This window comes from Plectrocnemia conspersa, unplaced genomic scaffold, assembly GCF_051122295.1.
Source record: "Plectrocnemia conspersa isolate PC_06_02 unplaced genomic scaffold, ASM5112229v1 ptg000002l, whole genome shotgun sequence".
Taxonomy (NCBI): Eukaryota; Metazoa; Arthropoda; class Insecta; order Trichoptera; family Polycentropodidae; genus Plectrocnemia; species Plectrocnemia conspersa.
The window spans coordinates 4,472,444-4,616,622 of NW_028277166.1; the positions used below are offsets into that span (position 1 = coordinate 4,472,444).

Consider the following 144,179-nt stretch of genomic DNA (forward strand, 5'->3'; position numbering starts at 1 on the left):
TAATTGATTAATATTATATTTATTTCCGTTAAATTTTAGTTAACCAAAAACATGTTAGAAACAATGGAGATTATGTCATGTGTGCCCTTAATAAAAATATCGTTAGATATTTCTAATGAAATTTCGCCTTATCAATTCACTTTAAATGTCTCTACTTATCATTTAAGAAAAGACATATCAGAGTGAGTTATTCATATTTTTATTATTAATTATAAAATACAGTAACCTGTATTTTGCAAAAATATTTATTTATTTGTTTATCCATTTTATTTATTTATATACAATTATAAATGCCATTTTTTAAGTAGTGTTCAGTGTTTTGACCAACGCTCACTTGCTGCCGCTCGGTTGCACCTAACCTGTTTATATTTCGATCAGAACAGTGAACACGCCATAAACACAACAAAACAGGTTATTGCAGGAATTGTACGGCATCTGTTTTGGTACGAGGCAGTTCGAACACGTTAATTTTCAATGAAAATATAATCTTCTATTCTATATAAATAAAGGGCAATGTTCGTATGTGTGTACTCTATAGATTCAAAAACTACTATCATCCGGTGGTGTGCTAATATTATTAGCAGGTAATTATTACCTGTTACACCACGTTCAACACCAGCTGATGAATTGAATGCGTGTTTAAAGGCATCAAATTTGTGGAGACACTGTAATATATTTACATTGACGACAATCATTTGAGTTCAATTGCAAAACGTTTTGCTCAACAATTATTGTATATTGGAAATGGCAAATTTACGATTGATTAATTAACAGTCTGCATTAAATTACCAACTGATTTTTATAGTATCCACTCAAAAGAAGAATTGATTCAATGCGTATTTCAAAATAGCACACAAAATTACAAAAGTCATCAATGGTTAAGTGAACGTGCAATATTAGCTGCATAAAATGTGGATGTAAATATTATTAACATCATCATTTAACATGTGCTACCAGGCGAAACATATACTTAAAAATCAGTAGGTACTGTTATGAATCAAGATGAAACAGTAAATTATCCAACTGAATTCACTCGATTTAGCAGGATTACCACCACACGTCATAAATTTTAAGATCAGTGTCCCTATCATTCTTGTTAGAAACGTTGATCCACCACGTCTTTACAGATTGGCAGGTAATAACTAGGCAAAAAATGTCGTCGAAGCATAAATTTTAACTGTAAATTTGAAACGAGAAGATGTGATTCCAACAGATATGCCATTCCTATTCAAACGATTGCAATTTTCAATTAAAACCACAAGGTCAACGTATAATTGACCATGTTTTTCTCATGTTCAATTATACGTTGCATGTTCCCGTGTAGGAAAATCAATCGATTTATTTAATTCAAGTGAATAATTGAATTGTATTGTTTTAATTGATATACATGTGTATTAAAATTTAGTAACAGCGAAGATTTTTATTTAAAATTGTAAATAAAAAAAGGAGCCAGTGCGCGCCTTAGGGAAAGCAAAAGTGCTCTCGGCTCGGAGGAGAGGGGCGCGCTTCGCTCCGGGTATTTTGACGGGAAGGTCGGTCACGCGAGCCCCCGCCCCGCGCGCCGGCCAGACGCCGTCTGCGGCCCGCAGCGCCAGCACGCCCCGTCCGTCCGCGCGTTCACAGCGGTGTCGCAGGGCGTGAGTTCGATGGGCCGACGTCGCCGAGCGGCGGGGCGGTCGCGACGGCCGGCAGACGCGCTCGGATGTGAGCTCCTCGGCGGAGATGGCGGCCGCGCGGCCGGCGGGCGGCTAGCCGGCCGCGCAATTCTCGGCTAGCGGCTAGCGGCATGGCGCTGGTGCCCCCGCACCTCGAGTCGGTGCTCAAGAGCTACAGGAGGCGGGCGCCGCGCAGCCTGAGGGGCCCCCGCGCGCACCAAGAGGAGCCCCCGCGCGACGAGTCGGCCGCGGCGGCGACGACGACGCGGTCGGGGGAGAGCGCGGTCCCGTCGCCCGTGCCGGCGCTCTCGCAGCCCGACCGCGGCCGGGGAGAGCGCGGCGAGACGCTGCTCGAGGGCGAGCCCATCTCGTGCTTCGCAGTGGGCGGCGAGCGGCGCCTGTGCCTGCCTCAGATCCTCACCTCCGTGCTCACGGACTTCAGCCTGGACCAGATCAATCGCGTGTGCGACGAGCTGCAGATCTACTGCTCGCGCTGCACGCCCGAGCAGCTGCACGAGCTCAAGGCGACGGGAGTGCTGCCGAAGAGCGCGCCCTCGTGCGGCCTCATCACCAAGACGGACGCCCAGCGGCTGTGCGGTGCGCTGCTGCACCCGCCGGACCGAGGGGGCGACGGCAACGGCGACGGTGGCGGTGGCGACGCGGACACCAGACAGACGACGGGCGAGTCGTTTCGCGTCTACCACGAGTGCTTCGGCAAGTGCCGGGGCGTGTGCTCGCCGGCGCGCGGCCGGGACTGCATCGAGTGCCAGGAGTGCCTGGGGCTGTTCTCGCCGCGGCGCTTCGTGTGCCACGCGCACCGCTCCTCCGAGAACCGCACCTGCCACTGGGGCTTCGACGCCGCCAACTGGCGCGCTTACCTGCTCGTCGCCGAAGACCAGCCGGAGCGCGAGCGGCTGCAGCGGCTGCTGGACGACGTGCGGCGGCGAGAGCCTCCGCTGGAGCCTCCGCACCGCTCGCTCAGGCGGAAGGTATTTATTTTCTTCGTTCAGTTATATCGTGCAACTTCCTAAGCTTCATGCGGCACCCGTTTGTCAAGCTTTTAGAATTAACGCCTAACTTTTGTGCGATGACTAGAGTAACCATATTTACTAGACTCCCAACGAGAAAAATCCTTCCCCCAAAAGTGTGGTACGTTTTTCCAAGGAAATATATTTTTTTTCAAAAAGTTCAATTCTTGTGTACAAAGAAAAATTGATAAAAAATAAATAAGGAAAGATATATCAACACATGCGTCTGATTCGTACGTATGTATTGCAAAAAATTGTATGAGTATTTTATATTCCCCTAACTACACGCACCCAAATAGCACGTCCCCAATTTACTGAATAGTGAAATACGGGACGAATGGCAACCCTAGCGATGACTTATATCCGAAAGATCAAGGTTCAAATCAGTGACGTCCATTTCATATTCTGACCAAATTCAAGGGGGTCAAAATCGATTATCTAGCGTTCATATTAAGACTTTTACACCAATATTATAACTTACAATAAGTAAGAATTGAATAAAGAACATCTAAACCGAATTTTGATCAATATGAGAGCGCAAAAATAATTATCCCTTCTCAGAAGTCAAGAATCCACACCAAAAGCAATAAAATCATGTCGGCGCCGTCGCAGTGGGACACGATTTTATTGCTTTTGACGTGGATTTTTGACTTCTGAGAAGTGATAATTGTTTTTGCGCCCTCATATTGACCAAAATTCTGTTTAAATATAGTATTTTTTAAATATAGTGTAATATCCAAAAGCAGACAAACTATGGAGCAATATGCGAGATACGTTTGTCTACTTTTTCGGCATATTTTCCATTAAGAGATGAGTTGGCTTACTTTGTATTTTGGATTGACCTAAATATAATTAGTTTAGTAGTAATTTTCATTAGGTTAGGTTTGGGTTAGAACAGAAAATCGACGATTCGCAACTGTCAAATGAGTTTCATAAACCATCACATTTTAGACCAGCGTATAATTTTACTAGGGAACGTGTTAGTGTGCGTGCATAAGCTGCGTATGTACACGAATCCGCGTAGCTAATCGCTCGTAGCTTTGCTGCGTGCGCATTGATATATAACCATTGGTATATGTTATTTGGATTATGTATTCTCAAATTGATTTATATATAATTATAATTTCATTACTAGATATGATGATGTTAATAAATCTCTTATTTTTTACTCATTAGAAAAATTTAAATAAAATTTTTCAAGCGCGAGTAAAATAGTAACTAAAATGAAAAATTGTTCAATTAATCAGATATAGCTTACCGTTGAATAATCAATGCATAAAACAATAAAGAATTTACGAAAGCATTGTAATTCTACAAACGATTGTAAAGACTTTTGCACGTTTCGCATGAAATATTAGCTGGAATGTACATATTTTACTTTCAATAGTAAAAATATATAAAAATGATTTATGATCCCTGCCGCAACCTTATCAGTGTAGTAGTTTGGGTGGCTGGGCTTTGGAGTGGTCTCTGGTTAACGCTGGTCTATCAATTATATTTTCGCTAATATAAATGTATATAATATATACTGGTGAAAATGTATTTGGACTTCACTAGGGACATTATAACTTTACTGAAAAATACACATTCACTGTAACATATATATCGCATGTATATAAATGTATATGTATATACATATGGAAAAGTTGAAAACATATAATTTTTTAGCACCTGCCAGATAAATTATATTTTCACTGGTAATAATGTATATCTACCGATAAAAATTTCACTGCAATAACATATTTTAAAAAATATTTTTGGGATAGATTCGAGACTGTTTTTATTAGATATTCATTAAAAAACAACCTTAAATTACTGGTTTAGAATCAGGGACGTGATTTCAGCTTTTTTTAATACTTCTATTGCATTAAGATTCATAGTATTTAATTAAACGACATGCCCTTTTATGGCAAAATTCAAAAGGGGGGGGGGCTAATATTAATAACGATTTTACAGTATAACGAATTTTTTTCTTCGGTCCCGTGAGCTTCGTTATACTCAGTTCACTGTATATATTATTATAAAATAATTGTTCCATAAAAAGAATTTGTGCATTATTGTTGAGCATTGGTCAGAACACTGAACATCACATGAATGACTGCAACGAATCCTTTTCCGTAGATTTACCTTACATAAATGCACAAACAATTCGTTTTATACAAAAAAGTGTTTCTTCACCCTTGTGGTTTACATTATTATAAACTTAGAATATCACTTCCACCTAATTATTAAGTATGGTTTACATTATTATAAACTTAGAATATCACTTCTACCTAATAATCATTTGCCTGTATTTTCTGTATTCTTTTTATTTAGTGCTTAATATGTAAAATATAAATATCAGGTTATTCCCATAAGTCTCCCTTTTTTGGTGCAGGTTAACAAAAAATATTTTTAGTAACAAATTCGAAAAAATGGAAATAGAAGCAATACGTATATCAATGTCGTTATTTATATTCGGGGCAATGTCCAGAGAAAACAATATGTGAGTAAATAAAAGGAATTAAGAAAATCCATTATTTTTTCCATCGTCTTATTCAAAGCATGCGGACGAGCATTGTCTTGGTGTAAAACTACCCTTAATATATTTACAAGGGTAGGCCTTTTATGGTCAGAGCCTCTTTCAAATGCTTCAGTTCTGAGTACAATACATTTCTGTCGTAATTGTTGAGTTACTGCCTCTAACCACCCTAAACAAATACAATTCTTTGTTAATTTATCTAAAACTATTTATAAACATGATTTATAATTTGTTAATGTCCATTGTTTGATCAGCCAAGGAAATCTCAGGTGAATCCGAGGATCGACGAACCGATCTCTTGATAACCCTTATTTTATATTGCGTTTAACCCTTAGTTACTCGCACAAAGAAAATTACATAACTGCTCGCATGGGGTCACAGGTGACCCCAAATTGTAGGAATAATTTTTATTATTTATTAAATAAAACTTGTTTATTATTAAAGTGCTTTATTAATTCTATTATAATTAAAAGGACTAACATTAACTAAATATCTAATTAAACAAAAACAAGCTAAATTAAAATAATTATCAAAAATTAACAATTTATACTTATACTGAGATAAAGTTAAAATTTTAGAATATTTTTAGGAACTCTCCGAATCACTTTTATTACACTGTTGACAGTATATTTGAGAGTGATCATTGCACACAAACTTTGCGTTTAGTTTTACTAGTTTTGTTTGGCAAAAAATCCTGAGGTATATCGGGTTTGTTTTTCTTGAGTGTTCCAACTAAAGTGAACTTGTAGGGTGGATCCAATAATTAATTTGCGAGTTTCACGCTCGTATACCAATTGTCTACGGTAACATTACGGTTACTTTCTTTTATCGGCTCTACAAGACGTTTTACTATGTCATTTGGGCTGTTTGAGACTTGGTAAGGACCCGCAGGTTGTTTGCCAGAATAAACCTCAAAGGCCAGCAAATAAAATGTTTTGGAGTCTACCAATGCTTGGTTTTTTATACCGTATTTATTTGGTTTGCTTGGCATGTAAACTTTGCCTTTGAAACGGCCACGGAACCCAATCAATCTCTTTCAAAAAAGTAACTTAATTACTCGCATGGGGTCATCGCTTAAGAGCGCAGCGACACATCCTTCCACTCCCGTTCCTTGGTCGCTACAGGAATACAAACTTCGACGCGGGCTATGAAGCTAGCGGGAGCGCGGGGAATTTCGAGAAAGAGCAAATGCTTCATTTTTTAATGCGAAATTGCTTTGACCCCATGCGAGTAATTAAGGGTTAATCAGTGAATATGTAAAACGTATCGTTCGATATTTGGAGATGTCATGTTTTACATTTAAAAAAAATTAAAAACATCAAAAGTTTAGTAAACTAAATAATCAAAATATGTTTGTGGATACGACTTATGTTAGTTATTTTTCCTTAGAAGAGGATTTTTTGCAAGAAACCTTTTCAAACCTATTATTTATATTTTGAATATATTTTGTACTGAAACTTTGCTATTTTTTTGTTATATTTTTATCAAATAAATATTTTTTAAAAATAGTAACCAATATTAAAGTAGGAATCATTTTTCGAGTTAAAAATATGATGGACTACAAAGGATGAATATGCTACATTTTACCGCAAAGGGTTAATGTAACATTGTTATGGAATATGCAATGAAGAAGAATTAACGACTTTATGCATTAATGCGTTTAAGCGAATACATATGTAAAAATACGAATTTCAACTAAATGTTTCATTCAATATTTGGACGTAAGCTCTAAATAATGCGTAGAGTCGTAAATTTGTCTTTACGATAACTGCAGAAAATATTCAATTTTCGTTGCCATTCACATGTTAAGAGAACATAAAATGACAATGCAAAGGTTTATAATATTATGCACAGTAGTGTTTTTGTGAAAAACTTTTTTAAAAAAATTGGTGCCAAATTTCTCGACTAACTTATTATTTTTTAAATACTGAAGAAAAAATAGAATTCATAAATGTACCTGATATTAAAATATTATACATTTTAAGTAGCTTTATTGAATGGTTTGATTGCAAATCGTTCATAATTTCACCAAATGTTACATACTAATATATATAACCAAATGTATTCGGCTTTAGTTTTAGTTTATATTTCGACTGTTGCAGTGGCAGTTTAAATTCCTGTTCTAAATAGTAAATATTTCTTACAACAGATAAGCGCCTCAAAATGAAGATTCTCGTCTCCAACATTCAAAGTAAAATATAAATATAAATACGCTAAAAACATTTTTTCAGTCCATGTTCATATTGCAATATAATATTTCCATTTATTTATTTTGTTCCATTAATTGTCAAGTAGATAAAATCGATAAAAACAATATTAATGCTTTAGTAAATATATTTTTAATTTAAATTAAATTTATTTAAATGCCTTAATCAATGTTTATTTTTGCAGTAAATTACAAACCTTAAATGTAACAATTTTATTTGATATTTTCTTGCAAAAAAATATCCATTGTTCGTAAAATCTGACGTATACTTTCTATTACATAATTTTCCTTGTTATGATGTTATTAATTGTAATATAGAAATATAACCATGAATGAATGTTTTAATTGAAAAACCACAAATAACATTCATTCATGCCGCTACTGGTCGATTGTCTGGAAAAACATTTTTTAAAGCCCGCTGAAATACGTTTGACGGCAGTGAATTGTGTATAGCTACTCTTACAGTGCATATTTAAATATGTTTGTGAATCGCCACAACAATGCTATCAATGCTAATCGATAATTGATTTAATCCACTGAGCCGCATTATAATTATGAACGACATGTAAGGGACACGAGCGTTTTTAGTTTACAAGAAAACATGTTCAGTTCATTCAACGCCACCAAGTTAGTTGCGGTCATCTACTGTAGTTTCTCATAATACGCTTGTAGTCCTATTGTTAGTTTATATTTATTAAATACCTTCGAATTAGTAATTGTTATGAATTATTTTTTGTAAAAAAGTTGAAAGGATATAACATTAGACCCCCAATAACACGGTAAATTGGGAACGTGCTATTTGGGGGACTAGCAAATGCTCGTACAATATGTACGGACGATTCAGGCGCATGGTGAGATATCCTCCCTTTGGCACCCAATTTACCGTGCTATTGGGGGGTCTACTTTAGGTATATGTATTGCTATTTGAACGTACAGCACTATTTTACAATTAGAAAAAGTGGCCGCGCATTGAGCTAGTTTTGTATCAATGAACTATATTTTTATAACGTTTTAACGTTTCATTATTATTATCGCAAAAAAAACGTCAATGTTGCTTGATTTTAATAGTCTTTGTCAGATAGTGACTGGGGAGACAGGACCACCCATAAATTTATATTGCACACATGTGCTAATACATTTTTTTTTATTGTATTCTAAATATCTGTCAGATGGATGTGTAATATTACAATTTATATTTTTGCGTCGTTATAACGCACAAGTAACGAATCGATCGATAAGCAACCGCGCAGTATTCCATTCATAAAATTGCTCAAAATTACACCCGTCCGGCCAGCAGCGGATAATTTCAGATAAATTCCTTTATTGTGTCGCCAGCTACCGAATTTCAATAGCAAAAAATAAACAAGATTAGATAGCAGCGAGCGCTGTAATTTTTCGAATCGAAAACATATGGACGATATTATTTATGTGTACGTAAATATCGAAGCGTGTGTACACCCATGTAATGTTGTTTAACCGAAGGCGATAAAAATAAATAAACAAAACGCTATAGCTCTAGCTAATCGCGTATAGTAAGGCACTATGGAATGTTTTCAGTTTCGACGTTTGCGTGTTTCTCTCTCTCTCTCTCTTTTTCCTCTCTCTCCCACTCGTTCGGTCTGAGGTCGTCAAAAGTCGATACCAGTCGACTTGTCTCGTTCGTATGTTGTTTGCAACGTTTATTTGTTTGCTTTTTGCGGCAAGTGCACGTAAAAATATCACACAAAAAACACGTCTTATCTGTTACGCTGTTACTATATTCCATTCAACGGGACTTGGATAACTTATAGATGAATGAGATTTGTTTGAGGAAATATTCTCTATGATATGCACTATCCGTTCGCTGCGGACAAAACTACGTAAATCAACGACTTCTCCATATTACGGTCAAAAGTATCAGCGGATACACCGACGGTGTAACAATATGAGATAAAAACATACTTATGTTGTTTACAAGCCGAGTGACTCGGCCGAGTAACTAGGCATACATCTTTTGGCTATAGTATAGACGTGCCTTTAGATACTGTGTTAAAGCATAAAAAACAGCTCATTTTTATATATGTTTTTTACTAACCACTTTTGTCTTGATTATAAATGGATAATATGCAGACTAATGCTAATTGCATAATTACACTCTCACTGTCAATGTTGACGTCAACTCACCCCATGTATTAATTGTCTCGTACGCATTAAATGAAAGTCTTGAAAAGCCTACGAATCATGTTTTTATTACCTTTTTTCATATTGCGTTTTAATAAATAATTTTAGACAGTAAAACTCTGATCTTTATGTAATATTCGCAACTTACTGGCGTCGATTTTAGGAATTGTTAGGCCGCAAATTGTTTCTATGGATGTGTGTTTATATTATATATGTACAGGCGGCCCTCGACTTTCGCACATAATTGGTTCCTGAAAATGTGTGCGAATGTTAAATGTACGAAAGTCGAGGGAAGTCAAAAAATTGAAGTTGTGGGTATTTTAAAATATTTATTTATCAAGTAAATATAAGATCTTTAAGAGGCGTTTAAGAGACACGTTTAAGTGGGGTTTGCGGGTGTTTCCTTTGAAAGTTATCAAGAGTTAACTGTTTTCCACCATTATTTTTCTTTTCTTCATATAGTATTTTATAACATGCTATGTTTATATTGATCGCCCCATGCACTTGAGATATGCGTTCTCCATTGGGATCACAATCTTCCATAATATTTAAAAATTTGTCAAGGTGCGTGAAGGCTTCATTCATATTTTTCATTGTTAAAGAGTTTTCCAAAATAAACCTGTCTCATATACATTCAATATTTGACTAGAGGAATATTCTACACCTTCAATAACTTTGGATAATTAGGAAATAAATTCTTTTGCAGTATCTTTATCCGCATCAGCCGATTCTTCAGTAAATTTAATATTATGAAAAGAATACCTCATTTTAAAATTGTAAAACCAACCGTTACTTGCTTGAAAAACCGTGTTAAAATATTTTTTTAATTTATCCTTCCAATCTTTGTGCAAACTAAGAGCTTTTGCTTGAATAATTGAAATACTCGAGGGACATCTTTTTGATGTTAATCATCGATCTGCGATGACAAAGATTTTCCATTTCATCCATGTTTTTTTTTTGCTGTGTTTTTTTGGAAACATATCATTAAAGATTGTGGAAATATATCTTTATTTTCCACAATTTTGAACATATTCTTTAATTATATTTTTTTTTTGCAAAATTGAACATATTGTAGACCTGTTTGTATCATACGAACGTCCGATTGAAGCAAAAGATTCATCGCTATCAGAACGTTTTTTAAAAAAAATTGTTTTTTTTTTAAATGTGCGAATTGTGCGAAAGTCGAACGTACGCATTCACATAAAGCATGCATTAGGGCGCCATGTCGACGTCACATCTCGCGTCTCTTTCTAGCACTCACTCGTCTCTTTCTAGCATCGTCTTAGAGGCGCCTCGCTGCCGCTCGCGCCGACTATTACTATAGAACCAAACAACCTAACCTTTTTTTAATGATATTGTATTGATTTGTTCTGATTTCGGTATATCTTGTAATTGTTCAGCATCATCCAATCTATGACCAACTGATCCCGCGATCGCAGCGGCGTATGAAGCGACGCCTTTTGAGTATTTATGGAACTAATTTAGGCGCCGGCGTGAAACGTCATCGTGACGTCACTTTGGCGCCCTATCGCGTGTATATTGTGAATTCGCCATCCGTATGACTGTATTCCTCCCAACTTAAATTATTTTTTTTAGTTTCCAAATAATGTTTCCTGTGATGTACACCGAGTGTACATCCCATCTTATGTGAATATATCGATATATATGCCGAATAAAATGTTCATATTTTAGGCATTCCTCCGCGATACACTAAAATATTAAATTATAGTAATTACCGAAAGTAACAAAAACAAATATTCTTTCAGCAAAGTTCAATGCGTTTATTTGTTTCTATTATTATAGTGATTATTTCGTAATTATATTTGTGTTTTTCTGATTTTAAATCTCTAATTTTTACATGTACACTGAGTGTACACCATCGAAGCGGGCGGTCTTTTTATAGTCGTTATGTTTAATGAAGCATGGTCTAGTATTGAGTTTCTTTGCAATTATCGATTAATAACCAATCAGTAATTGCATTAGGTAAACACGTGGAATGCTGAACTTAAATTTATCGAATGCTATTGGCAAATGTTAGCAATGCCATTAATAGTATCTGAACAAATATGAACACAGTTATGTGACCAGAATACTATTTTTACATTTATTTTCCTTCCACTATTTTTTAATCTAAAAGTTGGATCTACATTTCCTTTTCACGAAAACATCGAACGACAACGAGTGACTCACCAGGTCGACATCAAACGTCCCAAAAGTCGAATTTAGATTGGAAAAAATATGAAAAATGGCCCGCTTTACAATTTGTGCCGATTTTCCTAAGCCGAGAGTTCGTTTTTTTTCTTCTTATTTACCTCTCGACACTGACAAAGTGCCAGTTTCTTCGCGTCGTAGAATTCCTTCTCAGAATTTCGTCATCATATTTATGAAATTCGTAAAATAAAAATAATCGCTTCGATTTTAGGTGCCTCTATGGGGAATGCAAATGATACTATCGCCACGTTTCCGGGACAATTTTTTTTTAATAAAAAAGAAGGAATTTGGACGCTGAAGGTCTTTTTTTTTCAGCGTTCGCTATCCATCTGTTACCGATGCTTCATTATGAATCATATACATAATATATCCACGTGCTCTTTGGCAGCGGTCGCGGTGATATAATAGGAAAACCTAGGCGATGTTACGGCGTTGATTAATGCGAAAGAAAATATGAGGAAATTTATGAAGACTTTGCATGCCTGTTTCCATTTATTTGTGTATAAGCGAGAAGCAGAAGTTTGTCGGTTATAGCGACTGAAAATCTAAGCTGGAATAAAAACTTGTAATCTTCGAACTAATAATGATAATGATATGTACTAAAAAATCATGAATATGATTTTTACATTTGATGCAGCGACTGACAAAAGTGTGTGCGTTCTTTGTACTACATTGAAACCAGTTTGTTAAGTTACTTTAGCCAGGATGTACGCCCTCTTCCTGCATTCCGTTTACGTCGAACTTTCCGTGCAGAATTTCATTTTTGTTGTTCCTTATCTAAATGGGTCAGATATTCTCGAATTTCTTCTTCTCGATATAATCATTTTTTGCGGTTGTTTATCTTAACAAATTCAATGTCTTATCGCTATTAGTCACATTCATATTTGGTGACAGTATCAGTTGATTTTTAAACAAATCATTTTATTAATTATACCATTGGTTAGAATTCAGTGTTATGACATGTATTTTGTCGTTTCTACATATATACAATTTTTGAGAAACGTTTTCTGCAACGATTCGTCAATATTCTCGCACTGTAATCGAGTTTCTTTCCCCAAAAGAGAGATTGCCCCAAATCTTGGCAATACAGACCGTAAATAGAAATTCGATTTGATATCCGCTTATTTTTTAACGTTAAAACGGAAAATAAATGTTTTTTTTAAACACAATTTAGAGGATAAAATATGTATTCCACACACTTCATTGTACAGTATTATCGATTTGATTTATATCATTAGTATTTGTATTGTATTTTTTATACATGACAAATGTGCGACATACAAACATAAATAAATCATCGTGAAAGACTTGAAATAAATGGTACTTGACAGGGTTTCAGTTTAATTTGATTGTGTCACTATTTTGACATTCAACGTATACTAAACGTAAAGCGAACAAATCGCAACTAATGTAATATACATAGATAAATGTACAACGCACGAAGTAAAAAATTCGTTTTATATATTTTCTTAGCTTGTTTTCAGATATTTTCGACATATGTTGAAACGTTAAATACATTTAAAATTATTTCTGGCTATAGCTAATGTATGTCGCATTTCTATTTGATTGAATATTTTGTGGTGTTTTTCGGCTTTATAGTCTTATACGAGTTATATTGATTTACCTGTAACAGAGACAGTTAATTTTTTTATTGTTTTATTAAATCTTCCGTTGGCGTAAGCCCAATGCGATACAACGGACAAATCTGTACCAACTGAGTAAGTAAATCAGACATAATGAATACATACAAGGAAGTATTTTAACCATCAGACTGAAAGTCTGGAAATCGGTGACATCTTTATTATTAATTAGTAATCATGATGTGCTATATAATTTATAATCAGTGGATGCCACTGCAGCTAAGGCCGTTTTTTTTTAATAATAGCGCATTTTTATAAATAAAAATTCAAATCCGCTGCCGGGGCTCGAACCCGCAACCTTAGAGTTAGTAGTCTGAGACGTTACGGACTACGCTATTCCGTCCTTAAATAAGAGCGACATGTCAAAAGTTGCTCATTACACGATTATAAGTGGCATGTTCGTTTCTATGCCGTATGAAATGTAAACTTTGCTTACCTTTTGCATAGTCTCTTCGCGTGCTATCGATGGTGAACATTAGCAGTTATATTATTATATTTTCCAGATCTCTTGTCCGGTGGAATACGTATTTAGATAGAGGTGGAGATTTTGTTTTTGTTGAGAATTGAAATAAATATTCTTCGTGTTTATTTCCTAGTGCATTTTTGCTAGGGGCGTTAGGGTACAATTCATTGCATTCTCGACGTAAACGTAACTCAATAAAGCAGTTTTTGAAATTGCAATCCGTCGATGCCCAGCGGTTTATAGCTGCGGCGAGTCGCGATTGCGTCCCTTGTGCGTTTTGGCCAAAATGTCAGCACTCAAATTATTCAATTTATCAACGAGCTTGCCAGACAACGATGTTTTCGGCGATAAATACGAGGAGCTGGGCCAATTTATGTGGATGGTATATACCTATTTTAGAATATCTTGTAACTGGTTCCCGATGAAAATGTATGTAAAGGATTTGACTGATCCACTACTTTGCACAAATCACCCTTTTGTCGATTTGTTAATTTATTCTACTGATAGAATTTCTTCTCTTAGTACAGTAGGTTCTCGAGTTACGCGGTTTCTACTTACGCGGATTCGTAGTTACGCGGTTAAAAATTTCGAAAATTTAAAATTTGTTATAATATCCTGGTTCCTGGTTGATAATGCACCGTGTGATCACGAACATATCAAAATAGCATTTTTGCCCCCAAATACGACCTCTATAATATTATACAACCTATGGATCAAGGTATAATACAAAGCTTTAAAAAATATTACTTAAGGACAATTTTTAGAAATGCCATAAAGGTAACTGAAGGGCAAACAGTATATCACTGACACAGTTTTTGAAAGAACACAATATTTATGAAGCTGTTAAAAATATTGGTGTTGCCTGGAATGAAATTGTAAAGTCTACCATGAAAAACGTTTGGAAGAAGCTTACTCCTCAATTTTTTGAAGTTGTTGAAGACCCCATGCAGGAAGATAACATAATTAATGATCTTGTTGAAATGACAAACCAATTAAATTTAAATCTAAATGAAAATGATTTGATTGAATTGTTAGAAAATCATAGAGTGGAATTAAACAATGAAGATTTAATAGAACTTGAAGAATATAGAAACAACGGCGGTGATTCGGAGGAGGAGGTCAAAGAAACAAAAGAATTTGAGTACAAAAAATGAAAGAATGCCTCAATTTGATAGACCAAGGAATGGCTGGATTAAAAGCACAAGATCCCGACATTGATCGGTTTGAGAAAGCCAATAAAGCAGTTCAGGACGCTATTTCCTGTTATAAAAATATCTATTATGAGAAAAAAAGATCTAGTGTACAATCTTCACTGGATAAGTACGATTTCTTATTAGATAAAAGAAATCCAACACCTAAAGATATTGAAATGGAATAGTATAGACATTATGACATGATATTTTAATGAATATGTATGTATAAATATTATTTTTATGTTTCTCATTTTATTTTGTAAAAAAAGTTAAGATTATAATGTATGTAGACATTTTACACATAGAATAAATTTTTATATTGCTTTTATTTTCATTTTAACCTAATGTATACATACAAGAAGACGGCATTTAGTTTTTTTAAGTATCGTTCGAATGATTGGGGGAATGTATTAATATTTAATACATATCGGATGAGTATTCCTCTACTTACGCGATTTTCGACTTACGCGATTTTCGACTTACGCGAATTTTTCTGGAACGAATTAACCGCGTAAGTCGAGAACTTACTGTACTGAAAAATACGAGTTTTGATTCATTCGACAAAAAATGATTGCTAAACTTCCAATCCCCAAACTTTTTGCATACAACTTTCCCTTTGTATGGTTTTTAATTCTCAAAAAGAAAGAGAGACCAAACTTCAGATATTCAATCAAAAATAAAATAAGGTCTAATTATTTTAATTTAATTTATTGCCAATCTTGGTATTATCAATTTTTTTCCATTTTTTAACCGCGGTAATAATAATTTGTTGTCTTACAAATTTTCAGTTATTTTAACCATTGATATGTACTTTTCATTTTGCAAATGACACGGAATTTTTTTTGAAAATGTTGGTGACTGATATATGCAGAATTAAATTATCTGCTAAGTAGGCGTGTTCTTGTCACTATGTGTACACATTGTCCGGTTTGTATGTAAAGGATCATGCAGTAGGACTCCTCTCGGTTTACAACTCGACAGTAGTAGCAGAGTAACGTAACGAAAAGAAAAACGCACGCGTTGCACAACGGCGTACGTGCGTCGCGGAAAGTGGCGGTCGACGTTCGCTATAGTGCGAATCGATCGACATTCGGAAAAAAGAGAAGAGAAGAGAAAAAGCGCGGCCAGGGCCGGTGCATGCATGTGTGTGCGCTTCCCTCCTCCTCCTCCCCCTCAGTGTCTCGACACGCGCGCGTGTTTGCCTCGGCGACGAGACAAAGGCGCGGGCGAGACGAGGACTAGAGGGGCGAGGCGGAGAGAGGGGGGATGGTAGTGGCGGTCGGGCGCCAAAGTCGGGCATTAAAAAGAAAATTCTTTGCCAGCCAGAAAGGGGGGCACGGAGGATAGGATGGGGCAACAGAGTACGTACTAGTCGCTGCTGCACACTCTACGTTCACGTTTTCTGCGTTGAGGGGCGATGTCTAGTGCGATTGAACGCGTGTGCGGAAAAGTTGCGTTAATGATTTTTGGATAGAAATATACCGCAGGTTCATTTTTGGATTTATGTGATAATTTTACGGTATGTGTGTGTTGGAGATGTGATACAACAAAACATTATTTTATTTGTGTTGGTTATTAGATAAAAATGCTACACATTCCATAAAACAGCAGTTCCAATTTTTAGTTTCCCCGAGTCAAATCACGCACCGGACTCATTGTGGTCAGGTACGAAAACTTTTTTAAATTTAAATCTCAAAACATATAGCATTTATATCAGAGATGCATAGACTTAAAGCCAAGAGCAGCATTGATGTATTATACTTTACGTTATATTGTGGGGATCTTATTCTTGAAACTCGCGTTAATGAATGTGACCAAAAATTATCATTCTTCAATAAGGATTAACTAGACAATAGTGTAAAGGATAGGACCACACAAAAGCCCTCGTTACGACTAGAAAAAATGGTTTCACATAAATCACGCAGGTGTTCTCCTGTGCATTTTCAAAATATTTCTTTGTTGCGAAACGGTCACGGGAAACAAGATATCACCGTAAGATTATAATATTCTCGTTACACAATTCGATCTCGGAGATGTCCATCAAGCAAATGTCGCTTTCTAAAGGCGTATACATATTGTGGACGATTGGCTAGATGGACGCTGCATGATGTGATTCGTCAGCAAGCTTTGTAGCCCTAAATACTTAAGGACTTAAGGCTGGTCTCAAATTAGGAGACGGGAGACACTGGCAGACGCGGCCCCTTCGCCAAATTCGTAGAAACTGTCCGCTCGTGAACAACATACGGTCATGGACGCTCACGGTCGGAATCAACCTCCGCCATACAGTCGCTGCCACATCAATCAGAACTGACATCATCCCTCCGTCAGCTTCTCCACCACCGCTCGGTGAATAACGATCTCGCCCATCATAGTTTGTCGCAATATGAAATATAAACTAAAGTTTCCAACGGCATTTTTCTGACTGCGAAGTCACACCCCTTTAGGGTTACTAAACCTTTAAATATAATATATATAACAAAAAAAAGGACGAACATTTATTTAAAAAAAAAACATTGTCATTCCATTGACTTGACAAATTTTTTAATATTTGGTTCAATTTTTGTAGTAGCTAAACATAAAATGAATTCTAAATTTTGTTCATAATTGAAAAAGTTTGTTCACAAATACATATATGTTGAACTAAGAAGCTTGCGCATCTTAATGCATTATCAACTAAAAATGTATAATTATTTTTATCGACGCAGCAATAGAAATTTAACAAATCGCATTCCTTAAATTTATGAAGAAGATTTCTTCATTTTGCATATCGATTAGCTCAAGTTCAATTAACTGGTGCATTTTCGGGTAAAACGATTGCTAAATAAATCGAGCAACTGTTTTATTTTATGAAAATCAGAAAAGCGATCTCTGAAGGCTGTTATTAAGTTGTCAATTGCTTCAACATATACAGCCTTGACCATAATAATGGAACACCCCATTAAATGTATACTTTTAAATAAATGTAATAACAAAGTTTTTGGGAAAAAAATAAAACTAAGAAAGCGTGCAAATTTTTAGATATTAATTGGGTTTTAAATATATTTAACTTATATTGAAAAGAAACAATATAAATTTGATTAATTGATTGATCTTTACCCTGAAGTCGCGTATTTGATAATCGTAAAGATTTAAATTTCGTCGATTAGAAATATTTCTCCACGACTCAATCACCTCACTTCTGTATAAAAAATTAAGTCACTATATTTACTTTCAATTAATTCGAGAAATTGTTTAAAATTGTTTGCTTAAGCGCACGCGATTTTATAAAATTAATTGTTAAAATCAAAACTTTCATAACATGTTCAAACTCTAATTTCTTAAGGCACAAGCTCTCCTGATGAATTATGCAATGATTGTATTAATTCCTCCTCGCGGCTTCCCAAATATTATTTGAATAAAGTCACCAATCCAGAATTGGTTCCTATCATGGAATGATACTCCATCAGTCGTAATAACAAATATTTTCTCAGTCAATTTTGGAACACTTCTAAAAGCCCAATTAACATATCACCGCCTTCCGTTTGATCTGTTAATGAACTCATTCCGATCAACTCTTCACACACTTCAAACTCATATGTATTCCACGTGCAAATATTAATAACCGGACCGTGGAAGTGACATCAGTTGATTCATTAATAGCCAAGGAAAAATAAGCAAATTTCATTGTATTCATTGTTAATTGATTCTTTATATCTGCTGACATTGATGTGATTCTCCTTTGTACATTCATCCAGTTTAACTGGATATTTTCAAAATATTTGGCAGATTCCGTGCAATTTTTTTTACATCTATCATAAAACAATCTTTAATAAAATCTCTGTTTGTAAATGATCAACACATTTTTGCTATGAGATGAGATATTTCAAAACTTATTTCCGTTGCAATTTTTTAATCTTAAACAATTTTTTTAACATCGTTTATTGGCCTGTCAATTTTCGTTTCAAGGATACAATTTTTTGTTGACGGATTTCCTTAGATATATTTTTATAGTAGAAATTTACTATAAAAAAATCGCAACATAGAAACAAATTGGTATATACAGTAGACTCCCCCTCCTCCAATAAACGTTAAACTAGGGAATTTACCGTGTTATTGGGGGTCTACTGTACTATATATATATATTATACATTTTTTTTATATAAATTTTGTTTCTGCTTGCGTCGTATAACTTGGTTTTCCCTGAGTATATTATACTTTTAATGTAAATAAAATGTCAGCATCACCAAATATGCTAAGAAAAATAAATCTGTACGTTATATATATATAATTTAGTATTCTTTAATAATATTGATGACCACCAATGAGGCTTAAGTGCAGCTCTGAACTACATCTGTCTTTCTGGGTTGGTCGGCAATAAATTAATCACTCGCTGAACGACCAGTTGTAAAGGTTTACAGTTTGTGAACCTATACGGGGTTGTCTCAGGGATCAAGAATGAACGATCAAATATGTTCGGATTGTTTTCGATGCAAGATATTCTTTGTTCTTCGAATTACCGATGATGAAAGATTTTGTATCCCGAATTTTTATTTGCTTATATTGTTCATTCGTTTACGATGTGGTGCACAATTGAATAAATTCCTTGTTTCGGAAGCACATTTTATGATTCGTCACCAATGAATAGATTTAAATTAGTACATTAATTGTATTTACGATCGTAAGATGTATGGAATTTTTCCCCTGATGGTTATCTTGTTTACGCGTTGCTGGTTTTGCACTAAACTCGAATTTATATGAAGATGTGATTGTTGAGATTTAGACTCGAAATATCACCACACAATACTTCCAGAGTAAACAATTTTTAACGACCTTCAGGTTCTTCGTTTTCAATGGATGTTCCAACTATTCATTACATTCTTTGACGTCTGGATAAGTATAAAATAAGAGTTGTCATAAACAACGTTAGATTTTGGTTATTTCAAGAGAAATAATACTCGATAGTTGTGTGCGTGTGAATTTGAACAAAAAGAACGTGATTTATTTGATTTGTGATTGTGTTTGTTTGATTGATGGTGTTATTTGTTTTGATTTTAATTTTAATTAGGAGTTGATAGATAAGGTTTGTTTTGAATTGTGCGCACGTGCAGTGGTCGTCGACCTTTTTTATAAATCTTAAAATGGCAACTCACAGTTGCCATCAAATCTTAAATCTGCACATATTTTTTTGTATTTTATATAGTATGCATATATTCACACTGCGCAGTTTAATCTGTGTCATTTGTATTTATAAGAAAAGCAAATGGACCCGTCTTCTCCCAAATGAAATATTTTAGACAGCGCATGTAATTCCATTTGCTGTTACTACTGGAAACATTTTTGAATGAATCATACGTTGATGTCTTATCGTTGAACTTATTCGAGTTTATTTTGACTTTTTAGAATGCGATTGATCGTTCATAGTGGTATAATAAAAATCAGAATTGCAAGCATCTGAATAATCTTAAATGCTTGCCAAAAATTCGAAATTTTATTACGATTCTTAGGAAAATATTTGACTTGGCTAAGGATAATGAAAATTCCTACTATATGCTTATGAACCCTCATAATCTCACGTTTTGCGCTCATAATTTTGCGCATCAATGCCGTGGCATGGTCCATCATTTACATAACTATGGTTGTGGTTAAGTGTATATTATATACGATTTATATAATTGTACTGTACAACATAAATTTTGCCACAAATATAATATGTCTCGAAGTAAATGCATTATTTTGTTAGGATTAAACTCAATTAAAATTGTTACCAAAATTATTCTAATATACTAATTTTTATGTTAAATTATATACTGATTTTTATGAATTATTATTTGAAAATAATGCATAAATAGCTGTGGCCAATTGAAAATTGACATGGCGGTTCTTATTTTATCAACTTTGATACATTTTTTACACGTTTTTGAATTTATAATAGATAATTACAATTGTTAACTTTCGTTTTCCGTTAATACTGTTTAAAAAATACAGGTATTGTAAAATTAGGAATGTGTAATTGCGTCTATTCTGGGAAAGGTGTAATTTTTTCGTCGTCCTAGCAAGCGCATAATGGCGAGCCTCCAACTCAACACGTGCGCGCCACCTTTTTTTTTGTTCTTTTCATAGAAAGCATTATCGAGGACATTTAAAAATTAGAAGCTTGTAAATAAAACACTTTTATAACATCTTAACAAAATTTATTTGACGTAATTAATCTATATTTTTAATAAATTCTTGTTTTCAATTATTTTATTGCCTATAAATTTTCAATTGTGTTCTGACCATGTTAATGATTGTGTAATCTATAGATAGAGGATTAAAATATTGAAGGTTTGAATTTAAAAACTATAATTGGACTCCCAGAACAAGCTCGATGGCATGGCGCAGAATCGTCTTGCAAAATGAGTTCAGCAATATGTTAGGAGAGTTCTTCAAAGGTTGGAATAAAGTCGTTTTATACAACCAATTTATATGTTTTTGCATTCATGGTGCCCTGGACGATATTTACAGAGCCGTGCTTGATGAATCGATTAATGCATAAGGGATAAAATCTTTCGCTTTTTCTACGGCGTACAGTCGTTTACCACCTGCTCCAAACAGATTAAATTTGGTTTCGCCGGAGAAAGCCACTCTTCTCTAATCTTGGACGGTCCAATGGCGATGAGCTTTTACCCATTCAAGGCGATTTTTTTTTAATTTTCGTCTCGAAATATATATATACATATGTTTAATACTAGATATAGAGACAATTTAAGGGGAGTTAAGTATAAGAAAATGAGTACAGGCAAGGGAATAATTTACGGATGTATAATAAATTTCCTAGGACAATCCGCAAAAATAAAAATAGGATAAAGAAACACATTCGTGTATTATGTACATAAATTACAATATTAGTCTTTTTTATATTATGTTTTGATTAAATTTGTTTAGTGTACATAAATAATAATTATTTTAAGGTTGCAATTTACATTCGTCATAACAAATTTATTAATATTTAGTACAGGTTTTCAAAATAGCGTATCAATAAGTTAAATAATAACTAATAAAATATATATCGTATTCAATGTTTATTACATACTAATATTTACCTCATTAAATCGACGCATTGGACTCGTCTAAATACAAATAATCGCCTGAATGCGTCAATATTATTTTTGTCCTTGGGTATGTATCATATATAAAGTTGGAATGGTAGCGTCCTTTGCTGCTATTTCGATTTAAAAGAATTTTCCGGTCAATAAGTGCGGACAGTTTTTGAAAAGCACGTGTCCTCATTTTTCTTTTAAAAGTAGGGCACACGTTTGTATCCTAGCTACTGCATCTGGATGGTTTTATATTTCGGTATAGATACGCTTTTCAATTTCATATCTGTGCTTCATAAACCGACGTTGATGAAATATGGGACTCGAATTCAAACTATCGATCCACTCCTTTATATCTGCTACCAGACCGGGTGAAACATAACGGGTTGGTTACCTTTATAGCGACGTGGTTTTAATTTAAGCACGCCTGCTTGTGCACAAGTGTGCATGTATTAAAAATAAGTACATAAAGCGAGGTGCAAGTTGTTGAATGCATAATGATATAGTTGAACTTCGCAAGAGAGTTTGCTTTAGGTATGTCGACATAGTTTTATATAGTGTGTAATGGCCGGTCACCAATATCGATTCTGAAAATACTGAATGGAATTTGGCGTGGTTTGCTCTGAGCTGCTACAGAGTGATGGAATAATTCGCTTCGCGGAATTTATCACATTTGTTCTCGGATGCAACTTCGTTGTGGTCTTGTAATTATTCCAGATTATCCATCGCTTAATTATTGGGGAATGTCGTTCATGATTAGAATTCGTAGATGACATTTAGCATACCTGTGTTCGACCTACGTTTGAATGACACGAGCAGGAATCGTTCGGAATGTCATCAGACTCGTGTCATCAGTAAGATCGACTACAAAAGTAACAATGAATTGTTCGATGAAGACTTCTGTATCGCACATATTCATGCATAATAAGTTGTTTGTTATGGTTTTGCGATTGTTGTTCGGTTCTGCGGCGCAAGCTTTGATGAAAGATACACTTATTTATGCATTCGTCTTCGCCTGATTCAGCCCAAACTGACTAATCTTTCTTGGCCTTAGCGATTTTCGCTGCCATATCACACAGGACGATGACTTGTTTTGGTATATTCCTTTTGTAAAGCGGCTTTCAGCGTCATTCGTATGACTTTTGGCAGTGCACGACGTGCACAGTCATGTTTTGTATAGTTAACTGAAGACTAATACCAGTGTTTATAAAATATAAGGGCCTGAGTGACGTAATTTATAAGGTATTGGACCGATAATCCAATCAAATTTGTATGTATAATAATAATATACGCTAGCAAAACAAACACGGAAGACACACAGTTAATAACACGTTTGTTTATTTTTGGTATTGTTATGAATCCTATTTTGGTTGTTCGTGTTGTTGATAACACTATATATATAAAATAGCCCAGAAAACGGGGTGCGAACCTCTACATTTAAAAGAGCATAAGTTTGGCCAGACACAACTAAAATGTAGTGTAATATATGAATACTTGTCAAAAATTATTTAAATTATTCTTATATATTGATTTTTGTATCATGTCTACTATCGGTAAATTAAAACTGTTTCAACTATAAATTATTTTTAGATTTTTTAAAAATTTAGAATTTCTTGACGCGAAGTAGATTTTCTTGGTCTTTTACTGGTCGCCTCGGTCGATACAGGATGTAACTCACTTTAGTTCCAAGTCGAAAGCGACGTGGTAGAAATCTCAAGTTCTGACTAAGAGTTCCTAATGAGCTTAGTAGTCATTGTTCGTGCTTACATACTCTCCTTGGCCTTTCTTATATTCGACTGTGTGACCAATGCGATGATTCGGGGCGGAAACAGACTTATTTGTTATTGTCTACTAAATATCTAGTTTTAGTTTAGTCCTTTGTGTAACGGCGATAATTTTTTTCTTATTGAATCCACTGTAGTCCAATTTATTTAATCACAAAAATTAAGCTTGACACCTATTATTTATATATAATTTATTTAGAGCAGACGTGTCAAACTCGATCACTGGTATGGTCCAAAAATATAAGATTTAATTTTATATGGGCCGCAAAAAATAAATAAAAAAAAGTTGTCTCAAAAATTTTTGTTCGTAAAATGTCTGAAGTGTGATATTTTTAGCTCTCATCAACATCCGTAAACGAAAATGTTTAGACCTCAAAATTTTACTAGGTATATCCAAATGTTGGGACCACTATCTGAAAAAACCCTAAGAATGTTATGACAAAAGAAAGAATGTTTCGCTCTATCCTTTTCAGTAGCACAGTAGACCCCCAATAAAAACGTGCTATTTGGGACTAGAAAATACTCGTACAATTTTTTGCAATAAGTATGTACGAATCAGGCGCGTGTGGTGAGATATACTCCCTTTGACTCGCTCACACATTAAGTAACAGGCACCTAAACAGAACGTCCCCAATTTACCGTGTTATTGGGGGGTCTACTGTATTTAGTTAATTGTTCACTGCTGTAATTCACATAACGATAGTTCTCAACATATTTTTTTTATATACGTATTATGTATGTACATTACAATATTTGATATTTGGTTATGTTTAACTATCGTATGATATTTTTCGAAGCAATCTTCCATTTTGGATTACGTTTTTAATAATCTCTTTGTTTGTCTTTCACCAGTTTTTTATACATACATACTATGGGAATATACTTATTTGATAAGCCACGCCTAGTGTTAATTTTTTTATCCTTCTGTTCGATTATAGGTTAGAACTTCTCCCCTGCGTATTTTTTTAATACTTCTGTTAGACGTAATGGTACTAGTTAAATATCATTTTTGGAATAGTAAATAAAGTATAAGCACAAATTGGCCATTATATGTATATCGATGGCTTAAAGTGTAAATTTGCTAACTCCACTTTTGGGTGAAAATGACTTAACAATATCCTTTTGTACTTTTAATCGAAATACACATGCTCAAAAATTGCTATCTACAGAATCTCCAATTAAACTACAAATTTGAGATATGGGTTTATTTCTCTATTTTCTAGTTGTCTATTTAGTTTTTAGTTTCTCCTGTAAAGTTGTCAAATATGGAGTTAGCAAATTTACACTTTAAGCCATTGATATGATATCCTTCATCATGAACTACTCTCGATTAAAGTAAAACATTTAGCCTAATTAATCCTCACAACTTTATAGAACAGTTATAGGGCACAAAATAATAAATATATGACAAATTGATTTGTCAACAACTTCACGAATCGGAATTTAATGCTCTCGAAATATGTTGAATTAAAAACAGTAATTTAATTAATTCAAAAAAATATGAACGTAAATGTAAAAACAAAACTTTTTAGATTGAGAAACACGGCTAACAATTCACGTCTAGGTTTTGACAATAGCCGGGTATTCGACAAGCGGCTGGCACAGACTTGTCAAAAAATTATTTCCAAAATCCATCAATGGATTAACAGTTGCAGGTAAAATGGTTAAAAATTACCAAATCATTTTATCGTAATATGTTGATAAAAGTATCCCTGAGTAACTAATGAAATAAAATACTGAAAATTGAATCATTAAGTCATTTAAAAATTCTTCAGAAAATAAAAAAATATATTGGGCATGACATAGTTGCCTTTGGACTTGTAAAGTTTAAAATCGTTAGATTTGGCAATGATATAATAATGCGGATCTGAAAGTCCAGATATTTGTAGGCGTATTTCATCAATCCTTCGATTCTGTATTGACACCGACTGTATTCTTTGTACAAATATGCAATGATTAAAAAACTACCGTTTAATTATGATATAAAATTGGTTATTGAAGATACATAAAACATTTTAATCATCATACCCAAAATTCATTTTTTAATTGACCACTCATTAGTCACGAGACGTTATATAAATTTGTCGAAATCGGCATGAAAATTTTAAGTAAAGATATTTTTTATTTATTATGGTGGCAATTATCTAAAATTGACTTGTATAAATATGTTTCGTTTAAGAATCAAGTCATATAAGATTTTAACAATTTTAATATATTTTAATGTTTTCGTGAATTACATTTTGTTACTTTCTTTACATAATTTATGAGTTGTGCGAAATTACTCTGGGGGCGACTTGTATTACCGCTTCAAAGAGAGTTAAAAACGACCCAAATAAAAGAATAGCAAAAATCACGAGGCACATTGTTTGCTTACCGTTGAATTTGCGAATATGAAAATTTGTATCAGAAGTCGACCTTGAAAAGTTAATTTTTGTTGTGACGCAAATTAAGGGCGCACGTGTAATCAATTGGCCGGATGGCGTAATATATAAAACAGGAATTTCAGTGCTAATGTATTTTGTGCATCTAATATAAAAACCTGTATTTCGCTTCTTGTGTCTTGGAAATACACATCCGCATTACGAGTAAAATAATTTTATAGCAATTTTATATTGAAATTAATATCGTTAAAATATTATGTTGATGATTTTATTCAATCCAGATACTCTTCTCTCTCGTTTCCTACACAAACATGTACACCAGGCGTGTCAAACTCGTTTTGCACTACGAGCCTCATAAGCTTTTAGGCAAAATTACATGATTACAATATTTAAAAAAATAAAATACGATTTAAGTAGTTGCCGTGCAGCGAGAATTTTTTATAAACTACTATTTAATTAATTTAATGAATTGATATTAAAAACAAAATATGATATATCCAGGTTATTTGGCCGCGCAGTGATTTTAAAATAATATTTTAATTATTATTTCTATTCTTAACCTTTCAAACGCCGTATATTTTTATGTAGGTATGTGCCCCACGCCGTAGATTTTAAATGTGCTTAGACAAAAAAAATCTGTTAGCTAGTTTGTGAGCTGTGCACAGAACCACTCGAAGGAATTCGTTAAAAATATTTATTTAGTGTTTAACGATCAGATTATATTAGAAGGTTATAAATGATTGTGATAAGATTAGATTGTAAAATTTTGGAAAAACCTGATTTTATAAATATATCTAAATATGTATAACATATGCAATAAGTCTGTATAAATTTATTCTGATTCCAGATAATAATTTTCATATAAAATCCTGTCGATACTAAGTTGATATTGAAAATAGTGTCATAAATCAAAAACACCTGCAGGTGTTAAATGTAGTTTTCATTGTCTTTCAATGTCACGATGGCCTTGAAATCAACTTAAATTATTTTTAAAATTTCGTCGCAGATTACACACAGTCATCCATTTATCGAAATTGAACTTTAGATTAAAAAATCGTGCTACGTTGTTATTTGAAAGACACTATTTGTATCAAATTTTGTATCTATAAAATAATATGACTCGACTACTTTGTAACCTTTTTTTATAACCGATCGTTAAAAAAACACATTAATTATTTATTATTTTAACAAACGTGAGGTTTTTATCGGTTGAATTTTAATTATCGTAAAGTTAAAATAATCGGTTACTATCGAAGATCATAGAATAGATATGAGCTATTGTTGCGATTTTCTTTGTGTTGTACCGAGTTACTGAGACGAGACGATCCAAGCAATAAACGTGTTTATTTGTCTTGATAAGATAAGCATTGTTTTTAACTTTCGTCTATTTCAGGGGTCATTATATAAATATTTACTATAGTTCTACATGGAAAACTTTATAATTATTTAGTTTCTGGTAATTAATGAAAACATATTGCTGAAAGATATTTTTAAGGAATTTCTCTGCTGCGCAGCCAAATATGTTTGTATTAAAAATATATATTATTTTAATACATAAATTCAGCGCTGGGCGTCCAAATACACCTCATCCAAAAAATAAGCGCGTATACAATAATTGGTTGCGGCAGACAGCGAGTCGCCGGCAAGTACGAAAACGCAGCGCAGGTTGTGAATACGTTTGTTACCTCAGCCAACCTAAACACGTCATTCTCCTTTTCGGCTACCGAGTAATTTACCCGTTCCTCACCCTCACAACAACTATTTCAATGAAATTTGAGACATTGGCATTTCTATAGATTCTTTATTATGTGGTTTTCGACATACAACATTGATCGACGGCGGTCCTTGTGATACCGACAACTTTTAAGTCTTCTACTTTAGTCTCGTTCACAAAAAAGTTGACGACTCATGTCATAAACAAGAACGGAAAATTTTAACTCAACATCAATGTTGCCATTAACCTTTGAGGGTATAATGTCACGACTTTTCTTTCTTATCTTTGGGGTCTGTCTTTATGGGCGGTCTGACTTATTTTTGTCGTGAAATATCGCACATTTTATGTGCTATTTTATTATTGTTATTATTTAACGTTCGGCACAATAAATCGAGAATGATCGACTATTTTTTATGACTATTGAAGACTATTTATATTTTTTTTAGATATTTATTTTATTAAAATCGAATATCTAGGATAAATACAAAGTTTTTGAATAAATTATGCTTAAACCACAACAACTTTATTCAGTATGATAATATTCTGGCTTAAACAATAAATACCTTCGAGAAGTGCAACGATATTTTAGTCCTCGATGATTGGGTGCGTGACCAGATTATTTTAATTGTCTAATAAATATATTATTAGAATGTAAAACTGCGTAACGGTAGATCCGCATTTGATTTAAAAAAAAAACAACGTCGTCATTCTATAGAATGTGTAATCCGGGGTTGCTGCGTTTGGTACCTGTTCGGCTTTGTTCACAGTTTATATGCATGTGTAATGCTCCCTCCACACTCTCTGGAAGTAGGCCATGGTTGAGCAAGGACGGAAAATATAATGTGTTAATTCGGGGCTACTTCGGTCGAGCTCGGGTCTGCCCGCTCTAATGTCTCGGCGACCTCGACCATATTCGGTAGACCTTTGGTTCGGTAACTTCCAGAGAGTGTAGAGGAAGCATAATATATATAAAAAAAATTGGTGTAGCTTGGTATTTTTTTCAACGCAATTTTTGGATAATTCCCTCATAAATTTCAATTTAATTGAAGATAACGTTGAGGTTTATTTAGTCGTTCTGTAATTTTTAATGATATTTTATCAAAAGGATATATATCATTACATTTGATTACTAGAACTATAACATAGTGAACGAAAAAAATGTAATTTTACATGGCTTAGTTTAGTAAATTTGGCTTTAGACCTAATTCTATGAATTTATAAAATATAGGATGCATAAATTGGTGTAAAACACAATAAAGCCGTTGCAATTGCGACGAACGAAGTTCGGCCCATAATGGTCTCTGACCTAGTCTTATGGGATCGAAATAAAGAAAAACAATTGTTTTGTATTTTTTTTTAGAAGTCCGTTCATCTGATTCCAGACATTTTATATTTCTCACGATCGTCCTCTATTCCGTTTAAGGGATGTCGGGAATTCGAGCTAGGTTCATAACTTATGTATATGTTACTCCGAATCGGCAAAATCGCTTATTTCATGAAATAGGCAAAAAATGCCTAATTCATGAAAAATGCAAGCCCGTTTAATAATGAATTAGGCAAATATTAGGTAGTGGTTTTGGAACTAAGCCAAATGTCAATTTTGACAGTTGCGAAACGTCACGTTTATTGAAGGGTCCAAATTGTTTGCTTAAAAATAATGGTCCATAAGATTAGACGATATATTGTAGTTTAATAAAATAATATAATTATTAACTATAACAATTTTTTTTATGTAACTCTTGGACAGGTTAGGTGCGAGCGAGCGTTGGTCAAAACAGTGAACACCCCGTGAATAACGGCAACGAATCATGGAATGTTTACTGTTATGACCAACGCTCGCTAGCACCTAACTTTTCCAAAATACATGTTTATAAAAGTTCTAGAGTTTTTTGTCATTCTAAATAAAGATTTATTTTATTTTTTATTTATTTTTTAGATTAAATTAAGACCATCTGGCCTAACAGGTTACCCCAATGCGCCACGATGGTCGAAAACAGATGAACATCACTATGGTTAATGATTGATTTATTTTTATATAATGAAATGACAATCGGAGCGCTACTACAGTGAAATACTTTCATACAAAATGTTTTCATTGTAACGAAGACTGATCTCAGTATAACGAAATATTTTGATCCGAATTTAAGAATGTCAACTTGACACACTATTTCTCCGAATTCAGTTCGTCCTTGACTGATGTTTCACAAGCGACATTAAAGGTGTTTCGCCGACCCTCAAACTTTTTTTAACAAATTTTATTGTGTTTATTACAGTATCCTTAAAATGGACAAAACACAAAAATTGTATGAGGTTATTTTAATGATGTAGTAATACGGTAATTAAAAATAAAATAAAAAATATCTTCCATACATTCAATATAACGAAATTTTTTCTTCTTTCCCGTGAGCTTCGCCATACTGAAATTTCACTGTATCTACTTTGCTCAATGCACGAAATAAGCAAAACAATTCCTACCCAGATAATTTGCCTAATTCACGAATGAATCAACGGGGTTGCACTTATCATGAATTAGGCAAATTTTTGCCTATTTCATGCAATAAGCGATTTAACCGATTCGGTGTATCATATGTATATAATTTGAACTCTTCTACTAAATAGCTGATATAGTTCATATGTTATGTATATTAAAAAACGTCACTATCTTGATTTACAATCATAGCTTAGTGACCGGTAAGTAAGTGTTTTTTTGGCTCTCCCATCGAATTTGAGTTGTATGTCTCGTTCTTAAACCGGAGTCAATTTTAATTATATATTTTTAGGGTCGCGCACGTTTCCACGTGACCTCGGTTTCCACAATGCGAAATAGCTCGCGACGCTTTTTTCCCCGACGCGTACGGATAGGTACATAGTACGTACGTACAGTTGTGCGGCCGTGCACTCGGTCGCTGCGATTTAAATAATGCGGCAGGCCGATTTATTGGCTCTCGGCTCGTGCCAAGAGCAGCAGCAGCAGCAGCGCCGCGACGATGCGCAATTCCACGATTATTATTGCCGCTCGTCGACTCGAAAAACAAACCGACGTCGACGAGGTTATCGCTGTTTACCGAGAGGCGACCGACGTCGTTTCAAAGTTCTCCGATAACGCGTGCTCGTCGATTGGAGACGACTTCTCGTCCGGATCGTTTTCGGGGGGCTTCGACGTTTGCCTCTTCCTGTACCGTGCGATTCCGACCTTGTATGAAAAACTGTTATTATATTTGCTATCTACTATTAGAATGGCAATGAAACATAGACACCAAAATTATCCGTTCATCTAAGCACCGCATTATAGCGCTGTCTTTTTTAAAATTGCCACGATTTATTCAATTTTTCTGAAGTTGAAGATGTTAATGAGATAGAGAAAGGTGACACATAATTGTAAATAATAGATAAGGTCGTAAAAATTGATAAATATGAATCGAGGCTTGAGTTGAAAATCACGCTGAGGACGATTTTTTTAGTTTTGAGATATATAGGCCACGAATGTTATTTTTTGTGAGGTAATCGCTGCATATTTGTATTAAAGAATCGTGCAACCCACGTAGGATAAACGTATTATCGGTGCTCGAAGGACCAGTGAAACACTTAAGATGGTTTTACTATTTTATTTCTATGTAACATTATACGTAGGCTCACCACCTCGATCGGCATGGGTTAATCATCTCTTGGCCATAACGATATTTGTAACGGGTATTGTCTAAATAAATCGGAACAGTATATATATATATATTATAAAAGCTTATTTTTTGAGGTTAGTCTGTAGTATCAATTTCATTTATTTCGACCAGAATGGGTTTAACAACTTGACTCAAATCATAAACCTCTCTTTTTGTAATCAGAAGTTTAAAATAATACTAATAATGTGTAACTTTCCTTTATCATTTTAACACCTTCAATTGGTTAAAAATGGAATATTTAGTACATGGACACATTTGGAGCTAGAAACCTTACTTTTTTGTTAGAGCAATTCGATTATTTATTAGTGAACTTTGGGCGTTTTAAAATCAGAAACGTGTATCAGATAAGACTCAATGTCGGGCATTGTGTTTCGTACATTTTTTAACAAGATTCTTTCCAAAACATTTAATTCCCCTTTTACTTGGAACGTGAAAGCCTCGTTTTAACAATACATTATTAAAAATATTTGGAAACAGGTGCGATTTAACAGCATTTGTTTCATGAAACGAATTGTTTGTGCATATTTATGTATGGTAAATCTTCGAAAAATTATGTTGCAGTCATTCATAAGGTGTTCGCTATTCTAACCAACACTAATGCACAAACAACTTGTTTTATGGAACAATTAATTTATATATTGCTCATTTAAATGATCCTCTTTGAAAACATTCGATAGTTCGACGGTACAATTTAAGTATACATATTTATTGCCAGTCGTTAATTACTACCGTATTTTTTTAATACAATCAGTTAAATAAAGATGTTTTTTTACTAATAACCATACTGATTTAAAAAAATGTAAATGTGTCTTGCATTATTTTAGAGGTGACGCGTCATGCGATTTTGGATGTTGCGTTTAAAAATAATCTTGAGACAAACTTTATGGGAAATATTCGAATGGTTGATAAATTTAGCGAGAATCAATTCCTAATTATAGGAGCAATGTCTGCTATAATCTACAGATTTGAATATTACCTCGAAAAGTATCATACCATGGACGAATATAGTAGTTATTATTTTTGTGTCGAGTATCATTAGTGCTGTGAGAATTGTAAAGTGATTTTTAATTATAACAGATTAACATGTATCATTTTTGTGTGGCTACTGATATTTAAATATTTTCTACAACATCGCATGTACTAAAAACTACTAAGTTTTGTTTATGCTATTTTATCTCAAACTGTTTTTGACTTTTATTATTCTTTGTATCGCTTATTAGTACAAAGATCTGTTCCTTCACACTTTATAGATGCGTCTAAAACTAAACTAAAAATAAAATTAAGATGGACGTATTGTAAAAATACGTAATATTATACTAATTATGCAAACTAGAATTGAGGCATGTTTGCAGCTGTTTTGCTCGTAGCGCTAATAAATTCACGCTTATGATTCATAATCTTACACTTTTTAGTGTAATTGTAAATGTACTTACTAAATTATTCTAAAAAAATATTTATATAAAATTATATTTTTTAAAGTGTTCACTGTTCTGACAACGATCACTCGCTGTCGCTCTTTCGTACCTGACGTATTTATGTGGTAAAACAACATTTTGCTATATATTTTGCTACAGCGAGTGAGCGTTGGACAGAACAGTGAACACCCCATTAATATGCATAAATTGTACGGCTTCTGTTTCAGTACGAGGCAGTTTAAACACGTTAATTTTCAATGCAAATATAATTGTATTTAAATAAATATTTTTTTAGAATAAATTTGAATTTATTTAATTATGAAATTATTTTAATTGACTGAATTTTAGGCGTTTTAAGAAATCAGAAATATTTGTCGAACAGACGTTCTCCTTCGAATAAAAATGTCCGAGGTGACATTTTTTAGCTCCCGCAGCATCCCCAAGTGAACTTTTTTTTTTAATTTCTTGATATTTTCAAAATATTGTCACCTAAGATAAGATAATATAATTTTAATGTCAAGCATTTTGTAGTATAATAGAAAGATTTATATATTGTTCCTAAGTTTCTTATACCAATATTCAAAAAATACATTTGTTTATTTAAATGTGCTATTTTATTCTAAGAAACGAAGTCAGTAGTATCTAGAACAGGAACAGGAACAGAACCCAAATGATCTTGCGGGCCACTTTGAGAATGCCACATATAAAATTATATATCCCCATATTAGATTTAGATACACTATAGACATTTTTTTGGAGTGAAAAATTGAAACATAATGAGTTATTATTATTTTTTTCACTATTATTCTTACATGTAAACAGATAATATAATAATAATGATACTAAACGTTCATTGTAAAGAATCTCGCGGGCCGGAAAAATGTTCAAGGCAGGGCCGAATGCGGCCCGCGGGTTGGCCACCCCTGATTTAGAATATGTATATATTATACATATTTTTTTGCATATTTAGTTTTTGATTAATTCTATTCGATAACCCGCAGATCTGCAGCTGGCAGTCAGTAGTACTATTTTAGTGTACAACTGCGTTTTTATTTGCATCAGTGACTTTTATCTGTTTCTCTGAATATAAATTAATTAACTATTTTCCTCGGTTTTTGTCTCGTTGGGTATAAATAAGTTGATTCTTTATTATCCATTATCATATACGTTCATCTGTATTTTTGATATACACGAAAATTCTGAACATAGATGATTGTTTGATTGGTAAATATACTTTACTTTTAATTCCAACTGCTTTATATTTTTCCCTATATAAGTATCATATCAATGTAAATAATTATTAATATAATTGTAAAATATTTTTTAATTAAAATCATTGTTACATGTACAGACATTATTTTTTAAATATGTTACGTACTTCTAAATAAACACACATGTCTATATTGATCATCTATGATCAGAATTTTTGCTGTGCGCAATTTTCGTTTGCGCAATAATCACCGAACCGATATATAATGTGTAAACAAAGCGGCAAAAAAATTGTGTTTAAATTTTTAGTGCGTAGTTTTACCATTTTTTTGAACTGGTGTCGTGTCCATTGCATTTTTGTTTTTTTTATGTGTATTATTGTTGAATGCAGTCAACTGGTAGACGACATTAAGTTTTTACACCTACCTGTAAATTGCGTGAGAATTGAATGCATCGCGTTAACGAAGTCTAATTATTACAAATTAAACATTAAGCAGCTAAGACGAAATTTCTAGAATGTTATGCGTTTTATTGTCGAAAAAATTCCCCAACGAGTCGGTAACCTATTTTTCTTTTACTACCCCATCGCTACGCCCATACTACCGGTCGAAGTTCGCTTGCGTAACGGGCGCGCGCTAGTAAATACGTTCGCCGCTCGCTCTCGCCTCTGCCTATTTATAAACGAAAAACTATTTCAGTTGCAGGTCGCCGAAACCGTCTGCAAAGCTGAGCCATTGGACGTGCCATTGAAGAAGCCCAAGATAGAGGACTTCTACAACTACACGATGTACACGATAGACCCCTACTTCCAGGCCGCGGCGCTATACGACCAGTACAGGAACTTGTCGCTGCGGTCCTGGACCAACAAGCGACCCTTCCTCTCGCACGAACCCCCCCTGTTGCAGCACCCCGAGAAGGTCGTCCATCTGAAGGACTCCTCGCGCTTCGAACTCTCGTACCAGCCGAACGTGGCGCTCAAACCCCACCAGCCCCCGACGCCGCCCAGCTCGGACGAGATCACGTCTTCCACGTCGCCTCCGCCTGTCGCCGAAGTCGCGGCAGGCGCTCCGCCCCCCGACTGCGAGCTCTCCACGGACACCGACGACGAGGACTGCAAAGACCTCATCGTCGAGACCGCCGCACATCTGCTGACGGATGGAGAACAACCTCACATCAGAAAAGCTCAGATGATCGTCAAGGACAAAGACGCTATCATAGCGGAGCAAGCGGAGACAATCAGAGAGAAAGACGCCATCATAGCCAGGCAGCTAGAACTCTTGAAAGAAAAGGAAGCTTTGATTCTCAAACGGGAGCAGGAACTCAGAGAGAAAGAAGCGCTGGTCTCGGAGCAGGCGGAGAGATTGACTCTGATCGAGAAACGACCGATCGAAACGACGGCGGAGAAGCCGCCTACGATCGAGATCGTCGAACGACCCGACGAAACGCCCTGCGCGGAGGAGGCGGAGACCAGTAAACGGGAGTGCGAGTGACCTTCGATCATCATGCGAGTGAATACTGTCCCTCATGATCGCGTATGAGTCTCGGGCTGTGTTAACGTAATTAATCTGGCCAGTCGAAACAATGTTCACTTCGGTTCGTTCAGTACGCTCGGATTATTTACAAGAGTTTAAAAAGTGATCTACGCCGCTCCGGCCCTCCGGAGCGCGAAACAAACCCACCTACTTAAAATTGTACGTAGAGGAAAAGACTAATTGTAAAAATTGTATTAGTAATCGTAAGCCTTAACGACGTTAATATGTAAGCGGAAAGGTGAAAGAAAAATAAAGGTCGGCGGAGCTATGCAATAAAATTGTCAGTGAGTGCGAGCGTACCTCCCGCCGTTCGGAAGCAGTCGCCGAAGACCGTTGCTCACAAATTAATAGTACTTATGTTTAAAACATAGTTATCACTAGAGTGGTTCCATGTACTATTGTAAAAATCTAAAAATCCAGATAGTCATATTTGATTCGATGTACAAAAAGTCTTGTATAATCACTTTTATGCTTTAAGGTTATTAATATTATTATTTACTCGGTGAAAATTGTTAACAAAGTATATTTATATATATATGATGTTAATTGTTGATTATTTTTTTCTCAGATTATTTGTTGAAAAATTTATATTACTTGTTTCTTCGTCTGTCGAAAATATTTAAAAAAAACAATTTGAAAGTACAAAAAATGAAGGTGCTGTGTAAAGTAAACAACAGCATTGGGTAAAAATTCGGTGTAATATGTTTAATTGTAGAATACGATATGATAGTAGATTTTCTATAAAGTTAAGTATAAGGAAGGAATGTTTGCAGTAGAGATAGCGGGGGTCTGGGGCGCCTGACCGGCACACTTGCAGGGTACCTTTGTAACGGAGCCCGAGGAGATCAGTCGCCAGTTACCACTGTGTATTGTTTAATTTTAATTATTATTAGTCTAGAAGACTCTAACCCTAAAAACGTTCGACTCGACAACGTTAATTTTTACAAACAATTACCCTTTTCTTTTACAAAATTTATATTATTACGTATATATAATTATATATTTGCCTTTTTATGATAATATAAATTATTTCGTTATGGTGGTTCATAGTGCCCGACCCTCTAGTAGGCTGTTAAAAAGTACTCATGTGATCTCAAGGTGTGAGCGTGTTTACCTGTAATTATTGCATTCAAAATGTAATAGTGTTAATGCATACATATACATATATATATTTATAAAATATAATATTGTCAATACTTTAGTATTTAGGTTTAATAATGCTCCAGATGATTAAGGTATTTATGCAATACGTTAATAAAAAACAACTTATGGATAATTCTTATTTAATAACCAGTTTTACAGAGAATCATACCCATCCATATGTTACTATATAATATATGCCCACATTACGCCTTTTATATTGTGTTTCATTTGAAATCCTCTGATTTACGCAAAAGAAAAAAGCCGCGAAGAATAATAATAAAACTATGTATAATCATTATTTAAATATTTATTACATACGCTGTGATATGTATTTATAAAAGTATAAAACAAGATAACAAGGAGAAGAATACCACACCGACACCAACACGAATAATTTTTCTTTCAAAATCTCAAAAAAGATTTCGCACTTTATATTATAATAATAATAATAATCGTTCTTTGTTAAACGATATCTTGTCCTATTTAAAAATAAGATGTAAACAAAATTGTGACAGTATGACGTAAATTGGTCGAGTATATAAAATTAATATAATAACAAGATAACAAACAATAGCAGCACCAGTACAAAATTATATATTCATAATAGGAATGATCCAAAGATATTAAATGCATCTGTCAATAAATACTTATATTTTGTCACGACTGTCGAGTATTTGATTTGTAAGTATTATAAGGATATTGCAAGAATTACAGTTTGGATCGGATGTCAGCTATTTTGCTTCCGGCGACGTTCAGTAACTCAGTTAGCTTTAGAGCTAGGCCCATATTGCCTTGGATTTTGATCTTTCCTTGGAAGAACGCCTTTTGAGGATTCAGCTTGCCGATGATCAGGTCGACGGTGTCTACGTCGTTGACGGTGAACATGACATCTGTTTTTTCTTTGCCGTTGAGTGTGACGCTACCCCTGCCTTCCTTGGCGTTGATGACCCAATAGGCCTCGGCACCGTCGGGTCCGTTCTTGACTTTGAATCCGTAGATTCCTCGTACTTTTTCAATCAGGTTGTCAGTGTCGTCTTGCATCACCTGCTGCAGGATCTGCATATATTTATGGACTTTGAATCCTTCCGTTGATTGTGCTGAAACTGAATGCGCGCCAGTGGCTGTGAAGCCTTTTCTGTAGAGAGCGACGACTACAGCGCCGCCGAGTCCGAGATTGTGCTGCAAGGCAAGCTTTGCTCCTTTGACCTGAAATAATATAATATTAACGATCAGTCTCGATATAAATCCATTTAGCTACTTTGGTGAGAATCTCTGGATCTAATGTTATAATTGAAAAAAGAATCAGATACATTTTTAAGGGGTATTTGCTTTAGCATTTAACATTTTTTATTATGTTATACATCAGTATTAAAATAATTATCCAAAACGGTTTAGGTTTAAAATGAATACATTAAAAAATTGCATTATTTACAATGAAAATTTATACAATGATGCTTGACTATAATCTGTTTTATTATTATGGCCGAAATGATAGTCGATATAAAAACGTGTGTATATATACTTATAGTATAAATCGCAAGAATCAGGTAGATTTCGTCTGTGAAATAAAAACATTCTCACAACGTTATTTTTTTCTCTAATGATAAATTTTTCATATAGATCAAATTAATTAATCTCGGAGGAGTAACACAAGCAAAATTTAACATACAAAACAAAGCATTTATATTTTATTTCTAATCACGTATATTTTTATATTTATAAAGATTAGTTTTCGCTAGTCTGGAATTTGATAGATAGTTGGACTAAGTGGAGAGATATATTGACATTTTATTTTATTAACTGATAATCAATTATTTATTATTCATTATCGTAAAGCTGTTGTACAAGATCTCGTCTAATACGTGCTATTAGTGTATAAAAAATCAACGAAAAGATAACCTAATCGGCGATAAATGATGAGAGATATTCAGGAAAAAAAGATATATGGAAGCAATTTTTTTTCGATCAAAGTTCACTAGATTATTAAATGCTGCTGTAATTCATAGCACATTTTTATGACTGATGTGGTTGAATTTAAAACAGGAAGTAGAGAGTGGAGTGCCAACTTGATCAAAAAATTCGGATCCCATTAAGCGCGAGAATATTTTTTTCATAATTACGCGCTTTTTGTGACTATCAAAACAAGTTTATTCGTTGCACGCGCATGTGACGATCGGAGATTTGAACGGACTAAAATGTACTTAAACAAAGTCAGTCTGTACAGATGCAAAGGGATTAATAGAAGTGGCGACAAGTCAGTAGAATATGGCTAAGCAGGTACCTGAATTATGATTGCAATGTGACAGCATTGCCAAATTTTAAGCTGTTTGAAGAATAGTCGTTATGCAAAATAATTCTTATGAGAAAAACAACAGACTACATAGTCTCAACCCCAAATCGTCCCATTGGAGAAAAGGTCGGCAGTAAGAAAGATAACTTTCTATTGGATCATTCATCTGGAACCTAAATTTTGTTCTATTTTGCTTTAGGGTTAACTCGGGGGTACACAAACCGAACTTCACGCCAATCCTGGCTCAGCTACAAAGTCCGAAATCTGAGAATTCCACCTATTCTTCACGGAAGACTGAGACGCAGACAAGACTACGAAAGCACCATATACAGTAGGCCCCCCAAAAACACGGTATATTGAGAATGTGCTATTTGGATGCCCCTTACTTTATGTGTTAGCGAGCCAAAGGGAGGATATCTCACCACACGCGCCTGATTCGTATGTACGCATTGCAAAAAATTGTATGAGTATTTTTTAGTCCTCCATCTACATGCACCCAAATAGCACATCCCCAATTTACCGTGTAATTGGGGGGGTCTACTGTATTTATATATATTATTTTTAAATAGTTATAATATCAATAACATTGTATTCTAAATAATAAATCAGCTACCGTAAAGTTCACACAAGAAAAAATGGCTTTGATGATATTGATGAATTTTATAAGCTATGTCCAAGTGTCTAGAGCTGTTTTTTATGAAACAAATAGGGAAAGATTTGGCACAATTTTTGTTCGAGGAGAACAACGATAGGACAAATTGCTATGGGACCTAAAAGAAAAGTCATTACGGAAATTTTTGTCTGAGAAGCATAAAGGAGGAAAGGTTGCCGCGGAAACTAAAAAAATCATTTCAAATTTTTTTGTCAAGCAATGGGTACATCTGTATCGACTTGGTAAGTTAATCACACAATGAATACCTACAAGTAAGTATTAACCACCAAACAAAGGACAGTTTCACACGTGCCGGATGGATTCACCCGGCACCGGGCCGGCGCCGTGTAGTGGGGATGGTGTTGTATGGTCTAGTACCTACCATTTCAGATGTGCCGGACGAATCCATCCAGCGCTGGCCTGTGTGAAACCGGCCAAAGTCTGGGAATCAGTGACATCTATATTAATAATTATAACCGATAGATGTCACTGCAGCTGTGGCTGTTTTTTACTAATAGCGCATTTCTCTTTAAAAATAAAAATTCCGAGTGTTGTTGCTCAGGCTTGACCCATAATCTCAGAGTTACTAATCTGAGATGTTATGGACTGAGCTATTCCGTCCTTAAATGAAAATAATTATTAATCTTAATCTTTTAAATGAATTAAACATATGAAAAGTATTTTTATAAATACTAAGACACGGTTGCTTAATTTTTAAAGAGTATTTCTTATTGTATTTTATGAAACTAAGCAGTTCTTTTGTTTTACTTAAGACAAGTAATGCATCGTGTTATATTTTTTTATCAAAGACAATGAACAATGAATCAATTTAATACATAATTGAAATTATTACTTTGACAAGGCAACAAGACAAACATCTCAGATTTATTCAGATAAATAAAACAATGTTTTGATTAGATTAATGAATGGATTAAGCTTAAGATGATTTGATTAGTTCAAAGTTATAATTATAGTACCTGTCTTGGACCAGCTTCTCCTCTTAACTGCCAAACCAATTCGGTACATTGCGCCAATCCTGTTGCGCCTAGTGGATGTCCTTTAGAAATGAGACCACCGCTCGGATTCACAACGTACTTTCCTCCATAAGTATTATCTCCGGCGTCGATGAATTTTCCAGCTTGACCCACAGGGCATAGTCCCAGAGCTTCGTAAGTGATCAACTCGTTAGCCGAGAAGCAATCGTGCAGCTCTATAACGTCAACGTCTTTTGCAGTCTTTCCAGCTTTTTCGTACAAGCGCTTAGCCGCCTGCGCCGTCATATCATAACCGACGACTTTAATGCAACTGTCCGAGAACGTTGAATTCAAATCGGTCACCATCTCCATGCCGACGATCTCGACGGCTCTTGATTTTAAACCGTTCTTTAAGACAAAATCTTCCGAGGCCAAAACGACTGCAGCAGCTCCGTCGCTCGTCGGACAGCATTGCAATTTAGTCAACGGACCGAACACCTTGGGTGATTTCATGATTTGCTCCAAAGTATAAGCGTCTCTGAATTGAGAATTAGGATTGTTGACGGAATGTAAGTGGTTCTTATGAGCGATTTTGGCAAAGTGGGTCTCTGTTGTACCGTATTTCTTCATATGTTCCAAGCCGGCGTTTCCGAACAGCTGAGCCGGGACCGGAGATCCGTCGATGCTAGCCAAATCGATCATCTTCTCCACGTGTTTATCCAATGGATTGGTGCGATCGTTGAATTTAGAAGAAAGCGACCCCTTTTCCATTTTTTCAAAACCCAAGGCTAAAGCGCAATCGGCGTTGCCCGATTCGATTATTTGCTTCGCGAGATACAAAGCGGAGGATCCGGTCGAGCAATTGTTGTTGACGTTGAAGATGGGAATGCCGCTCAGACCTAGAGAATAAAGGCTTCTCTGTCCGCATGTGGAATCGCCGTAAACGTACCCTGCGCAGGCTTGCTGTACTTCAGAGTAGGGCACTCCGGCGTCATTCAGGGCTTTGACGGCGGCTTCCTCGCCCATGGCCGGATAGTCCCAGTCGGGTTTGGAGCCCGGCTTCTCGAATTTGGTCATACCGACACCGACTACGTACACTTTGCGTCCCATCTTTGCCGATTGTGCTTAATCACTGGTGGACGTACTGACTTTCGAATGGACTTTGACACCTGTCACCTCGGTGACCTGGCCATTACCCATTATTGTGATTTGCCATAGACAATATTATATAAATAATAATTAAAATGTGATTCACGCGTATATAATTTAAATATTTTTCGTTTATATATTAATTATAATTATATACATAATTATATTACTTTTTATTATTACATATTTTATTACAAGTGGGGTAATATCGAACAATTATTAATGTATTTTACCTTTTAACAATTTGTGTTAATCAATTCGTCAATGTAAAGCTTTTAGTCTGCACTATGCTTCACTTGGAACATAACCAACATAATTGTTATGGACAAGGAAGCAGTGCCTCGTGCGCCAGAGTCGCCATACGACAGTTACAGTGACTGTTTGTGGAGCTGCAATTTCAGCTGCAATTATTTATTATAAACCAAAAGGCGGTTATTTTGTAGACATTGATTCATCGCGAGTATTGAAGCGCAATAATTTCTACTTCAGGTATAAAGTTAAGACAGTTTGCAAGGATACAGGCCCGGTCCGTTAGAGCTAGCGAGCTTATAGGCGCTCGAGAGCTATAAGTTCGCTAGATTTCGCTCGTGCTAATCCGCTGCCTGTCGGTTTTATTGACGAACACAAAGGGATTCGTAATTCACATTTGGACGGCGTCGTGTGCGGTTCGTTGTTTTTCTTGTGCTCGCGAGCCTCGTGCAAATGCATTATTACTATTCTACGTATTGAGCAAGATCGCTGGTTGTTCGTGGCGCGTTTGTTCGTTTCCCATAGATTGTTGGAAGTTCGTTGTAAAAATATTTCAACGAACGATTTGCGAGCGCCTCACGAGCCGTTCGGCGGACAAGTGACAATAGTGAGCGAAGAATAAGAGCGTGCAATTGCACGCTCTTATCTCTCACTCACTCGGGAAAATACTAGGGTAGATCAATGAGTTATTAGAAAATCCACAAGTGATGAACATCGTTCGGGACGCAAATCCACTTGAGGTGACTACGTCAATAATGATCTACGAAATCCATGATATGGTCTTGAGTGATTGATGAGTCAAAGTGCGCGATCTTGTTGAGGCACATGGCTCAGTGGTTTCAATTTTGCACGAAAAATTGGAAATGAAAAAGATATCGGCAAAATTAGTGCCGCGTTTCTGCATTGATACATAACCGTTAATAAAACATGGATCCAACACTACACTCCAGAGACAAAGGAACGGTCGAAATAGTGGGTTTCTGGTAACGACCCGGTTCCAAAGAAGGCGAAGACTGTGAAATCGGCCGACAAGATGATGGGCACAGTTTTTTTTAGCCACATTAACTACTTGGAAAAAGAACGAACGATAAATGGAGAGTATTATGCATTGTTATTGGACCGGTGGAGTGAAAAAATCAAGAAAATACGCCTAGATTTGGCCAAGAAGAGAGTGCTCTTCCACCAAGACAATGCACAGATACACAGTTTTGAAGGCGATAATGCATCAATTATGCTTCGAATTGTTGCCGTATCCATCGTATTCACCAATTTACCTCCAGCGACTTTTTCTTGTTTCCAATTATGAAGAAATGGCTCGCCGGAAAAAGATTCACATCGAACGAGGAGGTCATCGCCGAAACAGAAGCAAGTTTTGAGGGCTTTCAAGAATTATACTTTTTGGATGGCTTGAAAAAGTTGGAAAAATTCTGGGCGAAGTGTATCGAAATAAAAGGAGATTTGTTGAGAAATAAATATGAATCAACCCAAAATAATGTGTTTTAATATTATTTTGTGAGAACTGATTGACCTACCCTTGTATCTCACCGACCGCCCATGCAAAGATATTGTGAAAATTTATAAAAAAGCAGAATTTCGGATTGCCGGTCCTTAACCGTTATAATGCCATGCGCTACATACAGGGCTTAGTCACTACGCGACCGTAATGCTAAGAGCCGCATAAGAGGCATTTACAGAATCTGCTACTTACTCTACGAAATAAGACTATTTAGGTATATAGTAATATATGGAGAAACCTTTAAAACTATTAACGCTTGAATAGCTGTCTTAAAAATAGCCCAAATTGGTGTGCTTCTTTTCTATGTCGCCAGGGTTGCCACTAGCCACTTGCGTCTTTAGAATCTATTTTTAGAGGTACTTTCCTGCTATCAACGGGCAAATTTATTCTAAAAAATAAGCAGACTCTTGTTGAATGCCACACCTTATTGAATGCCTGGAATGTCGAGAAACGTTGCAGAACAGTATATTTTAATTTCTAAATCATTGTTTATATTTTAAACAATTTTATGAATTTGTTCTTAAAACTCAGCATCAGCAACTAGTGTTGCGAAGCTCAAGAAATATGTGGAAGACAATCTTTAATGATAAAATATTTTTTCAGCACTTTTTTAGCTGAAATATTACAAAAAAAAAAATAGATAACCAATTTCAATTTGTAAAGGAAAAAAATAAAAACTTTGGAGTAAGTTATTATAGAGAAAATAAATTTAAACAAAGCTGACAACCCTGACTCATAAATAGAAAAAGTGTTATGCAATTTCTGAATGCTGTGATCACATTAATGAATAAAACCTCTTATTTCATGCTAATTATTGGGTCTAATTATTCGATTATGTTTCTGAGATTAAAATATAATCGTTTGTACTATTATATAATGACAAAATTAAATACTATAATGGTATTGCACACACATGTGTGTAATGAATACAATTCTAAATGAATCATAGTTTATCGTGTGAGTCATGCATCGCCCACCGGGGACACCGGTTGAAGCTGTTTTCACGGTAGTTCGCAGTAGTTTTCAATACAAGGCACGTGTGTTTTCATTCTCAACAAGGAGCCAAAATGATTAAGTCTCTGACGTCTTACATTCTCATTAAGGTAAACTCACTTTTCAATTTTATATAGAACACAAGAGATTCGTCCGTTTATTACTTTTTATTTGCGTGTAATATATAAATAAATTTGCTATTTATTGACGTCGTTGAGCGAGTTTATAGTAAGATTGCTACTGCAATTTCCATTTTAGACGTCCCACTATCAACTATTGCAAATGTTACATAATTATTGAACTAAATAAATAAATTAAATGCATATCTTAATCAAATGACGTACTAAACGAATGTTATCTAATTTGTATACTCAAAATTATTTTTATGATAAAAATATAATTAAAAAAAGAATTATGTTTGTGTTTTATATATCTTATATGGAACTTTTAGGAAAGTATTTTATATATTATGAGTTTAAAATTCATATTATGTACTCAATTTTCTCATCTCAAAATATATTTTAAAATGCTAAAATTTCATACTAAAAATAACGCGAGTTTCTATTATGGTCTTAAAAAATAACTAAGAGAACATTTAAAATGTAGACTGTAAATAGTATTATCGAATCTTTGTAGCTTCAATTCAACATTGAAGTTATTATTATTTTTAAATTGTGTATTTACTAATAAGCTACCACTTTCTTAAGTGTATAGACTTGCACTGTTCGCGTATTGTAGAATTGATCGCTTCGTTTATTTATAGTGCAGTAATAGCGCCGGCGCCGTTGCAATTGTGACGTATGAAATTCGGTCCATAGCAATATCTGCATCAGGCCTTTCTATGCTCTCCTAAATACCCTTAACCCTTTGAGCGGTATCGCCGTACAAGTACGGTGGTCGATATTTCGCTGTTTTGGGGTACTCCAGATAGTTATATATTTACATATATAACTTAGGAAACAATGAATAAATAACATTATATATTTTTTTAATTGATTTAATATAATGATTTTGATAGAAAATAATACCAATGAATGTACGAAATGAATGAACATACTATATATTAATTTTGTAAAAAAATATCGAGAGCCTCCGAATTGATATAAAAAAATCCACAAAACCGAATAATATATAAAATAAATTAACGAATTTTAATAGTAGAAAAGTTAAATAAATTATTTAAATATGATAATACAAAAAAGTAGTGAAATAAATTCAAGCAATAAAAGGTTAAAAATCACTGATTTTTTTTATTATATACTATAAATGCGTAATAAAATAATAATAAATAAATAACACCCCCGGGTGTATCCCAACACACTATTATTAAATGAGTGGCAAAAAATATAAGTAAATAGACAGTAATTGTGTATGTTATCGCCGTAATACTGCGTCGGTAGAATATGGGTAACTGCTTTAGCTAGGTCAGTACGAAAGAAACTGTATTATAAGGGTCGTGTAGCCGATTTACTGCAGTGGCGTAGTTAGGGAGCGGGGGAGGGGTTTTTAGCGCATCCAGTTTAAAATCCACATAACACAAACGATCCTTCCATTGCGAAAATATCGCCTCCAAGCAAGTGTCGTCCGGGCGGACCACCCGGACGACACTTGCTTGGGGGCGGTATATTCGCGATGGAAGGACCGTTCGTGTTATGTGGATTTTAAACTGAATGCGCTAAAAATATATATATATATATATACACGAATAGCTAAGAGCTGAGTTGAGTGTGTGAAAACAATAAACAACAGCTTAACAAATGCTGATTTGATGACCTGCCCAGCAATAAAATGCTGCCCTTATAGACAAAAATAATTTCGGTTTTTGGTTTCTTAGAATCGGTAAAACGTTCCCCTTTGTTTGTTCGAGTCGAGCACGTGCTAAAATAATGAAATGATAATCATTAACATATTTCATCAAACTTAAAAACTGTTTTGCACATTTTTTAAATATATATACTACGTGAAGTGTATGTAACGTAGATGCGAGGGGGGGGGGGGGCAATATAAACCATAAACCTCCGGCAACATAAACCATAGTTACGCCACTGTTCCAATATAAATGTACTTAGTAAAAGTTCGGTTGAACTCTAATTTATACGAAGTCAAAAGCAAAATTGTAATTTTGTTGCACAAAACTAAAGGAAGTGTTCTGGTTTATACACCCTTAATAATTATAGATAGTTTAAGGTTTTTTCGTAAGTAATATCGATAATTTGGGCGGAATCAGACTCTTTGTTCTTGCTTAATACGTATATTATTAGGCTCATTGGCGTGAATTTGTGTGACGATATAGTCAAACTCGGTAAAAATTGGAGCGTCGTTGTTCTATGGTATGTGTAATCTGGATTCTGATCTATTTTCGGCAGAGATATGCACCGCATTTTTTTTAGTGAATTTGTTCAAGTAAGGTGCTTTTGAAACTGTTAATGAATACCGTTTGATGTAAATTTTCTCAGATATGCAATCATATGTTTACACTGACGCGAAAAAACCCTTTTAGTCTTTCGCAATAAAAGTTGTATAAAATTATATTTTATTATATATTAAAAAGCCATATACACAAAACATTTATTAATATAATGAATATTATAATACATGGTACATCTTTTTATAATCAATCCTTTATTTCCGAGTCAAATGGTAAAACGTCAAAATACATATTTGGAATTTTCGACCTCATAAATTCGACTGTAGCATATGCTATTTCAGTTTTATCGTTTTCATTAATTAAATCACACTCCATTGTTACTCTCCCTGAACTCATAAAAATAGGCTTAGAACGAATTTTTACAACATCTCCGATGTTTGCTTTGTTGAAAAATCTACAAAAAAATGGTATCGATTAAAAATAACGGCAAAATAAACGGTCAGAATTTAAATCAACGTTGGGTCAGAATAAAAATCAAATCTCAGTCAGAATTTTATTATTAGCCTAGTCATAATTATATTATTAAGGGTCAGAATAATGTTAGAATAAAAATAACATACGGTCAGAATAAAAATATAGGACGATTATGTGAATTAAAAAAATATTATAACATTTATAAATGGGCAATAAATGCAACTGCAACGAGTCTATTAAATTGTATGTAGGATGCCAATGTATTCATAGCGACGAGTGAAGTGGGAATAACGACAGAGCGGCGGCGGAGAGCACGCTTGGTTTGTTGTGTTGCCATCTGACAACGTTACGAGCCCAACCAAACAAGTTGGTCTTAAAACACCTTGATAATGACCATGTATTATTATGCTGACCATCTGTCAACATAAAAATGACCTTGAGATAAAAATACAAATTATATCATATAACCTTGACCAATGAACTGTAATTAATAATGAAAAAAAAACGATTCTGACTGTCTGTCAAAATAATTCTTACCATTTAATATAATTTCTGATCATCTAATATTTATTTTGGTCGCATATTCTGACCTTTCATATAAATTCTGACCACAAACGTATTAAAATTCTGTCGAGCCTTAAAAATTTATGACTTTTTGATGATTTTTAGGAAGTAATTGTTAAAAATATGATTAAATTATTAAAATCATACGATGAAAAGTGTCGACTACAGAAAACTATTGATATAAAATAATATGTTTTAATATTAAATATAATATCATAAATTGCATCAGAAGTCTTTGGTACAAAAGGACTTTAAAGTGTGAAACAAGATAATTACAAAAGATTATTTATGTATGCCATTAAGAAAAATAACGTTAGCTATTTCTATTAAAAATGAAATTGTTTTACATATTCTTATACTAGCATTAACTGATTTTATTTTTTCTAGATTTTCCTAATCCCAAGGATGAACTTCATGATGATAATTATTGAAAATATAATCTAGTTAGGTCATGCTTTATGGCATCTACTGATAAAACGAATTTTGTGATGTTGCAATGGAAGATAAGTAAATTAATGAAAGTATAATAATAACAATTAATGTAAATTTACAAATATCTGATATATCATTTAAAATATTTACCCAATATTCATATTAGTGGTCCAAGCTAACCTCCCTTTTGGATGTTGAGTGACACTCATAAGTGTCCAAAAGTCCATAACAGAGCAAATAAATCCTCCGTGTAAAGTACTACCAAGATTGCATATATCCTCAGTGACTTGGAACGTTCCTTCCATGCAGCCGTCTCTGGCAGATAAGATTGTAACCTGATAAAACAATATTTCATATATACAACTTTTACAATCAATTTAGTTGTGATAAACTTCACACTTACTTTGGGCATTATGTATTGAGTGTCCCATCTCTTAAACTTTGATTGGTATTGTGCAAGAGCTGATATGAGCCTGCTGGCTCTTGTCGTAATGGAAGACATGCCTTGAACGTTGTACGAAAATTGATATAAATATTGTCAACTCAGATCTATTTATATGACAATTGGATCAGCGTCAGATGTTTGTACTTATTTAATTACCGATAGTAAAAAATAATGTAATTATCGAATATCTGTGAATTTCCAATTATATTTATGTTTTGAACTTTGACATATTGATAGAATATTATATTATTATGTAAATACTGAATAATTGATTACCTCGAGGCAAAAAGATGTTTTCTGACATTTGTGTCGAAAATGAGTTAATTCAATATTTAAGATTAAGTTTCGTATGCTCTTTAATACGTTTAGAATATCAGAACCAAGAAGTAAAGAAATTTACTTTTCCATGAGAGCAAAATATGTGTTAAACTAAATGGGTAGAATGTTCTTGACATACATACATACATATGTTCGTGTGTTTTGACATTTATCTTTTCAAGTTCAATTGTATTTTTAATTTATTTAAAGGGTTTCATAAAGCGATAAAATGTTGTCCTGCTTCATAAATTTATGAAATAGTTATATATAATAATTAAATAAATATTTTTCGAAAATAATGCAAAAACAACATTATTCTATTATTATATAATATTATTGCATTTACATTTATTTCATCAAAGCAAATTTTATATATTAATTAAAAAATGATCAAGTTTTATTTTAATTAAAATAAAAAAATATACAGATTGTTTTTTTGCTATCCGTGACATATTTTAATATGTAAAAATACTGTCAAGAGAGATATTTCATTGGCCTAATAAATTAATATCAATATCAATTATCTATTAATTATAACTGTTTTAACACAAGGTTACCGTCAATTATATTTATATTTGGAAATAATTTAAGGACAAGTGGAAATATCAAGAACACAATAATTGTGGTGATTTTGATCCTTTTTAATGAATTGTATTAATATTAATACTGTACATAAAGTAAACGTAATAAAATAATTAATTATAATTAAGTTCAATGCGCAAAAAAATATATAGTGGTCAATATAACCTTTTGGATTGTCTCAATTATTATTATAAAATAATATTAAATTCTAAATATTCGTAATAATATAATTATTTCTTAACGCAAATCAACTTTTATTATATCTAAAATTCGTTTGCAAGCCAGTAGTGAAATTATCGTGTAGCTTAAAATGTTGGGTTCAACATTCTTATTATTATTTAGCATATTCAATTAATCGCTTAACTCTGATAGTAACCTTCAAAATATTTTTTCCGACAAGCAATGATATGATAAAATATGTAGAATTTTATTTTAAAATGATAATACTCGTGAATAAAATATGTAGAATTTTATTTTAAAATGATAATATTAGGAAATAAACGATTATGACAATAAGGTGTTGTTTACTCATAATAAGTTATTCCGTACCAGTAAGCACGTACTCACTATTTTTTTAATAAAAATTATACAAAAACTAAATATTTCAAATTATATATTTGATCTCAGTAGTGCAGATAAGGTGGTGCACCGAGTGCAATCGATGCACCATTAGGAGTTATATGCCGTGATGTGAATTATTTAGCCAGCTAGATACTCTTCTAAACGTTTTATAAATATTTTCTAGACGGATTTTAAAAAGTAAATTTTTCAAAACACATAAATTTCACGTAAAAAAGGTGATTATGGAATTGCATTTGAAAACGTTAATGCTTGTCGGCAAAGACATCTTCAAACCCTTCAATACATTTAATTCCCATTTCGGAATATCCTTTGAAGTTATTAGAATGGGTGTCGCCCCCTGCTGATCCAGTTTGTCTCATTTAATTTTGATATTTTATAATTTTTTGTTATGTTTATTATTTTTAAGTATTGTTCTATTTATGTATATATACGGTTTTTTTCTTGTTTTATAAATTTAAAATTTGTTTTCGACCATCGTGGCGCATTGGGGTAACCTGTTAGGCCACGATGGTCTTAATTTAATCTAAAAAATAAATTAAATATATTACGGTAGTCTATTCATATATGTATGGGTTTATTTTGACCAAAATCTGACGGCATTCTAGTAACATTGATATGACGGCGGCACATTCTTTTGCTGAACTTTGACGGATAAGCAACGGCCGGTGCTACCTCGTGCACCGTTCATCAAACATTAATTTTAATAAGATATAAGCCATATACTTTCTCATTGCCACCCGTTACCATTCGTCGCCAAAATATAACATATTATATGTATACTTAAAAATATTAATAAACTGTAGATTTCATAAAAAGAGCGTACCCTATTCATATTTTTACAAAAAATGTCCAAAAATATTAGTTAAGCAATTTTGAATAAATTTATTAGAACAACACGCTGGACAAGAGTTATAAACCTTTCTTATGATAGCGCTTTGGATTGTGGATATAGAGGCATTAAGATGTGCGCCGGAAATAACCGTTGGTTATTGTTTGATTTTAAATAGTCTGCAGTAATTTATCAATGCCATCGAAGGATTGCTAAACTTTTTAAGTACGTGCGGAGTGTTAACAATGTACAACACGTTTATGCATTCTATTTTTTTATTTGTTTTTATAATTTTTTACACAATTTTTTGTTGCTCCCTGGCAAATGCCAAGTTTGCCCCCCCCCCCCCCCCCCATTAGATCTGAGACTGACTAAACCATTATAAAAATGACCGTGTAATTTATACCGAGTAACTGTCAAAATAAATTCTTCATTTGATATAAGTACTGAAATATATAATAAAATATTGACGAAGGTTGCCTTTAATACCGAAAAATTATACTTAAGCTTAAATAAATAAATAATTCATTTTTTTAAAATGATGATGAATTAAAAAAAAATATGCATCCCTCTTTGGTCGGCCCTGCTTCTACTAATCATGAATCGTTATAATTTTATAATATTACATAATATAAAAAGTATTTTTACAATTTATCTAATATTTATAAAATTAATTAAGTAAAACCATAGACAATCTGAAAACAATGTCAATTGTCTATGGCCGACGTCGGCTGTCGCTCACTCCTTGTGAAGTCATACATTTAGATGTCAATTGGTAATTTTTATCACTGTTTTTAAAAACTTTTTTTCACTTAATGAGTTGAAATGCTTCATTTTGTCGATTCAAATATTTCGCCTCGATATTTTGTCGCAATCTACAGTTCATTGTCATTCATCATATGATTCTTGTTAGTGTCGGTAAATTTTTTTTAACACCTCTATTATTCGGTATGTGTGTGTTACAAACTTCTTTATTCACTTTACAACCACTTTACAACTTTTGTAATGCGATACATTGTATATTTAATACTGAAAACATTAGTTTGTAAACTCTTTGTCGCTCTAGTAAACGATCTTATTAATTCACAATTAAAGTAGATAAAATTAACATAATGTAACCTTTTCAGACAAGTTCATTGCTCTTGAGGATGAATCGTGACAATAAAAATTGGTTCCATAACAAAATATCAAGAGAAGCCGCAGAAAACTTGTTAAAAGACAGTAAGTCGTAGTCGACGTCAGTTCCATACTTGAATTTACTTATAAATCATAATATTTTTTTATTGATAGAGGCCGAAGATGGAGCGTACTTGGTTCGAGAGAGCAATTCATCAACCGGCGATTATGTTTTATCAGTATTATACGAGGGGGAGGTCGTTCATTATCAAATAAGACGACACGGAGAAGACGCTTTCTTTTCAATAGAAGAGCATACCGCTTTTCACGGATTAGACACATTAATAGAGCATTATCAGAGCGACTCAAACGGATTAGTGACTAAATTGTCTACGGTTTGTCGCGGCGATTTGCCACCGCACGATTCTCGGACTCACGGTGACACAAATTTACTCCACAGGTCAATATTTTATAAAGCAAAAATGTTATTGGTATAAAAACTGGGTTATAATCCTTTGAGCGGTATCGCTGTACATGTACGGTAGTCGATCTTTCACTGTTTTGCGGTGCCCCAGATAGATAAAATTTTTATTATGTAAAATTATATTTATATAATAATTTTTTTAATTCGGTTTAATGTAAATAATTTCTATAGAAAATAATACTAATAAATTAAAGAGTATAAAATAAATGAACATATCAAAAAAAAATTATATTCATTTTATAAAAAAATATTGAGAGCCTCTGAATTGATATAAAAAAAATTCATTGAAGCCAAATAATATATAAAAGTATGTAAAATAAATTAACGAAATATAATAATAGAAAAGTGTTCAAATAAATTATTAAACCATACTAATACAAAAAAGTATTAAAATAAATCAACGCAATAAAACATTGAAAATCGCTGATTTTTCTATAATTTACTAAAAATGTAATATAAAATAATAATAAATAAATAACAACAGAAATAATTATCGAAATTAAATTAACTCAGTCCCAGGTGTATACTAACAAATTAACAAATGTCTATAAATTAACTCACTACTCAAAAGGGTTAATAACAATAATCACTTAGCTCCGTTTATCGTAGATTTATGAGGACAATTTAAATGAGCAATATATAAAATAATTGATCCATAAAACAAATTATTTGTGCATTATTGTTGGACAGATTAGGTGCAAGCGAGTATTGGTCACCTTATAAATAACTGCAACAAATCTTTTTTCGAAGAAAAGATGCACAAACAATTTGTTTATGGAACAAAGTATTTATTTTAATGCACATATCTCTCAAAATGATTCCCTGTTAAATAGCATCTCCGACCTTTAAAAATAGTTAAAAAGTAATTCAGCTCACTTTTACAGACGCTTTAAAACCAAATTATGTAAAATCTATCTAAATTAGTTTAAAAAATTAAAACAATTTAAATAAAAATAAATAATCTTAAAAAAAAGTTTTTTGATGTATTTTTTAATAAAAAATATAATTTTTGATATTGTAGTGATGATAATAAAAGTTTCACTTACTCATATTACTTCACTGGAAATACACTATATAACATGTTTTTTTCCACAAAGATTCAATAATCTAATTTATAATATATGTATAGAAATTTCACTTTAAAAGCTGTTCAGAAATTTCAATAAAATGTTCTCTTAAACCAACAAATTTTCAACATCTTCAACCATTAAATATGTTACTTCATCTAGCTCTTCGTTATTAACCACTTAATTTTCACTCAAGAAAAGCATCTCTTTTCATCCAAGATTTTCACATTCTATGGAAGATATTTCACTATTGTTTTGTGTTAGGGTTATTTTAAAAGACCAATGCTTCGTTTATATACAAAAATCAACGCAAACTTCTTAGAATTAACCGTTTTCGTGTCACTGTATATTTTATAGCACATGACCCCAATGCCAGCCAGTATTTTTAATGAGATATTGCCTTATTAAGAATTGTTGTATTCCATCATCAAAGATACTTTTTTACAATATATTAAATGCTTTCTTTCGAAACAACCCTAACAAATAATTTTTATGTTTACTTATATTGATTGAAACTTATATTATTTTAGAGCCATAGAAGCCGGAAACTTTGACGTTGTTTCACAAATGATCGATTGTGGATATAGACGGAGAGATGCAAAAAATCCCGAGGGTCAGACTGCCGTACACTTGGCTAGCAAATCAGGAAAAGATGACATCCTAGCCAAATTGATCAGTAGTGGAGCCAGCGTCAATTGCCGCGACACTGCCGGATATACTCCTTTACATGTTTGTCTTTATATGTTCTTTTATGCTATTTTTTATCTGTAATAATAATTTGAATGATTGATTTTGTATTTTGTATAGTATGCTTGCCAGCAAAATTTACAAAACACGATCAAACTATTGGTAGTTAACGGTGGTGCAAATCTACAGACGCGACACGCACAAACCGGTAAAGTGCCGATGCACGAGGCTGCACAAAATGGTCATATTGAATGTGTTAAGGTTAGTTATTTTCTTTAACACTAGCTTTTGTATTTTGACACTATGGATTCTGAATGGTTTGTAAATTCGATTAATTTATTACTTATCCTGATAGTACATATCAATAGTAATAATATTTCGAAAGTATCATAAAAATATTATTTATTTTAGTGGGGAAAAAAAATCGTAAAATGCACTGTTTTATTCATATTTTATAGTGTATGTTTGCAATTTCGATGATTTATTTATCTCAGCGGTACATATATTATTAAATTATTATCAACAAATATAATATAATAAATAAACGTGAGATGTAAATAAAATAATCATAATTGATAAAAGTAAGACGTAAATTAAAAATTGAGAACTATTAAATTTATTTTATCAATAAAACAAAATTAACTCTAATATATAATTAAATAAAATAATCATAAGTTGATAAATGAGACAGACGTAAATAAAAAAAGCCTATAATAAAATGTTGAGAACCACTAAATTTGCTTCATTAGTAACACCAGTTTACAAATTTCAAAAAAAATTCTGACCCATGACATTTGATAGTCATTTCTTATGTAAAATCACGCACTGAATCCGAAATAAATGTTTAATTTCCATATTTTTCATACTAAAAAAAAGTTTTTACTTAATTGCAAATTGCCGATTGCAAAGTATTTTGTATAAAATTAAAGGTAATTGAATTATCCATCAACCCTCTATACAACATTTTCCAATCAGATTATTTGTTTAGGCACTATTTATGAATTTATCAACGATTTTTAGCAAAATTTATTTTTGTTTGTATTGTGTATTACACAAAGAAAAAATAAAATAATTGCGTATATAATTTTTAAATAGTATTAAAAATGACTTAAGTTCGATTTGCTCAGTCTTCTGTATATTGTCAGGTACTCGAGTGAAAAACCAGCAAGTCACCCGTCATCACTGTGTCAAAATCTATATGATGTTTTATACGTATGTTTTAATTAAATTTGTTTAGTGTATAAAAAAATTAGCTATATTTGCTAAGTAAATTAATATAATAATAATATTTAAGTAAATAAAGTAATCATAATTTGATAAAAGTAAATAATATAAAAAGCTTATATTAAAATGTTGAGAAACACTAAATTTGCTTTATCAATAAATGTTTAGCATTTGAAAAAACGAATCAAAAAAACCCATAAAAATAAACAAACCATAAGTGAAAATTTTAGTGGAATAAAATTAAGAATTATATTACAGATCATATTTTATTTCAGATTTTATTGTCGTACAATGCTCCCGCTAACCCAAGAACCATCACAAACGAGACTCCGGCCGATTTGGCAAAGCAAAGTGGACAAACGGCTTGTTATAATTTCTTAAGTAAGTCTGAATAAATTGTGGATTTTTATGTTTAGAGTCATATTAATTTATTTCTTAATCTTATAGAAGATTATACTCCACCAATTCCAAAAACAACAAGGGCGCAGTGGTATCATGGAACACTCAATCGAGATGAAGCTGTGAATCTTTTGAAGGACTTTTGCAAAGAACATTCCGCGGAGTTGACCGATGGAATATTTTTAGTTCGATTCAGTGATAGAAACTCAGGCGCCTATGTGCTTACTCTATTATTTGAAAATATTCCATACAATTTCATAATAAGAAAAGAGGTAATATTAGGTTGTTTCATTAGAAGTGACTGATTTTTATAGTGAGAAATAGGCAACTAAAATATTATTATTAAAATTGTTTCTAACGAATAACTTATTTAGTTCGTTATACCCAATGTCTTTTATACGTTTCATTGAACAAAGCTTAAACGAATCGGTGAAAAAGGTATTGTAATTGCCGTACTATTTAACCCAGTACCCTCTTTCTCATGCAGAAAGAGTATGGCTGCTGGGTGGCTCCTTATAAGCGAAACCATTGTGGTCACTCCCTGATTTTTATTAAGAATACTACATACAACAATACTGTTCGATGCTGCGAAACTTCCAATTGTTTTCTATAATCGATTTGCGTTAACACAGTCAGTTCGAGAGCTATCCATTTCATCATTATTCATAATTGATAAAGAGATAGCAAGTTTAGGTTTACGCCTCTACTATTAGCTCTAAAGCACACAATACGGATATACATTTGATATACCTATCATTACTTCGATTGATTGATAAATATAAAAAATATAGTAATAATTTTAATTTCTATAAATTTGTTCAAAATATGTCCGTATTGTGTGCTTCAGAGCTAATAGAAAGGGGTAAACCCAAACTTGCCATTTTTTTCTCAATTATGAATAATGATGAAATGGATAGCTCTCGAGCTGACTGTGTTAACACAAATAACGCAAATTTCGAAGATTATAAATAAAAGTGTTCAACAACTAATGTAATTTCTGCTAATGGGTTTCAAGTCACTATTTAAGTTCTTGCGTGTTCCGAAATAACTATTTCTCTCTTGTTTTGGTTTGGCAAAGCACCTTTGTTTTATGCTGCTTTTCCACTGAGTAAAAATCGGCCACTACATATGAAACAACAATTTATTCCTAGAATGTATATTATTTTTCATTTAATAAATAAAATGAATTTTAGAAGGAGACAAAGTTGTTCATTGATGACGGGCCTTATCTAGATTCATTAGAGCACTTAATCGATCATTATAGTATAATGTCCGATGGGTTGCCAACTTGCCTGAGGATTTCGGTTCCGCCAGTTCCGAAGCCGCCATTGCCAGAGGTATTTTATCACTGTTATAATAATATATGGATAAATGATTAATATAAAATCAATTATTTACAGTTTTCTACAATGCCTAGAATGAAAAAGACGACTCCGAACCGAACAAAGCAACCTACAACGACCCCGTCGCCTAAAAATTCATTCTTCTCACAACGCAAAGGCTCGTTGCCCGTCAGTAATTCCAAAAATCCACCCATTCCGCCATTACCAAAGGATAATGCTTCCCTCGACGCTCTTACTAAAAATTTATCCTTCTCTGCCGACTTCACCAGTCCCAACAAGCCTAATTCCAACAACAACGAATTGTCTGAATCGAGCGTAGATTCTAACACATTAAATAATAACAGCACTCTAAGTAAAAAGGAAATATCTAGTTCTAAAATCAGTCTTGGATCTACCCTCAGTCTACCGCCTACGTCCATAGACGAAAATGTTAATACATTTGTTGAAAATATGTATAAAGTTCCGAAAAGCAACGATATGGTCCTAGTGGACAAGTACAACGATCTATCCATCGACGTCTCCGAACAGCTTTCAACGGTGCAAGGTATTTATATATACTCTTGTTATAATTATAGACTGTGTTTTAAATGTTATTTGTTTTACAGAATTTATCACGCAGACTCAATTGACATACGGAAACATCCTCGGTGAAGGTGAATTCGGCTCAGTGTTGAAAGGCATTTATACGCCAGTGAACGGTAAACCCGTAGAAGTGGCTATAAAAACTCTTCACTATCAACACGTCGAGGCTAATAAGCAAGAATTTTTACGCGAGGCTTGCGTCATGATGGGCTTAAACCACAATTGTATAGTGAGGCTCATCGGTATCTCTGTGGTAACATATTTCTTTAGACTATTTATTATTGCTGTGCATTTGTGAGAATATATAATATTTTAAGTCTTATAGCTCGCTCAGAGTATTAAAAAAATAGATAACTCACAAAGCATAAAGTTTACTAAATTTTTTAATGTTTAACTTGGCCCTTAAATATTTTGATTGAAATTTACAGTCTCCACAATTAGCGATGATTCAAGAACTAGCACCATTGGGGTCATTGCTGCAATTTATTCTTGAGAACCCAGATCAAGCGAGTGCTATGTATGAATTAAAACTATGGGCATGTCAAGTGGCTTGTGGAATGCAATACTTGGAAGAGAAGCGCTTTGTACATCGAGATCTTGCTACTCGGAACATTTTACTTTCTGATAGGTATTTTATTTTATTTTTTTAAATTAAAACCATCGTGACTTAATACTTTCGCTCCGGGTAACGCTGAAACTGTATCAATTAAATTCTTTGCGTGGTCAGGGGTTCCATTCGTTGTACGAAACTGTACAAAGTGAGAATCACAAAGCACATCTAAACCGAATTTTGACCAATAGAAAAGTGCAAAAAACAATTATCCCTTCTCAGAAATCAAAAGCAATAAAATCGTGTTAACATACGAGTAAGTTCAGCGCTTTTTCAAGGAGCTTTTGGTTATATTTCTTTAAATTACTGAAGGGCGTTCTAAACAATTCTTCTACAGTGAAACCTCAATAAAACATAACGGACAAAATGTTTGTTTATTTATTATAATTTGATAGAAAGATATTACTAAACACAAAAAGTTGACCTAATAGGTCATATAAAATATTCTCACATATGTGACCCCCCCGGTGTAACTCCAAGCGAAATCCCACACATTTACGGGACCCGTCTTTAAACGATTAATATTTTTTTTGTAGACATCAAGCAAAAATAAGTGATTTTGGTCTATCAAGAGCATTATCTACTGATAGTTCTTACTACAAGGCGAGTCAAGGCGGAAAATGGCCGATAAAGTGGTACGCTCCAGAATCGTATAACTTTGGAACGTTTTCTCATAAAAGTGACGTGTGGAGTTATGGTGTTACACTATGGGAGATGTACTCTTATGGTAAACAGCCGTATGGAGATAAAAGAGGAGCTGACGTAAGCTAGAATTTTTTTTAATATTATTGATAATCATATTTATGACATTATTTTTATTTTAGGTTATTGCCATAATAGAGAAGGGCGAGAGGCTCGAAAGGCCCGAGGATTGTCCCGAAGAAATTTACAATGTCATGTTTGACTGTTGGGCGTACAATCCCCAAGAGAGGCCGACTTTCAACCATTTGGTAGATATCTTCTCTTCGCATCCTGAATACATGAACATAAGTCAGTTGGTGATGAAGAGTCAAGATGCGTGATTGCCATTGTCGTTCAAATGATAGTTACCTGATTATAAATAATGATGTTTTTTATATGAAATTTTATTGAAAATCAACGAAGAGAGCTCAATTTACAATCGGTATTTATTAAATTTATTTTAAGAAGGTAAAATGTGATTTTGCTCAACTTCTTATGAAATATATATATATATATACATATGTATATATTTATGAAATGGTTATAATGCAGGTTAGGTTATGTGTGTTTTTTATCATTTTATATATAAAACAAAAAAATCTATAAAATAATATTTTAATATATATTTTTTATATGTACAAAAGTATTTTATATTTTAATTGAATGCATTTTCTATGTACAACGTTAATATGACAATATTACTAATGGATTTTTTAAATATTTAATTATTAGAATATATATTGTGATGTCTCCATTTTTTATATTTGTATTATTTAAAAAATAATATTTATTGGAATTACACTAAATCACAATTTCCATAATATATTTTTTTACTGTCAAATTTTATAGATTTTTTAACGATTTAGTCATGTAAATATTCTTTATCATGTGCTATATTTTTTGGAACGAGTAGAATAAAATAAAATATTGTGATTTATACAATTTTTATTATACATAATCAACAACCGATTTGATTAATTTCAGAAAAAGTATATTTTTCAATAAATGTCATGGGTTTATTCACTTGAACTTAATTTTAACAAAAATATCTAAATTTTACTGTCGTTGAGTTTCAAAACCCATTGTATTGCACAAATTCGTTAAACTCCATGCAAATATATTATAATTCCTAAGATTTAAATAATAAAATTAAACATACATAATGTGTTTTGATACTCGTATTACATTACAGCTTTGAATAATGATTTTACTTGAACACAGCACCAATAATATATAATTTATCCTAAAGCTCAAATATCATTGTCAATTTCATTCATTTTTATGCTAAATATCCATTTATTAATCTTTAAATCCAATTTACAAGGATGAGTCAAATGAAAACCTTAGCAGCAGTGTAACATATATTTTGAAGAATGGCCAACAAGTAGCAGTACGAATCAGGCATGAAACACAAATGCACTAGAGTAGCTCAAAATTTTCGCTTCCCTCGATACATGTTTTTTTAAACAGTGAAGCGATAAAACCATTGAATTTCACCAGCGAATGTTCAGAATAGTGATAGATGACTGATTAAAAAAATATACATAATGTTTTAATTCGCTGCACCTAGTATAACAAATTTTTATATAAAATCAAACTAATCAGATCTGAGCTATATTTGTAGAAACACTGATAAGATTTTCATTTTTACTATCCAGACGTCTTTTTAGGCGATATTTTAAAAATCCAGTCATTATTCATATGCTTAATACAACGTCATGAAAGCTTTCATTATAAGGAGGAGGAGGTGTTCCAGAACGTTCGTCCGGAGGAAGGCGTTCCTGTGCATTTACAGTCTCGCTACCACTTCTCATTACAAAAGAATTGCTTCTGTACGAAACGGATGGATTTGACATTTGCCTTCTAATCACTGGTGGTGTAATGATATTCTCGTGCATCGAAGTATTTTGAAGTAACCGATGTCTGGCTTCATTCTCCTGCATTCTTCTCAGTCTACGTACATGTCTACGATTTTCTAACTTCATTTTGGGACATTTACACATCTCACTTATCCATACATATGTGAAAAAAATACCTAAAACACTTCCTATCAAAATGCCACAGATAAAAGCCACAACTGGTGGCACTCTGTTGCTGATTTTATCCATAAAAGTATCATCTCGCTTCACTACAGTTACATTTTCATTAATGGCCGTTTTTGTATCTTCAATACCCCATAGTTCATCCAAGTCGATTTCTTTAGGCGCAGCCGTCGATCGTACCATGTTAATCATTTTTTCAAATCGATTGCTTAATTTACATTGCTGTATAAAATCCACGTTTCTTTCTAACAACCATAATTCAACGCTTTTAAACATGTCGTTACATGACCAGTTATTACCGCTTAAGTCGATCTCTTCCAAGTTCATTAACGGTCTAAAAATATCGATTTTTAAATCAATCATGAAATTATCACTCAAATCTATACATCTGAGATTTGGCAATTTTTTAAAAACATCTTTAGATAAATAAGAAATTTGAGAGTTCTTTAAATACAAAGTCTGAAAAATAAATAATAGAGCATAAAAAACAAATACCTTACTCATAAAAAAATTATAACATTACCGTCAATTTATTGTGAGATAGAAACGGCTGATTAAAATAATCTGTCAATTTGTTCTCGGACAAATCTAACACTTGAAGATTTTTATTGTACCAAAATATCTCGGAGTGGAGATTCTGAAGTCTGTTCCGTTTTAGATTCAACGTCAACAAATTATCAAGATCCACAAAAGCGTGTAGTCCAATCCAAAATATCATATTGTACGAAAGATTCAGTTCTACAAGAGATTTATATCCCATACCCTAAAAAATAAGCATTATCAAATGTTATAATCTATTATTCACATATTTTAAAAATTAATACTCACTCTAAACGAGAAATCTTCGATTTTGTGTATCGAATTGTGACTCAAGTCGTATATTTGAACATTATAAGGAATTTCCAGTGAAACATCCACAATGTTGTGCATTACGCAAGTTGCTCGTTTGCTGCCAGCGAAGATGTCACATTCGCATTGTCTCGGACATGTGCTTTTAGAATGGACGACATCGTTAAAAAGCAATAGTATAAATACAACTTTTATTGGTAAATACATCTTGGAGGGTTTAACATTCGTGGCTCGGTCAACGGCAACTTCAGCCTACTGTATTTTTATCGTAAATGAATCATCTTATCATCGTTATCGTTACGTTTTACTGATATGAAAAAAATCAGATAAAGATAATATGTTTGTTTTGTATAAGTAAGAGTGTGAGATATCAAAACATAAAAGTCGTTTATAGTGAAATAATGTAAATTTTATTCTTCAAGCTTCTTTCCTTACGTACATGAACAATTTATTATTTAATAATGTAAAAAAACGTTTTAAACTTTACTTGATTATTTTGAATAGTTATAAATTCAAGGCAAAAACATGTTAACCAACGTCAACGAATTTCGAGATATTTATAATAAAATACAAAATTGACGATGATTGCAAAAAAATAAAATAAAGAATTTATATGTTATGTATTTTTATCTTAAATATACTTTTTCTATTATTGAAAATAAAACTATTAATTCAATAGTAGGTAAATGATTTTAAAACAATTTCTAAAATTGTAAAGATAATAAATATTTTATTAGAAATAGATAACGATATTTTTTTATGAAGGGCGTGTATGACATAACCTCAAATATTATTTTGTCAAAACATTAAAAGCAAAAATTGTCAGACATAATAGAAATTGTAAGGCACTAGGGTTCAAATGGAGTTAGAACTTATATCTTTTAGGTATTAGTCATCAACTTATCTATTAATATCATGATTCATATTAATAGATATTGCACTATAAATAGTTTCCACTTGAATACTTTGCACAATAAAAATAGACAGTGTGTGGCTTAGGTTCTTTAGCTTTTTCCAAAGGGGAGGCAAAATTTGCTCTGTCTGGTCGTTTTTTTAATATTTCGATTTCATTAAGATTCATTTAATTTCATTAAATGGCATGTATTTTTCTGGACAAATTCAAGAGAGCTAACGCCACACCTGCCTCCCACTATAGACATACCTGGAGCTGTTTATTTTTTTGGATTTTAGATAATTTGTTTAAATTAGGTTTTGGTTTAAACCTCAAATGGACGTTTCGCAGCTGTCGACAGATGTAAAAATAGACCGCACGCTTCAATAGAAACGTAACGGTAGACTGCACGCTAATGTGGCACCCTTTCCACTATAAAACGGATACTTTTCAACAGTAGCATACATCTAAAAAGTATTACCGGAACGCTACTCCTCTTTAGGGTAATCAATAAGCTATGTGGGTTGTGCGGTTCTTTTAACAACGATTTGTTATAAGATTTATTTAAATTTATTTGATCTTATTGAATGAAGAAACAGATCTTCTAATAAAACCAATGGATATGTATTCCTTGCTGCGTCACATTGCTGGTTTGGCCCTAACGGCTACGAAAGCGATCAAGAACGTTTTGTTATATATAAATACGTAAAATTTAAACAGATTAGGTGCGAACGAGCGGTAGCGAATGAGCATTGGTCAGAACAGTGAACATCCCGGGAATAACTCTACTTAAAAGGAGGATTATATAGCACAGAAAAGTGACGCAACGAAGAATATATAACAATTTAGTTTTGGAATTTGGCGCTGTCATTCTAAACAAGTATTAAATTTTCATTCTGCCTTTCTATAACACTATGTGACTATGACAGCAAGTTACTTTATTATGACCTTGTGCTATTTTTATTCTGACTGTATACTATTTTTATTCTGACCGTTTATTATTTTTATTCTGACCGTTTATTATTTTTATTCTCGCCATTTAATATTTATTCTAACCATTTTGCTAATAAAATTCTGACCGAAAATTGATTTTTATTCTGACCAAAATTTGATTTAAATTCTGACAATTTAATTACAAGTCTTTCTTATCAGGGCCGGCCCTAGGTTATTTGGCGCCCCAGGCAAAAACTAAATTTGCGCCTCCCCCCCCCTATTAATACTTGATGAGCGCAAAAATATAATTCAAATTATATAAATAATATTGTAGCGACCTAGTGCTACACATAACAAGGAATCGGGCCGGAAAGGCGTTGCACCCCTAGCGCCGATCGCTGCTCACCGACCACGGCGTTAAGACCAAAACCATCCCTTAACGCGCTTGGGGACGCAAAAGCTCGGCCTATTCCGAACGGGACCCGAAGCTGAGAGGACGTGCCGAAAGCGCTGCTTTCGGCGGACGGGCGTGGGGACGCTGTCCGAATCCGCTCCCATCGCCTCGCAGCGCCGCCGGAGCCCCCATCTGACCGGGCGAAATCCTGCCGACCGTCGAGACCTTCACAGCCAGAGCCCCCAGACATTACGAGGTAGAGTTTTGGGCCTAATTCCGCCGGAGCGCCATCGCGAGCCCCCGAGCACCCGTTAGAGTCCTGGACACGCCGGAGAGACGCCGCGATTGCCCGATGACCACAGGAGCCCCGCCGCGCGCCCCCATAGGCGCCGGTCGAAGCCCAACGCCCGCTGGAGCGACATCACAGCGCCGTTAGATGCCCCCCGCAGCCCCACCGCGCACCCACCGGCGCCCGGAGAACCACGCACGTGGTCGCGGCCTATCATAACCTCAAAGTTGACACGCCGCGCCCCCTTCGGCGCCGCATCCTGTAGGGCTGCGCCCCCCGTAGCACCGCGCCCCCATCGGCGCCGCATCCTGTAGGGCTGCGCCCCCCGCAGCACCGCGCCTCCACCGGAGCCGCATCCTGTAGGGCTGCGCCCCCCGCAGCACCGCGCCTCCACCGGAGCCGCATCCTGTAGGGCTGCGCCCCCCGCAGCACCACGCCTCCACCGGAGCCGCATCCTGTAGGGCTGCGCCCCCCGCAGCACCACGCCTCCACCGGAGCCGCATCCTGTAGGGCTGCGCCCCCCGCAGCACCGCGCCTCCACCGGAGCCGCATCCTGTAGGGCTGCGCCCCCCGCAGCACTGCGCCCCCATCGGCACCGCATCCTGTAGGGCTGCGCCCCCCCGCAGCACCGCGCCTCCACCGGAGCCGCATCCTGTAGGGCTGCGCCCCCCGCAGCACCACGCCTCCACCGGAGCCGCATCCTGTAGGGCTGCGCCCCCCGCAGCACCGCGCCTCCACCGGAGCCGCATCCTGTAGGGCTGCGCCCCCATCGGCACCGCATCCTGTAGGGCTGCGCCCCCCCGCAGCACCGCGCCTCCACCGGAGCCGCATCCTGTAGGGCTGCGCCCCCCCGCTGCACCGTGCCTCCACCGGAGCCGCATCCTGTAGGGCTGCGCCCCCCGCAGCACCGCGCCCCATCGGCACCACAACCTGTAGAGCTGCGCCCCCGCAGCACCGCGCCCCATCGGCACCGCATCCTGTAAGGCTGCGCCCCCCGCAGCACCGCGTCTCCACCGGAGCCGCATCCTGTAGGGCTGCGCCCACCGCAGCACCGCGCCCCAGCGGCACCGCATCCTGTAGGGCTGCGCCCACCCGCAGTGCTACGCCAAACTATCAAAGTGAGTGTCGTGAGTGAATGTCGTGAGAGCTTAACATAGCAAACTTACCCTCTCCGACAATTGGTGACCCCGACGTGATCACGTAGCCCGTTTTTTATTCTACTGATTTTTTTTTTTTTTTTTTTTTTTTTTTATTCCTGCTAAAATGGATGCCCCACCAGCCGCCCCGGTGAACCCACCACCAGCAGTTGAGGCTGTTAATGTCCCAACCATGACAGCCCCAGCATTTTGCACCCATAACCCCCGACTGTGGTTCACCATATTAGAAACGCTCTTCCAGCACCACCGAATCACAGCAGATAACGCGAAATACTGTAAAACGCTCAATTGTCTGCCCATATTCGTGTTGGAAGAGGTCCAGGACGTTATTGAGTCTGCGCCCGTTGGATATGCGTATGGTGCTCTCAAGGCGGCTATAATTTCGCGCACGGGAGCCTCGAAGGAGCAGGAGACTAGGCGCCTGTTCGAACAAGCCGAGATGGGGGACAGGAAGCCATCAGCCTTTTTGCGGGAGCTGAGAAGGCTTGCTGGACCCAGTTTTCCAGAAACGATGCTTAAAACCTTCTGGCAGATTCGCTTACCAGCGTACATACAGACGGGCATTGCTGGATCCATGGACTGCGAGCTGGATAGGATTGCTGCAACGGCGGACAGAATTGCGGAAATTTCGCAATTCCAGACTGCCGCCCTCCAGGCTCCAGCAATACCACCACCAGCACCCCAAGTAACCGCTATCCAGCAACCGTTACGGCGGACGTCAGAGGACGAAGTAGCGGAGTTGCGGAATACCGTCGAGGACCTGAGCAAGAAATTGCGCCGGATGGAGCTTACTCAACACCTGAACGACCGCCCGCAATACCGAGGCAGAGAAGGAAGCCCACGGAGCAGCTCCAGAGCAAGGCAACCAAGTTCGTCATGGAGCCGCTACCAACCGAGAAGCCAGTCCAGGGACCGACCCCATACGGACGGCGTTTGCTGGTATCATACGCAGTTTGGGGCCAAAGCCGTAAGGTGCTCGCCACCTTGTAAAAGTAGAGTAAAAAAAAACTAACGGGGCTACCGCCAACGACGGCCGGCGTGTTAAGCCCTACCAGTTGCCGTCTCATAATTACGGACAAAAGATCCAAAGTGCGGTTTTTGGTAGATACGGGTTCGGACTTGTGCGTGTTTCCACGAAAGAAAATTGCTGGAGTACTTCGTCCGGTGCCATACCAATTGTTTGCGGCTAACGGATCGACTATAAAGACTTTCGGCTGGAAGGAATTGTCACTGGACTTCGGACTTCGCCGCGAGTTTCAGTGGCAATTCATTATTGCAGACGTGCAGTCGCCGATCATCGGTGCTGACTTCCTGCGGCACTTCAATCTACTCGTGGACCTGAAGAACGCCCGCCTCGTCGACGGAGTAACCTCTTTCAGGGCCCCGGGTAGCCCGCACGTCGCAGAAGAACCACCGCACATCAAGTCGATATCGTCAGCCGATATCGACAGCGACTATCATTCTCTCCTGAAAAAGTTTCCGGAGATAACACAACCCGCCGGAAACAGAGCTCTGCGACCAGTGCAACATACCACTGTGCACCACATAAGAACCACACCAGGACCATCGGTGTTCAGTCGCCCCCGAAGACTTGCCCCTGACAAACTCAGGGTCGCTAAGGAAGAGTTTAGGACCCTCTTGAGCGATGGTACCATCCGCCCATCAGACAGTTCATGGTCATCGCCACTGCATATCGTCCCGAAGAAGACGCCGGGAGAGTGGCGACCTTGCGGTGACTATAGAGCCCTCAACGCGCGAACCATCCCAGACCGCTATCCGGTGCCACACATAGAAGATTTTTCGCACGCGCTGGCGAATCGAAAGGTATTCAGCACCATCGACCTGGTACGGGCGTATCATCAAATCCCGGTCGCCCCGGATGACATAAAAAAGACCGCAATATCGACACCGTTTGGCCTCTACGAGTTTCCTTTTATGTCATTCGGCCTGAGAAACGCGGCACAAACATTCCAACGGTTCATTGACGCAGCACTGCGAGGACTCGACTTCTGCTTCGTCTACATAGACGATATCATAGTAGCCTCCGAAGATCACGCCCAGCACAAAGATCACCTCCGACAACTTTTTGCGCGCCTCAAAGAATATGGAGTGTTGGTCAACGCAGCGAAAAGCATTTTCGGAAAAACGGAGGTCGACTTTCTCGGCTACCGCGTCAATGAAAACGGGACCAGCCCTCTCCCGGAAAAGGTCGACGCTATCGCCAACTTCCCGCGCCCAGACACCGTCAAGAAAATGCGGCGTTTTCTAGGGATGATAAACTTTTATCGAAGATTCATCCCTGGAGCGTCCGCAGCTCAGCGGTTACTGACGGACCAGCTTAGAGGCACCACAGCGAACAAGGACCCAATCACATGGAACGGCGACTTAGAGGAAGCATTTGCGGCATGCAAGCAAGGGTTAATGAATGCCGCCCTTCTCGCGCATCCTGATCCAAGTCAAGACCTAGCAATATTTGCGGACGCTTCGGAACACGCTATCGGCGCAAGTCTTCAGCAGCGATCTTCAGACGGATGGCTGCCAATAGCGTTTTATTCCAAGAAATTGGCACCGGCACAGGTCAAATACAGCGCTTACGACCGGGAGCTCCTTGCCATCTACCAAGCAGTCAGACATTTTAGACACATGGTGGAAGGCCGGGAGTTCATTATTTTTACCGACCACAAGCCTCTGACATTTGTATTTCAGCAGAAGCCGGAGAAGGCTTCCCCGCGCCAGTTCCGCCATACGGACTTTGTCGCCCAATTTACGACCGATATTCGGCACGTTTCCGGCAGCGACAACGTAGTGGCGGACGCCCTATCGCGAGTAGAGATCGTCAGCAGCCAACAAATAGACTACCAGGAGTTAGAGCGTCAGCAAACAGCCGACCCACAGACTCCTTGGACAGCCTTGAGTCCCATCAGCCTACCCGAGTCCAGCACCACCATTTGGTGCGACACATCTCTAGGAAAAGAGCGTCCATATTTGCCACAACAGTTCCGGAAGCAAGCTTTTGACATTTGCCACTCACCTTCACACCCAGGTGGCCGACCAACGATGAAGCTCGTCGCCGACAGGTTTTTCTGGCCCCGGCTTCGTTCTGACTGCAAGCGATGGGCCCGCGAGTGCTTAGAGTGTCAAAGATCAAAGGTGTCCAGGCATGTGTCTTCACCGATCGGAAGTTTTCGACCCCCGGAAGGCCGATTTGAGCACATTCATATCGACATCGTCGGCCCTCTCCCGGTATCAGAAGGGAAGAAATATATTTTGACATGCATCGATCGATTCACCCGCTGGCCGGAAGCTTACGCGATAGAAGACATCACGGCCGAGACTGTGGCTAGGAAACTTTACAGCGGGTGGATCACAAGATTTGGCACCCCACTTAGGATTACGACGGACCAAGGCCGGCAGTTCGAGAGCGCCCTATTCAAGGAGTTGAATCATGCATTCGGCTCATCACACAAACGAACAACAGCCTATCACCCGCAGGCAAACGGGATGATAGAGAGGCTCCACCGCCAGTTGAAGGCCGCTCTCAGGTGCCATCAAGACGAACGTTGGACAGAGGCGTTACCGACGGTGCTAATGGGCATCAGAGCTGCTTGGCGAGAAGATGCGCAAGCTACACCTGCAGAACTGGTGTATGGACAAAACCTGCGTCTTCCTGGTGAATTTCTGGCACCGCGACAAGCCGCACCAAGTACGATTACGCCAGATTTTGCAGACCGACTTCGAGGGCGTATGCAGCAACTGTCGCCCGCCCAGCCGAGATCACACGGAGTGCGTCCAACGTTCATCTTCAAAGATTTACCGACGACGACGCACGTGTTCGTAAGACGTGACGCAGCACGGGGACCTCTCAGTTCCCCCTACGACGGCCCGTATGAGGTCATTCAACGGCGACCCAAATGGATGGTTGTAAACGTGCGAGGAAGCCACACGACAATCTCCATCGACCGTTTAAAACCGGCGTATATACAAACGCCAGACCACACCCATACAAAACCAGACGCCCAAGCGTCCACGCCAAACAGCGCCAACTGGCAGCCAGCTATACTCGCGCCAGCGAGCTCTCCGTCAGAAATAGCACAAACTCCTACAGACCTCACGCAGACAAGAGGCGGGAGACGTGTTCGTTTTCCGGCTCGGTTTCTGGATTAATCGTGGATTCCAGGAGGAAACCACTAGGGGGGGAGTGGTGTAGCGACCTAGTGCTACACATAACAAGGAATCGGGCCGGAAAGGCGTTGCACCCCTAGCGCCGATCGCTGCTCACCGACCACGGCGTTAAGACCAAAACCATCCCTTAACGCGCTTGGGGACGCAAAAGCTCGGCCTATTCCGAACGGGACCCGAAGCTGAGAGGACGTGCCGAAAGCGCTGCTTTCGGCGGACGGGCGTGGGGACGCTGTCCGAATCCGCTCCCATCGCCTCGCAGCGCCGCCGGAGCCCCCATCTGACCGGGCGAAATCCTGCCGACCGTCGAGACCTTCACAGCCAGAGCCCCCAGACATTACGAGGTAGAGTTTTGGGCCTAATTCCGCCGGAGCGCCATCGCGAGCCCCCGAGCACCCGTTAGAGTCCTGGACACGCCGGAGAGACGCCGCGATTGCCCGATGACCACAGGAGCCCCGCCGCGCGCCCCCATAGGCGCCGGTCGAAGCCCAACGCCCGCTGGAGCGACATCACAGCGCCGTTAGATGCCCCCCGCAGCCCCACCGCGCACCCACCGGCGCCCGGAGAACCACGCACGTGGTCGCGGCCTATCATAACCTCAAAGTTGACACGCCGCGCCCCCTTCGGCGCCGCATCCTGTAGGGCTGCGCCCCCCGTAGCACCGCGCCCCCATCGGCGCCGCATCCTGTAGGGCTGCGCCCCCCGCAGCACCGCGCCTCCACCGGAGCCGCATCCTGTAGGGCTGCGCCCCCCGCAGCACCGCGCCTCCACCGGAGCCGCATCCTGTAGGGCTGCGCCCCCCGCAGCACCACGCCTCCACCGGAGCCGCATCCTGTAGGGCTGCGCCCCCCGCAGCACCACGCCTCCACCGGAGCCGCATCCTGTAGGGCTGCGCCCCCCGCAGCACCGCGCCTCCACCGGAGCCGCATCCTGTAGGGCTGCGCCCCCCGCAGCACTGCGCCCCCATCGGCACCGCATCCTGTAGGGCTGCGCCCCCCCGCAGCACCGCGCCTCCACCGGAGCCGCATCCTGTAGGGCTGCGCCCCCCGCAGCACCACGCCTCCACCGGAGCCGCATCCTGTAGGGCTGCGCCCCCCGCAGCACCGCGCCTCCACCGGAGCCGCATCCTGTAGGGCTGCGCCCCCATCGGCACCGCATCCTGTAGGGCTGCGCCCCCCCGCAGCACCGCGCCTCCACCGGAGCCGCATCCTGTAGGGCTGCGCCCCCCCGCTGCACCGTGCCTCCACCGGAGCCGCATCCTGTAGGGCTGCGCCCCCCGCAGCACCGCGCCCCATCGGCACCACAACCTGTAGAGCTGCGCCCCCGCAGCACCGCGCCCCATCGGCACCGCATCCTGTAAGGCTGCGCCCCCCGCAGCACCGCGTCTCCACCGGAGCCGCATCCTGTAGGGCTGCGCCCACCGCAGCACCGCGCCCCAGCGGCACCGCATCCTGTAGGGCTGCGCCCACCCGCAGTGCTACGCCAAACTATCAAAGTGAGTGTCGTGAGTGAATGTCGTGAGAGCTTAACATAGCAAACTTACCCTCTCCGACAATATATTATATTTGACAACATGCTCTTTTTTACGATTGTGGGTATTAAAGAATTTATAATTTATTTTTTGTTGTGATTTTTTACGTGTGAAATAATTTAAAGAGTACACAGTAGTGTATAAAAATTAATATCAGATTATATTTCTTAACAATATTGTTTGATAATTTTAAGTGAATATTGCGCCTTTATTTGGTATCACGGCGCCCCACAAAATCTAGCGCCCCAGGCGATCGCCTGTACTGCCTGCCCCTCGGGCCGGCCCTGTTTCTTATATATGAATCAGTTATTTATTTTAAATCAGTGTGAAACAGCTAATGTATAATAAGCGAAGTTCCAATGTACTGCCTTACCTTCAATTTTTATTTTTGAAACTAGTAATCATTCGGCGTTAAATATATAATGAAACAATTTTATAACATATTTACCCCCTTAAAATGCAAGTAACTCAAACATACACTTAAAACACTTTAAAATAAATTTAATAAATCAGTTTCAACTTTTAAACTTCTTTTTATAGTTTTTACATTTTTAATAAATCTAACTTTTTTGATATAGAATTTTAAAATTCGAGGAAAAAAATCATTTCTTTTTTACGTTTGTCATGTAATTATTTTAATGGTCGAAATCTTAGGCGTTAAGATTCACTGTATTTTTTAAAAAGCCACAGTGACGTTTCTACGGTATTGACACTAAACAATAGTCTAGTGCTGCGGAAGGGTTTCGCTTTGAGACTCGGATCTGGTGAAACCAAATCAATTCATTTGCATCGTTTTAATAAGAGTGATTAGATATCTCCATGCCAAATGGTAATTATCGTAATATTTCTGACATGTCTCAATTCAATTTATAATAAGTCCGACCATGACTCGTGTAATCGTTCTTCTGATGTAATTCGTCATCTACGACGTAAACATGAAGCAATATTTTATACTTTTATGGCTTAATATTACAAAAAGATGTTGTTTATTGGTATGTGATAATTTCATGTTTGTGTCATATGAAATGTATTAAATAGCTGATCAATAGGTTATCAAAACAACGATTTGCTTGAAAACTAATGAATTTATGTAACATGTGATTTTGTAACAAAATGTCATGGCGGTTACTATTTTTTAGGATAAAAACTATCATTTCGAGGGGGAGTTTCGCAAAAGGCCACAGCAAAACTTAGCTGGTGCCAGTGCGCATAAGAATCTAAGTCGTGATGCACTTTTAAAGAAAGCACATCAAGAACGCATCAAAAGAGAAGTATGTATTAAAAAAATCATTAAAACAATCGATTTGCTTGACTCGATACTGTTTTTAGGAATACAGAAAGCGTTTATTTGGCGCTATAAAAATCCAAGCGTACGTCAGAGGCTTTATATCCAGGATTAAATGCAAAAATCAAGAGAGGAACGAATTTGACGGCATCGTTTCCAATGTTAGCATCCTTAGCGATGTAGAGTTGGTGTTGTTGATGCGAAGACTATTATTTTTCTATGACCAGAAAAAAGATTCTTCAAGATTAGTGAGTGATCTCATAATATATAGATCTTTTTATATAATAACTCGCTAAATCTAATTGTATGTTTTAGATATTTCTTTCGCAACAACTGCTGAAACAGTGGTCAAAGATACTGCAAAACGGAGGATGTTTTGTACAGATCCGCAGACTGCTAGCTTTACATTTGAAGTATTTAAACTCGCGAGATCCACAAGTATATCCACATATATAGATAAATTATAAACATTTATAAATATAATTATTAATGAATTAAAATATTTCAGAGCCGAGATTCTCTTGCAGTTCCTTTGAGGATGCTGGAAGTATTCACATGTATTGACACGGCGTTGAAATTCATGGATAGCCACGATGCGGATATTATCACTTCCAAAAATTTACTGTTTCTCGTGAAAAATGGTACTAAATCTTTGAAATTATACTCAAACAAAAATATACTATGTTTTTAATATATTTTTACAGGATATTTCAAGGAAATCAGAAAGTTATTGGAGGATAAGACTCCGCCTTTGTATGGACCTTCTTCTAGTCCTCCAACTCCTTTAGCTGCTTCCCTCTTTGCGTTAATTTTGAGGCCATTTTCATTTATACAAAAGTTGAATGATCAAGATTATAGGTAAGATTTTATACATACATATAATAATATTAGAATCAAGAATTGCTCATAAGCTTATTCTTTTTTTTTATAGCAATATTATAATGTTGGAATTCGCTTCGAGTATCCTTGCTCCAGAAATGAGCGAAGTCATAAAAATGTTCCTACTTCCTGCACTTCAAGAACAACCCTACGCAAACTTCCCTTACGGAAATCTCATATCATGCTTTGACTCAATGGAGAAATTGAGCATCAAAGTAGAATACAGTTCGTGGTTGTTATACTCACTACTTCGTCTAGATCCAAAAAGTAGCAGTAAGTATTGTACTGTTACATTCAATAGATTGTTTGTATTTTAATAACACATGTTTAATTTTTAGTAAGTGTGATCTGTGATGTTTTACCTGGACAGAAAGTCAATAATTACCTCACACATCCACGTACGTTACAGTATTTCACATTGATAGCTCAGCTGACGTCGAATCTATTGAAGAAAAATAAGAAATACATTCAAAAGTCGATGACTGAAGAACATTTCGGCAACGAATACGAGAGCGACAGTGATTCGGACGAAGTACCCGCCAATCAAAGAAAGTCGATCATCAGCACTCAATGCGTCGAGATGATGAACCACAACAACAGTTTCCTTCTTCAAGTTTGCACTTCTGCTGGACAGAACGATTGGTTCGGTGAAGCCCTAGAACAACTTAGTCTTATTTGTCATAATTTACTACTGAGCCATCGGATGGCTATACATAAATACAAGTCAGTATTATTAGATATTGAGAGATGTATTGTAAGTAAATCAAACGTGATTGTAATGTTTTATTTTCAGATTATTATATACGTTAGCGTTTAAGCCTTGGTTTTTGAAATCGCTGTGGGCATGGATATGCAGTTCCGAATCTGGAGCCGACGATGCCAAGTTCTCTAATGTCTCCAAAGTCAGCTCGCCATTGTTGTTCATCACTCAAGGGCTGGGAAGTCGGGCTGGTTGCGTACTTCCTCCGTTGACAACGTTTTGTTCGTTGTACTCTTTGCTACTGGCTACTCTTCACGATGAAGAACTGTTAGATACACATCAAATAACAAGTCAGTATTTAAAATAAAATAATTTTTTTTTCACTACTCCTATTTTTTTATTTGTTTGAATAATTAAAATGCTAAAACCTTGATCAAGGACGTTATTAGGAGTGGGACAGGTGGGGGCATTTGCCCTAATGATGTCTTTAAATAAAATAAATTGGTTTAACCCATACGTCACGGTGCCTCGAAATGAAAAACGACATCCGATGGGGTCGCTCAACTCCCCCAAACATTTCAAGTCAAAATATTGATGAATTCTTCATCAAATTTATTTAAAAATGGATAATTCTAAGTATAAAATTTGTTATTCATGATAAGCTTCATCATCTGGTCAATATTTAGGATTTTTTAATTAATCATTACGACGCAAAAAGTGACGACGTAAACGCCGAGATTTCGCTGCAGACTAGCTCTGCAGGTATACGAGTGACTGCCGCGCGCTCGGTACATAAAACTACGGAGTAACCCAAAAAAATAAACAAGTATTTAATTTATTTATTATTTCAATTTTTGAAATAAAAAATTGTTGCAACATTTATGTTGTTAATATACAAAAAAGTCAATATATAAATACTATTTTGAAATTAAAATAAAAATTTGAAAAAATAAAACACATTTATTTTATAAACACAAAAAAATTCAAATGTAACACTAAAAAATATGTTTATTTTATACATATATATATTAACATTTTATATTAATTTCAAATTTGTAAAAACTTTTTTCAAGCACACCTTTCTTTCGGATTGTGATATTTTGTGCAAATGATTATCTACAAAAGTGAGAAATGATGTTTTTGCTAATACGAGTTTATTGATATATAATTCAATTGCAATCAAATATTCACTCACCATTGTAATTTTCTCCACCGTAATGGGAAATCTTCCAGGCAAACTGAATTCTTATCCATAAGTTTTTATGTGTATCGTGCTAATAAATTAAAAATAATAACTCGAAAAAATTCCTATTTTCTAAAAAAATGTGTCATTTCTGAGATTCGGTACTTCCAGTGAGCCAATAATATCTGACGGGAGATAATATTTACTCAAAAAAAAATATGTTATGATTTCCTTATAACAGGTTTGAAAAAAATACAATATAATCTTAATAATCTGACAATCTTTAAATTCTCAGTAATCCAATATTATCTAATGGTAAGATAAATTTTTAGTGTCTTATACTTTTTATATATGTACATCGTATTTTTTATTTTCTGTAATTTGACTTCATTTCTAAATAAACCCTTTTAAAATGGCATGCGTGTCCTTGCCAACAGTTAGAGGGCGAAATATTTCCCTGATTGCGGCTATAAAAATTGAAGGAATTGGCTAGCGAGTCATTCAAATCGATTAAATTTGGTGGACGTTATGCATGTATACAGTGTCTAATATTTATTTTTACCAATTCCTGGCCAAAGCCATTTACCTGGGTATCTATTAATTGCTTCTCACTTTTATTTATTTATTTTTAGGACAAAAAAAAAAAAAAAAAGTAAAAAAAAAAAAGTTGTTTCTTATTACGTTAGCTAGCACTTTTTTTTACAAATATTCATGTTACCTTATTAAGGTTTTTAACTAATGGGTTAGAATGATTTTTGTTTCTGTCATGGTAATTTACTTTAAGTTTATCGAAATAATCGCGTAAAGTGTCTATTTTTAAATCTTTATGTATATTTGAGTTTCGGACAAACCATTGGGCATTTGTCGCCATTCTTAGCGCAATATTTTGTTGCGTTTGTAGTGATTTCGAATAATTACGACTAAGTATACCACCCCAGACGGGGGAGGCATATGAAATAACTGGTCGGATGATCGATTTGTACAGGAGCAGTTTGTTTTTTACATTTAGTTTGCTCTTTCTGTTTAATAATGGATATAGACGAGCACGAGTTGTTTTGACTCTTGAAGTTATGTTATTTATATGGGATTTCCATGTTAATTTGGAGTCCAGAGTTAATCCTAAGTATTTGGCAGAATTTTGCCATTCGAGGCTTTTATCGTACATTTTTAATTTAGAGAGATTATTATTAGCATAAGCGTGTTTTCTCCTGCGATTAAACATTACAGCGACGCTTTTGTTGGGATTTGCTGTTATTAGCCACTTATCGAACCACTTTTGAATAGTGTTGAGTTTGTTTTGAAGATGAATTATTGCACGATGGGGGTTTTTATAAGAGCATAAAATGGCGGTATCATCCGCGAATAGGGCAGTAATTACTTTTTTATATGGCTTGGAGGGAAAGTCGCTAGTAAAAATTGTAAATAATAATGGACCCAGAATTGATCCCTGCGGAACGCCTGCCAGAATAGGTCTCGGACTCGATAGATGGTTTTCCAATTTAATTTTAAAGGTTCTATTTTTAAGAAAAGATTCAATTATTTTGACCAGTTCAGATGGAAATTTGTATTTTATAAGTTTAAATAGTATACCATCATGGTATACTTTGTCAAACGCTTTGGCTATATCCAAAAATACTGCTCCTGTTGTCATTTTTTTATTAAAGCCCGACTGGATGTGGTTCACAACTCTATGCAGCTGCTGCGTAGCCGAGTGTTCCGTTCTAAAACCGAACTGTTCATTGGGTAATATTTTATTTTCTATTACATGTTTTAATAATCTACGTTGGATAAGCCTTTCAAATATTTTACTCGCGACGGGTAGGAGGCTTATGGGTCGATAGCTCGCGGGAAGAGTTGGGTCGGTACCGGGTTTTCTCAGAACTATCACATTAGCTTGTTTCCAAACTGTTGGAAAATACAGACAGTTAAATGATGCGTTTATGATATTAAGAAAAAAACTGATAGCGCTAGGAGGAAAGATTTTGAAAGCTTTACTAGGGATGGAATCGTTTCCAGGGGCTTTGCGGTTGGCTAGTGATCGAAGAATATTTTCTAGTTCAATTGACGTTACTGGTTCTATTTGGTTGTGTTTTTTTCCTAGAGTAGTTCTAATTTCTTTTTCTATTTTGTTTTTAAAGTCTACATTTATTAAAGATAAGTTAATTGTACATTGATCTTGGAGGCTATCGGCAATAGCTTCTGCTTTATCTTCTAAAGAATAAACTAGCACTTGTGAAGGAGTCATCATTTTTTTTATATCTACTGGATCTCTACGTAAAATTTTTGACATATTCCAAAGGGAATTGTCTTCAGGGTTTAGGTCGGTAAGTTTATTCTCCCATAGTTCATTATTGTATTCTGAAATTGCAGTTTTTATTTCGGACTGTAAGCGGTTTAATTTTGATTTATCTGACTTATTCTTAGATTGTTGCCATTTCCTACGAATTTGATTTTTATTTTTAATAAGTTCGCGAATATTATTTGGTAAAGAAATATCTTTGTTTGTCTTTCTTTCGAGAGTAACTCGTTCTATCGATTTGTTTATTGAGCAAGTGAGAGTATTAATTTCTTCTTCTATTTCTACCTTGTTGTTAAGCTCTTTTTGTTCAGGAAGGGTTTGCTCTAAGTAATAAGGGAAGAAATCCCACTGTACTTTCTTTATGTTTCTTCTAATGTTAATATCAAAATTTATTGGAAGGCAAAAAATGACTGGGTTATGATCAGACGCGAGACTATTGTGGACCTCTATATTGCATGTGGGTAAGTTGTTTGTTATGGCAATATCTAAAATATCTGAAACACCCCGTGTTGAATAGTGGGTTGGATCTGTTGGGATTTCTAAGTTTATGTTATTATTATCTTTGGCAAATTTATTTAGCGTTCTACCATTTTTGTTAGTCGCCCTGCAATTCCATTCTCTATGTTTGGAGTTAAAGTCCCCTGCAGCAAAAATAGGTTGCGAATAGTTAAATAAATGTTGTAAATCTTCAATGGGATACGCCGGTTTCGGTGGGGTGTATACAGAATGAATAATTATGGGCGATCGAGCATCAGCTTTAACTTCTAAAGTTGTAACTTCAAGCTTATTAAATGTTTTTGTAAGCGCATCATTATGCTTTATCTCGTTTTTAATGTAAATTGCAGTTCCTCCCCCGGCACCGATTTGCCTGTCCGAGCGATAGGTTTTGTAATTAGCAAAGTTAATTTTAATCGATTCTTTTAGGTGTGTTTCGGAAATAAGAGCTATATCTATGTTTTGATCTATGAGGAATTGATTAAGTTCGAATTTTTTATCGCGAAGGCCATTAGCATTCCACGCTAATATCCTTAAAATTTTGCGGTGGTGGGTTTTCCCTTTTTTTTCGCACATCATAATGTTGGCAATAGGTGGGAACTGATAAATTTCATTTTTTCACTTAATTCCATAAACATCTTGATTATGACGTCGCGATTGGAGGGGTTCTCTGTTGTCACATTATTGATAGGAGTCTCTTCCGGGTTTCCTTTAAGTTTTTCGGCGAATGAGCAGCCGTTTATTTTATTATTAATATGGTTATGGGTTTTTTTATTATCTCGCGGTTTCTTGTAATCTATATTTTTTTTATTGCTTGGGTTTTTAGCACATCCCCCGTAATTCGCAGGATGAGAACCGGCGCAGTTACTGCATAAGGGCTTATCAATTTTTTCCTCGTGGGAGCAATCTCTGGTGAGATGGGGACCGGCACATTTTACGCATGCAGGAGTAGCTCTGCAATTAATCGCAGAGTGGCCGAACAATTGGCAACGGTGGCACTGGAGAATGCCTTTTGGTCTATTCTGCTGCTCCACCGTAATACGCTGGTGCAGGAGATATCCCAAATTGTATATTGATTTATTGTGCTCGCTTTTTTTTAGCGAGACTGCAAATAATAGCATAGGTTTGCTTGACTTTTTATTTTTTAATTGGTTGATGGATTCAACCTCGAATTTAAGCGACAGGAGCTCCTCTTTAATTTCGTCGCAAGTAAAGTCAGCGTTCAGCCCCCGGATGACTACCCGAAGAGGTTTGTCTTCGGTTAGTGTGTAGGTATGAAAGGAGAATTTCCTTTCATCTAGCAAATTAGTAATTTTGCGGAAGTCATCGGTTGACGCCGCAATAATTTTTGCGCAGTCGGTGCGCTGAATAGAGGAAAACGACAAACCATTGTTGATAATGGTTTGTCTCGCCGCTTTGTAATCTGATGGATTATTAAGTATAATTGGCGGGATATTCGCCTTTTTTATTTCCGTTTCTACTATTGGCGGTGTGCTAGGCCGTAGCCTCTTCTTAGCAGGGGACGATTCCCTATTATTCGAGGGATAACGAGTACTCGAGGGCGCGGTCAGTTTATCAGCGAGAAATGTCGCGGGTGCAGAGACAGTGTTCAATGTCACTATTCCGGTCGAAACGTTACTCGCGGGTATCGCGGGTGCAGATGCGGTAACAACGATTGGTACCGCAGATACGTTTTGTTTATTATTTTTTTTTATTTGAGAAGAATATGCGCCTTTTAGAGGCGCAGAAATAACTGCCTCCGTTGCGGACGCGGAAGAAACGGAAGCCGTTTTTTTATTTGATTTTTTGCCCTTCAGGAGCTCGGCAATTTGCACCTCAAGGTAGATGCGGAGTCGACGTTCCTCAAGGAGTTCCTGGCGAAGGATCTCCATTTCCTCCCTGAGGTTCGTCAAGTCTGAGGCATGCTCACTTACTTGAGTGAACTCCATGCTTAGGGAGTCCACGTCAAAGATTGGCTCCGCCATGACAGAGCCGGTCGGAAGACCGATGAGTCAGCGGGGGAAAACCGTCGTTGGAGTGGTGTGCTCAGAGCGTGTATCTCGTCCGGTAGCCGAAACAAGAATGTTATGCATGTATATGTAAACGAGTATGTAGCCACAGTTACTGCAAATTGTAATAAATATTATATAAATACATATAAGAAATAACCTGAAGCTGCTCGGAAAAATAAACTATAAATTGTGATTATGTACACGTGAGTACAATAAAATGCATTTATTAAAAAAAATATCTTCTCTGGTCAAACGATCATCAAATCTGAGCACCGAAAATCTATCTCTAGACATGGCCGCTGAATAAAAATATTGTTTGAACAGTTCGTTTGTTGTCCATAATTCTTTGAACTGTATTTTACCCCCATTCAATCCTCCAGAAGATAATAGGATGCCTATAAACGCTTCAACTTCGATATGATTTACGGGAGAAATGTCTTTTTTGCAATGTATTATCAATATCGATATCGCTATCGTATTCGCTACCACTCTCGTCAGAATCTTGCAAAATTCTTAGCAACTCTTCGTCAGTTACAAGCCGATCAGCCATTTTACAATTTTAAAAGTAACGTGAGAAATAAAATAACAATAACGATCGAATTTGGCGGTTCAATTCGTACTGTATGTTTTTTTGGGTAACGGTGTAGTTTGCGATAAAGCGTTGAAGGAACCGCGTGGAGGGGGCGCCGCGCAAAATTCTTAGAAGGCGAATTTCTCTAAAAACTGACTCAGGTATACAAATCACACGGCGGCAGTAGCGATTAGAGTTGATTTTATTTTTTTCTCGCGATTGGAGATAATAAAGTACAATGATTATTTTAAATATTTATTCTTTAAACTATTTTTGACAAATACAAAAAGTTTGCGACAAATAGGATTTATATTAAATAAGTTATTTGAGAAAAACAAAAAACTTGGGGGAGTCAATAGACCCCACAGGCACGGATGGGTTAAATAAAATAAAAAAGTGGCCGGTATAAAACCGACTAGTGTCTAAAAAAATCATGCGTACATATAATTCCAATAAATCAGCTCTACATACCTCGAAATAAATATAATAAAAATAAAAAGAAAAGGCTGTTATTGGTTTGGAAACAGATTGGACACTTGAAACACCATTTTAAATATATGTTTAGTCCTACATAGAATTTACATTTTGCGTTAAAATATCATAGCGCTGTATTTAATCTTCTGCAAATAGAAAACGCCGATGTTCCATTGTGTATGCAAATAATAAGTCACTGTTAATTACGGTTAAAATACAGGTGCAATGAATACTCACAATACAATGTGTAACAGTGGTAACCTAACCTTTTAATATGCACACCAAAAACAAACTATCTGCTTTTCTTCCGCAGCTTATATCACACATCCACTGATTTACATATATTTACAGGTTCTGGTGTACACAATGCCTATCAAGCATTCTCATTCTCGCAACTAGGACCGTTATGCATCATTCTTCGCCAAATTTGCACCGGATTGATTGAACTAGCTTTTCCAGAAATGAGACTAAATGTCGTTGACGGTTTCAGGTAATGATACATAGATACAATATAATAATCTTAAATCATTATTTTCTACAAATTTATGCACTTCTTCAGGAACATCTTTAGTGGAACGTCAAGTGCTAATTGTTCAAACTGTTGTGGAGAGAGTCAACAAGAGCAAACAGCAGCTTGGACTCATTTATTCAAAGTATATTTTTAACAATTTTGAGCTGTAGTGTATGAATAGAATAATGTTAATTTTAAATGATTTATATCAGGTTTTGGTGCGACTTTTGAGACAGCTGCACACCAGAGATCAGCGTCTCAAGTTTACGCGCGGTGAGTCAGACTGGTGCGGAGGAACCGAAGGCTTACCCTTACTAGAAGAGTTTATGCATTTGCCTCTGCAGGCTCGGCGATATCAGTGCTTGAGAAATTTACCTCATATATCGTTCCACGCTTTGACGACAATGAATAAAAAAGAATGGGGTATGTATTTAGGAAGATAATCTGTCATGAAAATCAGTTCTTTACCTAATTATTCTATATTCATTTACAGATAAAGAGCCGCCATTAACGACACGAGAAAAGAGAACACTGACGATACTGAAAGAGATACCTTTTGTTGTAACGTTTGCTCGTCGAGTATTAATATTCCAAGGCTTAATGTTAAAGTACGTTCTTACTGATATACTTCTTATATTTGTATTAAATGTTTATCATTACGATTATATTGGCTTTTAGGATGAAAGAAGATCATCAAGGCGATCTAGCCAACTTTTTACAAGGTCCTTGTATAGAGCTAATGATAAGGAGATCTCATATTTACGAAGACGCGTTTGTTAAACTTAGCTCTCAAAATGGTTAGTAGAATATGTGAATAATATGAGGTTTAAAAAATCAGGGATGTTCGTAATTGTCTTGATGTAAGACGGCTTCAAGTTTTTTTACCTTTGTTTCCTTACGAATGACAGAAGGGTTTCTTAGACCAATTGCTTTACTTTTAAACCTTGCCAATTAATTTATTTAGCTAATATAGTTAATTGTTTATACACTAAACAAATATAATCAAAACTTACATATAAAATATAACATAACTCGCTACATTTTTATTTTGAATATTATTATACAAATTCACACCTCTGTACAATATTCCCCTGGCCGTACTCATTTTCTTATAATTGGCCAGAAAAATGCATCATTTAATGAAATACTATGAATCGTAATGAATTCGAAATACTAAAAAAAAAACAACTATTGACTGTCCAACTTTTGCCTCCACCATATGAAAAGCTGAAATGACGTATTTAATTCTAAAGCAAAAAATCTCGGGTTATCCCTTAAAGAAAATCTAAAAGAAATTATAGGTTTTATTTATTTATATACAATTATAAATTATTTTAAATAGATTCGTTGCAGAGTTATTCATAGGGTGTTCACTGTTCAAACTGACGCTCAAAGAAAATCGAAAATATTTTTTAAAACGTTATTTCAGTGAAGTTATATCAGAATACATTTTCACTGGTAGATATATATTTTTACCAGTGTATTTTTCAATAGTTATGTTTTCACTAGTGAAGCCCAAATACATTTTCACCAGTAAATATATATTTCTACTAGCGAAAATGCTCTAAAATGTCTATGGAATTCAATTTGACATTTACGAAATGTCCATTTGCTGTTCAAACCCAAATCCTAGTTTTAGAACTTTCATTAGGTTAAGTCTAAAATACAAACTAAACCAACTCATTTTTTAGTATAGAATAAGCAGAAGAAGTAGAGAAATTTCAGATATTGTTCTATAGTTTGTTTGGAAATAGATTTTACACTATGTTTTAAAAATATAATAGCTATCCTTTCCGATATTACTACAAAGTTCTGATATGAGAGCATTGGTCAAAGTGTATTCAAACCGAATTTTGGTCAATAGGAGGGCGCAATAATAATTTCACTTCTCAGAAGTTAAAAATTCACGTCAAAAGCAATAAAATTGTGTTGGCGCTGTTGCATTTTAACATTTTGCTTTCTCTTTTTTAAATAATTATCAAACCATCTTAAAAATAAAGCGAGAGTATGTTCTCCGGGTGATATTTTATATGCGAAACCATTGCAGTGATGACAAAATAATACTGAGTATTGTTTAAAGTGTGTTTCTGTTAGCTATTATATGTTTAGTCGCTCTAAAAAAATTTGGTTGTTGTAAACATTTTTTTGTTTGACAAAGCATCTTTGTTCGATTGTCACTTTCTACTGGACACTTATGTAGGAACCCTTACAAAAATATCTTTTTACTTTAATCATATTCATATACTGATAATCTTACTATACAATAGAACCAGATCTTCGTCTGAAAATGCGAGTACAACTGATGAACGAAGCCGGTTTGGAAGAGGCTGGCGTCGACGGCGGTGGAGTCTTCCGCGAGTTCCTATCAGAGCTCCTTCGCACCGCATGTGATCCCAATAGAGGCTTCTTCCGACTAACTGCAGATAACATGCTCTATCCGAATCCTGCCGTGCATCTTCTCGTAGAAAATTTCCATCATCATTACTACTTCATCGGACGCATTTTGGGAAAGGTTTGAACTGAGATTTTAAATCAATATTGCTTAAAACGATGCAGTACTTCATGTTGTTTATTTTAGGCGTTATACGAGGGCCTGTTAGTCGATTTGCCCTTTGCTGAATTCTTCATTCAAGCCGTCGTCGGAGAAGAGCGCACCGGAGAAGGAGAGGCCGATATTCATAGATTGGCAGCTTTGGACGAGCGTCTTCATCGTTCATTGTTACAACTGCGTACTATGCCAGCAGCTGCTGTTTCAGATCTAGGACTCGATTTTACTATTATGAGCGATGAACTCGGCGAACAGAGGGTACGTTTCGAATCGTCGTTAAATTGTGAATTTTAGCTCAATCAATGTTCAATTTATAGATGGAGGAGTTGAAAGCTGGCGGCGCTAACATTCCAGTTACGGCTGAAAACAGAATAGAATATATTCATCTAGTGGCAGAGTGGAAATTGTCTCGGCAGGTTCAAACGCAAGTTTCCACCATTCGGCATGGCTTATCTACGGTTATCTCGTTAGCCTGGCTAAGGATTTTCTGCGCTCGTGAACTACGATTACTTATATCTGGCACTGAAAGTCCGGTTGACGTGAACGATTTGCGGAACAATACAAATTATGGCGGTAAGTACTTCTTTAAACATTTTAATTTCATTATCTCGGCCATAATGGGGCGTATTTTAAAATGTTGTGTGTTTTTCTATAAGTAGTTTGGATAAATCTGCTTATGTGAGCAAGTGTCGTATTTTTATGCTTAGATGTTTATTTACACTAGGGATCGTCTAACTTTTTTACCTATTATTCCAAAATTTATTTATTTAAACCAAAGTTACCCCATTGATTTGAATAGTAGAAAATCATATATTATTTAAATTCGAAAGGTTTATTAAATCTATTTATACAGAGAATATAATTATAAATTTAAAATAAAAAAAATATTAACAATAGGACGGATTTAGGATGCTGCTTCAAGGTTTCTAGCCCTAAGGGGGTGTGACTTCGCAGTCAGAAATAGACGCAGAAAGCTGGTAACAATTTATTTCGTATTACATATATTGCAACAAACTATTATGGAAGAGTATTGATTTTCTCCGAGCGCTGGTGGAGAAGCTGGCGTAGATATGATGTCCTCGGGATCCGAATCTGAAGGTTTTCCTTCTGTCTGGAATATGTGTTTGTGATTGATCGTCTAGGTGTATCTTGTGTGCTGTTCTCCAGTCTGACTTGTAGTCTGCCGTATACATTCTTTCGAGATCTGTCTAATCGTCTTTTGGAGAGCGGCCTTATGTATCGTAGATTGGGGAGCTCTCCGACTAATTATGATTATATAGAGATCATTCAATTAATTGTTGCGCTCGTTTATTAGTCCACACCTCTAGAGAGTGAAATTTTCTTGATGGACATTTCGAAAGTCAAATAATGCAAAGGGTTGAATGTTAACTGTGCTTTTTTTGTCGCCCGATGGCGTTTTATTATGCATAAAATAAATATATTTTCCCTGTATTTTGAAAATAATTACGACATGGTGCGACATTATTTCTGTATGTTCAAAGGGTCGTACATTACGAGAGTTATTGTGGTGGTTCGTTTAGTTAATGTCTTTGTTTATATTATACCATTGTCATTGTGATTATAGTGTACTGCACAAGTATATGAAGAAGAACCCCCACATCGCTAAAGAAAAAGTTGAATTAATCCGGAAATTGCATAGTTTTGTAATTCAACAGAAATAAGGAACAATTAATTTATTAGAAGTTACAAAAAAAATAAGAGCGCCGTTTTTTTTTTGTTTTTTTTTTTTAGTTTTAAGAAAAAGTATTTTTAATGAAGGTATACTCATTACCCCCAAAAATTTAATTTTTACCCCATTTGGGGTAATTTACCTGGTTAGCCGACCACTGATTTACACAAATGAAAACCCCGCCTATATCGTACACCCCTTCTAATGTAGGAATAGTACTTTTCCTGGGTGGCCCCTTATAAGCAAAAGCATTGTAGTCACTTTTCAATGATGATAGAAACGACGCGTGTCTCAAAAATCACAAATAAATTGTATGAGTATTTAATAAATGGTTATGTAGTTTTTGTTACTCTTATTAACGCCAATGGTTTTCCAAAGTCTGCATTGTAGTTTAGTCGCTTTTCAAAATATTTGGTGGCTTCTTTTTGTATAACATTTTTGTTCGATTGTCGCTTTCTACTGGGCAATGTAGAGGAAACAGAATTTTTTATGGAAAAATACGTAAAATTAACTCACTCCCAGGTTAATAATTTGTATAAATTAATTTATTACTCAAAGAGTTAAAGGCGATATGTACAACAGTGCATTCGCAGAGATAGGAATCATGTCATGTGCGAGAATATTATGAAAAATTCAGCATTGGATATAACATACAATAGACTAAATGTATCGTTATTAATATTTTTTTAAACATTTGTTAGAGTATTTCATTATTTTTGGCTATGGCAAAATGATTGATTCACTAATCTATAAAATTCCTTTATATGTAGGTGGATATTGTGCTGATCATCCGACTATTAAAATTTTTTGGAAAGTTGTGGAGAATTTGAGCGATATCCAAAAAAGGCAGTTGTTGAAGTTTGTCACTAGTTGTTCCAGACCTCCGTTACTCGGATTCAAAGTAAGATGTTTTTATATTGATTACTTTTGAGGCATACTAATCGTATAATATTTTCAGGACCTGGAACCTCAATTCTGCATTCAGAGTGCTGGTGCATCAGAACATTTGCCTACGGCATCGACATGCATGAATCTTCTAAAACTGCCCGAATTCTCTTCAGAAACTGTCATGAGACAGAAAATTTTATATGCAATCAACGCTGGAGCAGGATTTGAACTGAGTTAATTTTTTATACTCGTGTATATACAATAAATACTGGAAATAAAATAGGCATAAGTGTAAAAATATTATATGCAATAAAATAAATTATTCTTTATTTACTACATTTCTACAATATGTATTTTTTATATACATATGACTAAAATAGTAAAATCTGAAAATTTATGTAAAAAGAAACAATTTTAGACACAGTCTATTTTATTTCCAGCTTTTATATATATTATATAATATATTGTTATAAATATCATTGTTCCGATTTGATTCACAGTTCTATATAAGCTTTCGTATATTACTTATAAAGTTGAAGGGCCAAACTTACTCTCACATTTTGATTTCTAATAACATAATAAAAAAAATTAGAATTCCAAGTTTTTTATAGTTCAGTCCATTTTTTTATAAATTTATTAAATGTACTTTATTAAAAATACATTTACAGAATAAGCCAAGAACATTATTATAAATATTTAAATTGGAATAGAATACATAATTCCTAGCAGGCAATTCAAATCGAGCCCCAATTCCTAGAATTGTTTAGTCTGGATGTTGTTACAATACATAGGTGTTGGTTGTGATATGCTTCATGTTACAATGTAAATTTTTATAGTAGGGAATATAATGAATAAACGCAGATTGGCCATCATTCATGAAATATATTTAGCTACCAAAATCTATTTTAAAATTATTCAATCTTTCTTGGCCCACCTGTATTAAATGTATTTAAATCTAAATTCTAAATTTTATGATAGAATATTTTTTGTATTGTACATCGATGACTACAAAATATAACAAGCACTCTTTATTTCTCAAGAACTTATTAAATTTAAATTATTCCTTTACATATAATCTCAAACATAAGACCAAAATGTGACTTAAAAACTCGTATCAAGTTAATCGCTTTTGACTGATTATTGATAAACAAATATGTCACTCATCTAGCTTGATTCATAGTCGATACTGCCAAGATATATAATCAACCACTGGCATAATATAGTCGAATTGTTAATCATATTTGTAAATATATTATATAATTTACTTTAGTCGCTTTTTTCGTCAATTTCTAGGTACGGTTTCGCATTATATTTTTTTTAATATGCGTATGTATATGCTAAATTATATGGTTAAGGTAATTCAATTGTGATACGCCAATTATTTTATCAAAGTGTGCGATTGTGAAAGTATATTCATTAAACTCTTTTTGTATAATTTAACTGCTGCGGTAAATTAATTTATTATTAGACAATTCGTTTAATCACGCGTTAAATAATCAAATGTTTTAAATCGATAATGGAATAATGATATATGATGTGTATAATTAATGTTATTTAATCAACGTAGCAAGATAAATGCCCTTGTATAATTAAGTGTTGGTGTTTTCATGTAAAAATATGTGTATAATAAAAAAAAATAAGAACAGGGTACAGCCGTATTTTATTTATTTGAAATTAGATCGTTTTTAACCCTTATTTTTTATTCTTCGTTATCATAGCACTTCAATGTGTCATAGAAGCATAACTCATCATTCCAGCTGATGTCTTCCAGAAACGTACATATAGCTGTGGATATTTTTTTTATTATATTATCTATTTTACTATTTGAATATCATCACAAATATTAAACATTAACCTATCTTGAAACATTATAAAAATTAAACTAAATTAGAATTTATTAAATATATTTTAGTTAGATAATTCAGTAGAAGTAGAATTTCAACACTTTTAGCACTTCATAAAAAATATTTATATAGCACAGTCATGCATCAAAAATAATAAAATGATGAAAGCAAAGTTGGAAAAACTAAAACCACAAGATAAGAAGACTGACAAATTTATAGTCCAGTATGAAAATTATCGTTTCTTGATAATAAACCAGACAGTACACAATTTGCATTGTTAGTAGTGAGATGTGTTGTAATATTTTTGATTGTTCTTAATTCGATACTTGATAAGTTAATAATTAGTAATCATGAGTGGTGAACCGACGAACGATTGGAAGAGTGTCAATACTTTTATGGAGACTGGGGAGCAGCTCAAACCAAGTTTGCAAAACCAAATCATAGCAACCGTTTTATGTAAGATACGAACATAGATCAATGGTGAGGCACAAGTAGAAATATGATATCAACGCAATCTTAATTTTTTCTTCTAAATTATTAGAGTAAAGTAGCAAGCACTATTTAATAATATAAATATTGTTTAGCTCGCAACTTTACATGTTACGTACTGATCAGTTTTTTATTATTTGTTTATTAATATATATGTATATATCTTCTTATGTATATTAGTATTGATTATTGAGATTTTGTTTTACATAAAAATGCTATAAATTATCGCTGCAATGTTAAATAAACAATATATACAAGAAACTGTTGTATCATATTATTCGGATAATATGTCGCTTGATTATTCAAGATCAAATTCCTGGCCTAAGTAGCAAAAATAAGTTTCTGAAGGTAGTGATATTAACCATCTGACTGATTTCGATGATTTTGGGCGGAAACAGACTCTTTGTTATTGTTTAATAAACATCTTTTTACTGTTTATTGCGTAATGGTGATTCAAAATCGGTAAAATTTGATCACGTTGTTATTCTATAGAATGGGAATTAGATAATTCTTTGAACCAACATTGCATTATTTATAGGGACACAATTTCAGATTATTTCAGAGTAAAGTTGGCCAGTCAGTGATCGTTTTTTTAAATTAATTAAATTAATAAAAACGATAAATTAATTAGACTAAAATTCATAGTATTTCAATAAATGACATGATTTGTTTTGGCCAAATTGGGGCTGGGAGGGGAGGTTGAATGCCCTCATTTGTTCCCCCCTCCTCCCAATGACGTCCCTGATTATTTTTGTGTATTGCTTTTGAAGCTGTTGATGAATGTAATTGTTCAAGGGACACAAATAAATAAAATAGTTTTATAGACTCATTGCATTTAAAAAATACAGCTGTTGCTCCCTTACATTTATGAGGTACCGCAGCTAGCCTTCAATAAATGCGCAACTTTAAAATACATTTTTATTACACTGGTCTTATATATGCTAATTATTCATTTACTTTACATTTTTACACACACATATAAATAAAATAAACATATTTGATATTGATTCTAAATTTACATACTTGTGCTATTTTTACAGGTAATATATGTGCATTGTCTTTTGGCACTTGCATGGGATGGAGCTCACCTGCGTTCGTTGACCTCAAGAAATCCCATGATTTATCAGATGATGAATTAGCATGGGCTGGTGGACTATTACCACTAGGATGCTTAGTTTCCTTGCCTATATTTGGATATCTAGTCCGTACAAAAGGTCGCAAACCTGCTGCGTATATTATAGGCATCCCGTTAATAGTGAGTTATAATTAATTCACAATTCAAAACTTATAATTTAATATGAAAACATTTTAGATAGGACTAATAATGATGTCTTTAAAAGAGCATCCAAAATGGCTATTGGTCGGAAGGTTTCTTTGCGGATTTGGTGGAGGAGGAGCTTTATCATTGCCTCCTTTATATGTAAACGAAATAAGTGAGCCACGAGCTAGAGGTTTTCTCTCGTCTATAATGATGACCGAATTCAGCATAGGATTATTATTGGTTTATTGTTTGGGTGCTGTATTGCCTGATATATATTTACTATCATTAACACTCCTGCCGTTTCCGGTGCTATTCTTATTGGGATTTTGGTTCATGCCGGAGACTCCTGTTTTTAGATTGCGCTTGGGACAAGAAGAGGTAATGTTTTATGTAATTATATACCTAAATATATTTATTGATAATAAAATTAATTACTAGGAAGCAGCTAGAGCTTTGGCATGGTTGAGAAAGCTACCGTTAAATTCCAGTGAAGTGAAAGATGAATTGACACAAATGGCAGGAAGATTAGGTCTCAAATTGCCACTACCGCCTCTTCCGCCAAAATTGTTTTATAAAGGGAGAAATCAACCGCGACCACATCCATATTTGAGAAGTCCAAGACGTATAGGTGAAATTTACGCACTTTATAACCACATACATAAATTTGTTTTCTCAAGCTTATGATTTATTTGCAGAATCAAATAAAAGGTCTATAAAACAAGAGATACAAAAGACTCATGCCAGACAAGTCGCAGCGTTACAAAACCCTAAATCAACAACATCACCTTGGAAACTATTATGTACAGTATTATCAAATAAGTTTTAGTCTTTATTCATCTACAAATTATTTTTTATGACGTTATACCGCAAAAATTTGGAGACGATGAATTTATTAAGCTATTTCAGGATATCGGACACTTTTTGTATAAGATTATTCACCACCTCACTCTATTCCGATGCCGAGCATTTGAAGATATTTTTATGTTGTAATATTTATGATCCTGACACTATCTTACAAAAAAGATTAAAAACAGGACTCAACATATTTGATCATATATTATAGCGAGGAGCGTCATCTCACTTTATAGGAATCCAGCAAGTCAACTAGATTTCGCATATTCAAAGCCACAAAAAGGCACAACGATTATTTAATTTTTGAACTATGTAGAAATATCAAATGAAACTCATCTGTATGCATATTTAATACTATATAACAATCAATTGAATTTCATATTTCAGTAAAAAGCAGAGTAGCTTTGAAAGGTCTAGTTTTATGCCTAGCATTAGTGACCGGTCAAACTTTCATGGGGCTTTTAGCCATATCCGCTTACGCAGTTTATATATTTGAAATAGCTAAAACTCCTATCTCATCAGACCTTTCTGCTATTTTATCCGGTGTGGTGGTCTTCATTGGAACAGTAGTTGGATCTTTGTTGATGGATAGAGCAGGACGAAGGGTATGTATGATTGCATCATGTATTGATTGAGTCTTGATTATTTAATTATATTAATTTATTTTTATAGTTTTTACAAATCAGCTCTTGCTTAATAGTCGGCTGCTGTCATTCAGCGTTAGGACTATTCCTCACTGCAGTTGAACTGGAGTATAATGTTTTATGGTTGAATTGGCTACCGTTGGTCGCTTTACCAATATGCATCTTTGCATTCAACATTGGAGCTGGCATCATACCGTTTGTTATCATTTCAGAAATATTTGCTCCTGAGGTTTGTTAGCATTTACTTACAATATATGTTTGTAATATTTATTTAACAATTTTTTTAGGTGCAAGATATAGCAAATAATTTGATTATGATGTATATTTGGATAACGTGCTTTATTCTGCTGCAATTCTTTCCAATTTGTGTTTCTGTCTTTGGACTGCACGTAGTGTTCTTTGTGTTTGCTAGTGTATCGTTTGTATCAGGCGTGTTCAATTATTTTTGTCTAATTGAAACAAAGGGAAAGAGCTTGGAAGAAATTTTGGAAAGCTTGGGAAGAAAGAAACGGACTGATTTAACAAGTGAACAAAAAGAACAATCTGAACTGCAAAATATGATAGAAAATTAAATATTTTTTACATTTATATATATTTTTTATTTATTTGTAACATGGTTTTAAACACATGGACTTAAAATACTATCGTCGTATTTTAGTGTCCCTATTTTTAAGCACAAAAATAAGAACCTGCTCCTTTATTGTTAGTTGAAATATTATAAACTTTCTTAATACGATGACAAAAGTCATCGTTTAGCTCTGATAATTAAATTGATATTTAGCGATAATGATATTAAATAAGTGCGGTTGGATTTTGACTTATTAAATAATATGTTAGATAAATGTAAATAGGCGCAAATCTATGAGTGCGACAACGTAACCCTTACCGCTCTTTATAAAGAAATTTGCGGTGTGTTCGACCAATTTTTCACCAAAAAACGAGACCGCACGGGCGGTAGATGCCGGAAAAGCTGATGACTAATATAAAGATAAATGTAAATCTATACAATTATCTCTTCTCAGAAGTAAAAAATTCACGTCAAGAGCAATAAAATCATATTGGCGCCGTTGCAGTGGGAACGATCGGTATATATTAAGACTTTTTATTACAATATAACAACTTACAATAAGTGAAAATCGAATGGAGCACATCTAAACCTAATTTTAACCAATAGGAGAGCGCAAAAAACAATTATCCCTTCTCAGAAGTCAAAAATCCACATCAAAAACAATAAAATTAGCTAAAAATAATCGATAATTGACCAAAATTCAGTTTGAATACATTTTGACCAATACTCTCATATCAAAAGCTTGTAGTAATATCGGCAAGGATAGCTATTATATTTTTAAAACGTAATGTGAAATCGATTCGCAGACAAACTATGGAGCAATATGTGAGATGCGATGTTTGACTGTTTGGTTAATTCGTGTAGGTTAGGTTTGGGTTTGAACAGCAAAATGTACGTTTCGCAACTATCAATATTTTAGAGTAGCATATAATTTTACTAGTGCTTATCAGATATTTTATATATTCGCTAATAGAAATATATATCTACTAGGCAAAACGTATTTGGAGTAGTGAAAATATAACCGAAAAATATACGTTCACTGTAACAATTATACATCGCATGTACTATATACATATTACTAAGTAAGGAAAACTTTAAATCACATAATTTTACTAGCATCTGCCAGATAAATTATATTTTCAATGATAAAAATATATTTCTAACAGTGTAAATGTATTTCAATATAATTTCATTGAAATACATATTTAAAAAAATATTTTTGGATAGATTCTAAACGTGTTTTTTAGATTTTCTTTGAGTGATAACCCGAGAATTTTCGGTTTAAAATAAGGGACGACATTTCAACTTTTTCGGGAAGGGGGGGGGGGCAGTTTTCCGGTCAGTGGTCGTTTCTTTTAATAGTTAGATTCCATTAAAATTCATAGCATTTCATTATATTTTTGGCCAAATTCAAAGGGGAGGGGCAAATGGACTTACCTGCTCCATCTCCCCAAATGACGTTCCTGTTGAGCTTGAGGACCAAACTTAAGAATAATAGAAATAGTTTGGAGAATAAAGAAGAGTGCCACTTCGAAAAACAAATTTGCTCTGCTTGGGACTTTACCGGACACTTTAAAAAATATTTTCGGGATAGATTCTGGTTTGGTTTTTTAGAGATAACCCGAGAATTTCTGGCTTTTCCCAGGGAGGGTGCAAAAGTTGACCAGTCAGTAGTAATTTTTTAATATTTAAGAAAATAATCCAAGCAAATTATAATTATATAATGTCAAACAAACCTCCTTTGGGCAGTATTCTTTGATTTCGTTCCAACAATGATGTAGAAGAAGAAGATTGGTAGTTCATTTTCAGTTTTTAAAAAGTCACTATGAATAATTGTGAGAGTACTGAATCCAAGGACTTTGCTGTTAACTGATACATTAAAAATTCATACTGCAATAGTGCATCGGCATTATCGCACATGTATCAAGGGTAATCATAGTTCAGTTTGTCTTAACATATTTTTTTTTTGAAAATACATGAGTTATATATAAATAATTTTTGAGGCCCCCAAGATCTGAAGGCCTCATGGGTAACATATTAGTTTATAAGGAATACAATATTTATCGCTTATTTATTTCAGTTTGGTGTCTAACTACTTAGATAGTAGTTGTTGATTGTGTTTACAGTGTTGCCACAATAAATAAATAAAAAATAAATATTATATTTGAATTAATATATAGACGTTTCCTACTAAGCTGATTTTGTGTGTCCAGCTATGAATATACAACGTATCATTATCTATTAAAGTTGATATCAAAAGATTATATCTATAATATTTTTTCGTCTTTCTCATTGGGTTCAGATTTAGGAGAACGAATTTCTGCACGACCATCACAATAATTACGTATCATATCGAACCGGTAGTTATTTTTTCCGCCGACGCAGTCTGGCATTAAACTGTCGTTTTTATTTCACGGTTTATTACTATTGTGATTCAATGTAATTGTGGGTAGCTACAACACAACGCGAGACCGAGGTATCCATTCGCACCAAATGGTATCCACGTTATTTGACGAGACCACCCAAGTCGTTCCGCTCGGATTAAACATTTCGATCATGCAGGCGCTTTATCACGAAAAGCAGTCGCGGTTAATAAATAATTCTCGTAAAAGAAACAAACGGCAAATATTAACACAAGAAGGAATTTCCGACGTGGGTCGTTGGATTGTTTGAAGGAGTAGCGTACCTATGTATTGTAGCAGTCGAGGTGGGGAAAAATCAAATGTTTGCGTTGCGAGCAAATAAAGGAAAGATTGTTCCAGGCTGTTGATTTTGGTAAGCAAAAATGTGAAGAGATCCGCTTCAATATTTACCGACTTCTTCCTTCTTCTCGGGGCCAGTTGGCTACCTGTCTTTGCCGAGCAAACATTGTATATCTGGGCGTTCAAATAGTTGCCGGAGTCAAACAAGAATTTGTTGAATTAAGCCAGACTACCCCCAAGGAGACAAACAGGAAAAAATGAAACAATTCCCGAGAGCTACCGAGAAAATTCTTGGCAAGCTTATGTTTACCTTCTTCGCTGGATACATAAAATCGATAGTAAATTTGTATCTACAGTGACGAACAGGTAAAACAATTTCACATTATATCTCAGGGACTACGAGTAGTCGTATACAATTTCTTTTAGGATAAAAAGCTACGAGTATACTCATTAGCTCAATAATTTTTGAAAAGCGATTATTTAGAATATTGGAAACACAAAAACTAATTTTAATGTAACACACAGTATCAGGTTGTCCTAAGCACTTATTGTTGAACTACAGACACTTTTTGCGACTGATGTAATTGGATGAAATCAATTTTTATTGATTTGCTTGTATATGTAATTAAAACAACTTTTGCAAATATGCATAACTTTTTATAAATTAACGATAATTTCACTATTATTTCGATTTCTATCAATGATGTTATTTAGTAACGGAACATTTTTGGTTCGATATTTTCAACCATAAATCAACAATGGCAGTGGAGTTAAATAATGATATTAAATAGGCGCGGTTGGATTTTGACTTATTAAATAATATATAGTTGCAAATCTATGAGTGCGACAACGTGGACAACCCTTACCGCTCTCTATAACGAAATTTACTGTGTGTTCGACCAATCTTTCACTAGAAAACGAGACCGCACGGGCGGTAGATGCAGGAAAGCTGATGACTAATATATGGATAAGTGTAGATCTATACAATTATCTCTTCTCAGAAGTCAAAAATCCACGTCAAGAGCAATAAAATCGTGTTGGCACCGTTGCAGTGGAAACGCTCGGTATATATTAAGATTTTTTATAACAATATTACGACTTACAATAAGTGATATTTTAATGTAGCACATCTAAACCGAATTTTAACCAATAGGAGAGCGCAAAAACAATTATTTTTTCTCAGAAGGCAAAAATTCACGTCAAAAGCAATAAAATCGTATCGGTGCCGTTGCATGGGAACGCTCGGTAATATTGTTATAAAAAGTTTTAATATACGTCGAGCGTTCCCATTGCGATGGCGCGTACATAATTTTAGGCAAAATTCGGTCCGATCGTTTCCACTGCGACGGTGACTGCACGATTTTGTTGCTTTTGACGTGGATTCTAAACAGTGACCTCCTTGAATTTGGCCAGAAAAATGCATGTCATTCAATGAAATATTATGAATCCCTATGAAACATTAAAAAAACAACCACTGAATGGCCAGTTCCCCCCCCCCCCCCCAGAAAGATAGAAGATGTCTTAGTTGCGAAAGGAGGAATACTTGGAACTAATTACCAAGGTGATCGCTAACGTCTATAATCAGACATGACACCAGAAGTAGAAGAAGAAATAGTTATTATTTAAGAATGAAGTTTCACTTGCTAGCATATAGAGAAAAAATAATGTAATATTTAATTTTGTTAAAAAATACTTTGCTTTATCAGATGTTGTGGAGAAATATGAAGAAGTAGCTATTATGATGTTATCAACAGTTTGGAATAAAGACAAGTTAGTAAATAAAATAGTTATCACGAGCATAAAACCTCCTCCATGCGAATCAAGTGTATAAAAATGAATATAAAGTGCTAAAACCTACACTTTATCAAGAGCTTTTAACTGAGCTCTTCAACTTGAACACATGAGAGTTCATCCGAATTTAAAACCATGTAAACAACGCCGAATACCATATACGGAGAAGACTAAAAAAGCAGCCGCTTCCCTCTTCACGTCAATAATGATCCAGCTACGACGTTTCAAAAACAGAGTTCAACCTAATATTCAGAGACGACTGGATGCTAGGAAACTTAACGCATATACAACAATAATTATACACACCATACGTGAACATGACTCAGAATTAACAAAGTAACTTTGCCTTGTAAAAATTCGTTTCAATAGATTTTAAATAAGTAAAACAAACAGCAATGAACAAAGATTCAGTCAAGTTGTATAAAATATATAATGTTTTATCATAAAATTTACTTAAATGTATGTTTGCTAATAATGATGACAAAGAATCTGACTTTAAGAATGAGATTTTATTTAGTTTTAATATAATTTGAGGTACGCCTAATTTTAATATTAATCTACTTGATGATTCCGATGATTGAACGATTCATAAAATTATACAGCTATATAAGTAGAGCTTTAGTTGATCTTTGTATGAGGAATGGAATGGACGAAAGCAAATATTGATATTCTAGGAATATAAATTCTTCATTATCAGTGGAAATGATCAAAGAGTTTAAAATCTGACAGCTTTGATCTTTTGTAAATCATCTTTCCTGGAAGTTGGAAAATATAATTAATTTGATTGAGTGATTGATTGATTTGAGAAATTTATTGTGATTGTGTTTAATTGATAAACAATGAAAATCCTAATGATAGAGTCAAATTTTCCATTATATGTAATTAATATTGTTACTATTTTTAGTATCAAATAAATTTATGTATATATTGTACATCTGTATTTACTTTTAAATACTCTTGTAACATATTATTTTTCAAGACTTACAAAAAATAAAATATATTTCTCGGACATCCAACCATTCCGATATTTCAATCATAATTTTATAAATTGTTAAATGAACTTGTATATTCATATGTTTTAATTATAAACGCTAGCAATATCACTCTACAATTAAAATTCGTGCATTGATCTACAACTTTTTTTACTGTTCACAATAATTAAAAATATAGCTAATGAATAAATCAACTCCATTTCTATAAAAAAAATGTTGTGTATATAGGTAGTACATTGTGTTCATACAATATTTTTCAACGACACCGTCTTTCACTTTTTTATGAATTATATTTTATAATCAAATTAGTTTTATTGTGTATATATAATCTAGATATTATCGTCATTATTTTTTGCTTTTATATTCTCGTAGTATACTATTTACTACATAAAATTCCCATTGTAATACATGTGTACATAAAAATAAAATAAATTCACACAGTCTGGAAGAAAGCCTTCCTCATCTCGCATCGACGCATTTCATCACAATAAACCCGTACATAATGAGAATTTAAGACTTCTTCTTGGGTGGTCGCGACTTCTTCTCACCTGAACAATCGGCAACTACCTGTTGCAGCAGCAGCGTTTCTACGGCGATTCGGAAAGTCAAAAAAATCACAATGCCCACCGCACGCATAATTGAAAACGTCAAATCCACGTTTTCCAATTTGGGAGCAAGCAAATTGGTTTTCGCACCGAATACATCGATAAGCCCCTTCAAAACGCACCATGACACGTCAGGCAAACAATGTATGCCAAACGGATTACCGGGGACACCTGCGGATCGAAAACTTTGGACACAACTACGGTGGGTATCTAATCCCAGAATCGTTTCTTGGGTATTATCTATTGAATCAAATTCTGTCGCGTGACTCGTTTCTCTACTGCATATTGATTCAGAGTGACATCTAATTAGTGTATGGAGACGTGAAAGCATGGAGAAAAAGCGAAAAAATTGGTGGATGGAAATTAGAGATATGATATTTTTAAGATCTACTATTTAAGGTATACTAATTAACCAGTAGCGTTCGTAAGTCAAACTAATCAAACTAAACGTGTTAAATGCGACACGATAATCAAATGTCCATCCAAAAAAATACGGATTACGAATCCAACAGCACCTCAACATCGTGGCAACAAACTCCTCAATGTGGACAACTTGAAAAGGGGTCTACATAAATAAAAATAATTGACGTAAACGTAATTTAGGCACATGCAAAATGTTTAAACATATGCAAATTGACATGTATTTTCATAATTACAAATAAAGACGTTTTGTAGGTTGTGAACACATGTTAAAGAAAGAGATTGATATGATATTATATGTATTTTCATCTTTTAGGTATTGTATATTTCTTAACATTACATATAGTCAACCCCATAACCTTTGCCCCATCACAACATATTCTGATGGATCAAGTCCAGTATTAGCCACCTATCACGGTGGTTTGAGTCGGATTGAGTTTGATTGAGTTGGGTGCTCTCAGGAAGTGGCAATGATGTTATCGTCCAGCTCGAGAGATGGCGCTGCTGGCCACAAAGATAGGCAACAAGGAATGCGGCCCACGAAGAGGAGGGCCACCGACAACAATTGCCCATTAAGCCTGACATCAATCCGGAGCCAGATCTGATGGACGTGCGTACCATGGAGAGGCAAACGTGAACACGATAAAGCTCGTAGGTCTTTGTTCCACGCGGAAGTGTAGCGATAATCAGATCTTTATAAACATATTCTATATAAGTGTTTATAATAACGAAATTCCCTACATTTATTCTAATAAAAATAATAGTTTAATAAATATATCGAACTTGTCTCTGAATATAACGTGTGACATTGTGAATGTTTTGTGTCATTGCAAATGAAGGATAGCCTTCATATTTCTAAAATATAGTGTAATATCGAAATGCAAACAAACTATGGAGCCATATGTGAGTAGCGAGTTGGCATTTTGGACTTGACCTAATAAAAGTTCTAAAACTATAATTAGATTTAGAACCTTCATTATGTTAGATTTGGGTTTAAACAGCAAATGGACGTTTCGCAACTGTCAAATTGAGTTTCATAGACATTTTAGAGCAGCATATTAGCGCGTAGAAATTATTTAGGAGCAATTGTAACTAAAAAAAATAAGTTATTACATAAACAAAAAATAGGTATATTTTCTAGGATGAGAAATACTTTAAGAATGAATACAAAAAATCTACAGTAGTATTATATTGTCCCATTTCAATTATTGTTCAACAATTTTATATAAGATGCTTAATAAATTAGTTGAGACGATGTTGCAAAAATTACCAAATAGGGCAATGAGAGTTGTATTAAAATAAAAATAGATTTACTAGTTGTAGAAGTAAGATTGAAAGATTGGAATGGTTGGATATTAAGATATTTTTTTAGAATTCATATGTAAGTTGGAAAATAATATTTAATAATAAATATAGATGTACATGGATCTAATACTAGAAATATATATAATTTTAGGATACATGAGAGGTGTGGATTTGGATAATAATATTCCTAGGACAATCCGCAAAAATTTTGCATTAAGAAATACGTTAAACTCAGAAAAACGACATAATAAAAATGAAAATTAATGAAAATATATATCAAGATCCTTATATAATAGCAGAAAAAATGAATACATATTACATTGAGAGCATTGAAGAAATTGTGAATTCAATACCAAGGATTAGTAATTTAGTACAATATAATAATAAAGCAATAATTGTAAAATTTAGTAAATTTAAATCAGTATCATTAGATGAAATTCATAACATAATATGTAAATTTAAAAAAGGAACTAGTACTGATGAACTAGATATAAATATAATTAAAGAAACATGGGAAATAATAGGAACTAAATTAAATTATTTAATAAATAAAGCACTCTCCTTAGGAGAAATGCCTGAAAATTTAAAGATTGCTACTATTGTACCTATACCTAAAATTAAAAATAGTAAAAAAGTTGATGAAATGAGACCAATCAACATGCTACCGTGTATAGAAAAAATAATAGAAGAAGTAGTAATCAAACAATTAAAGGAATTTATTACTTCTCAAAACATAATATGTGAACAACAATCGGGATTCAGAGAAAAGCATTCCACTGAAACTGCATTACAAGTAGTGATAAACGATTGGCTGTTGTCTAAGGATACAAACAAAATCATTGGAGCAGTTTTCTTGGATTTCAAGAGAGCCTTCGAAACAATAGACAGAAAAATAATGTTAAAGAAATTGGAGAGTATAGGTATAAGTGATATAGTTTTAAGATGGTTTAATAATTACTTATATAAAAGAAAACAAAAAGTTAAAATAAATAATGTATATTCTGAAGAGAAATTAGTGTCTTATGGAGTACCACAAGGGTCTAAATTGGGACCATTGTTATTTGTTTTGTATATTAATGATATAGTTAATAACGTGAAAAAATGTAAAATTCATCTATTTGCGGATGACACATTAATGTATTGCATAGGTGAATTTGGTACATTAAAGAAATTGTAAATAATTTAAATAATGAATTAAGTATATTAGAAATATGGTTAAAGAATAATGTACTTAAATTAAATGAGAATAAAACTAAATGTATGTTTATTAATTATAAAAATGTGTTAGATAATAGTACCAAAATAGTAATAAATAACTCTAATATAGAAATAGTGGATAATATAAAATATTTAGGAGTAATTGTTGATACAAAATTAAATTTTAAAGAACATTGTAATTACATATTAAAAAAAATTGGTAGAAAAATAGGTTTATTATCTAGATTAAGAAATATATTAAGTATAAATACAAAAAAAATAATTTACAATAGTATAATATTGCCCCATTTTAATTATTGTGCAACACTATTAAATATGTTGAATAAATTAGATAAACAAATGTTGCAAAAATTACAAAATAGGGCAATGAGAGTAATCTTAAATAAAAATAGATTAACTAATTGTAAAAGTATGATTGATAGATTAGAATGGTTGAATGTTCAAGAAATATTGAGTATGAATGTTTTAGTATTTATATATAAGTTAGAAAATAATATGTTACCAGAATATTTTAATAAGTATTTAATAAGAAATAAAGATGTACATAAATATAATACTAGAAATAGAGAAAATTTAAAGATAATTAAGTATTAGAAAACGAGTACGGCTAGGGGAATTATGTACGGAGGTTTTGATTTATATAATAGTCTTCCAACAGAAATCCGAAACAGCAAAAATATAACGGGTTTCATAAATGGAATAAAAAAACACCTTCGTACATATAGAAATAAATTATAATATTGAGACTTTATTATTGTATATTTTTATTTTTTTTTTCTGTTATGTGTTTTTTATATATTTTTATATATGTTTACTAAATTGGTTAGATGTAAAGATTAGCTATTAAGCTAAATAAATTAATAAAATAAAATAAAATAAAATAAAATAAATAAAGTATTTTGTATAAATTCATGTATAAATTATATGTTTTATAAATTAGCTAAATAAATTAATAAAAAATGCAAGATAATTTATAATTTAAGAAAATTAAAAACAAACATGTTCACAATATTTGAGTGAACAGTTTTCATAAAAGTTTGTTTGTTCAGAGTAATATATAATAACTAAAAACCAAATAAAAATAAGAAGTTAAAACGATAGAGACGGAAATGTAAATTATTTCACACTATTTCTGGAAGTCGTATACAGAAACTATTATTAAAACGCTAGAAAGGGGAATTTCATTTAACAGCTTTCCCCTAAAACTAAAATATTTCTATTAAAAGCCCAACTGCGTATCATATTATTACATTCTCAATTTTTTTGTTTACATTATTAAACCATAAATCGTTGTAATATGATACACGCTGACCCAATGCGTTACAATCAAATGACAAGCAAAAACTGCGATTAATTATTGCAACAAGTCAAGACAAATTGCACACGTATTGCATGTTAAAGGTGAAATCGTGAAATGGGTAAAAAAAAGCTCAATTCATGAAAAGTGAAAGCCCGTTGCTTCATTTATGAATTAGGTAAATAATCTGCTGAATGCATCCATTAAGCCAATGAGTATAGTAGCGCTCCAGTAGCATTTTTTGGAACTAAGCCAAATGGCATTTTTGACAGTTGCGAAACGTCACGTTTATTGAAGCGTTCAATTTTTTACTTCTGTGAAATGTATGAATAGTTTTGCCGTTTAAAATAGTGCATGCACTTATACTTATGCCGGCAGATTGGCAGATATATTTTAAATTAATGAAATAAAAATAATTGCTAACTAGAAAAAGTTTTTCAAAGATCAGGAGCTTTGGGCAGAATAGTGACCACCCCATGAATAACTGTTCATTGTTTTGAAATGTACGTAGACATATTAATAGTTCTAAAATGAAGATGAACATCTCTGTAGTTAACGTTTGATTTATTTCTATATAATGAAATTATATTTGGTGTAGTTACGAAAAACATCACCGGAGCGCTACTATCTACTAAGCTTAATGTACGAAATGAACAAAACAATTCCTGCGCTCAATTCACGCATTCGGCAGATGCTTTGCCTAATTCATGAATTATGCAATTTTTTGTCTATTTCACGCAATAAGCAATTTCACCGAATTGGTGTACACATATAACATATTCAATATACATATGTATAAAGGCCAAATAGATTTGCCTTTATTTGTCGTGACGTCACAAGCGTTTGGGCAAAAACGAGGCGTCAACCGCATCTATTTCTATTTGAACATCAACAACCATAACGTATTTTAAACTTTTGTAGAATAAGTACTGAAGTTTGTATCATAGAAATCGTAAACTCTTACCAAATAAAGAGTTAATCAAGTATTTTTATCTACTATCATCACAAAATACTTTTTAATAAATTTCCACTACTTTGAGGAGTCAATGTTTTAGATAAAATATATATATAAGCAAGTATCAATACTATATATATAATAGCTGTCATGAGTAGCTGATTTGCAGCAATATTATTTTATTGAAGGAAATATTCCAATTTATAAAAAAATATAATAAAGATTCTCCCATAAAGAACTCTTCTATCCTACATTTTTTCATGTATGTATGCATTCGTGTTCGTGTGTCAGAAATTGCGACCAGCGTGTGTATGCGTGCGAAGCGCGTGTTGGTCCTAATTGAGCGTGTGTCTCTTGACCACCCACGACGTCTCACGGGTGGTCTGCCCCTCCCTCGGCGACTTAAAAGCTCTTAAACTGTGGCGCGCGCGATATTGCACCGCGCGCGTAATGAAACCGCAAATTAACGTTACTCTTACTATAAAAAAACTGCATAAATTCAATCTCATCATGTTGGAGAAGACGGATCATGATAAAAAATATGATCTGTGTTATTAAAAAGCAAAATTGGTTACTGTAATTATTATGAGCATTGAGATAATTATTATTTGGAATGAGCAGTATAAATAAGTGGTTTTCACATCCTGTTGGTTAAAAATATACATTGTCAGATTCTGCCGCATGTATTATAATAGAGAACTTTTAGAAATATGTTGTAAAAGACCAATCAACAATAGTTACATAGTTAAAATGACGCATTACGTGCTTCCACCGCGACGCAAATTTGGACTGCCACTTGGCGAAAAGCAAGTGTAGTTGTATGGGCAAATTTGGACTGCCACTTGGCGAAAAGCAAGTGTAGTTGTATGCGTGCGTACGAACGGCTCGGCTTCGGGGCTTCCCCACGGCTCGACGTCGGTGCTGCCCCCAAGTGTAGATCGAGTGTAGTGTCGTTTGTTTGTAACGGTCGTTTACGCGTGGGCGTCATTTACAACGCGGGGGTTGCTCAATAAACAACTACCACGATGGAAAATTTTCCCAAGTCTTTTAACTACGTCGAGGTTGACGCTAAAACTTTTCGATGTAATATAAAGACGAACGAGGAAGCGGAGCACTGGATAAAAGAATACAGTGCGTTATCCAGAACAAGTTGGAATTGTAAGAGTATGATAAAAAACCCCACAAGATATATTTCACAGTAAGTACTCTAATTAAACTAATAATATAAATAACAGTTGTTATATAGTCAATTGTTGTAGCATTAGGAAAGTATGTCATCATTCCCAAGGCTGGAAACTTGACCCTTCGAAAAGAAAGCATGGCAAATCAAAAAATTTGTTTTGCAAAGCTGAACTGGACGTTCTTGTCAAGAAGGTTACTTATAGCACAATGAGGAATGATAAATATCTGAAGGTAATTTCAATATGTTTTTTTCCTTTTGATATATAATTCATATTTATACATATGTACATATTTTATATGAATTCTGTTTTAATTTTAAGGACGGATATCAAACAATAATACAATTTATCGGAAACCATAGTCACCCTATAATAAACGCAGAGACGTTATCCTGTTTGCCTCCATCTGAAGAGATCAAAAATAAATTTTATGCTTATTTTGACATAGGATTAAAAGTTGGCGAGGCTATGAGACATCACGAAGCTCGACTGCTTTTAGAATACGATAATTGTTGCATTGAAATGGCAGATGCATCAAATAACCCAATAATGCATACTATTGTATATTTATGGCAAAAATGGAGAGATTCTACTTTGGGTCCACGTAACGACTGTCTCCAGGTAATTTATATTGAAAATTAATATGTTCGCAATGTTTCTATCAATTACTATGTATTTATTAATTACAGATTTTAAAAGAGAAGATACCACTATATGAAGAAACAGGACATTTCATTAAATATAATCAATCACCGTTTGCTCTTGTTATTGTAACGCCAATGATGAAAAGAGCTCATTCTCTGCCTCTGACTAACGATATTGTGTTCATAGACAGCACTTCCTCTTGCGATGCGGAAGGTCATTCAATTACTTTTATTTTAACGGCATGTAGCATTGGAGCTATTCCTCTAGGCGTTCTGATTACAAAAGGGCAAACACAATCTGAATATCAGGCTGGATTTCAGTTGTTTAATTCTGTTGTAGGTATCACGCCACAAATTGTCATGACTGACGACTCCAATGCTGAACGAGGAGCTATTAAAAGCGTATGGCCAGAATCTAAAAGACTTTTGTGCCGGTATGAATTACCAAAATTGTATAATTTCCTAAAATTTTCCAAAAATATAGCTAATATGTTTTCATTACTTTGATGACTTAGATTTCATATTTGTCAAGCCATCTGGCGATGGTTGTGGGATGCCAAACATGAGATTATAAAAGGTCACCGTAAACCTTTGTATACAATGTTTCACGACATACTAATAGCTCCAACCCAAGAGGAAGCACATAAGGCATATGAGTATCTGTCGAATAATATTGTATCAAAAATATATGATAGATGGGTACAGCATATTGCAGGTATTCAAAAATGTTTACTTAAAAATGCTTCGTTAATCTTATTTTTAATTACATTATTAGGTTATTGGGATCGACGCGAATGCTGGGCGTTAGCCTGGCGTGACGAAAAGACACACGGACATCATACCAATAATTATAGTGAAGTCAGTGTACGTCTTTTCAAAGATATCGTCCTGCAACGTACCAAGGCGTATAACCCAATAGCTTTGGTGGATTTTGTGGTGTCGGAGCTCGATACATACTATACTCGGCGCTTGAGAGATGTATCCAACGGTCGGTGCAGCAAAGGTAGGAATTTACTAATAAAAAAATTTGCAGCAGCTAACATACAACCGGAGGATATCATTCTTGAAGGGGATGGCGTTTATAAAGTCCCCAGTTCGGATCGAAGCCAATTTTATTTTATAGATGCCAAAATTGGTATTTGTTCATGTGGGGACGGTAAGTTCGGTAAGTTTTGTAAACATCAGGCAGTGGTATACAAATATCATGATACCTCGATTCCCAATTCACCTCCTTTAACTGCTCAGGCAAAGCACGAAATTGCATATTTAGCTTTTGGTGAAAAGACTCCACCAATTGAATTTTTTATACCACTGCCTGATATTTGTGACTCTAAAGTTTCAGTTAGTTGCAGCAGCAGTAGCGTTAATATTGCTCCATGTGACATATCCATTGTTGATGGGGATTTTAAATTAAATGAAGAGAAAGAAATAATTTCAATTGATAACAACTTAAATGTAGACATGAAAGAAAAATTTGGCGATTTTTTTTTAGATCTTAAAAATAATTGTTTTGCATTAATGAAGGAAGTATTTTATCCTGATTTGGCCAAAAAACTTGAGGACAGTTTTAAAGGTGTGTTTAAAAAAGTAACTACTGATCATAAAAATAGAATTAAACGTAATTCTGGTGCCAAAATTAAAGTTCAACCAACGGCCATTAGTAGGCGAAGGATAGGTATAACTAGGGGCAACTCGGTTGTACCTTCCGGTCGCCCAGCACTTTCAAATAAATTAAAAATAAAACGCTTAAAGCGGTTGCATAATTTAAGTTTTAATATTAAAAATAATAAACCTAATGGAAAGTCACACGGAGCAACACATTAATGTATGTACATATGTATGCACTTTTTTTATTTTGTTTTTTTATGTCCTGTCATTATCAGTTTTCTTTGCTGATTCTTTTTGATAATTATTGTAGAATCAGCGGATAAAATAAAAAAAAATTAAAACTGAACAATTCTTTCATTTGTTTTACACTATCCTTATATTTGATCAATTCATTTGTTCAATCATCTTTACAATCATTAGCGGTAAGTACATGTAGCAAAAAAATAAGGATATGCTACATTTGCCAGAAACTGAACTATAAATATGGATTACAATGTAAATATTGAAAAAAATATTTGTAAGGAACATTCTTAAAATTCATTGAATAAATTTATAACGAATGAATTGTTCATGTATGTACACCATAAACCAGAGCTGTGGAGTCGGAGTCGTGACATTTTAAATGGAGTCTTTGGAATACATTATGGTACGTTCGTTTAATCGTTGCCACCAAATAAGTGAAGTTTCTTAATTATTTTAATTTTGACGTATTTTTGTATTACGTATGTGCATTTATTTAGTGGTCATTTTGAATGCCGTACATTATTTTGGTACCACGTGTTGGACTGGATCCCACATATCCTGTAAGAAATGAAGGAGTTCAATCGGAGCAAGGAGCTGCCGCCCCTGTTTAGAATTGAAAACGAGAAGACCGACTAAATATAATTGTAAATTCTGACGTTTGTAGTTGCACTCGATCGACACTTGGGGGCAGCACCGACGCCGAGCCGTACGCACGCATACAACTACACTTGCTTTTCGCCAAGTGGCAGTCCAAATTTGCCACCGCGACTGACGTCGCTGTCAACGCGGTGTTGCCAGAGTACCGTATGACACCAGGGCACACAACTAAAATCAATCCCTACATTATTAAAACCAATTTTAAATGAATTTTTAAAGATCGCGCAAATTTTATTTATTTATTTCATTTAACTATAATCAATAATAAGATGAGTAACCAAACACTACTAGCTATGTTTTAATACTGAACTTACAGTGGACCGAAGTAAAAATATAATTTAAAAAATAAATAAAAAATGTTTAACATCGCTTCTTTTCACTTCCGCAAAAAGCGCTTACGATCATATTATGCAAATAATAATTGCACCTAATTGAATATTTATATCAGTCAACGCACGTACAGGATAATAACGCACCGAGAAAATGAATTTCAGTGAAAATAAAACATCTAGCCGCTAAATATTTACTGAGCGAGAGCAGTACCAAAATAAAAGCATTTTTTTCGCTCGGCCATGTTTGTTTGTTTACGCTTCAAGTTTACAAAAAGTTCCGCACGTGTTTGGCGCCACTGTCGCCACGTAAACAATTAAATGCACTCTTGTCATGGTACTTGAAGTTTACAGAGACCGCATCGGACACATCGAGGCATACAGTCCACGCATTTTATATTTACCTACATATTTCACAAATGTAACGAATTTTCATATTTCGTGAATGGAACGAATTTTAATAATAATAACATAATTTGCGTGTCATTGAAGAATCATGTGATTGTGAATGATTCGAGGAGGGTCTGAAGCCTTCAATGAAACTTGGCTACTATTCTCAGCTTTCAGTTTATCGCGAAATGTTTTAAGGAGGGTTTGAGGTCTTCTATTATAATTAAATGTTTATTAATCAATTTTATAGTCATAAAATAATCGTTTTATAATTAGCTGTGACTCTGATGAAGATCGATATTTTCAGTGTCCTGACGGACCGTTTAGTATAGAAGATTATAATAATACTCTCAGAATAAAGGAGACTCCGCTATTTATAACATTACGTAAATAAAGTATGAAGTCCAAAGAATAACTATTTCTGCAAATTGAGGTAATTTTGAAAAATTTGAAAAATAAATAATAGATTTAATCAAAGCTTTTTTTAAACAAAAAAGGTGCTGGAACTCACTTCTTGTCAAGCGTTTAACTAAAAAAAATATTTTTAAATTAAATTTAAACCAGCTTTTCCTATGCAACGAACCGCATAAAAAAATAAACAAAATTTATATGAGAGATTTATTTATTTCAAAATTTATTGATATGAGAATATTGAAACCGAATTTTGATCAATAGGGGGGCGCAAAAACAATTATCATTTCTCAGAAGTCAAAAATTCACGTCAAAAGCAATAAAATCGTGCCGGCGCCGTAATCAAAATAATAAAAAATTAGGCATGACTTTTTTTAATTTCTAGCTCAATTTAAGATCAGACAAAATAATTTTTAATTTTTGTTACTTTGCGAATGAGTAGCGCTGATTAAAGTAATAAAAATATTGTAAAATTATAAATATTATGTTCTTATCACTAAATTTGAATTAATATTGATATCAGCACGTGTGTGGTCTGCTATCAAGTAAACATAACATGGCACGCTGATAAATAACGCTGCGTGTGGTCCAATTTATTACAATTAACAATCGCGTACAATTAACAGCTTCCTAAATGGTCTAAGAAGCAGTTGATTCAGTATACTTGCTGGCATTGAAGTTGTTGATATTATAATTTATGTGATAAGAAAAGTATTATATAATATAATAAAAAGCCTGTAATTTGTTGAAGTTACATTTATAAGATCATACCATAAGCAGGCAAACATTTGATTGATTGGTAAAGTATCATGTCATGTGCTGCACAATCCATAGCAGTGAAGTTAGCAATGCTTATAACATTGTCTAACAATGAAAGATACATTCAAGGTGGTCTTTTTGAATATTTGACTGCGACTGGTCAGTAACTGTCAATCACATTTTGTTGTTGTTAAAACAGAGTGTTCGATTGCTCTTATCTTGCACGTTTTAACATATAAAAATAATATAGCACGAGCGTGTCAAATTCAAATTAACGAAAAAAGCGATGACGATCAATCCTGAAATTCTTCTATACCGCAGAATTCGGTCTTTCTTTTCATCGACCACGCTGCGGTTTGCAAACTTTTTGCACAATATGAGGGCTAATGGCCTCTTGTATTAGCTACGGACTCTTTTGAGTGAGCGTTAATATTTCACATAATCAACAAAATGGTGCATGAACACATATATGACTCCTGTGAATGAGAGATAATTCACCGAGGTGCGAAACCAATTGCGGCTAACTGAAATAGCAGAATTATCTCTATAGACTTTTGTGACATTGTTAAAATTAGTTTGAAATTACAAACTTTATTGGAAATACTATACTACTTCAGACATGTTATAAAGCATGACAGTAAAGTGCTCGATGTCAATCATTAAGATTCCTCCTCAAATTCAAGTACAAGCATTTTGTTTCAGTCGAGTCCAATGAATCATATTGTACTAATTTTTCCTTATTATTTAGATAGCGATTCTTTGAATTCAATTCAATAAGATCTTTATAGCAATTTTTTTAAGTCTTATAACTATAACATTTTTTAGTGTAACTAAAATAAAATATAATTAAAAAAATAATTAGATTATTAAAATAAATCTACAATACTTTGCTTTACTATATTTTAAAACAAGAAACTTTTTTATTGTTAAAAATATTCTATGTAAAAATGCTTCTGTACAGAAATCACGGTCAGTAAGCAGCATAGTTTAATTAATATCTAACATTTGAGAATACCGTTTCTTTTGACTAATCATTGCAGTGTTTTTAAATATAGTATTATTACTATTTCCTGCTTTTTTAATAAATTTGTTTGTATTAAACTGGCACACTATATATTTTAACTCACCAAAAACTATACATATTTATGAACTAATTAGGCGATATAAGTGCTGCATTTTTGAGAAGAGTAGTAGTTATAATAATATTTTTTCAACTTGTTTTTATATTTGATTGTAATTCGATTTTATATTTTATGTATGGCTCTGATAATAATATACTTTAAAGCATTTCCATAAATAAATACTAACAATTAGATTATAACTACTGATATTCTGATGTATTTTATTTTAAATTGTTTGAAATACAAAAATGAGTGATAACTAATATGTCGGTTGCAGATACGTGTCAACGTGTTAAATGTTAATGCATATTTGCAAGTTTTGTAACAAAAACTTGAACATTTTATTTGAAGATATTGAATAAAAATGTAGTGACTATTGTCATAGTCATGTATTTTTTTTGAAAAATTTAATTAACAAGCAGGTTAAATTTAAAAAATATATTAGATCTATATTGTATTGACGAACATTAAAAGATAATTTCCCCAAAACAAAGGAGATTCTACTATTTATGTTATTTTAGGAGTCCTCATTCCGTTTGAATGGATAAAAATTACTATGCAGCGTTTGTTGCTGCGCAAAAGATCCTTGCTGAGTGAGTAGCCTTCAAATAAGCCCATATAAATGAAATGAATTACTTAATAAGTAAATTACCAAACTTCTTAAACATTTTCTTTATAGAATTCGAACAGGTAATGGAGGGGGGGGGGTAAATTTTGGCCAGCCAGTGATCGTTTATTTTAATGTTTTCATTTTATTAAAATTAATAGTATTTCATTAAATGATATGCATTTTTCTGACCACATTCAAGTCTGTTTAGAGTTAAAAGCATTAAAAACGCCCAGATATAAGATTTTTGATAACAATATTACGATTTACAATAAGTAAGAATCGTATGAAGCAAATCTAAACAGAATTTTGATCAATAGGAGAGCGCAAAAAAACATTTATCACTTCTCAGAAGTAAAAAATCCACGTCAAAAGCAATAAAATCGCGCCGTCACCGTCGCAGTAGAAATGCTCTGTTATCTAGCGTTCATATTGAGATTATTTATAATACATTTAAACCGAATTTTGATCAATAGGAGGGCGCAAAAAACAATTATCACTTCACAGAAGGCAAAAATCCACGTCAAAAGCAATAAAATCGTGCCGTCGCCGTTGCAGTGGGAACGCTCGTTACCGAGCGTTCCCACTGCGACGGCGCCGACACGATTTTATTCCTTTTGACGTGAATTTTTGCCTTCTGAGAAGTGATAATTGTTTTTACGCTCTCCTATTGATCAAAATTCTGTTTAGATTTGCTTCATACGATTCTTACTTATTGTAAATCGTAATATTGTTATCAAAAATCTTATATCTGGGCGTTTTTAATGCTTTTAACTCTAAACAGACTTGAATGTGGTCAGAAAAACTCTCCTATTAGCCAAAATTCGGTTTGAATATACTTTAACCAATACTTTCATATTAGAAGTCCGTAGTAAGGATCGGTAAGGATCTCTATCATATTTTTAAAACATTTTTCTTTTTCCCCCCGCTTATTTTCCTCTGAGAAATCAGTTTGTATTTTGGACTTGACCTACTGAAATTTCTAAAACTACAATTAGTTTTAGAATTTTAATTTGTCAATTTGGATTTTGTTAATTCGTGTAGCTTAGGTTTTGGTTTGAACGTTTCGCAACTGGCAAATTGCGTTTCATATATATTTAAGATCAGCATATAATTTCAGTTAAATTATATTTTCGCTACTATAACTTCACTGAAAAATATATGTACATTCACTGCAACATTTATACATCGCATGTAAATGTATATATAACATATGGATCATATAATTTCACTAGCATCTGCAAGATAAATTATATTTTCACTGGTAAAAATATATATCTACCGGCGAAAATGTACCCCAACAGATTTCACTTAATAGCATATTTTAAAAAATATTTTTGGGATAGATTTGACACTGTTTCTTTAGATCTTTAAAGGATAAATCTTTAGATATCTTTTTGAGGAATAAAATTTTTAGTTCAGAATTAGGAATGTCATATCGCTTTTTTTTTAAAAATTCCTATTTCATTATGAATCATAATATTTAATTAAATGACATGAATTTTTTTGACCCAATTCAAAAAGTAGGGGGGGGGGGTAAATTCCCTGAATTTATTTTTTTGAGATTATCCTTGAGGGATAACCCGAAAATTTCTGATTTAGAATCATGGACGTCATTTTAGCATTTGGCCAGCAAAAGTTGGCTAGTCAGTGGTCCTGTTTTTTAATATTTCGATTTCATTAAGATTCATAGTATTTCATTGAATAATATGCATTTTTTGGTCAAATTCAAGCCCTGCCCTCCCCCCTCAAATGACGTTCCTAGTGCTCAGTACTTGTGAGCATACTTCTATTGTATGTTTGCCACTTTTATTTATTATTTTAATTCACTTTTACTAAAAATAGTCCATAAAATGTTTTCAGAAATCTATTTTAATTTCCCACATAATTCCAGCAATGTATGCTGAGATATGATTCTTTCGAGTCGCGTCGACGAATGTACTTAAAATAATTTTTTTTTAAGTTGCTAATCGGGAATATTTATAAACATTTTTATGTATTGAAAAAATAAATCAAGTATATATTTTTTTAAGGACACTATTATAAATTAACATAATGTTACTTCTGATTTTTCACCAGTTGACACTTAAGAAACATTAATCTTAAAACATCTTAAGCTTTAACATTTTGCTTACACTTAATTACAATATAAACCTTTTTTTTATGTATGTTAAAAATGTTTTTATAAAAAACTTTCCCATGCTTTCGATACTTATACCTGCCTCGCGTACGTCGGGGGTAGTTTTTTGTCGCCAGGATACCATAACAAATCGGAAGTTAACGTTTTCGTTACGTGTGTGGTCCGATAATTGTGTGAAATCGACCGTTCGCCTATTAGCATAATGAATGAGGTAGTCAGAAGAGTAACTGAGTATAGAGAAGAAGAAAAAAAGCAAGCGGAATTCGAACATCGAAGCGTGCGTGATAATCAATGGAGAAAATTGCTAATCGCGTTCTCGGAAAGCGCCCGCGATAAATTTGCTGCTACCTGTCTCGTTTTTTCGATGACCGCATTTTTGACGAATTTTTGAGAACCGCAGAAGATCGGGTAATGGAAGCGATTAGAACGGTTCGGAGGATGAAGACCACCATGCGGCTGACGTTTCCGTTCTGGCGACAAGTCAATCACTCGAGAATGCGCTCAGAATTCTTCGCTGTCAATATGTAATGGTAACGATGATATAAATTTGATAATGAAAGCATTAGCTATCATATACAGTTAGCTAAGTGATAAATGATTTTGTTCAATTTTTTTATTCCAAGTAAAATTTATTAGCAAATGTATAAAATAATATAAAAAATATATATTATAAAACATTTCACCCAGTTTCATCACAAATCCAGCTGTGTGATCTGGCTGTTAGTCATGAGCTTAAAATATTTTTGAATTACAGTAAACACAGAATTCAAAGAGTCATATAACATTGAACTTGAATCTCAATTACATTTGCCACAATTTATTTTTATAAAATTGCTTTCTCTAACGTGCAGCATCCATACATTTTATCAATTGTAATAGACACGAAACAGAAACAAGCAATTTTAATAAATGCAATAAAAATATCGTATCTGTGTTTTAAATAAATCATATTTTATAAATTCACATTTAAAATAAAGACTATATTTTTTTGAAAATTAAATATTTAATAAATTATAGTATATTATTTACTGATGATTCGAAAAGCCGTTGATAAAAAATATGTGGAGGGTATCAACCAAAATTTGTTATAATTTACAGATTATTCTAACAAACGAAAAGAAAGATCAGTCCGTTTCGAAAGTGCGAACACACACAGTATTTCACTCATGATCAAATAATAAGGAACGTTAATCACACATAAGTACTAACAAAAAACTGCTCTTTGTTTGGAAAGGATGCGCCATAAACAATACATTTTATCCTGTGCACATAGCTACTGTTCTTCGAGTCTTTGTGTGTCCAAGAAGCGATGCAATTGGCTCGCAAACATCCTAATCTGCGATTCGTCAGAGCTGTCTCGAACCAGCATTATAAAAGAGAGACAATTGGTCACAGAGGATGAGACTACTGAATATAAAAAAAGATTTAAATATTATAATGTCTGTATTAATGCACAAATGTGTTTATTTATTTCATTGAGGAATCCTACTACATTTTTATTTTTTCGGATCGGATTATATAATTTTAATTTTAGGTTGGGTTTTTACTAGAATTTTCTAATCTCACGGATGAATAATTAAAAAAAAATCGATCCAATTACAATTATTGTGAAATAAAATCAATCTAATGACAATTATTGTGAGACGTAATACAACTATTATACAAATAAAATCGATCCAATAATGATTATCGTGAGATGTAATAATAGTTTATCTTTAACATTTCTAATGCCACGTGCCACTTAAGATTTCAGTCCGTATTACCAAGATTCACGAAAAATCACTTAAGTTACGAAATAATATTACAAGAATATTTAGGTATATAGAGTAATCTATGAAGAAATATGCTTCTTTTTAATTACTATTTATAGCCATTGGTTGTGCTTACCACATTGTAACACATATGTTTAATGCCTGTCATGTTAAAAATATAAACATAATTCCGAACTACCAATTTTCTTACAACTTGCTCTAAATTAGTGTTCAGCAAAACTCTTAATCGATCAAGAAAACCCTCAAAAGCAGTCGGTTATTATACTTCATCTGAATCTCAAGAGTTCAACATGATTTATGAGACGACTTAGCCGCAGTACTACAGACATATTAATCTGTATGCAAATTGTACTGTCAATTTAAAAGCTCGTACTTAAATACCGTCTATTTTCTATTTAAATATGAGCACTGTATACTGAAGTATTTCGCGATTCCGCCCTCACTAGTTTGAGAAGCACTAATTTAAGTATATAATATCTGATTTAAACATATAAACAATAACTGAAATGTCCTGATCTGCGATTTTACCTGACTAAAATATAGTCTGGACTACTTTATGTATATGTTATATTTTAATTATGTACACTTTTAACTATGCGTTTGGAAGATGCGCATCACGCGATATGTCATTTGCGTCTTTCCGGTTATTATGCCTGCACTACACTCTCTGGAAGTTGGCCAAGGCTGGCCAAGGACGGAGAATATAGTGAGTTACTTCAGGGTTACTTCGGTAGAGTTCAGTTCTGCCCGCTCTAAAATATCTCGGAAATTGTCCGAGGCTACCGAAAACAGGAGATAAAGGGGTGGTAATTCAGTCGAGCGTTTCCGAACATTGTCGGCAAAAGGACCGAAGTCGGAGCTGCTCTTTCGAGCGCGAGCGGTGAGATACTTCCCCTTTCGCTCTCTCGCGTGTCAAGTGACACAAGTGAGAGATAATGATATGGTGTTTCGCAAACTGAGATAGAACGAGTAACTCGGTTCAATTTCAGTATGCGCGTAGGCGTCCTATGGTTAACACGCATGTCGAGCGCTGCATCGTGGTCACGTGATCAAGTTATTATACCACATGCTTATCGGGGACTTCAACAGACTCTTACTGACATCTTTGAATATTTTAGGGCATCAAAAGGGATTACTTAAAATTTTCATTGTATATTCTTCTAACAGATATCGTTATTATATTTTTTTCATATAAAATTAAATAATTAAAAAATAATTAGTGGTACTTGAATTTGTTAAAAAAATCATTTCGAATATCCTAGTGTATTTTCAAGGTCACACCATAACGAATTCTTATTTAGAATCGATGGCGACAAATTCTAGGATAGTCACAGATGTGTTGTTCGTATTCTGAAGTATAATTTTTATGCCTTAAGGCATTTTGCAAAAGCCGACAAAGATTTTGCGTAAATTGAATATTTACAACCGAAAAGTTTTCACTCATATTGGTGAGTGCCCACACAAACTTTTATAATTATCAGTAACGTAATTTTAATAATATGACAATTTAAAAATTGCGCGCAAATATGCTGGCTGTACGTGACAGAAGCGGCCGTCCGGACGTCATTCACGGCCGCCGTGATATTTGCGACAGTGTGGTCACTTACTCGAAGTCTCAGCCGACTTCAGTTGTAACTTCGGTTCGGACAACTTCCAGAGAGTGTAGTGCAGGCATTACAGTGCTAAGAACATTAGCAAATAATGACGGGTGTGACCTCTATATATGTCGCTTCAAGCGTGATTGTTTCTTTTAATTCTTGGACGCCAAAGGACTAACTTTTATTTAAGGAATTCCACACCTCCCGGTGGGTCGGATTTTCTACTTTGGGAGCCCCTGAAAAATAATATAAGATAAAATCCAGACCTGCATATGTCTCGGCGACAGACACGGGATGACGACGCATAACCTTGCGTCGGCTACGAGATGGGAATCTGTGGTAATTATATGGGGGAAAAAACAAACATCCGGAAGAGCGTCTCGTTCCAAACAATCAATTTTGACAGGTCGGGACGCCAAAATGGCTTATCGTCGGCGATCTGTTTCATTTTTTCGACAGCTACGTCGCATTGTTTGACCTACGATATTCGAAATGACAACTCTGTCTAGGAAAATACTAAGTGAACCGTGGGTTTCCGGTCTGAAAAATATTTTTATCCTCAACCCCAGGAACGGCGATCATTATAGAAAACCGCAATTATGCCGGAACAGATTACGGACCGTTTGGCGGTGAGATGATATCGAGCTGCATGACTAACCTTTAAAATTCACACGAAGTAATAAATTTGTAATCAGTATAATAAAATAAAATAAAAATGATACAAACATTGCTGTCTATTTTTTAAACCACAGTTGAATCATTTTTTTCAATGATTTGTAAATGAACCAATTTTTTATATTGCTATAAAAAATAGTACGGCCGCTAAGAACGATTAAGTTTGCTACTTGGTGCGAATGCCGCGGGTGATTTTAAGCTAAAACCACTTTTAATATATTTGTCCGAAAATCCAAGGCCTCTTAAAGGACTAAATAAAAATCAATTACCCGTCATATGGAGATCCAACAAGAAAGCTTGGATGACTAAAGCTACTTTAGAGGATTGGTTCAAAAATCACTTTTGCACAGAAGTGAAAAAATATTTGCGAGACAATAACTTAAGCAACAAGGCTTTGCTAATTTTGGATAATGCACCAGGGCATACTACTAATTTATCCGAACTATCTGAAGATGTCATGATTGAGTACCTTCCGAAAAATACAACAGCTCTGATCCAACCAATGGATCAGGGTGTAATAGCCACATTTAAGGCATATTACCTACGCCGAACTTTCCGACAACTTATAAGGTAAACCGATGGTAAATCTTCAATTAAAACGTTTTGGAAAAACTATAATATAACATCAAGGATGCTATTGACAGCATCAGTGAATCATGAAAGGAATTAAAATTAAAAAAATATGGCCAGAATGTGAAAAAAGTACTGATGCAGAAGTTAATTGCCTTCCTGAAATTAGGCAAAACATTTTGGATCTAGCACATGATTTCGACTTTGAAGGTTTGAACGAACGTGATGTGCTTGATCTACTTGAAGCTGATAGAGAACCCCTTTCATATAAGGAACTCATTCAGTTGCAAGCAGAACCGGCATTTGATGAAGAGACAGAGCCTGTTGTATCCAAACAGCTAACATCAAAAAAATTGTCAAAAGCTTTTTCCTATTTCGAACAAGGAATGAATATCTTCCTTGAAAACGATCCTGACGTCGAACGTAGCGCTAAAGTTTCTCGAGGAATTAACTCAGCCATTAGCTGTTATTAATCACTGAAGAACGAAAGAGACAAAAAGGCAAGACAAACAACGTTGGACAATTTTTTTAAGCCAGGCACATCCTTACCAGACAAAAATGAGAACGACAGTGATCTGTAGGTTACCATTTCTTCATCGTCTTCAGATTAAAGCCATTTTAAAAAAAAATATGTATGTATTTATACACATATTTTATGTAACATGAAGTTGTTTCATTTTTGTTTATGGATTATTGTTGGTTTTTGGAGTCTGTTATTATTTTATGTACAAATGTATGTACTTGTTATGTATGTATTTTTGATTTAAATGAAATAAAAAGATAAAATGCATTTTAAATGATAAACCATATTACATATTTAACTTTTAATTTGTATGAATTTGTATTAGAATAATTTATTCGTTATACGGCTTTTCGCTTTGCGGGCAAGTTTCGTGGAACGTATCTAGGCCGTAAAGCGAGGTATGGGTGTATTATTGAAGTGATCGATGAAAAGTCGATAGATTAAATAAAGAATGATCCAAATAAGATGTGGAAAACAATAAAAAAATATTATTCCAACTCAGAAAAACGACATAATAAATATATATAAAGATCCACATATAATAGCAGACAAAATGTATACATACTACATTGAGAGTATAGAAGAGATTGTGAGTTCAATACTTAAGTTTAATAATTTAGTACAATATAATAATGAAACATAGTAAATTTAAATCAGTATATTTAGCAGAAATTCATAACATAATATATAAATACTGTTGAATTATATGTAAATATAATTAAAGATACATGGGAAATGCTAGGAAGCAAATAAATTATTTAGTAAATAAAGCACTCTCCAAAGGAGAAATATCTGATAATTTTATGGTTGCGTAAACGAATTATTTACAATTTTTTTAATTATTAAAGATTATTATACCAGCTTCATCAGTAAATTAAGTATTTTATATTTATTTTTAGAAAGAGATACTGACGCGTGATGAGAAATAATAGGTGACTTACTAAAATTCGCTGGCGTTTAAAGGGTTAATATACCGGAAACTACATTTATGCCAGTTAATATGTTCTTGCCTTGGAATATTTTTCACATCCCATATAGTCCAGTCAAATAAGGCGAAATAAAGGCTAAACCTCGGAATGAAAGATACCAAGCTGAAATTTTGCACAGACCTTCGTTTTGATGTTCTAAGGACAGGGTGAAAAGTCTCATAAAATATCGTGTCTGCTAATCAAGATATCAAAGGTCAAAGGTCACAAAATTTGTTTTTTTTGCAAATATCTCGCATTTTATGCGTTGCACGTCATTGGATGCTTCACAAAACTTGTAAAGCATAAAATTATCTACAAGTTTAGTTATAATATTTATTTTGTATCATTAACCGTTTTTGAGATATAGCGCGAAGAGTGGGAGGCGTACATCCGTTTATAGAATCCAGCGAGTATTTCTACCTGCTTAACTTGGTATAAGCTTTGAAAAAGTAAACAATCATGAAAAAAGTGGTCTCTGCAAGTCGTTTGAACCATAATTTTATTACTTTCTTCATTGTTTTATTAGGAATTGAGAATGAAATATTGCTCGACAAGAAATTTGTGCGAAAAAATTGAAAGAGTTGAGAGATGTCCTTACGGAGTATGTACCAGATGATAAGAAGATCATTTCCAAATTAAGAGAAAAATATTTAACTGATATTATAGTTATAACGAAGATTGGATCATTCCCTATTTTTTCTTTTCGCGATGCTCAAGCTTAAGTTTTATCCATAGCTTGGTATGAAAATAAAAAAGGCACTTCGGAAGAAGAACACGTAGTGGAAGCTGCTGCGGCGATTATTAGAGAAGATATTCGATCTTCTGTTGTTGAGACCAAGTCTTATCCGCCCCGAGTAAAATATTAATGAAGAAATTCCGAAAACTTTATTACATTTTCTGCAAGAAGTTATTATAAAGAACAGAAAAGGAAAGACGGGGCATTTTAAAACGAAATACACAGCTATAAGTCATGCTATAATGACTTCCATACGAAAACGGTCCTTTTCTTCGCAGTTATTAATAGGCCTATCTGTATTTCTTCATAGAAAAAATACAGATAGGCCAAACATCCAAAAAGACTTTTGGATGTTTTGTCAAGTTTAGGTTTTTTCGCTTCATATAGTGATACTGTAAAATGTTAAATTTCAGCTGTTTATCACCCACAGCCTCGTAATCAACCATCATAGTCAAGTGCCTTAGTACAGTATGCAGCAAATAATGCAGAAAAATATTTATACTCTTGATGGCTATAATACTGTTCATATAATGGGAATGATAAAAATAATAACTCCAAAATCTGAAGTTATATCTGATGACCGCATAAAGAAATTTACAACAAAACCGAGTGCAAAGGAGTTAGCAGCACTATCACATATACCCCTTCTAGTGTATGAAAATCATGTCGTACCCGGATTGAGCAAGAGATTCAAGTTCAAAATTTTAATGATGTAGAAGAACTAACCGAACAAATATTTAATGTAGTTGATTTGTTGTGGAAGTACGGAAAGTGGAAAAATATCTCACCGTTGCCAGGGTGGAATGGATTTATTGAACAACTTACAAAAAACAATGAGAACTTTGTAACTTCTCGGATTCTGTTTCTACTTTTATTCATCATCCTGTGAGTAATATGGACACAATTTACACTACATTACAGTGTGCTATAAACACTGCCAAGAAACATGAACAAAGAACATGCTTAATAACTTTTGATCAGCCGTTGTACATAAAAGCACGTGAAATCGTAGCAGCTTCAGATGCTAGCTCAGACTTGTCCAGAGTAGTTGTGAAACTAGGAGGCTTTCATATGCTTATGTCTTTTATTGGATGCATAGGGTATATAATGAATGGAAGCGGAATCAAGGAAGCTCTCAGTACAATTTATGCATCGAATTCTGTCGACAAAATGTTGGATGGTCCCGCTTTTGCAAGAAGTATCAGAGGCCATACGTATTACTTTTTGCATTATCGATGATGATTTTTGAAGATATGGAGATTGAAAGTTATAATGCTTGAGATAGGTTCATTCAGCAGATAACAATTTGCGATGTTTTCTACGAAACTGTGGAAGAATGTACAGGTAACTCTGGCTCCGTAGTTTACATAGCGTTATCCTATAAACGGATGCGCGCTTTCCACTCCCCGCGCTATATCTCGAAAACCATTAACCATACGAAGAAATAAATTCAAACAAACTTGTAGAAAATTTTATTTTCTATAAGTTTTGTTAAACATTTAATGACATGCGACGCAAAAGAGGCGAGATATTTGCAAAAAAACGATTTTTATGACCTTTGACCTTTAAAATCTTGATTAGCAGACACGATATCTTTTGAGACTTTTCACCATATATTTAGAACGCCAAAACAAAGGTCTGTGCAAAATTTCAGCTTGTTATCTTTCATTCCGAGGTTAAACCCTTATTTGACTGGACTAATAGAAAGCTTTTGAAATCTGGTCACCTTGTAACGGCCTCACACGTCTCATACATTTATTTACTGATTTGATTGTTGTTATATTTAATTGTTATTAACAAACGGCGTTATTGGCTTATTGGCACTACGGAAAACCGAAAGAGATAGATTGCGCACAGTCGGCGCACTTCTCTCGCGCACACTCTAGACCTGACCCGAGACCACCCAAGAAGATATCTTAAATTTCGAAATAAATTTCAGAGCAGAAAAACAAGCATTGAATTATATGATACTTCTGCGCCAGTTCTTATAATCAACGGTTCGCGGTCGGGCGACCGTGCAATTTATTTATCGAAACAAAAATAAAACGCACAACAGTTCTTTTCATTAGAAGCACGCATATCTCAAACGCTCTGCTTTTAAATCCTCTAATATTATTATATAACATTCGGTTATAATTATGTACCCGCATACAAATTTATTCCAACGCCAATGTGAATAGCAAGATAAAATTACAGATGTATATTTATATTAAAATATACCAACTCATTTGAAGATGAGTTGAATCTTATCAGTATCAACTTTTCATTGCACAAGTTATTATGTATAGAAATGTAATTTGGGTGTCAGTATCGGGCGGCGGTGTCGAATGCGGAAGAGTTCAGGTACTGTTAGAAGCAGTTGAATTCATAATTACAAAAGATAAAGACAGTCTGATGTGTTATATTGTAGTAATTAATAATAATGCATGGCTTTTGAAAGTTTGCGTGTCTATTGTGGAATTCTGGGGTGTTCCCAAATGCTGATTTAACTAATGATTCTTGCAGCTTAAAAGACGATTGTTTAATATTTAAAACTATCCACATGAAAAAGTTCCAATTTTATATCTCTGGCAATATAATGAATGTAATACTGCGTATTCGTTAATTAGGAATTTGCAAACGCTCGCTAATTTTAATCGTAATGATAAAAAAATAAAAAGGTGACGAGTTCGGTATGGTGCATACCGAAAATAAGTGTCGTGTGATGAATTACGTTTGGTACTGTGTGGTGAGATAGGTGTATAAACTAATGGAGATCAAAATAAGTCCACACGCTTACCACATATCACTTATCTCACTGGCTGGCTGCTGTGATCTCTCCCCAAGTTTTACGGACCACACACAAAGATTCCGTGGAATCGTTTAGAAAATCAGCTATGATTTGTACAAGTAGATAATAATACTATGTGGGTATGTGTATAATATTACATAATTGATCGTAAGACAGGGCTGTATTAATAAAAAAATAACCTAGCAAATTGTATTTTATTTAATATAGCAATATACATTATAGTATTGTTAAAATTAAAAATTAATTTGTCAGAGAGGATATTTTAATTTGAACCATTTAGGTTGTTAGTAGAAGAATAAATAATGGTATTTGCTGTGAAGATTTTGTATTAAATGTGTTTTAATATAAAAGTTTATTTCATAAATACACAAATTTTTATATTAAGTAAAACAAAATATTTTATTAAAAATTTGGTGTTTATAACAAAATATTCAGCGATACGCGTGTATTTAAAAAAGCAACACAGACACATTGCATGAGCAGTGGGAGAGGTTCCAGGTGTAGGTCAAGTACAATAAGTGGGAGTAAGCTATTGCGTTTGTACATCGCCGGCAAATATGTATGATTTGGAGTACTTTTCTTTACCGTGTAAAAGTAAAACCACGTAAAACGAGCATCAAGTGTATATATCAAGTCATTTATTTTACAATCTTTACGACTAAATGTAACACATATTTAACTACCGAATAAATGCATTAACTATAAACATATTTGATTAAAAATCATTTTAATGCCTCGTGGTTTGTCCGCTTTTAGGTGTTTCACCCTGACTTAAAAATATAATAGACATATTTACCGATCATTCATATTAGGGTGGTAATGATGCGATTTTATATTTTTATTTCAAGTGATCAAAGTATATTCAAACCGAACTATGGTCAATAGGTCTCAGAAGTCAAAAATTCACGTCAAAAGCAATTAAATCGTTTCGGTGCGCCGGCACGATTTTATTCCTTTTGACGTGGATTTTTGATGATTGATTTTGCGCACTCTTATTAGTCAAAATTCGGTTTTTATGTACTTCTAATAAATCGTAATGACAAACAGCGTTAGATAAACGGCGTGAAAATGCAAGATTATGCACCTTTTTGAGCATAGTAAAAATCTGAAGTGAAATATACTACTATAATCAAAGAAAGCAGGTAGTAGAACCTTGAAATTTGATTGAACTTGACGTGCAGTTTTGCTCTTGCCTGTTCATGATTTTTTTCGATGAAAATTCAACAGTATAATAATATTTGTACAGCTATTCGTTAATATTTGTAATGAAATATTTATATTTTTTATTTATAAAATTACCAAAAAACCGAGCAACTCTAAGCACATTTTTTTATGTATATTGCACCCACGCTTACCGAGAGAAGGGGGGGGGGGAGAGGGCATTCTCCTTGGCTCAGAGAGAGGCTCAACTCTGGAAAAAATTGTAGCAGGAATATTTGTGAAAAAAAATTAAAACCAACCTCAAATAATGAACCTGAACTAAATTTGTTCTTTGAAATATATTTACTGATGTATTTCAGGTATATGTTCCTTCAGTCCTTTTTATACTTACAAGAGATAAAAAGAGCGGAACACTGCCTTCAAAAGCACCCACTTTCTAGGTAGTACTTTCGCAATAAACATTTTTATTCAAATGAACAGATTGTAGTTTTTTGATGCGGCTCTATTTGTGTTAAATTTTTTTGCAAATTATTATTGACCTTATTGCTTTTTGAGGGGACCCGACAAAGCCGCGCCGGACAATCCCGCGCCGACTAAGCCGCCCCGACATAGCCGCGCAATACAACCCAGACATTGCCGCGACGATAAAGCCGCGCCGACATTGCCACGCAAATCAAAATTATAAAATTGAATAAAATTTAAAAAAATGATTTTTTTAAATCTAATTATTTTGTTTTGTGGACAGCTCTATCACTAGTGATTCGCTTTTTGAACAGTTAGTCATAGATTGGATGATGCTGTACAGTTACAAAATATACCGAAATGAAAATAAATCAATACAATATCATTAAAAAAAAGGTTAGGTTGTTTGGTTCTATAGTGAAAGTCAGCGCGAGCGGTAGCGAGACGCCTCCCTTTTCCTATATATATATTTGTAATTATTAATAAATAAAAACCATGTTATAAAATGAATTTTGTTTTGACTTTGCGCGGCTATGACGGCTCGGCTTAGTCGGCGCGGGATTGTCCTGCGCGGCTTTGTCGGGGTGCCGCTTTTTGAACATATAAAAAATATTAGACATGAGAGGAAATTTTAAACGAATGTAAATTAATAACAGTAAATTTAACTATTTTATCTGAATTTACAGATCGAAAACCTAAGAAAGAAGCAAAGAAATAACAAAAGACCAACAACAGCACCAGCTGAATCATATAAAGTTAATGTTTTTATATATTGTATTATCAGTAATTTGGCAGCTAGATTGCATGCAGCAAAATAAATTAATAATACTTATTCCTAAAAGAAAATCTAGAAAAAATAGTCTCGAATCTATCCCAAAAATATTTTAAAAAATATACCATTTCAGTAAAATCATATCGGAATACATTTTTAGCAGTAGATATATATTTTTACCAGTGAAAATATAAATTATCTGGCAGGTGCTAGTACAATTATATGATTTCAACTTTTCCATATGTAGTAATGTATATATTTACATACTTATAATTTTTTATTTACAGCGAATGTGTATTTTTTGCTAAAGTTATATTTTCACTAGTAAAGTCCAAATACATTTTCGCCAGTAGATATATATTTCTACTAGTGAAAATATAATTTAATTGACAGGCGCTAATATGCTGCTCTAAGATGTCTATGAATCTCAATTTGACAGTTGCGAAACGTCCATATGCTGTTCAAACCCAAACCTAACCTAATGAAAGTTCTAAAACTAATTATAGTTTTAGAATTAGGTCACGTTAAAAATACATACTCTTAGGTAAAATAAGCTGAAGAATAAGTACAGACAGATTGCATCTCACATATTGTTCCAGAGTTTGTCTGCATTTCGATTTTACACTATGTTTCAAAAATATGATAGCTATCCTTGCCGATATTACTATGGCTTTTATTATAAGGGAGCTGATGAAAGTATATTCAAACCGAATTTTGGTCAATAGGAGAGCGCAAAAACAATTATCACTTCTCAGGAGTCAAAAATTCACGTCAAAAGCAATAAAATCGTGTCGGCGCCGTCGCAGTGGGAACGCTCGGCAACGAGCGTTCCCACTGCGATGGCGACGGCACGATTTTATTGCTTTTGATGTGAATTTTTGACTTCTGAGAAGGGATAATTGTTTTTTGCGCTCTCCTATTGACCAAAATTTGGTTTAGATGTGCTTTATTTGATTCTCACTCGTAATATTGTTATAAAAAGTCTTAATATAAACGTTTTTGACCGCGATAATACGATTTTATTGTTTTGCCCTGGACTGGAAATTTACTATATGGCAACACTGAGCAGCAAAAAAATGACTAATAATCAGGTAAATATTATGAGTAGATATTTTAATTAATTTTTAATGCCTTATTAAACATTTCGCATAAAATATGCTTTCAGCAAATATGTCACAAAGGTGGCTAATTTTTATATTTATTTGTAACATAGAAAGGGTTAAGTCGTACCTATTATTATTTATCCAAAAAATTATATTACGATGTTAAAAATATATAAAATGCCATTTTTATCATGAGGCCCGAAATCATTGTTTCGGGTTCTCTCTCGGCGGCCCTGATTGTGGCAAAGAAACACTTTGTAATTGCCGAAATTATATAAAGTACTCACATTTGTACAGTTGAATGGCTTCCTAGTTGCTGATATTTATCTATTTTAAATCAATAGAAATAGTTAATAATTGGGAGTCTGTCTAAGGTAATTTATTATGATTATATTTTTTTGGCATACCAAGTTGTAGTTTTTTTAGCAGTAGGTTGAATATGCTGCGCTATTTGAATATGCTCACAATTGGCCTTCTTTGTTTGACAATTTTCTTATTATTGATTATTGTATTATTTATCCATAGCAACCATAGTCATAACGGTTAATAGGCAACAAACAAAATATTAAATAAAAAATCTTTTGTAATTGTCAAAAATTCAGAGTTAATTGTGTGCCGCTGTGGATTTTCCCAATGGGTAATATTGATTATTTAATCTTTTTTAAATCAATGCGAATAATGATTAATTTTAAATCTGTCTGTTATGTTGAAAATTCAACAGTTTAACAAAATTTATTATCTATTTTTAATGTTATTTATGCATAACCTATATCTATATAGCAACTAATATTTTTTATTTTTTTCGATTAAATTAAGACCATCGTGGCCTAACAGGTTACCCCAATGCGCCACGATGGTCGAAAGCAAATTATAAATTTATAAAACATAAAAAAACGTATATATATAAATAAATATAACAATACTTAAACATAACAAAAAAAAAAATTATAAAATATTAAAATTAAAAGATATAAACCGGATCAGATCCTCGTAGCTAACATTAAATAAATCAATTTTCTATGCCAGCGTATTAAGGAGCCGTATGGCCACAGCTATAGGCGAGTCGGCAAGTGCGGATGTCCTAGCCCTAACTGCCATCAAAAGAGGTCTCGATCGTGATTCTCGAAAATGTTCCGGAACCCAAAACTGGAATTCCTCGAGAATAGCTGGATTGTCGACAGCACCTTTTAGTAGTTTGAAAAAATGCTTAGCGACATACAGCTTTCTGCGAGAATTCAGCGAATCATATCCCAACGCTCCTAAAAGAAAGGCGCTGGGATATAAGAACGGATAATAACCAAATGTCCTTTTGTAAAGGTATCTTAAATACATTTTTTTAATTTTTTCTACTAAAAGGGAATATTTGGCTATTCGGGGATTCCAAATTATAGATCCCGATTCAAGAATGCTACGAACTAAGGTGTCATAGAGGATGCGAATAACTGACGGATCGTCAAAGTGAAAGGCATTCCTCATAACAAAGCCGAGCATCTTGGAAGATTTATCACAGACGTCGTGTATGTGTAGAGAGAACCTCCATTTGCTCTCGAAAGTGATTCCGAGATCTTTAATGGAAGTTTCTTTAGTCAAAATGTTACCACCGAGATGGTAGAAATAAGCTGATGGCGAACGGGATCGAGAAAATGACACAGTATGGCACTTTCCGACACTAAAGGGCAGACGGTTAACGGAAGCCCATCTCCACAGAGAGTCTAAATCACTTTGTAGAGAGAAGGAGTCCGCAACAGATCGAATGCATTTATATAATTTTAAATCATCTGCGTACAGAAGAAAACTTGAATTTTTAATTGCTGTATTTATGTCATTAATAAATAACACAAAAAGCAGAGGTCCCAGATTGGATCCTTGAGGAACCCCCGAAGGGGTAAAATATTCTTTTGACAATCGGCCACCATAGGTTACAAACTGTCTACGATTGCTTAAATAACTCGAAAATAACCGAGTTAAAGTAAATATGCAAAATAGTAAAGAAAAAAGACTTTGTAATTGCCAAAATTCCATATATTACTCATATTTCCGTGTTAATGTGGTGCAGCTGTGGACTTTCTCAATTTATTTTTCCTAATTTATTAATTTCATATCTATTAGTATGCATTTGTACATGCTAAGACCTAAGTTCTAAACTCTAAAGCCTTTGAATACGAAATAAATATTTTTTCCTTGTTCTATCATTCACAACAGCTGTTTAATTGCAACAAATTTATAATTTAATACAAATGTATTGTATGTCATTTTAATGAGCTTTTAGATATTATATAATAATAAAGATATAAAATTGTATATCTTTGAAAAAATAAGTCACATTTCGGGAATCCTCTAAAGATAAACGAGAATATAATAGAGGCATTTCAGGATAGACACAATGGATTTTAGAAGAATAAATTGTGGGAACTAGCATAAAAAATACGTAACCCTGGGAGCATTTTATTCACCCTAAGATAGATTAGTCAGGGTTCATGATGCAACTGTCGCCGACGTGGGTGGTCTCCATAACGTAGTCTCCACAAAGATAATAAAATTTAAATGGTCTCGTATCGCCCTTTCGACTACTAAATGGTGAATGTGTTGATAAAATATGAGATATTTAAATTTACTTTATGTGAATGTATAAATCAGGCAATGAGTGATTTATTGACGAGGTTTAATATTTTATTTTTGGCTGCAACCGAACTTATTCAGTCACATATCGATTTAGGTGTCCCCTTTATGACTGTGAGAATGAGTGACGGGACCACCCCGAAGTTGATGATAAGTATGTACATATATCCATCTGAGACGTCTCATTTCTTTATGAGACATATTTTTTACGGTTCATACAATTTATATTGGTATTTACAAAAGTTTTGCATATCAATGCTTTCGTTCGAGTGAATCATTCATCCCTTTTGTTGCAAAAATGTTCTTTGATAATGATGGTATGCAGAGGCACACGATTATTAGGCTCTAAAAAATCTGATTCAAAATTACATAAATACAATATTATATTTCTGTAACTATATTTTTTTTAATAAAAAAAACAATATAGAAAGAGCATATAATTATTCTAAAGACATTGTGCGTAGGTAATTTTTGATTACAGGCGGCCCTTGACTTTTGCACAGTTCTCTATTTCGCACATTTTTAAAAATGCAATTTTAAAATTTTTTGTCGATAATGCAAAAATTGTTCGCTTCTATGTATAAACAATATATATTTGAAGGTTTGATTTAACAGGGATTTTAAAAGATATGTGCAATTAAATAAATATTTTGTTGCATAAAATTTATTGTTTGTGCGTTTATGTAAGATAAATCTTTAGATTTTTTCTTTGGAAAAATTCGCTGCAGAGAGTTATTCATGTTTTGATCAATGCTCCAACGGTATTATACAAATAATTGGTTTTATGGAACAATTATTTTATATATTGCTTATTTAAATTATCCTCTATGTTTAATGAGTCAATTCTAATTTAATACAAGCAGGAACGTTATTTCAGCTTTTTTCAGAGGAGGAGGGGGGTCAAAGTTGGCCAGTCAGTGGTCGTTCTTTTTCATTCATTTCATTAAATGCATTTTTCTGGCCAAATTCAATCTGCCCTCACCCACAAATAGCGTCCCTGCTTAGAATCGACGGCAAAAGCAATAAATTCGTGCCGTCGCACTTTAAACATTCGGTTATCTAGCGTTCATATTAAGACTTTTTTTAATCGAAATATTCTTAGAGTCAAATGAAGCATATCTAAACCGAATTTTGCACAATAGGAGAGCACAAAAAACAATTTTCCCTTCTCATAAGTCAAAAGCAGTAAAATCGTGCCGGCGCCGTCGCAGTGGGAACGCTCGGTAAGGAGTGTTATTGATTTTGATGGGAATTTTTGACTTCTGGAAAGTGAACTAAATATACATATCTAATTATGATTCCATGTGGGATATACCGAGTGTATTTGTATACAGAAAAACGTGGATTATACTTTTCCAAAACTCATCTTGAATGCGTGTATCAGCTGTGTAGCTGACTCTCGAGGTCGGTCGACGAGAAAAATATTCCTTAGTCGATCGACTTGTGGCGGATTTTGATCTCGATCCAATAATTTATGTATAGTTCACCGATTAAGTGTGTGAATAAGCAAAAATCCGATATTGTAATATTGCGCAATCTTATATTTGTGCTCACAATTTATGGTTCCCAAAGTGTATGATTTGCATTATGCAATATATAATGTTGTTTCAATTTTGGCTCCTTTCTTGGGCGGATGATTTTTAATAAAAAGTTTCTATAAAACTAGTTAAAAATGTAATTTAACTTCTCTTTTTGGCGTGTAAATCTCGGTTCGGTTTAGTTTTATTTTACTCATATAGGCATTCATTTTTGCACTATATTCACGAAAACGCTCATTACCGAGTGTTCCTACTGCGACTGCACCGACACGATTTTATTGCTTTTGACGTGAATTTTTGACTTCTGAGAAGTGATAATTGCTTTTACGCTCACCTATTGATCAAAATTTAGTTTGAATATACTTTGATCAGCCATTTTATATTAGAAGTCCATAGTAATATCGGTGAGAATAGCTATCATATTTTTAAAACATAGTGTAATATCGAAATGCAGACAAACTATGGAGCAATATGTAAGATGCGATGCCTGTCTGTACTTATTCTTCCACTTATTTTTCCCTGAGAAATGAGTTGTGCTAGTTTGTCAAGTTGGGCTTGGTAAATTCGTTTAGGTTAAGTTTGGGTTTGAACAGCAAATTGTACGTTTCGCAACTGTCAAATAGAGTTTCATAGACATTTAATTTCACTACCTCTACAGTTAAATTATATTTTTGCTAGTATAAATATATATTTACTGGTGAAAATGTAAGTATGTAAATATATGGAAAAGTTAAAAATATATAATTTTATTAGCACGTGCCAGATAAATTATATTTTCACTGATAAAAATATATGTCTACCGGTGAAAATGTATTCCGATATGATTTCACTAAAATTATATGTTTAAAAAATATTTTTTATTGTATTTAGATTTTCCAGGGGGGGGGGGGAAGCAAAAGTTGTCTATTCAGTGGTCGTTTATTAATATTTAGATTTCATAAAAAATCATAGTATTTCATTAAATGACATGCGTATTTTTGGCCAAATTCGAGGAGGGGGAGGGATTGCCCACACGTGCTCCCCCACCCTAAATGCTGGACTCAAGTATTTATCGACTTGAGGAACAAACTTATGAATCTGTAAATAAATCGTTTAGAGATTAAGGAAGAGTGCCATTTTGAAAAATAATTTTGCTGTGCTTAGAACCGATAATTGGGAACTTAAACCATTCTTTAAAAACTAGTGATGGCTTTACGCGCAATTTTGTCCTCCAAGTACTTTTGTGAGATCTTATTCTCGGTGTTAAAAAATATTAAAAGCAATAATAGAATCCGACTGATATATTAAGTTATACCTAATTTGCGTTAACACAGTCAGTTCAAGAGCTATTAATTTCATCATTATTCATAGTTGAGAAAGAGATTGGCAAGTTTGAATTTACGCTCCTACTATTAGCTCTAAAGCACACGATACGGATATACGTTCGATATACTTATCATTGAATAAATTTATAGAAATTAGAATCGTTACTGTATTTTTTATATTTATCGAACGTATATCTATATCGTGTGTTTTAAAGCTAATAATAGGGGCGCGTAAACCCAAGCTTGCCATCTCTTTCCCAATTATGAATAATGATGAAATGGATAACTCTCGAACTGATTGTGTTAACGCACATATAGTATAGTAACGTTTTCTTATGGTTAAAGGTCGCAAAATGGCAATGTTTAATTGAAGAATGCAAATGCAATTCAGCAACAAAAAATCACTAATGTAAAGGATTATTTGTTTTTGGTTTTTTATTAAATAAATACATCAAAAATATAAATCTTTTTGGACAAGGGTTGAAAATATTATAAAATCATGTGACATGAAACCCGAGCTAAGCTAGATTTTTCAGAATTTGACACACCGAGCTCAAAAGAATCACTATAAAAAAGGTACTAAAGTAAAGTCTGACTTTGCAAGGGTCGTAAACTCTTAAGAAACTACTAAAAGATGGCTCACTGCTCAAGGGAAAGTGTCCTTTATACTGGACTTTTAAGGAAGCTTGGACGAATGGGAAAGAATGGCATTTTAGGAGCAATTGTAGCACTACCGGTACAGGTTTTCAGGTGGTGATTTGTGGGTTAACATATCAATAACAACGTATTGATTATAGGCGTGTGCTTTAAGTTAAAAAAAATATGTGTAATTAATGGTAAAGTCTGCATGGCTATTGTAAGCTAACTTGGGTGCTCCGAAATTATAATTTCACTAGTGTTTTTTTAGCCTAACCTTTCTTTTTATAGCTTTATAAATGGCCATTGTATTACATATATTCTATTTGAGATATTGCGTTACTTTGATGACAATATAAAATGCATGTTTAAATCCTTGTTGTTGATCTACAAGGAATTATTTATATTCAATTCACAAATCAATATATATTTTTTCGATATGCATCCACATTGAAATTTCTCAATTTAATTAAAAAAAATATAATTGTTAAATAAAAAAAATTATGTTGTTATTATACATTAATTTGATAACAAAAATCACAACTTCGTCTAATTAAAACATATCTGTTGTATTGTGAAAGGTCACAACGCTGCGCGATAAAAACAGATTTCAATAGTTATTTTTATGCTTTCACGCTGATAAAGAAAAACTTATGTTCTGTCGACGTACTAAGATGGAACACCGGCCTCGGTGGCGCAGTAGGCAGCGCGTAAGTCTCATAATCTTAAGGTCGTGAGTTCGATCCTCACCCGGGGCATTTATTTTTGTCTTCGAAATATTTATAAGCGCATGGTACCGACCGAAAATGCTCTTCGTTCGACCGCCGAGAAGGCAAATCCTCGTATTTTGGTTGCTCAAATAGTGAAAAAAAAAAACAATCTGATTAAATGCTTATTTTATTAATTGATCAGGAAGTTATTAACCTTTTGGTTACTATCTAAATATTAGTATTACATAATATATAATTGGTAAAAATGCTATTTTTCCTGAAGTATTTTGAAATTGTATTCAAATCTTACTTTGTTGATAACATCAGATCTAGGGTTTTCAATCCAATATTTGTCCTATTTTCAACTACATGAAATTTGAAAAAACTCAATTTGTATATTTGAGCAACACAGGTGTACATTTTTTCTCTCAATATATCGATTTTATTTCAATCTGTTCATTAACTCAATCGCAGTTAATTTATTTCTTCTAGTAGTTATTTAATTTATATGCAAATCCGCACAAAATAAACGCCGATACGGATTCGATCTTTATGTATATTAAATTCGTTCCAAACATTATTAGCTATTGTATAAACCAGGGTTGTCCAGACTTTTTGCAGCAAGAGAATATGCTGAAAATATTGAGAGCCACACCTAAAGTGCTTAATATAAAAAAAATATGAATCATTATATATTTATTTTGACAATTCTAACATATTTACTAAAATATTTTATTTACTCTTTGCTATGTTTATTAATATGTAATGCTAATAATTACAAATTGAACTTTGTTGTTCAACTGTGAATAGAACTTCGATTTAATCGATTTCATCGTTAACTACATTGATTCAATATCATATCTGGATCTAAAAAATGACATTTATATTTGTTGGTACAGATTTAGAAATTCAAAAACATAACAAATATGTTTTATTTATTAGTTGGGACACAGTGAAAGTCGCAGAAGAGCCGCATGCGGCTCGCGAGCCGCAGTTTCGGCACCGTTGGTATATATAATACAATAAATTCAATAAAATTATACACATATTTAAAATGTTTATTAATTTTGCTGAATTAATCCAATCGTAGCTGATCTTAATTCGTAGCTAAAATGACGTCCATGATCAAAAAGTATATAATAATAAATTAAGCATATCTTCACTAATTATTAATTCGCACAGCATTGTGTTATGCGTATTTTATAAAATTAAATAAATTTTATGATTATGAAAGTATTATTATAATAAGTATTATTTTTAATTAAATAATATTTTACATGCAATTGATCAAATAAAATATTATCAGTAAAAACCATGAAAAAAATACGATTTTTTATTCAATGATTTAAAACAACCCGACAAATAGACGCTGAAAATTTTATTTTATAAACCTATATATATATATAATTAGTACATATATAAAGCAATGTAGGTACCTCTATTTTATGCGACGGAGTTGAAATGATGGGTCTTTGAAGTCATAGTCTCCGATGGTGTGTCGAGTTGAATTATTGTCGGCTGTGATTTGTCGTGACGCTCTATTTTCTGCTCGATTCATAAATATCTCCTGGCTTGTCTCTGCTGCTGTGACTTAGTGACGTCTCCATTGCTGTAATCAAGTGTCACATATTTTATAATGCTGGTTTGAAACAGCTCTGATGAATCACAGATCAGGATGTTTGCGATCCAATTGCATAATTTTTTGGGCACTCCCGAAATGTTTTATTGAAATTTAAATTATAGATTTAATAAAATATCATTTCAGCTATTTTCATGGAGGAGAGGGGGGGGGGAAAGTTGGCCATTTATTGGTCATTTTTTATTAAGAGTATTTCATTAAATGACATATTTTTTGTGGGCAAATTCAAGGGGGAGCAAATGACCCATATTCCATCCCTGTTTCCTCAAGACCTTCACAACAACATAATTCATCAACGATTCATAAAAACATTAAATTAGCAAGCTTAATTAAGACCCGCCAACAGTGACGTAGCTAGGGTATGTGCCGCCCGGGGCAATCCTTAAAATTGCCGCCCGCGCCATACATTTTTTGCAGAGTCATAAAATCAGTATTTCTTAAAACAATAAATTGATTATTGTTAAGCTCTTGCTATTAGTAGATTTACATAAATTCTAGTTTATTCAGGGTTAAGAACCACACTAGACTATTCCATCGCGAATATGCCGTCCCCAAGCAAGTGCCGTCCGGGGCAGCCCGCCCCCCATAGCTACGCCACTGCCCGCCAATTTATAATAATAGCAAAGCTTCAATTTTGTAGAGCCTTTAAGTCACTTTTGAATGACTTCAAAATGAACCAAGTGTCATAATCATAACATAGAATTAAGAATTTTGATGAAAAGTTTTAGTAATTGTTGAGAAAATCAGTGTTTAATGCTACACATTAATCTAGTTATTTTATATACTGTTTTATTTCTTTAAAATTGTTAATAGTAATGATACATTATAGACGTGTACCTACGATGGAGCCAGTGATCCCTAACGTTTCGTCTGTGTCTAGGGATTAGTTTTTTTTTGTCGAGTTTCGTTAATGATTTTTAAAAGATTCATGTTTGCTCAAAGACTATGTTTACATTTGAATATTTCATTAATTACAGGGCCACCTAGTATAGGGCTGATCCCATAATTACCAGACTGGTTCTTAATAGCTCACCCGTTACGGAGAGAGGCTGACACAGGTGTATTACCCACGGATTTTTATATCCGAGTTTCTCAAAACGACTAGTATATTCAACTTTTTTACGTACTTGTCTTTCAGTTTGATGTGTGCTGAGACGATCCACCGTTTTGGAACCGCCGTGATTTTTTGTCGTAACGAAACCCATTCGGTTTTTATCTATATGAAAAAAGAATCGAAAGGGTTATTTAATAACCACTAATTCTTTTTGTCTTTTCTTGATTGAGACATCAAGTAAAATATGAAGAAAAATGAAGGCAATTAAAAAAATCGACGTAGGCAGTGCTGTATCTGTACAAATGGTTGCTGCATGGTCTTGTAATTATAAGCTAGATTAGTTTAATTTGTAAGTTGTAAGCATTGCTTACTATGTTGATATAGACATGGAGGGCGTGGGTTGACTGCACCGAAGAATATATTTATATAAAGGAAATATATGTACAATATGTATGGTAAAATCGTGAAAGTTTTAGTCGGTCATTGTGTAATCCGGTAGCTTTGGAGTGGACTAAATAAAATAATAAAAAAGGCTGACGGTTTATGAAGTTGTACGATTACCACAAAATCGCCAGAGCTCTTTTTATTGTGTTTTTATTACGACAGGTTCTGCGGTGGCGTTTTTCTTATAAAATTTAGTAATTCGAATAATGCATAATATACATATTAAACGATTTGATGCGGCATTAAAAATACGAGTCCAAGATGTCGGCGTGGGATACTAAAGAAAAACGTATAAAATTATTATGACGTTGGAGTATAATGTCGCGGCGGGTTTCTTGTCTGTAAATCAAAAAATAGTATTAAATCTTTTATTTATATAGATGGGTTAGATTTTCGTCATTTACTGCAGTAAATTATATAAATAACGTAACATTTTATAAATTTATAGAGATTCGCATACCACTTTTCAATATGATACATATATATATATCAATGTTTTTATTCATCATAAATATTTTATTTACAATTATCTTTTAGATTTTCGTCATTTACTGCATTACATTTGATAAATAATGTTATATTTACTAAGTTTATATATAATACATAAATTTTTAAGTACGTTAGTAATTCATAATAAGATTTTAAAGCATTTTTCGCGAGACGTAATACGACGGAAGCAAAAAATTAAGTTTATTTATTTTGCGAATGTATGCGATTTTTTCAAATTCTAGTATTCACCATTCTTTCGGTAATTGTTTAGTTCTTTAATATATTTTTTACAGATTTATCCACAATCAACCAACAATGCGGGTTTCGTCCACGTCGTTCCACAGTCTCGTACCATTCGAAGGCGGTGATAAAATCCCTTGCTTCAAAAATCCAGGTCGATGTATTCTATACCGACTTTCAGTCTACAATTCGATATTACATTATCTTTAAAATATTATAGCTATCCTTGATTCATTCAAACCAAATTTGAGCAATATGAGGGCGCAACGGCGACGGCACGATTTTATTGCTTTTGACGTGGATTTTTGCCTTCTGAGAAGTGATGATTGTTTTCTATTGCTCAAAATTCGGTTTAGATATATTATAAATAAACTCAATATGAACGTTAGATAACCGAGCGTTTCTACTGCGACGGCAACGGCGCGATTTTTTTGCTTTTGGCGTAAATTTTTGACTTGTGAGAATGAATAAATGTTTTATGCGCCCTCTTATTGCTCAAAAATTTGTTTAGATGTATTATAAATAGTTTCAATATGAATACTAAATAATAAATAGTCTCAATATGAATACTAAATAACCGAGCGTTTCTAATGCTGCGGCGACGGCACGATTTTTTTGCTTTTGACGTGAATTTTTTACTTCTGAGAAGGAATAATTGTTTCTTGCGCCCTCCTATTGCTCAAAATTCGGTTTAGATGTAATGAGACCAATCAACATGCTACCGTGTATAGAAAAAATAATAGAAGAAGTAGTAATCAAACAATTAAAGGAATTTATTACTTCTCAAAACATAATATGTGAACAACAATCGGGATTCAGAGAAAAGCATTCCACTGAAACTGCATTACAAGTAGTGATAAATGATTGGCTGTTGGCTAAGGATACAAACAAAATCATTGGAGCAGTTTTCTTGGATTTCAAGAGAGCCTTCGAAACAATAGACAGAAAAATAATGTTAAAGAAATTGGAGAGTATAGATATAAGTGATATAGTTTTAAGATGGTTTAATAATTACTTATATAAAAGAAAACAAAAAGTTAAAATAAATAATGTATATTCTGAAGAGAAATTAGTCTTATGGAGTACCACAAGGGTCTAAATTAGGACCATTGTTATTTGTTTTGTATATTAATGATATAGTTAATAACGTAAAAAAATGTAAAATTCATCTATTTGCGGATGACACATTAATGTATTGCATAGGTGATAACATTAAAGAAATTGTAAATAATTTAAATAATGAATTAAGTATACTAGAAATTTGGTTAAAGAATAATGTACTTAAATTAAATGAGAATAAAACTAAATGTATGTTTATTAATTATAAAAATGTGTTAGATAATAGTACCAAAATAGTAATAAATAACTCTAGTATAGAAATAGTGGATAATATAAAATATTTAGGAGTAATTGTTGATACAAAATTAAATTTTAAAGAACATTGTAATTACATATTAAAAAAAATTAGTAGAAAAATAGGTTTATTATCTAGATTAAGAAATATATCAAGTATAAATACAAAAAAAATAATTTGCAATAGTATAATATTGCCCCATTTTAATTATTGTGCAACACTATTAAATATGTTAAATAAATTAGACAAACAAATGTTGCAAAAATTACAAAATAGGGCAATGAGAGTAATCTTAAATAAAAATAGATTAACTAATTGTAAAAGTATGATTGATAGATTAGAATGGTTGAATGTTCAAGAAATATTGAGTATGAATGTTTTAGTATTTATATATAAGTTAGAAAATAATATGTTACCAGAATATTTTAATAAGTATTTAATAAGAAATAAAGATGTACATAAATATAATACTAGAAATAGAGAAAATTTAAAGATAATTAAGTATAAGAAAACGAGTACGGCTAGGGGAATTATGTACGGAGGTTTTGCTTTATATAATAGTCTTCCAAGAGAAATCCGAAACAGCAAAAATATAACGGGTTTCATAAATGGAATAAAAAACACCTTCGTACATATAGAAATAAATTATAATATTAAGTCTTTATTATTGTATATTTTTATTTTTTCTTTCTGTTATGTATTTTTTATATATTTTTTATATATGTTTACTAAATTTGTTAGATGTAAAGATTAGCTATTAAGCTAAATAAATTAATAAAATAAAATAAAATAAAATAAATAAACAAACTCAATATGAATACTAAGTAACCGAGCGTTTCTACTGCGGCGGCGACGGCACAATTTTATTGCTTTTGACGTGAATTTTTTACTTCTGAGAAGCGATAATTGTTTCTTGCGCTCTCTTATTGGTCAACATTCGGTTTAGATACGCTTTATTTGATTTTAACTTATTTTAAATCGTAATATTTATAAAAAGTCTTAATATGAACGTTAGATATCCAGGTGTTTCTACTGCGATGGCACGATTTTATTGCCTTTGACTTTAAATACGGAGAAAAAAATGCATGCTTTTTAATGAAATTTATGAATTTTAATAAAATGTAAATATTAAGAAAAACGACAATTGACTAGCTTTTACCCTTCCTCTTCCTCCCTGTAAAAAGCTGAAACGACGCTCTGTTCCAATTCTATAAAGAAGTTTTTGGGGTAATTTATTTATTATCTAATATATTTTATTAGCAAATAATGCATTTTATTCAATATATGCGCTTATTTGAAGGCCACTCACTCAGCAAGGAACTTTTGCGCAGCAACAAACGCTTTTATAATAATATATATTTAAATAACATAATTATCTTTTATCTTTCAATCTCAATGTTCATCAAGACATAATAGATCAAATCTATTTTGATATTTTTTTATATATATAAATTCATTATGTATGGTTAGATTCTATTTGATATTTTTTAGATATAAATTAATTTTACATACATGGATAGATTATTCATTAAACATTCATGTTGAATTGATACAATTTCATGTTTTAACTCGGTCACAGTTGATATTAAAATGTTATATTATATTTATCGCCATTTAATAGGAATAAGAATATTATTTGTAGCGGACTAGAAATAGTTCCATATGGACTTTTTCGGAGCGAGCCTTCGAGCAGCAACAAACGCTGCTCGAATACTTGTTGCTGTTGCTCGAAGATGTGTTGAAATGACGTCTCATTAATTTCAACACATCTTTTTTAAAATAACATTTGCAATAAATAAATCTGCATCGTTCTGAGAGCCAAATCATATACCATTTTGTTATATGATTAAGAGTAGAAAATAGAAAACTTTCTGATACAAATATCATCATCGAAGACTACAGAGCCTCCTCGAAATCTTCACAAAAACAGAATGTATCAATGATACATAGATTGGTGAGTTTTATCGTTATTTAGAGGTTTTTGTGGTTACAGCTAAATAAAATAAAATTTAATATGTACTTTATGTTCTCAAAATACATTTTAACAGTCTTGACGCATTGTTGTCGGTGCGATAAATATTTTGCTTATCGGTTCCAATCTCATATGTTAATATAAGCAACCGGAGAGCCGTAAAAGTAAATGCGCAATAATATGAATAATTTTATGCGATTTGCAGAGGGGCAATACATCGTGGGTGGCACACGTTAAATTGTTGTACGTAAGGTTATAAAAATGCAACAATATATTACTTACGGTAAGTTTTAGCGTTCAGCTCATGACAAGAAGCACGTACTGTAAATTCGCAATCGGGTCACGAAGTTGCCTCGGTGTTTTCGTTATCCAACTTGTCAATGGAGGTTTTATTTAATCTATCTATATGTAATATGCACAGAATAAATTGATTTAAAAACAGGGAATGTCAATTTTTTTCATTATTCAGTCTTAAACACTGCTTATTTTTCATTGAACGTGAAAAAATCAGATCTGTTTAAAAAATATCCGAAGCCTACTTTTAACTCAGATTTGCAATTGCATGAATCTGTTATAAAAATATCTAGTTAAAAATTTAAGGTTATTACTTCATGTTTCAAAAAAGAAAAACATTTAACTACAATTGCTAATGTTTGTATATAAACTGTTCTTGCTAATATATCCCAAGATAACGTTACAATGATAATCCGATAGATCAAAACTCTCAACAAAAAATCTTTAAAAATATTATAAAACCATTGACATCGCAGTTCATTTTTACTCGTTATTTATATTTTTTTAATAACTTGAGATAATTATTATTTTACTCTACAACATATCACGTTTTAAAGGAAGTCTTCAATAGTGTAATGGCACTTTCTGTCATATTTATATTGATGAATTCCAACACTTAAAATGCATCGCGAGAAACGTTCTTGGTGGTTCTCTCCTTGGAATGAAGATACTTTTTTTTAGTCTAATAGGTATTTAATTTCCACCCGGAGGGTAATAGAAGACCAACTATGCGGCATTAAAGGTTCTTCATTTATGCAGGCATAATTGTTTGAGATGTAAAAAAAGATGAAGAGAACCTTGATGGAAGCGTTAAACGCCCTACAAACTGACCGTGTGTAAATTGTTTATAATAACTTCATTTCCAGTCATTACTACCTAATACATTTTTTTAGTAAATAAATTGAAACAAATAGATACATAAGTGTATCGTAAGAAATTTGCTAAGAGCTTTGTTAAAATTTACACTTCCTGTCTATTTTTGTCTTTAAATTCAGTATGAAAAACCGAATTTAAATTTGGGTAGGGCTGCCAAAAACAAAGAATTTGGATTACATTTTGTCTTAAAAATGGAAGAAAACAGTGAAGTGGTGCAAATATTGGATAAAGCTAAAATGCTATAACTAAACGAAGGGTTTACAAATAATGCGAAAATAAAAAAAAAATCATAACTCTTATGAATATCGCTAAAAAGTAAGTATCTCGTCAGATGAAATGAGTAGCATCCAAATTTGTTCCAAAATGGTATAGTAACGTCATAATGATGCGTTAGTTCGTAGAAGCAAAGGAGAATTTTAAGATAGGTCTTCTAGAGATAGTACAGGTCATTCGTATTTGTATCCTTGTGCATTTTTGATAGAAGCGTTGGGATTAAATTCATTGCATTCTCGATAATTTTTGAAGTTGTTAAGACAAATTTTCAGCTGCGAGCTTTAGAGTGCCCGAGGGAGTCGCGATCGCATCCCGTATTCTTGACCATCGTGGCCAAAACATCAGCGCTCAAGAACGCACCTCTTGCACAAACCATCCAGCTTATCAACGAGCTTATCAAATACAAGGATGTTTTCGGTAGTGCTGGTAAAAATATATGGGATATAATGCTCTAAAATGTCGATGAAACTCAATTTGACAGTTGCGAAACGTCCATTAGCTGTTCAAACCCAAATACAAACTTAAGAAACTCATCTCTCAGGAGAAAATAAGTACCTAGTTTGTCTGCATTTCGATTTTATGATATATATTAGCTATCCTTACTGATATTACTATGGACTTCTAATATAAGTAGGCTGATCAAAGTTTATTCAAACCGAATTTTGGTCAATAGGAGAGCGCAAAAACAATTATCACTTCTCAGGAGTCAAAAATTCACGTCAAAAGCAATAAAATCGTGTCGGCGCCGTCGCAGTGCGACGGCGCCGACACGATTTTATTGCTTTTGACGTGGATTTTTGACTTCTGAGAAGGGATAATTGTTTTTTGCGCTCTCCTATTGGTCAAAATTCGGTTTAGATGAGCTGTACTTGATTCTCAATCGAAATATTGTTATAAAAAGTCTTAATATAAACGAGCGTTTTCACTGCGCTGGCACGATTTTATTGCTTTTGGCAACACTGCATTTTATTACAATGGCAACACTGAGCACCAAAGAAAATACGACTAATTATTAGATAAATATTATGAGTAATATGTTATGTTATGTTAGTAATATGATATGTTAACTCGTATCTATTATTACTTATTCAAGAAATTATATTACGATATTAAAAAAATATAAAGTTCTATTTTTGCCATGAGGCCCGAAAACATAGTTGTGACATCGAAACCCA

The 144,179-nt window shown here is 34.2% G+C and overlaps 8 protein-coding genes and 1 non-coding gene across 17 annotated transcripts; 6 read left to right on the top strand and 3 right to left on the bottom strand.

Annotated features, from left to right (window-relative positions):
- The first annotated feature begins 1,700 nt into the window (after positions 1-1,700).
- LOC148237396 (uncharacterized) lies at positions 1,701-36,483 on the top strand. 2 transcript variants are annotated; one of them, XR_015812624.1, is made up of 2 exons: positions 1,701-5,526; positions 6,444-10,332. XR_015812624.1 is itself a non-coding variant. In XM_088205376.1 (2 exons), exons 1-2 carry the CDS (start codon positions 1,787-1,789, stop codon positions 35,800-35,802), a joined length of 1,650 nt encoding a protein of 549 aa, XP_088061502.1. In that variant the 5' UTR covers positions 1,701-1,786; the 3' UTR covers positions 35,803-36,483. The 2 variants fall into 2 exon arrangements, 1 of the variants encoding a protein (XP_088061502.1); XM_088205376.1 differs by lacking the exon at positions 6,444-10,332 and adding an exon at positions 35,011-36,483 and having other exon boundaries at positions 1,701-2,644.
- A 796-nt stretch (positions 36,484-37,279) lies between these two features.
- ScpX (Sterol carrier protein X-related thiolase) lies at positions 37,280-42,070 on the bottom strand. Its single transcript, XM_088205378.1, has 2 exons — positions 40,907-42,070; positions 37,280-38,193 (listed from the first exon to the last, which is right to left on the bottom strand). The coding sequence occupies exons 1-2, from the start codon at positions 42,011-42,013 to the stop codon at positions 37,696-37,698; spliced, it is 1,605 nt and encodes a 534-aa protein (XP_088061504.1). The 5' UTR covers positions 42,014-42,070; the 3' UTR covers positions 37,280-37,695.
- Positions 42,071-44,779: 2,709 nt separating this feature from the next.
- Shark (SH2 ankyrin repeat kinase) lies at positions 44,780-59,998 on the top strand. 5 transcript variants are annotated; one of them, XM_088206141.1, is made up of 14 exons: positions 44,803-44,920; positions 48,604-48,723; positions 52,532-52,625; positions 52,695-52,980; positions 54,602-54,800; positions 54,879-55,019; positions 56,258-56,363; positions 56,430-56,653; positions 57,575-57,718; positions 57,782-58,268; positions 58,330-58,559; positions 58,735-58,934; positions 59,453-59,678; positions 59,741-59,998. In XM_088206141.1, exons 3-14 carry the CDS (start codon positions 52,553-52,555, stop codon positions 59,936-59,938), a joined length of 2,514 nt encoding a protein of 837 aa, XP_088062267.1. In that variant the 5' UTR covers positions 44,803-44,920; positions 48,604-48,723; positions 52,532-52,552; the 3' UTR covers positions 59,939-59,998. The 5 variants fall into 5 exon arrangements, with proteins under 5 accessions (XP_088062265.1, XP_088062268.1, XP_088062267.1 ...); XM_088206139.1 differs by lacking the exon at positions 48,604-48,723 and having other exon boundaries at positions 44,780-44,920; XM_088206140.1 differs by lacking the exons at positions 44,803-44,920; positions 48,604-48,723 and adding an exon at positions 52,065-52,179.
- On the bottom strand, positions 47,369-51,005 carry LOC148237399 (acyl-coenzyme A thioesterase 13-like). 3 transcript variants are annotated; one of them, XM_088206145.1, is made up of 4 exons: positions 49,370-50,960; positions 49,052-49,152; positions 48,799-48,983; positions 47,369-47,632 (listed from the first exon to the last, which is right to left on the bottom strand). In XM_088206145.1, exons 1-4 carry the CDS (start codon positions 49,395-49,397, stop codon positions 47,425-47,427), a joined length of 522 nt encoding a protein of 173 aa, XP_088062271.1. In that variant the 5' UTR covers positions 49,398-50,960; the 3' UTR covers positions 47,369-47,424. The 3 variants fall into 3 exon arrangements, 2 of the variants coding, with proteins under 2 accessions (XP_088062271.1, XP_088062272.1); XM_088206146.1 differs by lacking the exon at positions 47,369-47,632 and adding an exon at positions 47,646-48,068 and having other exon boundaries at positions 49,370-50,989; XR_015812758.1 differs by lacking the exon at positions 47,369-47,632 and having other exon boundaries at positions 48,845-49,281; positions 49,370-51,005.
- Positions 59,999-60,524: 526 nt separating the features above from the next.
- LOC148237400 (uncharacterized) lies at positions 60,525-62,847 on the bottom strand. The gene is made up of 3 exons (XM_088206144.1): positions 62,468-62,847; positions 62,163-62,402; positions 60,525-62,098 (listed from the first exon to the last, which is right to left on the bottom strand). Exons 1-3 carry the CDS (start codon positions 62,693-62,695, stop codon positions 61,295-61,297), a joined length of 1,272 nt encoding a protein of 423 aa, XP_088062270.1. The 5' UTR covers positions 62,696-62,847; the 3' UTR covers positions 60,525-61,294.
- A 9,682-nt stretch (positions 62,848-72,529) lies between these two features.
- LOC148237401 (ubiquitin-protein ligase E3C) lies at positions 72,530-89,048 on the top strand. Its single transcript, XM_088205380.1, has 19 exons — positions 72,530-72,692; positions 73,003-73,134; positions 73,193-73,396; positions 73,464-73,586; positions 73,657-73,789; positions 73,853-74,006; positions 74,080-74,300; positions 74,366-74,750; positions 74,821-75,077; positions 82,113-82,251; positions 82,321-82,414; positions 82,485-82,695; positions 82,766-82,880; positions 82,951-83,069; positions 84,540-84,784; positions 84,851-85,078; positions 85,138-85,393; positions 87,281-87,411; positions 87,469-89,048. Exons 1-19 carry the CDS (start codon positions 72,690-72,692, stop codon positions 87,634-87,636), a joined length of 3,318 nt encoding a protein of 1,105 aa, XP_088061506.1. The 5' UTR covers positions 72,530-72,689; the 3' UTR covers positions 87,637-89,048.
- A 450-nt stretch (positions 89,049-89,498) lies between these two features.
- Positions 89,499-93,076, top strand: LOC148237402 (facilitated trehalose transporter Tret1-2 homolog). Of its 2 annotated transcripts, none has more exons than XM_088205382.1 (8): positions 89,499-89,722; positions 90,772-90,986; positions 91,044-91,370; positions 91,431-91,620; positions 91,688-91,792; positions 92,232-92,449; positions 92,517-92,717; positions 92,776-93,076. In XM_088205382.1, the coding sequence occupies exons 2-8, from the start codon at positions 90,804-90,806 to the stop codon at positions 93,058-93,060; spliced, it is 1,509 nt and encodes a 502-aa protein (XP_088061508.1). In that variant the 5' UTR covers positions 89,499-89,722; positions 90,772-90,803; the 3' UTR covers positions 93,061-93,076. The 2 variants fall into 2 exon arrangements, with proteins under 2 accessions (XP_088061508.1, XP_088061507.1); XM_088205381.1 differs by having other exon boundaries at positions 89,499-89,698.
- Positions 93,077-105,157: 12,081 nt separating this feature from the next.
- LOC148237403 (uncharacterized) lies at positions 105,158-108,120 on the top strand. The gene is made up of 6 exons (XM_088205383.1): positions 105,158-105,539; positions 105,601-105,754; positions 105,844-106,143; positions 106,212-106,600; positions 106,682-106,881; positions 106,942-108,120. Exons 1-6 carry the CDS (start codon positions 105,367-105,369, stop codon positions 107,988-107,990), a joined length of 2,265 nt encoding a protein of 754 aa, XP_088061509.1. The 5' UTR covers positions 105,158-105,366; the 3' UTR covers positions 107,991-108,120.
- Positions 108,121-134,344: 26,224 nt separating this feature from the next.
- Positions 134,345-134,417, top strand: TRNAM-CAU (transfer RNA methionine (anticodon CAU)). The gene has a single exon. It is a non-coding gene; the product is annotated as a tRNA-Met (tRNA).
- The last annotated feature ends 9,762 nt before the right edge of the window (positions 134,418-144,179 follow it).

Coding starts and splice junctions, on each gene's coding strand:
- LOC148237403 (XM_088205383.1), top strand. CDS start 105,367: ATGGAAAATTTTCCCAAGTCTTTTAACTACGTCGAGGTTGACGCTAAA. Junction 105,540..105,600: donor CCCACAAGATATATTTCACA/GTAAGTACTCTA, acceptor CAATTGTTGTAG/CATTAGGAAAGTATGTCATC. Junction 106,144..106,211: donor CACGTAACGACTGTCTCCAG/GTAATTTATATT, acceptor TATTAATTACAG/ATTTTAAAAGAGAAGATACC.
- LOC148237400 (XM_088206144.1), bottom strand. CDS start 62,695: ATGTATTTACCAATAAAAGTTGTATTTATACTATTGCTTTTTAACGAT. Junction 62,403..62,467: donor TCGAAGATTTCTCGTTTAGA/GTGAGTATTAAT, acceptor CTTATTTTTTAG/GGTATGGGATATAAATCTCT. Junction 62,099..62,162: donor TATCTCACAATAAATTGACG/GTAATGTTATAA, acceptor TTTATTTTTCAG/ACTTTGTATTTAAAGAACTC.
- LOC148237401 (XM_088205380.1), top strand. Junction 82,696..82,765: donor AATGAATAAAAAAGAATGGG/GTATGTATTTAG, acceptor ATTCATTTACAG/ATAAAGAGCCGCCATTAACG. Junction 82,881..82,950: donor TTCCAAGGCTTAATGTTAAA/GTACGTTCTTAC, acceptor ATTGGCTTTTAG/GATGAAAGAAGATCATCAAG.
- ScpX (XM_088205378.1), bottom strand. CDS start 42,013: ATGGGACGCAAAGTGTACGTAGTCGGTGTCGGTATGACCAAATTCGAG. Junction 38,194..40,906: donor GAGAAGCTGGTCCAAGACAG/GTACTATAATTA, acceptor ATATTATTTCAG/GTCAAAGGAGCAAAGCTTGC.
- Shark (XM_088206139.1), top strand. CDS start 44,885: ATGATTAAGTCTCTGACGTCTTACATTCTCATTAAG. Junction 52,626..52,694: donor AGAAAACTTGTTAAAAGACA/GTAAGTCGTAGT, acceptor TTTTATTGATAG/AGGCCGAAGATGGAGCGTAC. Junction 54,801..54,878: donor CCGGATATACTCCTTTACAT/GTTTGTCTTTAT, acceptor TATTTTGTATAG/TATGCTTGCCAGCAAAATTT.
- LOC148237396 (XM_088205376.1), top strand. CDS start 1,787: ATGGCGCTGGTGCCCCCGCACCTCGAGTCGGTGCTCAAGAGCTACAGG. Junction 2,645..35,010: donor ACCGCTCGCTCAGGCGGAAG/GTATTTATTTTC, acceptor AAACTATTTCAG/TTGCAGGTCGCCGAAACCGT.
- LOC148237399 (XM_088206145.1), bottom strand. CDS start 49,397: ATGTCAGAAAACATCTTTTTGCCTCGAG. Junction 48,984..49,051: donor CTCAATACATAATGCCCAAA/GTAAGTGTGAAG, acceptor TTGTTTTATCAG/GTTACAATCTTATCTGCCAG. Junction 47,633..48,798: donor ACCACTAATATGAATATTGG/GTAAATATTTTA, acceptor ATTTTTTTGTAG/ATTTTTCAACAAAGCAAACA.
- LOC148237402 (XM_088205381.1), top strand. CDS start 89,593: ATGAGTGGTGAACCGACGAACGATTGGAAGAGTGTCAATACTTTTATG. Junction 91,371..91,430: donor TGCGCTTGGGACAAGAAGAG/GTAATGTTTTAT, acceptor ATTAATTACTAG/GAAGCAGCTAGAGCTTTGGC. Junction 91,621..91,687: donor GAGAAGTCCAAGACGTATAG/GTGAAATTTACG, acceptor ATTTATTTGCAG/AATCAAATAAAAGGTCTATA.